Source organism: Ischnura elegans, chromosome X, assembly GCF_921293095.1.
Source record: "Ischnura elegans chromosome X, ioIscEleg1.1, whole genome shotgun sequence".
Taxonomy (NCBI): domain Eukaryota; kingdom Metazoa; phylum Arthropoda; class Insecta; order Odonata; family Coenagrionidae; genus Ischnura; species Ischnura elegans.
The window spans coordinates 96,265,650-96,384,373 of record NC_060259.1 but is presented as its reverse complement, the minus strand read 5'-3'; the positions used below and the strand labels follow the sequence as shown (position 1 = coordinate 96,384,373).

Genomic DNA, 118,724 nt, shown 5'->3' with positions numbered 1-118,724 from the left:
TTCGCACTTCCGGTAACGCACTCCTCGCCCCAGAGCGCGGCCTCCCGCGTCTCATCGGCTGCTGGGCAAAAATAAAGCGATCCTCGGGCCCACCCCACCCTCCGACATGCAGCATGGATGGTCGGCCGGGGGTGTCAGGCAGAGCGTGTGATTTTGGGGGACGTGGGGTGGGCCCCCACTCCTATCGGAGGCCGCCACTTCCGGTGTGACGGCCACTCTCCAAGCGTCGTGCTCTGCACTGGCGGCGCATTCTCCTCTGACTCTGCCACGGGGACTTCGGTTGTCGCGCGACCGTGTGTGCCTTCGCCCCGGGATTTGTGTTGAGTTCTCGCCGGAGGTGCGTGGTGTCTTCCCGCATTAGTGGTGGCCGCGAGGGGCGCGATCTTTGGACCTGTTGCTCCACGTAGAGGGTAACATGCAGAAGGATTAGGACACACGTGACACAAAATGAGAAGCACGCGAATCCTGTCCAGTATGGTGCAAGCTATTACGGTCCTGACTGTGCTGAAAATGTTGACGGACGGTGAGTCCTCTTCAGCGGTTGATTTCAGGTCTTGTTTTCTGTTCTTCAGTGATTGTCTTCGACATGCTACTTGTGCACTTTCGTTAAAATTCGGGGATTTTTTAAGCTAGTGAGACGACGTTAGCGTGTAATTTTTTAGCTTCCACAAAAAACTGGTGCATCACAAATAATGGCCTTCGATATTTACAGCTGATTTTGTGAGTGGTGGCTTATGGATAATATTACCAGAATCACTCCGTTGGAGGACAGCGTTTGACATTTAATTCGAGTTCGATATAATATGCCCTTGATGGACACTTCGTTTATTTTGCTAGTTAAATAGTATCAAATATCATCCGAGAAGTCAAAGTGTAGGATTTGTAATGGGAAGACAAGTAATTTTCAGCGTCGCAATGAGCTTAGTCTTTACATATGAGTTGTTCACGAATGCTATTGCGCTGAGGCATTCAGACGCCTCAATTCTATCACCCTCTAAATGAATCAAATCTTAACCCTTAGGAGTGCCGGGGAGGGCTATCGCGCTCCTCTCGCGAAAAGTGCCAGCTATCGCTCTCCTCATGCAATGTCACTCTTAGATGCTGATAATTAACTAATCATACAATTGTCAGTATTCATTTTATTTTAACATTAACTATTTTATTCAAATTATAAAAATTAACTCATATTACCAAAAATTCGTCAAATAATATAATAAAATGGTGAAACCAAATATAATTAAGATTTGCTAAAGTTTTTGAGCGTATACCTTTCTTTGTTTTTGAGACCTAATTTTTTTCCCTAACTTACTGCAAAATCAGGAAAAATGCCTCGGCACTTTTGGCATAGTACCTAAGAAATCGGTTGGCAGTCAAAGGGTTAATCTCAAATGATATATATTTTCGTCGTGATTTCGGCTATGGTGCTTTAAACTGTAATTGGTGACTGTCACGGAATTATGAAAGTGAATAAATTACATTTGTCAGATTCAACTTTTGGACACCAAATTGATAACATACGAATTTGGATATAGGCAAGCAAATGTTCTCATTCGGGTATGTTTAGGATTGTCAATGGTGATGATCTTGGTCACCGCTGTTCCATTATATTTATTGGTAATTTTTAGAAGATAGGCGGCATGGGTTGGGTCTTCTCATAATCTTCCCCTAGTTTTATTGGATAATTTATACCACTTTTTGTTTACGAGACGAGTTCGGAAAAAAAAAAATTTTCAAGGCCTGATTTGAATTTTTAGGGTTGTTTACCTGACTTTGCTAATGCAGATTTCTCCTATTTAAGCCGCATTTCAGGTAGATAAGTAAGTTGAAATTCGGGGCCTGGGCTTTGTAGCTTACTGTGTAAACGTTATTCGTTGGAATATTATCATCAAATGTTAGTTATTTAGTGATGAATAAAATTCTCTTTTATTGAGGCCATCATCATTCTTGTATTTACTGTGATTTCTACACTTCCGAGACTATTACAGCCTAAGATATGACATTTCTTCGTTCCGCTCCCTCTCTATGAATTCTTCCACAGTGATGGGATGGTTAGTGAAAAAATGCTCATGGAAAAATTAATGAGCCATTTCTAGTGTCATTTGTGAGTAGGGGCATAACCGGTCTGATGAACTGGAGGGAACATAATGCATCATGTCACCTTTTCCATAGCAGGGAATTGGTGAGAACAGGAGAAGAGAAATGTATCGATCTTTTATTCTGATTGAATATTAGATAGTTGCATGTGTCGCTTTGTTTCACGGATATTATATTTCAGCTATGTGGTCCGCGCAGCGAAATAATTTGCATTACTTTGTTTTAAATTGGAAGGATCTCTATGTTTTCTTACAACATACCCAGTATTTCATTTGTTATCAGCAAGACGCAAGGATCGAATGGCTGGTGAATGGTATCAGGATTTCATATTTTTCACTTTAAATCATATTTTTATATTCAGCAATAGTCCAGGACTCGGGCTACAACTGTTCCATTGTTCCTTAATCGCCCCTCTATTGTCTGTGTGCCGACTGCGGTGGCGGCGGGTCAAAGTCCTTGCCTGCTAATCGAGAGGTCGCCAGCTCATATCCCGCTTGGGTCGTTTAATCACCATCCGAGGCTTGGTTTATGCCTGTCCATACAAGTTAATGTTAGAGAGGATTTAACAAACCTAATCCGCTAAATAATTTGAAGAATGGATTTTTAATATTATTATGACATAAGCAGCATATGTGTTCAGTCACGTTTTATGAATGCTAATTAACGGTATCCATTGATTGCATTTTTTAAAGCTAGTCCCGGCGAATCGGTGAGCTAAATAAAGGCGCTTGATGAAATTAGGAAAATCCGTTCTTCCTAAAAGCTAAATTAAAAATTCTCCACCTCAAGAAATAATTTGACAGTAAATGAACTACAGACACTTTGTGATTAATGGTTTAATATTTTTCTAATATCTGTACTTAATTACCTAACGCTGGATATATAGTCGTCTATTCGCGTTATAAACCTTAAGGTCCGTTGGTTTGACAGACAGGTTAGAGTTTGTCCAGTGCTCAGCCAATGGCGTGCCTAACCTAGGCAAGGAAGCTATGTCTTTCCCAATGCCTCCCCCATTTCTAAGTAATGTAAGAATTTCGCTCCGTGAGAATTTAAGATAACTTCATCCAAAGGCTCATTCCAATGCCTTCCAAATCATAGCCATGCGGTGTATTAGGGTTTAAATGGAAGGTAGGACTTCTAGTCCCAATCTTGCCCAATAGACGACTTTTATTATTATCAGCTAGTCTACCACTCTTTTACCTGAATCATAATATGACTTTTTTATCCCGTCGTAATAAAGCAATGGACCGGCAATTCTCTGAAAACTCTCTGCCACTGCTCTCAGTCGCCACTCTAACCCCATCTGCAAATCCCCCTTCTGCGATCTCCCTTATTGAAAGGCCTAGCAATAATAATAATAATGTCGTCTTTATTTCTCAAGCGAATTTAGGACTAGATTGTCCTCTCTTACAATTAACTTGTTTGAAAATCACATACATCCATGCCCTGGATGGTGTTCAAATCAGCTAGGCGGGATTCGAACCCGCGACCTCTATGTTAGCAGTCGGGGACTTCACCCCGGCGCCACCGAGGCCGGCATAAAGGGATCTGGGGAAAAGTTCGAACCCTCAAATAAAATTTATCCTGATGTCAGGTGTTTTAGGGAAAGGTTCTTGTCCTTTGCCAAGAAGGCAAGAAAGTCATGAGTGTGGAATTATTTTGGGGTTTGCTTCACCGTCACGTATCCAACGAACCTTGGAGTACAAGCTCTGAATGGGAGGGTATTTGTCTTCCATGTGGTACCAAAAAAGGGTGTTTTGTCACGTAAAGAGTGATTAAAAAGTGAATGCTATGAAAAATGTAGCTCGTAATATCTAGATTTTACAACATAATTCTACTAAGTTGCACTAATTCAAAAATAAAACAATAGTATAGAGCCTAAATGGAGAAAATGTTTGGAAATAGAAGTAAAAAAACTTAAAAAGCAGCATTTATTGTGGGTATCGATGTCATATTCCAATCACCCTTATTTCATGGACTGTCCGCAATTGACGAATAACCTGAAGATAATACAAAATGTATTGAAACAGTTTCCAATGTGAAAATGATGTATTCACGGACAGTTGCCAGGAAATTTCAATTAATTAACATGTTTTAATTCCAGCAGATTAAGCCTGAACCAACTATCTAAATTGTATTCAGTTGTTGAATGTTTTCGATGTTAGCTTTTTTAGGCAATTTTCGGCTGCGAAATGAGATCTAGGCATTGTCTTCATCCTAAAATATCTTTCCTTGGCGGGTACTCATCATGACGACTCCCGTGATACAACTTGAAATTCTTATTGATATACTGTTTTAAGCAATCAAAATTGTATTCTAGAGAGTTAATGTGATAGTATTGTTTTCCTGTTAAGCATATCATTTTAAAATTAACTAAATAAGCCAACTATGCTTCATATTTTGGAATTGATATTATTGGCGTTTACACCGCGAAATTTTATATTTTTTATATTTTATATCTATCCAAATAAATTGCAGCTTATAGTGTAAACTTTGAATCGGGAATAATATATTGCCTTTTACACTGCTTTTTACTCTCAGTTCCACCCATTTTCTCTCAAATAGGCTCTTTGTTTTATTTACGATTCAGTACACAAATCTGTAATCATGCTTTAAAAGCTTTATATTATGAGTCAGCATCTTTTATATCGTTTACTTTTTCATCACTCTATTCTGTTTGTGTACATTCGATTAAAGTTCTTAATTTTTGATAACGAAGTTTTATCGGGTTATTTTTCTCTTTTATTCTATTATTCATGGTATACTGAGTTCAGGTTTGTCCTGCTTTGGGTAGAACTTAAAGTCGTAGGACACAATTATAATTAAACTATTCTACCGATGAAGGTAGGTTTCCATGGAGCCATTGCGAAGTTTACTGGCCATCCCCCCTCCTTCATGTACTTCCCTCTTCAATTAACAATAAGGCCTACTTCTTTTCATTATGTCTATGAATGCCATTCCCCTTTCTTTCCTCTCTCTCGTTTACCTAACAGTCTACCCTCTAACATTGTTTTCAGCATCCCCTCCCCGCTAAGTACTCGCTCCATCCATTTGCTCGCATTCCTATTGCACCTTCTGTCTCCTTCGTATCGCATCTAGAAGCTGCCTCTCTTCACCAACCATATCCAGCACTTTGTCGTTCCTCCTCCTCTCCGTCCACTTCACCACCATCTTTCTCCAAACCCATATCTCTAACCTCTCCAATCTTTTCTCGATCTCCTTCCTAAGTGTCCATGTTTGCGCACCTTAAAGCGCTACACTCTAGCAGGACACAATGAGCAGCTGAAATATGCATAGAATTCCTGATTTCTGTGTTCATTATACTAAAATGACGCAGAGAAGCTGCGAACATTTAGGAGAATCTGTGTTGTTTGAGTTCCTTGTGTTTTTCTTGAGCAATATCTAATAAGACTGTCCATATCCATGCCTCTTCCGACTCGCTTGTTTTGGGGAGCCACCTATATTTTTAACTTTCTTACCTTGATTACCTCGGAAAAACATTGTGTTATTTCGTGAATTCAATGCGAGTTCAGCTTGACTTCATTTAAAAAAAGTATTGTAAATGAGGAGTAATGAAACCGCCAGTTACATAACGACTTCGTGTAGACAGTATGGGGGGATATTATCGTTTACATTCGCTCTATGGTGATTTCACTAAGAGGTAAAGAAAGCACTAGGGTGCGCAAAGTTGTCAAATTTCCTCAAAAGTACCCAAGTTTTCCGCCTAATTACTAATGTTAGAGGATACTCACGTCTTGAGCAATGCAAGGTAAAATTTCCATTCGAGAATTTTCAATCCTGTTAACCTTCAAATTCTGTAAATCGATCATGGCTGATAACTTTTTAAACTATGAAAACGATTTTCTTTTTTGATGCTTTCATTTTGAATTTTTCAGGAATTTTCCGACAGTGGGATTTATTTGTATTCCTAGGTTCACAGCTTTTGTCAGGAATTGCACCATTACGATACATATCATGTTAGCGTAGATTTTAGCATATTATTATTTAATTTTGTTCTTAACAGTCACTGTATTTTTAAAGTTCATGGTGCAGCTTTTTTTTTGTTGGACATTTTTTACCGTTACAATTATGTTCATTATTCGCTATCGGGGGTGTATTCACGGAATCACCTCTGGATTGTTTTGTATGATGGAAGACTTTTACTATTGCATAAAATTTTTCATAAGTACGGGCGTTTTATGTTACAAACTCCAATAAGGTTGGAGTTAAGACAACTTACGTATGTGACACTGTTTTTGAGGGATAATGATAGTTAATATATAACGTGACTGTCATTACAAAATGTGCTGCGATATTGACAACCATATTAATACGAGAATACAGTGCTTTATTTTGAGCGTTTTACGCATTGATCTCTGAAGAATACTGCTCTTTGATTCATTTAATTTTTTTCCGAAGGATCGGTTCAAATTGTTTATTTTTTGTTACTTATTCAGGAAAATTGTCGATGTTATATACATGCGAAAGGTTTAATCTAGAATCTTTCATGCACAATGAGTATCGTTTCGTATTTATTTGACAAATTCAAATACTTCTATAAACCTTGTTGCAGAGTGTAAACAAACATAAATGTTAGCACTGAAATAGCACTCAAACGTTTTTATTTATTAAATCCGTGGATGTATAGGGGCAATTCGGAAATTTCAATAGACTTCCGGGCTACCCAGGCAGTTTTTAAACCATATAGCTGTAGATGAAAATATTTCACTGGATTGAGGGTGCAACAGACATTTTGAATTTAGACATTTAGCATTGGGGTCAGTAGAATATTCAAGTTTCGATTTGCTGCGAAATTACTTAAATAGCCGCAGTGAATACGAAACTTGAGAATGTAACTATTTGGTAAGAAGATGCTATTTATAAACTCTCCTTCAATGATATGGCGATGCACTGTACTTAAATAATTTTAAACAAGCTATAGATTATCTCTCATTCTCTTATCAGATTCTTGCTATAGAAAAGAAAAAAACTTGTAAAATATCAGTCCTTCCCACGAAAGTGGCAAAACTTTTATAGAATGCGCTGAGGCACTAACTACGTCGTGGCTGAGTAAAGCCACGATGTCCTTTGTTTCTCCTCGTTAGCACTAATGATTTTCCGATTAATGGCATTGTACTAATTGGAGTATATTTTGTCCCCTTTCTCAAAAATTCAATTCAGAAATGGCATGCCCTCTTAAATATTTTGTCATTAATATAAGTTTTAAATATCCTTTTCCTACGTAGCAATAGTTGCATTTCATATTAATCCCTTTCCAACGCATGAGAAGAAATTGCATCGCATATCATGAAGTGAACATGTTAGAGTCGATAGGTTTGTCTTGATAGAATGCCCGTAAATATATCTCAGAATACCTGTTGGATTGAGATTATACGGACACTCCTTCCATTTATATCCCTGATAAAATTTTGGAATAACTGTTGAACTGAGTAAAACGATCAGATTTTAGTTGTATCTTTTAAAAGTATTTGAGTGACGTGCATACCGCGAGGTTCCACGTATCTCAAACAATTCTCAATCTGTAAAAATGCACTCCGAAAGTTCATGCGTATTTTCGGTGGAATTTGAGCAAGGTATGCTAATTTTGGGAAATATCGTTGTACGAGTATGTAATTGAATGCTGAGGGGGTTACTTTGGTAACTGTGCATTGCCCTAAATATCCCAGCATAAGCCGTGCATGGGAACGATATAGCATCTATTTCTGCCAAGACATCGGTGTGCAAAGGCTCTTGACTTGCCGAGTTCTCTTGGCAGGATTGTCGTATAAAAGCAAACCAGCAACTGACTTCAATTGATAATACATCACTAATGGCGTTGCAATATACTCGCAAATCCTCTGTCCATATTGCACTTTTATCCTATCCATCTGTCATAATTGGCACAAAAGTTGCCAGGGAACAGAATTATCAGGTGATCAGTCGGCGCAATGAATAATCAGCGGACGAATCCAAGTTCGAATTCATGCAGTGGCGGGGAGACTACGCACTAAAATCCATCATCACGTCCAACTTGTGGAAAAGTTCCAGTAAAATATTCAATTCATCGTATCGAGCGCTTAATTTTCATCCTTTTAGCTTTTTGTTTAATATTTGGGGTATTTAATGAGATTTTATTGCAGTTATACTTTTTTTCGTCTGTTTATCGTAGGTTTTCGAAGTCTGCTGCCACTTGAAATTTTAAACTCGAGGTTACGCCGCCATTTTAGGAGGAATTGTCAGTAAAATGAGTATTTTGGTGATTCACCGTGAATTAAAGGCCTTCCCATCCTTCGATCTTCGGATGTTTGTGCATTTCACTTCAGGGTTATTCGTGCCCCACAATGTATCCTAACGGGTTCCATAGCTTTGTTTTCTACTTCTCAACCGTCAAATATATCAAACTTGTCATCCTCCCATTCTGATTTGCCTTCGGGATGGACAAAATGACCGCATAATTGTAATAGAGATCTCGGAATCAGTAGCAGTGCTCTGAGGTGGAGGCTATTTCGTTGCCGTTGGGCATTGATGCTGTGAATGCCTAAGCAGCAAAAATCCATTAGAGTTAGGAGAAACGAAATGGAACCCCTTAAATATAGTAAAGTAAGAAAAGGCTATGGCAAGTTCCACAATTATTTGTTGATGCGACCAATTTCGATGCAAGGTATCAAGGATGATACCTGTATTGTAACCGGTTGCATCAATAAATAATTTTGGAACCCGCCATTACCATTCCTTTCTGCACTAGCACAAGACAATTCAGTAAAGTTTACAAATGGGCCGCTTTCTCTGCACATTTTCGAAGTTAGTAAAGATATGACTTCTACTTTTCCCCTTGAACATATGTATTCCCCCATGTAAATTGCACCATTCGTGGAAAAAAATCGAAGTAATTGATATAGTAACTCGATAATATGCTAAATGTTTTTCGTCCTAAATATCTGTCATGTAGACGTGTGCCGTTTTGGGAAACATGTCTTCAATTTTTATCCCGTTGAAGGAAAGAAACAATGTGCGATCGCCCGAGAAGACGCAGGGAGGGAAAACTCTTGAGGAGAAACGTCACAAGATGGAAGGAATTCTCGCCGAGTGACCGTGCAACTCACTCTCTTGATAGTGCCTCCTGTAACGGAGGCAAAAACTCCAGCTCAAAATTTGAAGAAACGGCAAAATTTGAAAACCTATAGAGACATAAATCGGTAGAAATGGTGCGGGTGGAAATTATCCTCCCTTCCATTATTCCCAGTCTATATCATTTCCTTCCGTCATTGCACTTCGTAAAGGCAAAAATCTTAGAAGAATGTGTCGTGCACATGGGATATATATAATTCAAAACGGTATATAAGTTAGCTTGGCATATTTTCTCGTCTAGTTTAAAAGGCGATATACCGATATTTTAAAATGATTTTTTACTTTGCCAGCAATTCAGGCCCTGCTTTGTAATTCTACAGAAGACATTCTTGACTTACGTAATGCATTAATCATAAATTTCAGGACTTCCTATGCTTCCAAGAAGGAATAGAGCTTCATCTAATTGTAGGCAAACCAGGGATATGTTACTAAAAGATGTCGATTAAGATATTTACTTGGCTGGATGACTTAACGAGTGAATAGAATTTTTAAAGTGACCATTTGATTGAGCTTTGCTTGTTGTCATAGTCCATAGATGATGAGAATCCTAAAGCAAAATTACTTCTCTTCAAAGTCACTCAGCGCACCAAGTTGTGTATTTGCCTGCGTATAGGTAGCTGGAGAATTCTGACCATTTTTTACGGAGAATATAGGGGGAAAATCATTTTCCGTGATGGGGATCCGGTTTTGTATCCCGATTGAAGCGAATAATTTTACACGCATCGATTATTTGCAGTTTGTATGCAAATGCGTGTGACTCCGTCGATGTACACCACTGGATGCTACATTTCGCAGTTTTTCTCAAGAAATCTTGTATAAAGTGGTAAATTAATTGGCCGTTGGAATTTTCATGTTGCAAAATTAATGGACACTTTGTGATAACCTGATTTTAGTTGGACATAATATTTTTTCTTCACATTAAAGTATAATACTGTAGTACGAAATAGCATTTCTCCCGTTAGCGCCCAATGTTTCGTGTAAGCAACATCTATTTCAAGGACCTGAAATTCATAGGGGATACATGTTATTTAGAAAACTTTCATTTTTCTTGAAAGCGGTATCTTTGGACGTAATATTTTCACCGCTACGCCACACGGAGACTTGGTGAAAATCTCGCTTTGATGGGGGAGAACGAAATGTGGTATGCAGAACGTTTAAAAAATTTCGCTGACATCATGGTAGTTAGGAAGATTTTTTTCTATCAACTATCGTTTAATCATGTTTTACGAAAGATATTATTAAAATAAATCCTCGAACTTAACTATCCCAAAAGGTATAAGCGGATAAAAAGGCATCTATTAGCTTTAAATCTGATCCGAAATTTATATTGCTTGAAAGCAACAACGGGTCACCGAGGAACGATTAGTAAGTCTGGTGCATGGAGGCAATCCTGCTTCATAACTTGGTCGTTCTGTTGGCATATTCATAATGCTTAATCATGTATAGCTATAGGGGAGTGCAGACGTCCAGAAAAGGGGGCAGAAATTGCTGACATCGTAGAAGAACTCAGAGATAGTAGCATATCAGAGTACCGTGATTTCCTGTGCGACGATGAAGGGAGCCTGTGAAGATGTAGGATTAAGGTTTTTGGGTGAAATTTTAATGGCTCTTTAGTGAGTTTTCGGAGTATCAAAATTTCGAAGTATATTTTTATAATTGGTTTTTTCCCTTCAACTATGGGAGGTGTTGACATGGCTGACATGCTAGGTGAACTTTATAGAATAGATATAAGATCTAGGAAATAGTACTCTATAATCATACTCTGATGCATCAATGTTGCAACTGTAAATGCGTGGCTGTTGTATCGAAGGCATCAACAACAGTGAGGGCTGACTTGTAAGTACCCCCTGTCGAAATTCCAAGTGCGGCTGCTTTAACATCAGCCGGGATGTAGAAAGCGGCATTCCAGCGAGGAGCGAAAAGAGCCAGCTATGAAAAGAGTATTTGTTACAAAGGCGGTAGAAGATGTATGTACACTGGCCTCAGTATTCTTCCAAGGGGAGGGGTAAATTTTGCAGAAACGGCTTGAATCAGGCCAAATGTTGGAAACGTGATCTGATTTTGTTTTTTACGGCACGACAAAATTCCTCGTTGTAATTTATTTCAAATGATTTCATTGCAATGACTTGTGCTCATTATTTATTAGGTTTCTTTTGCAGTATGTTATTATTCAATGCCTTTGATTCATTTCATTTTACTCATGCATCAGTGAAAATGAAGCACTTGATGCACGTAAAAATGTTGCATTTCGTAATATTTAATAGAAATAAACTTCTTGGTAATTAATTAAGGAATAATAGCTATAAATATAATTTATTTAATGTCGTGAATAATCAACCATATTTACAGCATGAAAGAACAAAGTTTGAATGAAATACTCATTTACAGCGAACATGTATTAAAGTTCGGCCTAGTGTTGCTCTGAAACAGCAAGTTGTAAAATCTTCATGTATCAGGGAAATTTGAAAAAAACTGTATTGAAGTTTTCTAGGGAATATATTCACGGAAACTAACTACAAAAATTTAATAAAATTCATGGCAACACAAGTTTAGTCTTGAAGGGTTAATGCCTTACTGTATTAAAGTGTAAAATATTTCTAAATGTCCATATTTAATTGTATGTGAGATAACTTTGTGGAAAATGGATATCGTTAATGTAATTAGGTAATAAATTTCTCCATTCCTCACATTATATCCATCGTCTTTAAAACTGTCGAGTCGTTTTATTGAGGAAATTTATCATCTGATTTACGCGTCGATTCCCGATCCAGAAAGCCCTTTTATTCTTCTCTTAAAAAGTTGAACTCCGTCGAATTGCGCCGTGTCGGCTTCATTCAGCGCAAAGTGTCACGGGTTAATTAATTCAGCGACCAATTAGTGAGTGCCCCGTAGAAGAGTCGCACACTTGGCGTGGGTGGAGGCGTGACGGCGCGGCGTGAGCGTGAGAACGGGGCGGGTCGTCCAAACGCCTATCGGACGTGCCCGTGTCCTTGTTTGCCCGCTGCAGGACACACGGCCGACTTTCTCCTCCGAACAAAGTTGACCACTGCTTAATCATCTCTCCACAAGTTCGAAGTTTGAGCAAAATAAACTCTACTACCAAGGGCAAGGCAGGCATTCTGATTCGATCGCACTCATAATCTCCTGTGATAGTTTGATCAATACATTGGCTTTCTGCCTTCAGTGGGGGATTCAAAGGGGGGATTTCAGGGGTCGTGACCCCCACCTCCAATTTAAAAAAAATGTATTAGTAAAAAGATTTTGTATCCTTGTGAAAGAGTAATGGGAGAGAGTGAAAGAATATGCAAATGTATGGCTACAAGTTCAAAACGTGAGAGAATTTTTAGTTGTATTTACTATAGCACTCCCAACTGTAAAAGCGCTCCTCTCTCCTGAGGGGTATTCCATACTTTCCGCACCCAGGTCATGACCCCCCCCCCCAAATTTGATGCTGAATCCGCCCCTGGCTGCATGATGGATAGTCTGATGATGCTATTTTCATTCAATTGGAGAAAAATTTGTATTTTCCAAATTTTACTTCTTATCACCCCCACCGGTTTCAACGCCCTTGCATCATTATCGATATGATCATTATCATTATGATATATCGATTTTTTTAAATTACGCACAGATTATATCTCCTATGACTCGCTCTACCTGTAAAAGCCCCTGGCTCCATTCACATTACACACATAAAAATATTTTCATCACTCTTTCTTCAATGGGCGGAATAATAAAGTATCAAAATATTTGGCCAATAATTGTCATGATTACAAATTTACTACTTAAAATTTTGATAAAACTCCGAGGGAAGTTTTTCGTTGGTTTCATGAATAACAATAAGCTAAAATCATTGTATCATTATAGTATTGCTGTTCGGGACTACTAGTGCATTTAAAAGAGCTTATTTATGTAAGACTGCTGGGCTGCGAAGTTGATGTTGTTTTTTAAATGATGTAGTGCTTTTGTACCCGCTTTTGTCACTACGTGTGGTGTGAAAAGTTTGAAACCACGTGCTCCCATAAATCTTTCTGAATGATATATTTTTATCGCGATCCCTAGTGGTGATTTCATGGTTCAACTACGCGGCAAGTATTTTTATGGCAATATAAATATCGGAAAAATACTAAGCAAAGGCCCATTATGGTCGTTGTTGTGGAAGGGAAGTCGACTTTCTGCGGCGCCCTGGTAGTATGCCATACCTCTTAACGGTAATGCCTTGGAGGTCTCGTATTTTATATAATGCACTATATTTATGTAACTTAAGGTATGTCGTCGAAAATAAAAATAACTTCAATGAGTGTTTCAGAAAGCTTAATTCCATTGAAATCTTTAGATATCTACTGATGATTTTTCTTGCGATGTAAATGGAATCTTTCATTTACGTCATGGGAAATAATAGTCAAGGTGAGCCTTAATTGGGGAAGGGAAGTACTCTAAAACCTATATGAGTATTAAACTGTGACTGCAGTCAAAAGTCACTAAATCTGTATATTTTCATCAGGTATCCTAAATAATTTTCCTCCGTTTTAATACATTAATTTAATATAGAAGTTATTTATCTTAGGTTATGGCCAATATTAGAGTGTTACTGTTTTTAACTTTGATAGCCATTAGTCAAAGGTTCATCATGGATTACATGGCTCTGTAGCAAATAATCCATAGGTTTTAAAATCATTTTATTCATGGCGGCAGCAGTTCGAGGTGACTAGTTACTTTTCGTATGAAATTGGCTCTCAACTGTTGTCACAGCGTTCACTTGTATCGTTTCTAACTTTCTAAAAACAAATAAATTTGTTTCATCTTGAACAGAGTCCGTCGTAAAACAGAAAGTAGTAAAGGTAGTAAATTATGACTTTCTTTTGAAACACTTCCAAGGATTGAATCCGTAGTTGTCTAAGTTTTTACTAAAATGAAATTATGTCAATATTTAAATATGAATTTTAGTAAGCCGAGTAATTGTTGAAAGTAGGATAATTTAGTTTTGCGCTGAAATATTCAGACACATTGTCGAATTCAGACAGCATTCAGATATTCAGACACTTTCATTGTCGAATTAACATGAATGATACTCTTAGATATACTTCAGAATATTTTTATGGTTTACCTGTCAGGATTTCTTTCACTAAAACGTCATTTAATAAATCTCCTTAGTATTCAATTCTACGTATTTTGTGGTCTAAAGTTGAAATACTTATTTGCCGTAATAATCCATGAATAAGAAAAACTTTTCTACGAAAAAATAGGGAAGGAATTAATGTGTAGAGCGAGGGACATGGTAAAAATGCGGGTGAAAACTTCTTGTAAAGAGGTAAAAAAATCTTCTACCGTCGGAGAGGGATCTAGAGAAGTAATGTAAACCCTTTGACTACGCGTAGTGAAAATAATGGAGAGGAAATCGTCAAACACATGGTGTAAATAATGGAACGCAGTGAGATAATTCACTGCGTTCTTGGATATATTGAATGTTTATGGCGACGTTAATTGGAATTGAATGCTTCGAATTCTGATGGAAATCAAAATTCTCTATGTTTGCAAGAGAATTTAATAGTCTTCATTATTACTCAGTAGCTGCAATTAAATCTGGGTACCACTGTGTCTGTGCCCGGATAAAAATAGGGAATACATTAGGACAACTTTTAGCCATTTCGCTCATAATTTGTGACGTTTAAATCCATTAATGGAGCCAAAGACAAGGCATCAGGAGTAAAGGTAAAAAAAATATATCATGTAAGTTGAGCTGACTGAATAATAAAATTAAGAGCTGAATGAAACGATCTTAGGGCTGATGATCTATGATGATGATGATAAAATGTTTAGGCTGCAATAAATAGTGGAGCTCAGTTTTCTGAGTGTATAATATTTTGGAATTCATAATAGTGGTGCGTTGTGGCATCGAAGTTAAAAAAAAAGTCGGTAAAGCGATGCAATCACGATCTCTTTCGCCGCTGCTCCGGATGCCAACAGCTATCAGGTCATGTGAGCGTTGTGTAATCCAAAAATTGAGGATTGATTACTTTTAATAATAATTAAGCGTGATTAAGGTGCGAAAAATAATTCATCTTCAGAAATTTTTCGCATTGCATTCATTCAAAAGTATTTCCTAAACTAAGGATATATTTAAGTTTGCTTTATTTTTGTTGTCTCTGGCGTGGTTTTTTATTCAATCGTGTATGAAATCTGATGCAATTCCAGATATCCCGCCATGTCCTATTTACGCATGGACATCGGTCATGAGGAATGAACATAAACGAATTATGTTGTAATTCATTTCATACAGTTTGAATTTTAGTAGCCATTTGGTAATTTTTGTTTTTCTCTTGTGAAAAAACTCTTTTAGACATCTATTCATGCCGGGTCGGTAGTACTGGTTCAGCAATTTAATGCATATGCGTCTTAAACCATTATCAAGCTGAGGGATCTGTTTTGTATTTCATTAGTTTTCAGAAATGGTGGGAAAAAATGATAAAGCGATATCATCATGCACCGCTAAACTCTAAATGCACATTTTCAGATTGTTCTTAAATATATTCAGCTACATGGATCACGAAGCAGATTTTCATATCTCCCCCAGCAATCTAATTGCGCACTGGTTGATTATTATATTGATAGCCATGCTTCCTCATTCGCTCATAAATCTGGAGGCTTACACAAAATACTCTGACCGTTAGGTATTTCCGAAGTAAATGCATGTCATGTTTTTACAATTTCCATACTTGCGGAAAAAATAGACAATACGATATTTACTTCTTTTTACTGATTTTGTTCGCGAAAAATCGTTATGTTAGATTAAAAAAAACATTTCTCAGGTTGCGTGTTAATTTGGGTTTAGGAAAAATTAAGATAACGAAAAATGTTATAAAATTAACGATGATTCTAGTGGAAGGTTTGATAAAGCGTGATTTTCTGTTTTTTACATGGAAAAGGCGTTTAATGAGGCTTTCTGGGAGAAAACTTTGAATATTTTAATTGATAGTACGAGGGTGTATTGAAAAGTCAGTCACATATTATTTTATTCTTGGAAAATCAATTTATTCTCAATTTTGCGTACATCATTGGAAAGGTTGATCATACATCATTTTGCTATTTTTTTTAAATAGTTGCCTTGATGATCAGTTACTTTAACCAGCGTTTTAATACCGGTGTCGTACCACTCTCCCGCCGCGTCGCGAAGCCAACTGACGACTGCTTCTTACACTGAATCTGACTCGCATTTTTGTCCCCCAAGGTGTTTTTTGAGGGCGTGAAACCAGTGGTAGTCGCTTAGTGGTAGTGGTGGGCAATTTCCGGGCTGTACGTAGGGTGATCTATGATATCCTAAACAAATTCATTGAATAGAGTGGTCGTTTGATGGGACACATGTGGACGCGCATTTTCATTTATTTATTTATTGGTTTTTATTGTTTTCCCTACAACATAATTACAGGAAACACACAATTGATAGAAAGTATATAAACATAATACAAAAATACAATCCCAGATTTTTAGAATATAACACATCAAATTTAATCGCCATAGTTCATTAACAATATGAGAGCCTTACAACACTCATTTCTTTGTTGAAACAAATTAAGGTCATTACAATATTTATTATATGTCTTAAACATTCTACGTAATGGTAAATTTTTTGCATAATCATGTTTCGCACAATTTAAGTAAAACAAAGCTGCAAACACGCTCCTTTGGGACCCACCTGGCGGACACTTACTTGTAACCGAGGACCTCTGACTAAATATTCTGCACCGAGAAGTAGCCACAGCCTTCATTAAGACCTTCCTTTATCTCATAAAGAGTTATTCTCCGGTTACAGCGCACCATTTCGTCAATTTGGGCAGACTTTGATTCCAGTCTCATTGAAAAATCGGCCTACCAAACAAAAAAAAAAACAAATGAAACGGCCTACCCGACCGCTGCTCATCATGGATGTTCCTCCGTCCATCAGAAAACCCCCGGCACCACATCAGCATTTTTTTGAAGTCCATAAATTTCTCACCGTTTACTTCCACTCACTGGTGATGAATTTCTATCGGAAAAATCTTTTGCATTCAAAAATCGAATGGCTGAGTGTAGTTCATAGCTGACGGTCGAGCTAAGTGGCAGCTCCATCCTAAACTACAGTGACCATGCCGCGTGGGTGGTTGTACACTTTGGTGAAGAGATGCAATGCTCTTGTCAAATTTTGCGTAGCGACTCGTGTTCGGAAATGGTGTCGTTGGAGAGCTTACTTTTCAATACGCCCTGGTAGTTTATACTTAACACTTACAATTAGAAAGTTTAATTCGGAGCTTGCAAAGACTTTGTTTTTACTGCTGCACTGTAACTGGTGCATTGAAAATTTAACGCTTACATGGTTAGAGGTAAATTTGATGTGTTGGTAAATAACGGGCATTATAAGACACGCAGATGACAAAACGTTTGGTGACGACATTCAAAATCGCGATACAAAATTTCTGAGCCTATGATAAACGGTGACAGCGCTTAAATCATGAGTTCTTTCTGGACCAAAATATGAAGTGATATAAAATTTAGGTGGTGGAAACTGATGAAAGTTGATCACAATAACCATGTAACTACGTTCATTGTCGGAGAATGGGTGCAGCTTGGGGACCTTGAACAAATAATGGGGTAGTTTCCTTCGTCAAAGAAAACGAAAGGCATTGATAGCGATTCGTTACCCATCATTAGTGTATTCATAATATACAAATTATTTGGTTTTAGAAATCCCAGTTTAGACGAATGACAATGGTCAATTTTAACTGCATTTGAAAAAGGCCAGATTGGCGCCCATGCGATGCCTCTCCACGTGACGTCACAGGGACCTAGTTTCTATACGAGTAGATAGGAGTTTTACATCGTCTGAGATTACCAATGCATGCATGAGGCACAGACTTCAGGGAAACATCTCTTAATAATCACCTATTAAAACTGCCTATGGTAGGAAAGTTTCCTTCGTTTGATAGGGTAATAATTATCCTTATTTAAGCCAAGCGCTACGTGCTAGCAGGGTACTCTGCTACCAGCCTTCATCGCAGCGGCGCACACATCCTTGCCCCAAGGTCACCTCACAATGCGGCAGCGGGAACCAGACTGACGTCACACGGGCTTTTCCCAGCATTCATACTTAGCCGTCGCGTTTTCGCGCGCTTGAAAATTTTCACTTTTCATTTAATCGCGAAAAATAGATATCGTCATTTAAAAATCTAAAAGCGGTAAATGCGCACTCCAGGAGTAATAATCTTTCGATTTAGGCAATAAAAAAATAAAAGGAAACCACCCTATTGCGTCAGGAAATCAGGTTTTTTCCTTCAGCAGAGAGCTGATGGGCGTCTGTTGTAAGTATTTAAAGAAAATATTCACGCAAAAACGGATTATTAAGTGCATACATCGGTAATGCGTAAACTTAGAGCCTGTATAAAATGTGTGAGAATGGTCTCCAGCGTATCGGATTTGAACGTGAAGTAGGATGAGGAATGCATGCCATGCGGAGAGCAAAATGGACGAAAATTACTTCGATTACTTGGAGAAGAGAGGACACTTAAGCAAGAGATGATTAGGAGTTGGGGTTCGTGCGGCAATCAAGTGGCGAGGGAAGATAAGTATCTGGGGAAGATAATTTGAGGCTTTCGTGGCGTGTAATGCAAAGGAATTCTGTTGCGGCTTGCCATCGGCTCACATTCGGAATGTCAACTAGCGTTCAACTAGCGTGTCGTTCATATTCCATGACGGTATAATGGAGACCTACGAAACGTTCACGATTTTTGGTGAGCGGAGCAGTGTAAGGAATGGAATTGGGCTTTATGAAAGGAATGAGGAGAGAACGGAGCTCAAGGAAGAAATCATATTTAAGAGTCATTCATTTGGGTCCAAGATATTTTTGCTTTTTCTCGAGCCTAAATTGAGTCTACCTAAAATTCAAGCGTCAACGGTGCTTTATTAGTATTTCCAAATATTTCGGTGCATTTTATGGATTATTGACTCTTTTAGAACCGCTGATGCACTTTGTTATAATTGTTTTAGTTCCTAGTATATATGGAGTAAACGAAAGGTGCAAGAAGAGATTATCTATCGACAGTATTACTGGGCCAGAACAATTCTTAAACAGTTAATACTTTCAGATTAATTAATTATACAGATTTATTTTGTATTTTTCGACTTGGCGCTACGTTTATTGGTTCTTTTATGGGCACGTACTGAAGAGGACAGACAGCCTACGAGAACAAATGCTTGATAAATTTGAATTTGATAAATAAACTTTTAGTAGCCATGTGACGATTCCCTTTCCGTCCGTATAACTTCAATGCGTGGCTTCGCGTGCTCTTCGACTTTTTTCGGCACTTGCCTGTCATTCACCTCATGGCGAGACGAACAATGTGACTCCGGCCGCATAGCATGCTGCGCACAAAAGACGCGCGCCGCGCCCTCCACTCAACGTGTACGCTTACAAGCGCTGTCGCTTCCCATCCCTCCAATTACACTTCCCACCCCACTGGGGAAGTCCTCTATCGCATTTTTCACGAAATATATTTCCTTGGTAATCCTTAGTATGAGTAATTTTCCCTTAAGATGATTTGCTGTCGTTATTATTTTCCGTGGCGAAGTTGCAGTTAAATCAGCATTATTATAAAATGTAACTTTGCATAAATTCATGTTGTTTTTCGTAATTTAAAAAAGTCAAAAGGAACAATATACTGTCTTTTCATGTAGGAGGTGCTTCGGAAGCTGGCTCATTGAGTATGAAAACTTTTCTGTGCCACAGTAACAGATTCAAACAATGCATCATTGTTCATAAATTCTATTCAAAGTCACAGCTTTGCCATGCGAGTGATTTATAGAGTATCTAGTGCACTGCTGTTGCATCATGCCGTAGGAATAACCTATTATCCTGCTTCATCATGCTCGAGACACGTTTTCCCTTTCACTGGTAAGTATGCCAAGTGCTTCCATTCATCAAATGAGCGGCACTAGACCATATTAGCGCAGAAAACTTATGATATATAAAAAATAAATACCGCTTTCAGGAATTTAGGAAGGTCCAACCCATATCGTAAGTACAAAGAATGCGTTTTGTAATAGGAGTCAAATCATTTGATAAGAGTACCAACGAATGTAATCAGTTGTGTCGCATTTAAACTGCGTATAAATTTGCCAAACGGACTCTCTCCTCCATTTTCATTAACTAGTGGACATTTATAATCGAGACATAGGTGTGAAATTTTCAGAAGAAATTCGTCATAACCATGATACGGAGGACAAATTGTAATCCCAGAATTTTTCTCTTTCCTTTGAGCTCATACAGAATTTTTTTTTATATGTTGGTCTCAAAAGTAGTGATGCATTTATAAAGGGCATCTTTTCACTCATTAATATATGAAAGAATGAAATGGAGATTTGATTTTTGGACTAAAAAGAAGATAAATATTCGAATCATTTTATTTAAATATTTCTACATAACCCATCATAGAAAAAAATTCGCAATTTTAGTGCTTTTTCCTTCTCCGTTCGGAAGAAATGTTTTCCTTCTTACACACTTCCTCAATAGTAATTTGCAATTCAATGATAAACGAGGAAATAAAACTTCCGAGTTAATTGGTTTGCAAAATTTTGAACTCTTTATGTCTTTGCATTGTTAGTCTTGGAATTAAACTTTAATATGCACAATATACCTGCTTGCTCGTTGTATGTACCTATATTCTAGTAATGTTAAGGTAAAATCGATCCCCAATTCCTAACAGTTTTTTTATAAAAAAATGAGTGGAAAAATAAAGACGAAATGCCGAAAATGAAATGGATTCCAAAACCTAAACCCGAAAAATTACACCGTAGTAGAGTGAGTGAAAAATACTTGTTTTTTTATAGGTTGTTCGGCTGAAGTAGCTTGCTTGATCACCTTAAATTAATGTGTTCTTATGCTTTGGTATTGATTTATCATTAATATTTTTCGTTCTATTCTCTATGTCTCTTTTTTTTGGTTTACAATTGATGTATTTTCTCGGGGAAATTATTGAAATTCATGCTGTGATAATTCCTCTGTACCTTGAAACTTTTCGCATTACCATTACATTTATGTATATCTTTGGATAAGGAGGGATGGCACTTTTTTTGGTTTACAATTGATGTATTTTCTCGAGGAAATTATTGGAATTCATGCTTGGGCGCTGTGATAATTCCTCTGTACCTTGAAACTTTTCGCATTACCATTACATTTATGCATATCTTTGGATAAGGAGGGATGGCACTGTACAGCTGTCAATCTTCGATTATTGCTTATTATTCCTGAGGAAATGCTCTGTTGATGTTGCCACTACGGTTACAACGATGTGAGGAAAGACTCCCAGTGGGATCCTTCGTTTTCGATGTGGCTCGCTCTTTCGAGGCCAGCTGCTCAGCGGGACATGACGACTCGCCTGACCTCATTCGTCACCGTGGAACCAAATCAATCGCCCAAGCCTCCGCGTTCTTCTTTGAACGAACAGATTAGCATGAAAATGATGTACAGGAAATTTTCAAATTACGGATAAATTCAATTATAATGCCAGAATGCACGTTGCGTTGGACTCAGGAATTAATGTTCCGTGACACTCGTTAACTAATAAACTTCATCCCCAGCTAATCGGGATTGCACAGTTTTACTCTAGCGATCAGGTTTCCGTTGGGTTCGTGCGGTGGGAATATTTTTAGCTAAAATGTATATAATGTTCATTCAAAAATAGGAAGTGCGTCCTTTGCTAAGCAACAAAATTGAATTGTCAATAAGTTCTTATTCATCTTTCGTATGTTCCATAATACATTATTTACTACAGCTTTGAAGTTGCAAATGTATTTTAGAATTGGGATTTTACGTAAAAAAAGTTAATACTTATGCTTTGGTTTTGATTTCTTTTAAATATTCTTCAATCTATTCTGTATATTTATATTTGTTTCCTTCATCATAACCTGTTTTCGCGTTGCTTGGATTTGTGAATTGGGTGTTTAATCTTTCGTAAGAAGTTCCTGGTGATCTTCGATAGACCCCTTGGATTATCAATTAAATAAGTAATATTCAATTACTTTGTTGTGTTTAAAACGTGCAGTTTTATGTGTACGTGTCCGGTAAAATAAACGCATGCACAACTAGCTTCTAACTAAAGAATATTAAATTTAAGATAAAAACTCGTAGATAACTAAATGCAAGTTATTTCAGTTAGCTTTTGTATCAAAGCTTAATGTATCAATATTGATTTAAAAATTAAGAAATCATCCTTTCCGTATTATGGTAAAGTTATTTCTGTTTTCGTAGTGTCGCCAGTGATTTGCGTCGTCGTAGGTGATGATTCGGGAAGTCGATAGCGTGGATTCGTAGAATTCTTCACCTGAAAAAGGTTCACTTCCTTAAGTATGGAATATACTTATATTATAATTTTTCGAATCAGCTAAGTGCCTATGACACTCTGAGTACGGTCCCAAATTCTGTGAAATATAGTTATTTATCATACTCAGCGAGCCTTGAGCAGTGAGTATGGGTACAATGAGGAAATGAGATTTTCTCTTGGGCGTAGAGAGGGTTTTGACGGAGCATCAAGTCTGTTCTTTCCACTTACGGCTACTCTTAGGCCTGCCGTTCAGAGTAAAAGAGCGAAGGAAAAAATTTCATGATAATCTGAAGTCTTCTAGTAGAATGTTTTTCCTTTCCCTACCTTCGTCCCCGTTGCAGGACTTGAGTAAGTTTCAAGACGAACGTCTGTGTAATTTTCTCGTGGAAATTTTGGGAATTCTTTGAGGATTCCTCAATTCATTTATATTTGTCTTGACCTTTCAGATATACTTGAGCTTTAAGTTTTACATTTTAATGATTAACGAAATGAGATCTAAAGGATTAAAATTTGAATAAAAAATACATCTGAACATCTTATATAAACACATGATTTCTTTCTCTACAAACGCGCGCGCTATTATGCTGTAGCTCTGGAATCTTTTTGCAGAGAGCAGTTGACACGAATGATATAATTGACGACAAATGGGCTATGGAGGTTTGATGAGTATACTGAACGTTTCACCTCCATAGTACCCTGGAAGAAGAGATTTAGCTATTTTCATAATTTTGATCACCTAATCGAAAACTTTCAATCAAATTGCGTAAAACCGTGAAAGTGAAATAAGTTCCCATACTTTAATATAACAACATGACACTATTATTGTTTTAACGATCTCAATTTGGCATAAAGTCGTTCAGTTATTCGTCATTTACCTTGCCGAAACTAGGGATTTTATGGTTCAATTCATTATTGATAAAATCCTTTTGTAGTTTCCCTGCGGATGATGCTACTCGGAATCTAGTCGGCATTGAATCATATTTCTTCTTCTTTTTCTCCTCAACCGTATGGTTTTCGGGCATCCAAATTTCTTCTTTTCAAAATCTCTTTGATTCATGGTACCTTCTTCCTGCTAAGCTAATTTATGTTAGAGTCTGCATAATTTATTAGTAGATAATTTTGAAGGTATACGCGTTATGTTAAGCATCATTCGTTGTACCTGTAAAATCCACTCTACCTACCCGACAGAAGGATTTATGGTATCAACCGATTGATTCAGAGTCCAGAGTGCTAACATTCAATTTTTTTTTATTATAAGCGAGATTAAGTAAACAAATATTATCTCCTTGACATTGCATAACAACGACAATAACAAGTTCTTGAACTTTAATAACTTCAAGTAATATGCAAGACTTAATAATAAGATAAGATGACACTTAACTAATGAGGGTAGTATTTTAATTTCAAGTGATTCTTCATCCTCCCACTAATTCCTAACCTTATTTACAATTAGTTTGGAATCATCCAGGCAAAAGAATAGCTTAACTGAATTAAATATTTGATTAAGAAGTTCATGTGATGATTCCTCCGAACCAGGAAGAGTAGTGACTCGGCTTTTTCACTTTTCTTCCACCACGTGTGATGATGAACTCCTCTTTTTTCTCAGCCTTTTTGACAGGCTTTTCCATTGAAATCGACGAGGTCTCTTCTAATATAGATTTTGTCGTCGACATTGCTGCACCATCTTGTTGAGAAATCTCCACTGGGTATAGCCTTTGTAAGGGTTGATTGATGTAGGTAATCCTCTTACCGGTATAAACTTGATTTTTTTCATACCTCACGATTCCATCTTTTCCACTGTAGAGCTCCTCAATTTTCCCAAGGGGCCACTCGAAACTCTTCTTGTTGTCACATCCAACGAGTACCACATTTCCCACAGCCGCGGGTCGAATGTTAGCTTTCTTCTTCTTCTGGATGAGAAGGGACAGGTACTCTTTTCGAAAGCGATCATTCAGGTGAGTTTGAATATCCTGCATTTGTCAGTAGCTCGGCCAGTCCTTTCGCAAAATTTCCTTCTGGGAAAAACATGGATGGAGATTGAGACACGAGATCATTTCCATCTTCGGTAATGGTTGTAAGTGGACGATCATTGATAGTGGCAGCCACGCTTGCGATACAGGTGCGGGACTCATCAAATGACAACTTGCTCTTGCCGATCATCCTCTTCATGAGGCCCTTGACACTCCAAATGAGTCGTTCCTAGAATCCACCCCACCATGGTGCTGCTTCACAGTTTAGTATCCACAGCAATTTCTTGACGGGACTTATTTTTGTGATCTCCTCCCAACCCAGTTTGTCGAACAAGTTCTTTGCACCTATGAAGTCAGTGCCGTTGTCGCTGTAGACAGTATTCGGTCTTTCGTAGTTGGCCACGAAACGTTCCAGAGAGTTGAGAAATGTCTCGGTTGATAATCCCATTATGACATCCAGTGACACACATCTATAGACCGCACAAGTGTAGATCACCATCCAAACCTTCTGTCCTTCTCGAATGATAAGTGGACTAGCCAGATCTACTCCCGTTGTCTGAAATACTTCATTGTCTTACACACGACCAACTGGGAGTGTTGCCGTCTCAACCTCAAACGCTTTTGCTTCGTGCCTCCTACAAGCCGGACATTGGTGATTGATTGCAGTGACAGTCTTCCTATCACTGGGTACCCAATATTTCTCATCCCAGCCAACCTTTTCCTCCCACGACTTCTGGACTAGTAGCTTGGGCAGAGGTAGAGCTAGTACGGTGAATCCAACTGGATCAAACACTTATGCGACAATGGAGAGCATGTGACGTTTTGAAATGAATCTGAACTCCTCCTGTGACTTGATCAGCTGAAGTTTCATCTCTTCTTGTGAAGGCCCATTGACGTAATTCCATCCCTGCATTAGCCATGACTCAAACAGCTTCTTCATAGCTGAACGTCTTTGCTTCTTGTAGTGAGGGGAGGGAAACGAGGCAGTTGCCCACATAGAAAGAGTCTCGCAGTATTTCAGCTGTCGTCGTATATTTCTCTGGTTTTGTCTCCAAGTGATGATATAAAGTAGCCATGAGAACCAGCCAGTGATCAGTGGTCTTGAAGTTCGGAGTCGATAAACGTGATGTCACTTCCGGAAACTGGGGAAATTCAAGTACGCCTATTATACCCCGAAGTGGATTGGAATTCCGAGGCCTAACGTCTTTACCGGATGTATCCTAACGGGTAGGCTGCTTTGCACAACTGACGCGCATGAATGCAGGCATCTTAAAGAAAAGCAGGCGCTACTTGTGGCATAAGGAAATGCTTTAAGACCTCTCTCAAACTGTTAAATCATTGAAGTCAGGCAAATCCGGCTTCATGAACATGGAATTGATTCATCTTGGCGGCATTATAATTAGTGTGTGCTGATCGTTAGAAATTTTTGCTTCTAAATTTTCATGGTTAACAGTTTTTTGGGATTATCCTTCATTTTTTCTGTTATTTTCATTTTTCTCTCGGAAAAACATTTTTCACTCTATATACACAATTGTTCATACATATATCTACAGATTAGTAATATAATTTTCAATCGGCGGAAGTTATTGACTAAAATATCACTCATGTGAGTTATCAATGCTAATGCGAATGTTATGAATCTCTCTCTTGGCACAGTTAGATGTTTATTTTCTGCTCTGGTATTTACTACGATGCTCAAGTCATCAATTTTTCCGTTTTAAGTTACTTTTAGGAAAAAAAGTTGCTTATTCTTCTCTAGTAATAGTAATTATTACCTTATAGTAGGGTTAATTATGTGTTCACTGGAACCGAAATGAAGTGGACTTAATCTACTTTAATGTATCTCAATTAGGGTTTAGGATGGCTTGTTATCACTCTAATAAAACTGTAATTAGTTCCAGCGGCCAACTAAATTACACATGCTACATGATATAGCCATAAAGGGCGACTGAGACAGCAGAGAGCGGCGTAGCATTTGCTGACCGAACTGGGGCACAAAATGCATCTCAGTGAGTAATCTTTTCAAAACACTCTCTGCGGAACAATATAACGGAAATGATATTACGCGTAAAATTCGTGAGCAGTCGGAGACTATTCAGTAAAGAATGGACTGGATAATTTTAGACAGGTGAATTTCATGCCACATGCTTGAAGCCTGCGTTTTACCAGAGATAAAACTACGATGGTATTTTTCCAAAGGAAAAAGGGATGGCATATTCTATTTTCTTTATGTGTCACCGTCCATTGCATAATATAAAGCCAAAGTCATGATAGCTTCATAAAAGAATATTTGTCGCTAAAATGTCAAATATAGTTGATAAAGCATGTTGTAGGTAAAATTAAAGTATCGTAAGTTGGAAAAGTACTATGCCTTTTTTCTGGGAAATATCTACCTCACATTCATTTTTTATTATTCGAGGTAAGATTCGTATTGTTTAAACAAAAGTAAGCCAAAATAGAAATGCCGTGCTCTAAAATACATCCATTCTTTGTCTTAATCGTTATTTTTATTAATTTTTGCATACTGTTATCTGTTTTTGATTACATAAATAGTAACGCAGCAGGTACGCCTATTGCATTGACTCAGTAATTTCATGTGTTTTTTTAACCTATAGTCCCTTTAAGTCTGCCTGTAATCAGTGATATTCTCGAGCCATTTATGGTTTTTATGTGATGAAGCCGATGGAATTGCATTTTCACGAATGAAATCGTGAAGCCAGAGTATAAATCGGCCAAATCACTAATTTCGTGCTTACAACGCTTCCTGCTCTAATGCTCCTTCGCTTTGTTATGTCTCCCCATCTATCGTAGTAATTCGCCTTAGCCAAATGCCTGGCGATACAAAAATTCAACTGCAGAACCGTTCAATTTTAAAAAACCGAAATAAATTAACCTTTGCAAATTTAGACCTATTAAAAAATTTGGGAAACCGATGAGCTGGTATTTCATAAAATGCGTCAAGGAAAATAGCAATTGAGTATGTTCACATGAAATAGATCCTGACGTCAATCATAGCCTTTTGAAACTAATATGATGTGGTCTCAGATTGAGGGCTCCTAAATCAAATCATCAGGGGTGCAAAAAAATAGATATGATATGTCATCAGAGGTATTTGTTACGTAAAAACTTATGGCCGCTTAACACTTCTGACTTTGAAAATGCCGCGTAGCAGTAAAGTTATATCGTGGTTAAAAAACACATGATGTAGCGAAGTGATGTCGCTTGAAAAATACAGCACTCAAAGCTGAGTGATAGTGAGGTCCGATGCGATAGCTGACGCTGGGGAAAATTCAAAAGTAGAGAATTCTTTGCTCTGCAGCGGAGGCTGAAGAGTCATCGGCAATCATAACTCCGGAAGACGGGCTTTGTTATTCACACACCGTCGCGTCGAATGCTAATTGCCATTCGGAAGTGAAGGTAGCCGATGATCTCTGGTCGATTGTTGCACGGAAGAGGGGGCGGGACCCCTCCCGCTAGACCTTGAAGGCTAGCCGCCCGGTCGTTCCTCTCTGCCTCGAGCGCGGGCGGGGCGAATCTCCGCGTGGTGACCCGGGCGAGGACAGAAGCGCTCGCCCAAATGCTGGAAACCAGTTGGAAGCAAAATACGAGGCCACCCGTAAAGTTACTGCTCTGATTAAAGTGGTTGGACTTTTTAATCATATATATTTATGGTAATGTGTACACCATTAAAAAGTATACATGATAATGTATTTCGCAAGGTAATAGAAAAACGTTGATCATTTGAATTTGAGCAAGTTCTAAACCAATATTTCAAAGGTAATATCAGCTTTTACATCAAGGGCTAAAGAATATATCGAGTATGGTTATAATCTACACTAAATTGGGTAGATTCTAGCTCAAATCTCACTAGCACTCTCATCCATATGCAGATCATCCCCGTAAAAGGGTAACTTGGCCCTTCGAAAGTATTTCCATGCCAAAATTTAAGTACGTCGTAAATATGAAATAATTTTTCGCCACGAAATGGAAGAATGCTTTTCAATTTTTTGGCGTCCAGCTATTGCGCAGTGTGTATATAAATTACTACGTACTTGATGTATAGGGCTGGTGTCAATGTTGAAATGGTCTTCCATTTCAGAAACATTTTCATGGATTGAGAATAAGGAGATCAACTCGAGGCACATATATTGCTCCAACCGCAGATCATGACGATATGTATTTGTTGTATATCACGACTTGATTGATAAAGTTATCTAAAGAGTAGCGGTCTATGGATAGTTTTGGGAGAAAATGTGATCCTTTATTTCATCACTTAAGGGGGGAAATAGTTTAAGGTAATCATTTCATATTTTACGAGGTACTTTTATTTTGGCGGGGAAATATTTCCGAAGGATAAATTTACACTTTTTTGGGGTTGATCTGCAAATAGATAGGAGTGCCACTGAGATTTAAGCAACAATCTACCCAATTTAGTGTAGGTTACCAATAGACTCCATATATTCTTCAGCGCTTGCTGCAAAAGCTAATATTAAGAGATGCGTGAAAATCGCAAATGCGATATAGATGCGATGTGCGCAAATAAATGCGACATAGATGCAATGACTGGACTTTAATGATATTTTTACGAAAATTTGCCTTTTCTACGGCAAAATTTGTACATTTTGTGCCGAGCGCAGTTTAAATGCTCCGCCGACACTCACCGCTTAAAGCATGTGAGCTACTAGCCAGCTGCTAGTTGGCTGGGACTCTACGTGTCCGCGAACTACAAGTGGGCGCGGGCAAGCTACACCTCCGCCACTATATGTCTTATTCCTTAATTTATTATTTTTTTACAACATAATCATTTTAAATATTCTGTATTTTGTCATATAACTGTGCTTCACTACATTTTACCGTCATCTACCTCATTATGAAATTAAAAAAAGATGCTACAAAATGCGATAAACTGTTATTGAAATTGCGATAAAATAAAAATGAAATTGCGATTTTCACGTATCTCTATTGATATTACCTTTGTATTATTCCCTGAAAGATGCTTCCAATTGGGTTTCGGTTAACAAGGGCCAAGGGCCAATACTTGACCTTCGGGTGGCCGATCGAGCTCAAATTTTCCGATTCGGTACATCATGACTATCCATTCAATATGCCGAAGCGAGACTACGCACCTCAAGTAAATTTTCGAGAAAAAAGCAATTTAAGATCGTAAAAAATGAAGCTACGTTATATAACCTGTATTTACTGACATTTTCTTCAAGACGGCGCTGGCCCAGTGGTGGTCGCCTACGAAAGAAATGGTAGGGAGTTCGATCCTCACTCGCGGAGCTATTTTTATTTTATTTTTCAAGGATTTTACTGTTTAAATTTTTACTGATTGTTTTCTTATCTTCGTCACTTCAGTGAAAATATTTTAAAATATTAATAAGTGCTGAAAAGGGCAGGAAATGAAGCAAGGACTATATAATGACCTTTCCAAGGGCGATTTTGTATTTCTGTTATTTTACTGTTCCTGTATTCATCCGTCATTTTAGGCCCCCTAATATTTTGCTTTCTATTTTTGTCCCTATGTTAGCAGAATCTATTTTGAGAGCACTCGATATCCAACAAAGTGCTACCTAAAAGCTCAATACCTACAAGTTTATTTCATGCTCGAAACTTTCCATTTATTGTGTACCTTCTAGCAGACTCATTCTATCTTCTCTATATTTCAGGAGTGAAACTAGGAATATGAATACATATTCCTCAGGTAGAAAATAAGTTGAAATTTTAGAATTAGGAAGTGTTATATTTGAATGGTAGGTGTTGAAAACCTTTGAATTCAGCTTTCCATCAAATAAAATAACAAATAGTTCAAAGGAAATGAAAATAGGAGGTAAAAGCGGCCGAAAAAAAGTGAGAAGAATCGAACTGAAAACATTTTGTGAATGAATCAGGAAGTATATGGACGTAATGGTGTCAGCGGATGTGTAATTAATGTTTTCTATGCATTCGGCCATTGCTTTTCTAGCGACCCTTTTCTCAGTATTTGAATTAAATATTCATGTTGATGGTGAATCGTGCTTGTTTCTTCTTGGAAATGTATTAGGTGTCATATTTCTTCCTTCTACTATTAATGATATTAATTTTTCATTGCGCTATTTTACAAAAAGTATGCAAAATATCTTAGAAGATGGTCACGCTACTTGAGTATTTGCTATAGTAAGGAACTTACCGCGTAAGTGCGTATTTTTAGCACCCCAAAAATTATTTACAATTATTTATAATCTAGATGATTCGAGAATTTTTCATAGCTGACATATTTATTCCTTTTTCTATTATTGGTATTAATTTTTCATTTCGTTATCTTGAAAAAAGATATTTATGCAAAATATTCTAGAAAAGTTTACGCCACTTGAGTATTTGCTAGAGTAAAGAATCCCACTGTGTGTGTGCGTGAATTGAGCATAATAAAAAAAACGATTTACAATTATTTATATTCTAGACGATTCGAGAATGATTTCAGTGCTAGCCTAAATGCTGTTTTACCGTGCCTAGTTATCTGAATGAGTCGATACGAATAACGATATAGGCGGACATTATTTTGTATTCTATAAGAATAACTTTTATCATACATGGGCACAGAATAACTGATTTTTAAACTCATTCAGTTCCAATAGAATCTCTATGCCAGTGGAAATCGTAGATGGAATGATCTCCTAGAGAGCCGCCAAATTAAGGAAGAACTGTAGATTGATGCGTTTACCGGCTTTCAAATAATAATAAACCAGGTACATAGAATGGGTATGCTTAAAGCTATTAGCAATTCGTACGCATCACTTGAAGATGCTCCATTGGGAGGTTGCCTGGTGTTGGTTTGATAATTACGTCATCGGAGACAACGCTGCAGAAGATGAGAGAGAGATGTGAGAGGAGAGAATTTTCATCGGGATCATCATTCAATGGGGTGAAAGTGCATCTAGGTATTTAAAGTTTTCTCTCTCTGCAGTTGCATTGCGTTAAAGTTTTCCGAGCAACGTGATGGCGGAGAATTCTCATTGGATTCTTTAACTGGGTAGCTTACGGGAGTATAATCTGAGCGCAAAAGACTGATAGCTTCACTGGGGTGCTTGCTTCCCATCCCGTAACTCCTTCCCATAGAATGTCGTATTTTATCATTCCCTATTCTATAAAGCAGCAAAACGCTGAATTTAAACCCTTCGTTTTTTCAGGTTTCTTTTACCATATCGCTGATTTTTAGACAACAGATTCGGGCACGTTGCAGCTAGCTTGCTCAGCTGAAATTAATGACGCCCTTCCATCGTTTTACATGCATGTAACTCACAGTTGTGATTATATGCGTTTATTTTCTCGCTTTAAGCCAGTTCTCCTCCATTGTCTGATATTGTCCAGAAGAGCCTTTTCTTTACGGAATAGCTTGATGTAATTGCGTGCCTCACGTCTTGGTTGAAAATATTCAGGAGTTTTTATGTTTCGATAGATTACCGAATGTTTCTCGGGATTATATTGGGATATCCGCTTTTTCCGTTGATTTCAGAGGTTTCAGAAATAGAATTGTTCGGAGGAAAAGTAAAAAAGTTGCGAAGAAATAAGGATATTGCCATCAGCAAGGTGAGACTAAAGCATTTTCATTTTTTTCTTTCTCGTAACTTCTATTAATTTATCACATTTTCTTCGGCCATTTTATTGTCAATGATAATACAGTGACATATAGCAGCTATTTAGAAATCAAGTGGGCACAAAATGGGACAGAAGAGACCGATGGTTCGACTTCAAAAATAAATTACCATGAAATTATGCAATTCTGGCATCTCAAATTTTAAATACGTGATGAAAGAATACATCATTTTGCTAAATGGATAAGCTCGATCACATGGCAAGTGTGGCTTATTCGTAGCGATGTGGAGAGGTGGGGAAATTATATTATTTGCTCCCATTTCAAACGGCGAAGGAATTCCAAAGAAATTAGCTCATCTTTTTTCCGCGAAGGATGGAAACGGGAGAGAGAGATACTAGCTTTCGAAAAATTTCGCCCGCTCGATCGTACGATATCCCCGATTCAGTGGAGTGAGGCAATCCAATGTTGACACCGGCAGAAGGACTTTTATCAGCCGGAGACTGCTTCGTCCATGCGAGAAACGAGATCGCGGTGCATTGGAAGGAGAGATGGCGACGCGGTCCGCGAGCCGCCAATTATACGTTTGCGGCGTCGATTGGCGACCCCTCCGCGTGCACCGGCCAATGCGCCGGCTTCAAGGACTTGCGCATCTTTGTGCAATTATCGCCTCCGGCCACTTCCTGGTCAATGAGTCAGACATTATGATTTGTCCTCGCACCCCATGGAGTCTGCGGCGGTGGCGTATCGCATGTTTTCTCACCATAACCGCCTCTCAGGGTCCTTTTATTCGACGGCGACCATGCGTGCTGCGGGTCGACAGCGCCGGGGGCAATAGAGCAATGCCTCCGCCTCAGCGGAAGTTGCACCGAGTCCATATATCCGGTGAACTCGCCCGCCCCCTCCCCCCCCCCCTCTTACTCCCTCCTCTATTCCCCTCCCGTGAACCACGTTTGGCGGCGAATTTTGAAGCCGATTTCGGCGCCGCCAAGTGTGAAACGCGCGAATCTTCTCACGAATTTTTCACCGAAGCGTCCTCTGCATTCCCGCCATTCATGCGTTCATGCATTCGTGGGAACATTCATGCGAGGGCTTGTCTATTACTCAGTCGGCCTTCGAGGCTCCGAGGAAAAAATGTCATGCCCACCTACGCAAAAGGCTATGGGTTCGAATCGCGACGGGATAGATCACTCACTTCCCAAGCCGCGGATGAATAAGTACGTTACCGAGGTGATCGTGGGAAGTATTTTTGTCCTAAAGTCTCTAATCTCCGCCGAGGCGTCCTCCACTGTGGCAATAGCATATTCCTGCTTTAGCATCAACCCCTTCCACTTCAATTTATTTTCTGAAGATCGTGCTCCTTTCCTCTCCTTTTTTTTCTGCGGTTCTTTTAAATGAAATGGTAGGTAATGAAATGATAGTTTGTAGTCTATAATCAACGTAGAAAAGTGAAATAAAAAGTGATTATTATTTCAAATTGCTCACGAATGAACACTCTTCCTGTAAGAACATCGAGAACAGAGCTATCGCTACTCGTATAAAATCATTTTATTCCTTCCCGTGCATCATATTTCATGAGATATGAACTCTTTATGTACATTATGGATGTTTTAACATTGTTAAAATGTCAATATATTTATATCGTTCCACGAAATAGTGCTAAAATCATGAAAATCACACGTCATTGCGCGATTTGGCATTTGGAAGTGTATGTCGAGCTAGACTCGTCATTTCAGCGCAAGGGCTTAAAGCAAAGGCTCACCCATTAGTCAGCCCCCGAGGCTCTTGGGAAAAATTTCATGCCCACCGAGGCAAAAGGCCACTGGATAGATCACTAACTTCCCAGGCCACGGAAGGAAGAATACGTAATCGAGCTGATCGTGGGAAGTATTTTTCTCCTTAATTCTGGTCTAGTAAGAAATTGATCAATGGAAAAATATGAAAATATTGATTCTTTTAGTGATTTGGCAGTCGATATTTAAAGTTATTTCACTCTGATTGTCCACAAATTCCACTGCAGGCGAATCGTAACCAGGAAATATCAAACAATGTCCCATTTCGATTGAAGCCGGAACAATCGATTCTCAGCGTCTTTGAGAGAACAGGAACCGCTTTTCACCGCGACAAGTAAGTAATCTGAAACATGCATTATTTTCTGTAATTGGCTTTAACGGCGTTATTCTTTTCCGAAGAACTCTCACGTCTTGCGCTCCTTTTCCAGAGATTCACAATGTGTTGAAAATATTTTATTCACTTTGGCGCCTTTCCATGTTGTTATAAAATTTTTATTTGAATTGGTTCTCTGATAATTAATAGTAGCGGGCGTAACTTGGTGGATATGCATAATCGCAGGAATAGAAGGATCAACAACTTTGCTATTTCCACATAGTAATTTATTGACACCGACCATGGTTTCGTTACAGAGTAATATTATCAAGGTGACAAGGACAAGTGGCATTAACAAGGACCTTGATAATGTTACTCTGTAACGAAACCATGGTCGGTGTCAATAAATTAATATGTGGAAATAGCAAAGTTGTTGATCCTTCTATTCCTGGTTCTCTGATGTTGGTATCCACCAGCTGCTGAAAAGTAGGAAACTTGAATTTATCAGTAATGTAGGAATCATTCTTATACCAACAGCATTGCCAACCAAACGATGAATTTTATACTTTGAATGAGCATGTTCAACCGCATTCTAATCAATTTTGGCGTAGGGGGGCGTTTTTACCACTATAACGGATACCAAAGCATCTGAAGTGGCCAATGCGACCCCATTGCGATCATCTTGAATTCCATAAATGTGAAGTTTGTAAATTTCACTTAAATATAATTTTGGACGACCGGTTTCGTCACGGTGCGATATCATCAGGTCGTCCAAAATTATATAGTTGTGAAATTCACATTAAAAAATTGATTGAAGAACAACGATTTCACCCAGTATTTATTCCATAAAGAAGCATAACATTTGCGATTCTGAGAAAACTATGATAATTTTCGTATTTAGGATTTCATCATATCAGATGACTCCAACTTATTTAAGCGTAGCTAGTGGAAGATTCCGGGCATTCGCAGTTTACAGCTATTTCAGAAATGACTCCGTTTTGAAGAGTTCCAGGGGGTATTTTGTCAGAATTTTTGGCTCGATGTATATTCCCGCGGGACAACGCTCCAACTGCACATAAGGGACAAAATTATATAAAAATTCTAAAATCGATAATCGCTTGAGTCCCATCTGCTATTCTCCTTAAAAAAAATGTGGCGTAAGCAGAGCGTGACACCAATCCTCCAAAAACACGCCCACTTCTGCCTCTCTTCACAAACCCAATTCCCTCCCACTCCATTATCCCAATTCTGGTTTCGTAACACTCCCTGCGCACTGTAGTATGTTGCCGTGCAGTCATCGTGGTTTTCGTCGTCCCCTTCGATGCGCATGGCGCTAGGTCTCCCGTCCACTTTCACTGGCTTTCATCTCTTCCCTTTTCTGTGTCCATACACCTATTCCTAAAGAGACGCACGCCGATTCCATTCAAGCCTTTACAGACGACGTTATAGTCCTACGAAAATGGGTAAAACCTTCTCTTGTGCCACCACTGGATATATCACACTATCTAAAGTCCTGTCTTCAGCGGTAGAAAATGACATACTCTAGCAAAAATATCACAAACGTACGTATGGGCGAAATAATCAACAAAGTGTCTGTTGTGACCCATAAAATTTAGTTTTTAAATAATGCCTCCGATTGAAGATGTAACGGCTGAACTTATCGTGAAGTTCTGCAAGAGAGACATAAATAATGCGCTCTTTGGATCCTCAACACCGGAAGCTCGCCCGCACCAGTGCGAGCGATGGCGGAAGTGCCGTGGTGCATAGGATCGTCGTGCAAGGACGCAGCGTGTTATATCAAGACGCAAGGCCGCTACGCTATATCGTTACGCTACATCCCATCCCGCAAGTTTTCATAGCGTCACCTCGCGTAACAGAGGAAGCGAGACAAAGCGCGAGGCGGACAAAACACAATCAGCGGTCCGTCGACGTGGCTAATCACATCTCCGCGAGGAAGCATATAATAGAAACAGAATATTTATTCACATCCTCCAGGCTTTCATCATAAATAATGATTTTCATAGACGTTCCATAGTCAATTTCTTTAAGTAGGGCAGGATTGAGAGCATGTGGGGAAACCAAGTCCGCATTGTATCATTTATATTAATGGGGCTAAAAAAAGTAAAAACTAAAGCATCTAGTAAAAATAACGGTGTAGTTTGTAAAATCAGTTGTAGCTTGTAATGTTTGTGAAGGAATATTAGTTTTTATTTAGCCATATGAGCCTTACCAATGGCACTGTTTCAGATTTCCGGCTTAAGTATGTGGGGCCACGATTTAGGGAAATAAAACTATCTTAGCACGTTCTGCTCTCGGTATTCATTAATACTGACTATATGGTTTCGATATTAATGATTTCGAAATTGCTCTGTTCGATTTCTCTTCCGGAAGGGAAAGACAGTGAGGGACTCTGGATAAATGATCACGCTGGTCCGTTTAATGAGCACGATAAGCGTTTGATATAAACACGGGCATCATTTAAACGGAACTTTAACAATAATGTAGCACCCACTTCAACGTGAATAATGGGAGCTCTGAGATGCTGTTCATTTTAATTGAACTTAAAACCGAATTTATGAAAAGAAATCCCCTTCGAGCTGGTATGAACACCCTAAGGATTTGGTAAACGCCATGTAGCCTGGAATGAAATTGAATAGTTTTTATTTTACCAAAAATAAATGCTTTTGATTGCTCATTACTAAACTCCACTTAGATACCTATTCATAGCAGTTCAATCAACATCGTGGTAGTCATCACAAGATTCTATGAGAATTTCAGAGGTATATCTACGCTAAGGCCATTGATACCACCTAAATAAAATAAATTTAGTATGTTCTTCACTGGATACTTATTAATATCGATACCATAGGCAGTATTAGTGAATATCGAGTGTAGAACGTAAAAAGAGAATTTCATTTCCATATATCGTGGTCTGTATATGGCCCAGACTGCGCAAGTGAGGGTAGCAGACGGTGAATGTGGTTGGACAAGCATGGGCCGAGGAGTGAGGCAAGGCTGTCCTCTATCGCCGCTGCTATTTAACGTCTACGCTGAGGAGATGGTAAGGGAAGCGTGAGATGAGTCAGAAGTTGGAGTGAAAGTGGGAGGAATGATGTTCAAATCAGTGAAATTCGCGGATGATCAGGCATTGATTAGCTAGTCAGCGAGGGGGCTTCAGGCTTTAGTGGATGCGTTATACGAGCGTTGCGAGGAATATGGGATGAGGATTAATCACAAGAAGACCAAGGTTATGCGGTTTTGTAAAGCATCACGGGCGAGGAATGTGAGACTTAAGATAAAGGAGCTTCTGAGAGGTTCCCTATGTAAGAATTTAAAGAAAAGGTTAGTGAAGAGTCTGATCTGGAGTGTAGCGCTTTACGGGGCAGAAACGTGTACACTTAGGAAGGAGGACGGGAGAAGATTGGAGGCTTTCGAGATGTGGGTGTGGCGAAGAATGGAGAAGGTGAAGAGGACGTAGAGGAAGAGGAACGACGAAGTGCTGGACATGGGGGGTGAAGAGAGGCAGCTTTTAGATGAGATACGGAGGAGACAGAAGGTATGGATTGAGCGAGTACTTAGCGGGGAGGGGATGTTGAAAACAGTGTTAGAGGGAAGAATGTTAAGTAAACGAGGGAGAGGAAGGAAAAGAATAGGATTTTTAGATAGAATGAAAGGGAGTAGGTCTTATTGTGAACTGAAGAGGGAAGTGCATGATGGAAGGGGAGGCTCCCGGAATTCTTCTTAAGCACTCTATGGAAACCTACTCGGTGGAATACTTTAATAATAATATTATCGTAGTCCCACAAATTTAAGCCGGTAAACTTAAACAGTGCCATTGGTAATGCTCATATAAATGCTGAGAAAAAATTGTATATGTTAAAAAGAAGAAAAATACGGGTGATAACTAGTTTTTGGCGATCTAGGGTAGGCAAATGATTTATCTCCATTAGATGTTTCTCATGTAATATCCTCCAAAAATGTGTTTTTGCTGAATGCTCTCCCAACAAAAGGATTAAGAGGGTTGATATACTAATTAACTTCAATTTTATGCGTAATTTTACGCTCTCTTGGGACTCCAAGTAGGGAATTGCCTTCCGTTTTGCATGCAGAACTTACCGTGCCAAACTTGTACCACCAAGAAGCCTCGGCGTTGCATTTTTTAACCCTCGAGTGGTAATTTCCCTTTGATAGTCACCTCGCTTCTCGGAACTCATTGGCTGATTGCTAGTGCCTTATTTTTAAAGTGTAGTATAAATATTCTGATCCCACAGCTATATATTATGTGTTTATACCATGCGTAATTTCAAATATTGGACAAAAATTTTTATTAAGTGATAATCACATAGCATTTATTTTCATTTTTATAATGAAGCATTTTTTTATTTTAGGGGAAACTGCGCATTAGGCAGTAAGATTTTCGAAGTCAAATGAGAGGGAATTTTTAGGCGAAAATTCCGCGGAGGAGAAATAGGAGATAAGTTTCCTTCGTCAAAGAAAACGAAAGGCATTGATTGCGATTCGTTACTCACCATTAGTGTATTCATAATATACAAATTATTTAGTTTTAAAAATACCGGTTTAGACGAATGGCAATGGTCAATTTTACCCTCATTTGAAAAAGGCCAGGTTGGCGCCCATGCGATGCCACTCCACGTGACGTCACAGGGACCTAGATTCTATACGAGTAGATAGGAGTTTTACATCGTCTGAGATTACCAATGCATGCATGACGCACAGAGCTCAGGGAAACATGTCTTAATAATCACCTATTAAAACTGCCTAAGGTCGGAAAGTTTCCTTCGTTTGATAAGGTATTACTAATCCTTATTTAAGCCAAGCGCTACCAGATAGAAGGGTACTCTGCTACCTGCTAGCAGCCTGCGTCGTATCAGCGCTCAAAGCCTCCCTCCAAGGTCACCTCACACGCCGGCAGCGGGAACCAGAACGACGTCACACGGAGTTTTCCAAGCATTCATACTTAGCCGTCGCGTTTTCGCGCGCTTGAAAATTTTCACTTTTCATTTAATCACGAAAAATAGGTATCGCCATTTAAAAATCTAAAGGCGTGAAATACGTATTCCAGGAGTAATAATCTTTCGATTTAGGCAATAAAAAAATAAAAGGAAACCACCCTATTAGAATCCTAGAACTATAAGCATGTTTTTCCATATTATATTCACCCTGGTAATGGAGGAAAGGGAACTAGAAACCATTAGGGGGTATGCAAGCAAAAAATTCTTTTTCGTGCCCTCAGTATATCATCGAGTCTATATGAAAAAGGCGGTGAGACGCCCTTGGGAGCCGTAAAAGATTTTATTTCCACCATGTAGCATCTATAGGATTGAAGACCCTGACGTTAGAGGGAAAATGGTGTGAAAAGAAATTTACACAGATCCAAATTCGGACTTTGAAAGACTCCGCCGTGGATTGGCACGATCCATGGAGTAATTTGGTCGTCAGCAGCCTCGTGGAATCAAAGGCATCACATTCGAGAGGCCACCCACCGGCGAAAAAGTTCTTCGTCTTGCAGTCAGTGTTACACGATATCAAACCAATTCCCCAGACATAATGATAATAATCTTTAGTAAGGAAATTTCGTAATGGATTCAGGGGTGCCGACTTACAAAAAATATTGGGGGGGCCCAAACCGGGGATCTTTCCCCGGGAAATTTTATAAGCAGTGAATTTTAAGTTTTTTAAGCATTTTAGAAGAGTCATATGATCAACATTAGAACCCTGATAACTCGAATCTCGATATCTGGACATTAGGGGAAAATCGACAAGCCAGTCACATTTTTTCCTCACACCCATAACGAATTTTTGAGGGGGCTCGGGCCCCCTCAGGCCCCATGGAGTCGGCGCCACTGAATGGATTTATTTATTGAATTATCTAAAAACAGCCAAAATGGCCTTTACATTGAATACACAACATAAAATCTGTAGCTTTAACAAATATAAACTGTAAAAAAAACTATAAAAAGGGTATAAAACAAGAAAAAAAAGGGATTCAGAAGATGGCTTTTCGAAGCTGCCTCTAGAATAATCTGATGGGCATTGATAGATTCAGGGAAGGGTGAGAAGTCGAAATGGTATTGAAGGAGGTAGGGAGTCTGTATAAAAGTGATATCTGAGAGAGAGAAACACGGAATTTAGGTTGGTGTAGTAGGTGGTTATTACGGAAGGAGCGGGTGGGAATGTGGAGTGAAAAGAAAGGCAGCATATCTGAGGATCGGAACTTGCCATTTATGGCATTGTAAATGAAGGAAATATCATGGAAATTCCTACGGAAGGATAGTGGGACCAATGATAGGGCAGACATTACTTCAGAGCCAGAAGAATTACGGAGGTGAGGAACAGGAATGAAATTCTTACAAAAAAAAACTATTCCCATTATAACGCGATTAATGCAATGATTTTGTGTGAAAAAATTTCAATGAATTTCAAATGCTGTCGAATAACATATAATCACGCCTTAAATTTTTTGGGGGAAACCAAGTCCACATGGCACCATTTTGTATTTACAGGGCTAAAAAATGCATCTAGTAAAACGTAACGGAGTATATTGTAAAATCAGTGCTTTGGGATTAGTTCTTATTTATGCGATGATTCAGGTTCGTTGTCAATTTATGGGTCGGTCATCTGTTCATAATTTGTGCTATGATTTAAAGTAAATTTAAACATTAGGTTAAAACTTTATTTTGATTAGTTATATTAACCCTTTCACTGCTGTTCAATCTCCGGAAACCTTCTCCTCACATGCGGCGAAAATGTTAAAATGCGTTTCCTGGGCCCATGGAGCAGGTACTTCCAGGATGGGTGTGTACACCCTCCGAAGGGTCGCTAATCCGCGACCCTATCCTCGACCGGCTCACATACGCGAGACCGTCTCCTCGACCCTACCAGCGGGGGGCCCCCCTCCCGAAAAGTGACCACTCTGACTGCAATTTGGAAATCAATCAACCAATCAGATTATCAAAAAATGATTGTTTTCATCGCACTCCTGCCAATCAAGCAATCAAGTACGTCTTTGAACCGTGTCTCTGCGATAAAAAATAACGATTTTGTTAACTTTGCAACAAAACGTGGCTGCGGACCACCGGAAAACGGCTATTATATCAAAGTTAACAAAATCATTATTTTTCATCGCAGAAACACGGTTCAAAGACGTACTTGATTGCTTGATTGGAAGGAAAGCGATGAAAACAATCATATTGTGATGATCGGATTGATTGATTGATTTTCAAATTGCAGTCAGAGCGGTCACTTTTCCGGAGGAAGGGCCCCCGCTGGTAGGGCCGATGAGACGGTCTTGCGTGGGTGAATTCGTCGAGGAAAGGGTCGCGGATTAGTGGGTCCCTTCGAAGTGATTTGGCGAAAGTGCTGACCGCATGGCAGGGAGGAAGAAAAAGTACGTCCACCGCAGTCTGCCGTGCGGACGTACTAGGTACGTCCACAGCAGTGAAAGGGTTAATGCAAAAATCTGTTTCAACAAACTGAAAAGTTAGATAGAAATTGTTGAACTATGTTATATCCACTTTATATTTTGCTATTAAATTATTCATAATTGAAATCACTTTTAATGGGGTTAATCGGTATTTTACCCTGCGTAGCTTTAAGAGGTCTGAACTGATGATTTTGGGAAACAAAAATTTGGCTTCAACTTTCTTCAATTTACTTGGTTGCAATGTAATTAGACATCGAAGGGGAAGGACTTAAGTTGTTACGTAAGAAACAATTGTTACTATTCCGGAGAAAGTCTACGGAGGCATATCTCCATCATTTGCGAAGGAATGAAAACAATATGTCGCCTACGGCGATTTTATTTGATGGCATTAGGTTTTTCACGTCGCGACATTTTATGTATTTTATTGTGACCACTTAGCTTAATTGCACATAAATACACCTCAACGCGTTAACTCTTTCTTTGCTTCCCATTTTTAATATTTAAATATGTTATAGAATTCAATGGGTGTAACATATCTTAATAAAGTTTGCAAACAATGCACTCCAACTTTATGATAGGGGACTTTATAGGATGAAGTTTCTTCCATTTGCTCTGAAGCGGGCGTGACTGACGTGATTGTGGGTGAAAAAGTCCAAAGCAAAAAGCGCAAACCTAATAGTCCAAGCAGTGAAGGCCTAAGTCTGAAAAATCCAAAGGAACTAAATCCAATGCCCGAAAAATACAAAATATTTTTTTCCAAAAAGAAATAAATAGGTAGGCATAAGAGCACCATACTTTATTTTACTAAATTTGTAAATGTTAATTATTACCGATATTTTTAATGTATGCAAGTATCTGCTTTCCAGTCTGTATTTCTTATGCCAGTGTCATTCCTCGTCTTTCGCTGCTGTCAAAAAAGTTTTGGTGAATTCTCTCGCGAATCTCTCGTCCGCATGTATAATATAAGGAATATTTAACTTCAAATTTGAACGTCCATCAATAGATTTTTGAATTTCCACTGCGCTAAGTTCAGATATAACCGGAGGTACCGTGGTCTCTCTCCAATATATCATCAGCGGGTAGTCCTTTACGTCGATATTAAAATCCAGCAATTAAAAATATCTCGGATTGGTCGCCAAACGCATCCTTGCAACAGCGCAAATTGGATCTCTAGATTTCCCTCCCAATGTTTATGTCGCAAATCTAAGTCAACTTAGTGAAATTAGCAAATAGACCACTGTAAGGGATGAAATGTGATTCGATGCTTTCCCGGCGAATGATGTGGGTAAAATCTTCTCGGGGTTCAACAAAATTTATCCCTGAGGATGAGCCCCGGGTCGGAGCTTGAAACGTTGGTCATTATGGAAAAATTAACCCGGGGGGAATCCCGAGAAGAGTTTACTCACATAGCAAGGGATGTTGGAATTATGCTCGCAGCAGAGGGATGATGCCTCCTTTTTGGGCGGTATTCACTTGGTAGCATCGCATTCAAATCCTTTTTAATTTTTTGTATCTACTTTTCACTCGGAAAGGAATCGATAATCGCAGATTTTATAACTTTTGCTATTCCTCCGACAGGGGAGGCAAACCTCCAAAAGTGAGACCCTATTTCTTCAACTAACACCACACATTCCCCTCTAAACTTGGATTGATTAGTCCTCTTGCCTTTTTTCATCAGACAAGAGTATAGTCTTTCATTCCATCAAAGTGGAGCCCTTCGATGACACCCTTTGAGTCCCCTCTTTTCGTGTTCACAGTAATTAGCATCGTTTTCGGTCTACGTAATTAATTCTGGTACACTACCTTGGATGTATCTTACGAAGTTACGACTTTTGCGTCAGCTAAAGTTGCGGGGACGAAAATTGCTGTTGCTTGGTTCTTGCATATACCTCTATCACAGTTGGCAGACGCATTTTCCCCGCAGAAGTTCCAATTGGAGTTTATAATCCTTAATGTTTATTTCATGAGGAAAGTATAGATACAAATCGGCTAATTTCTCGCCAGTTTAATTATCTTCGGATGAATTGATGAAAAATATTTTGATACTATTTTCCCATACCAGAATTAACGATGTTGACTTAACGCTCTCCGACGATTCTCTTTTTTTCCTCAGATGTCGAGTTTCTTTAGGATTCAATCGAGCAGCCATCATCTGTTGTTTCGTCAGCTTGTATCTCAAAATACTTCTTCATTAGGGGAACCTTACGCTCCTTCTTGCACTCACACGCAAAAATATCGCATAATTTCAAATGTTTGTTTAAAAGTGTTTGATTTTATACTTCAATAAAACCCTACTTTTGGCCTATTCTCATTTTCCGTGAGTTTTAGTACTTCCTGTGGTATCGCTAAATCCATTTAATCACACACATAATGGAAGAGAAGCGCGTCACCATAGTTCGCACGCCTTTATAGCCACTCGAGAGGCCTCTTCATAGACCGTAGGCTCCTTTCCTGCGTTCTCGGTTCTAAAAATATTTCATCGCTTCTCTAAAAGTTGGTAACAACGATTTGTTTAACGCCGACGATGCGCCTAATAAGGGACAAGTCGTCTCACTACGCATCCTTTTTTACCTTCCATCATCTTCCGATTTATATTATCAAAGATGAACGCCCTCCTAGCAGCACACGCGGGATGAATTTTGCTGTATTCGAGGCGCGGGAGGGGGAGAAGCGAGCGGGGAGGGGACGGGATTGGCCTGCTGCTCTTGTATCCGCGGCGTTGCGTGGGCGTTGGAATATTTTCTTTGCGGTCACGGACTCAAATTAGGCATTTTGCGGCTAAACGGTGGCAGATACGTCAAAATGCACGAAATTTTTTATTTGAAAAGGGCAGTAACTCAGCAAAATCTATAGGGAATGACTATAAATACTATATTTTTCGAATTTCGACCCTCCCCCCATAAATTGCATTTGAGCAAGGGTCAGGGGTTCACCTAGAGGTATCAAATTTTTCAGGCCTTATTTTTGATTGGTACCACAACTTTTTTCATTGGGCCAGATGGATTTGAAAAAAAATCGATTTTTCTGATAAGCCCTACCATCCATGTCAATGAATCAGAGTGACTAACAGTTAAAGTGCATTATAACATTATTTCGAGGTCAGATGAAAATAGGTCTAAGAAGGCTAAAACCTTCATAACTTAAGGAAGGTGAAAAATGTCTAACTTCATAATATAATCTACGATTTTGTCTAATTTCATAAAAAAATGGGTTACAGAGTGGTCATATATATTAAATGCATTGAGTACATGGCGATGGATTATTGGGCATATGTATATTGGAATGATCTTGAGGATATTAAATGAATCAATGATGTGTTGTAATAGCTGAGGATAGTTTGCTTTAAGAAAAATATCATCTTATAAAATGGTAACAGGATATCATCAGGCCCGTCATAATGGTATTAGGATAAGGTATTAACCTAATATGCATTTATATTTAGATTTTCATATCTTCATCAATGTCATTTTGAGTAATTAAAAATTGCATACATTTATTTTGTTGTAGATAATTTAGGAATGTGTAGTAAATTTTAGTGGCAAAATGTTGTCTAATGGCTATATGTAATCAAATATTTATTTTTTATAGCTATGCCTTTTAGGATTTATTGGTGTACTTGTTAATTTTTTACTATGAATTATTCAATGTGAAGGAGCAATACATTTTATGCATTTCAAGATTATGTCACTACATATTAATAGAGCCTTTAACCAATTGAAACAAACCTGATAAATCTTCTTTTTTGTATTTTCAGCTCAAACAACATGCAATCAAGGAGTAGGAAGGGTTGTTTATGAGCGGTTACCAGACCAACAACTACAGGGATTTGATGATGATGTGGTGAGTAAATTAGCACCCATTAATTTCTCTTGGATTCTGATTTAATTTATGCACAGAATTGGAAGGTGAGAAACTGCCTGCTCACTCTGTTGAAAATTTAGTAAGTGGGAAATTTTGAGCAGTATTTGGTTCTCAATACCTATGAGGAGACGAAAGTCAAGGTTCCAGTTGAGTGCAACTGAAATGCGACTGGAGAGCATTCTCGAATGTGTACTTGTTTTTCTTTAGCAATGGTGACAATTCAAACTTTTTCAGTGCCTGAGATTTCAATGGAATAAAGTGACCACTGTCCAAATGTTGGGAGAGGGAATTCTCAGTCTCCCATCTGGGGCAATATTCAACTAAAAATAATGAGTTTCTTGCAAATATGGAAACCAATTGCTCAATACCATATGATGTTAAGCCAACCAGAAATAAAAGGCAGGGTGGCAGTCATCGGCGTATTTAGAATTTTTGGTGTGGGTTCTAATGGTGCTTGTCAGCACCGTTCCTATAATTTTAGCCCCTTTATGAATGATTTTGAAGTAAATATAATAATGAATATGGATATTTAACAATAGAACTACTGGCATGGAGTCATTTTGACTCCTAGCGGTTTTTATTTCTCTTCTCTGACTAAAATTTTCCGAATTCTGACCTGAAATGCCGTGACCTTTATTCATTTTTGACCCAAAATTAGGCTTTTTGATTAAAATAGTTCTAGGAAATAAAATAGTACACGTTTTTCAAAAAAATCGCAAGGAGTCAAAATGACTCCATCGGTAGTTCTAGTGTTAAAAACTCCCAGTATTTTATGCACTTCAACTGCCATATACCTTTTATACCAATTTTTTTGGGTTTTCAAGGTAATGATTGTAATCTTAGTAAATCCCTTGTGGGTGCCACGGAACACACTGTAGGCATACTTGTGGTGTTAAGAATTTTAAATAATCAAATTCGGTGATAATAGCCTCTACAATTGTATCTACTCATCTACTTAATTTGGAAAGTGTAAAATCAAATTTTTTCTCAATTTTTTTTAAATTTAGGATACAGTACAGTCTTGGTAATCTGACACATATGCAGCGGTGGTATAGCCATATTATCAAAAATGCCAGATTATTGGAAACATACAAGAAACAAACACAACGCAATAAACACTTTTTAGGTAAAACTTTGCAATTAAATACATACTGTGATGCCAAGTCTCCCCACTTCTTGGGTTTACTAAGTTGCAGGTTACCATAATAAAATGCAAGATTATTGGAAACGTACAGGAAACAAACACAATGCACAAAATTTTTTTAAGGCATAAAATTAAATACATGCAGCAATGCCAACTCTCCCAACCTCTTGGGTTTATTAAGGCAAGGTACATACATATATGCATAAAAATAAAGCAAATACATGCTATGAAATGAAAAATCATTTAAAACTGACAAAATTATATTGGCGGAAGGGAGGTTGCCAGCCCTGCATGTTGTATTTCTGGACATGCCATATTACCGCAAGGCCAGTTTACAGAGATTGTACGGTAAATGTTTTGAATATATGCATGCAAGTGTAATTCCAGTGATATAATTTTTTAAATATGAATGAATGAACTGCATGAAGGTTGTGGTAATGCAGTGGCTCACATTCCTTGATTTTCAAGGTGAGAGAGTCAGGGTCCCCCTTGGCGATATTGGAGCGGTGTGCTGACCTGTGCCTCCGGGACCGGACAGCGGCCAACAACTTGGTGCGTGCCTGCTCGTCATTTGACTTCCAGCCAGGGGAAAGGCTGTTGGCTTCATCAGCCACATCCACTTCACTGCCAGCAACGCAACCCGTGCCACAGTATGAGGAGTCGCTGTGCTTCCTCAGCCGGGAGCAGTCACAGCCAGAGGGCATTGGCAATCTTGTCCTCAGCCCCAACAGTGTCCATTTCCAGGAAATATGCCTCTCGTGTAAGTTTTTATTCATTGCTTGCTCCATGTTGGTGCCTCTACCCTTTTCATTGTCATGCAACCATGTGCTCTGAACTTTTAAGAAGAGACAAATTTAGGGTTTTTCAAGCTCCTGTGATACTGATTGACCTCAATGGAGTAGAGATTGACCTTGTGTTTAGTTCTGTATCTGAGAACAAAATTGGGAGTGCTCTGCTTGCATTTATGTGGAACATAGAATAAGTACTTGGAGTCTTTCATACTGAATATCTGCAGGTGGCACTCCAATCCACATGGCTTGTTTATCTTTGGAAAAGTTTATACTTATTCACTCAAGTCTTCAACCTTACCATGGAAATATATACATAATTACTATATGTCCTCAGAGGGAAGTGCACATTTTCATTGATAGTACATATTTGTAGTCTTTATCAAAACATTCTTATTGCTCAAGTTTGATGCCTGACAGTAGGGATGGAGCTAGGAGTTTGATTAGGGGGCAAAGATCGGTTTGACTCTCCCCACTCCTTATCTCACCTCCCTCTATCCCTCCCCCTGCCCCACCACTAAAATATAATGCATCCCTAAGCTATTTTTTTGAGATGCGGTAGCTGAAATTACATACCGTATAAATGCTAGTTAGGAGTTTTATTAATATTATTGCTTAATAATTTAAAATTAATACTTATTGCTAAATAATTTCATTAGGAAAATTAAATAACTTTTTTAAACAAACTTTTTAAATTTTGCTGCCCCTTGAAATCTGCTGCCCAGGGCATGTGCCCCCTCTTCCCCCCCATGGTTTCTCTGATCATGTTTTGCCTGACGGATGCACCATTTCAGTCACGCTATAATTACAGTGTGCGTACATGAATTCTGTTCTATACTTACTAATTTTATCTCGGCTTTGTCAAAACCCATTTCAGCTAGTCGAGTGGAGAGGGAGTGTCCCAACCGGCGGTATGTCTTTGAGAGGCACCCACGGAAGAAGCTTTCTCTCCAACCAGCAGACTTCAAGGAAGTGATTGTGGCCAACAGGAGCGAGTGTGAGGATAGGTAAGAGATGTCAGATAAATGTAATACTTTACATCAAATGAGTCTCTCCTTTTTGCTAAAACATTTGGCGATGGAAAGGTAAGCTTATTCCTTCATAGCATGATCTTTACAGTTGGAATGGTGAGAATAATGCCAACATAGTAGGACCACCTATGCCAGATTGAAAGTGGGGGAGATTTACATAGTAGTTAATGTGATGATGTCACAAGAAAAATATGAAGGTTCTAAAATAGAGATAGAATTGTAGCTACCACAGGACTCAGCCCATTACGGCCTGGTTACTCAGTACATTAGCATGTTTGAGTTAGTGTCTAAAAGGCGTAATCACCCAACTAGTGCAAACACATGAGAGAAACTAGAGCCTGTTCTAATTTGGTTCATACATTCATACATGCTCTGTTCCGGTCCACCAAAATCATTCATGCATTCACACATTCAATTGAACGTGTTAACCCTTAGAGTGCAGGGATGCCTTTATATGGTTTTGCACAATGACTGCAGCATTTAGCCAAAATTTTTATTGTTACCTTGATATCTTGCACTTGGTCACTTTCCCTCACCATAAGGGTTGATAAGGGGCTTTACTCTACCAGAGCAGCCCACTGTGGCAGGGGGTGCCTCCTGAACAGAGGGTCTCTTCTGCACTGGTGGCTGGCAGCTAATATCGTGAACTCCCGCAGCCCCAGAGTTAATGTACCATGTAATCAGGTCTCTAGAGTGGGTGTCATATCCAGCAAAAGTTCAATAACAGGAAAACTAAAGTCACGAAAATCTTCAGAATTTCCGAGTACAAGTTTAATATGAAGTTAAATGTTCAAAGGTCGCAATTGGTGGAAAAAATTTACCATAGCTGGTTGTCGAAGGAAAACTGACTTAGGCTATTAGGGTCAGTCACAGGTGTAATCAAAAGATATGTTGGCATCATGTAACAGCATTAGGGGTGACAAAAAAGCTCTGACATGCCCTAATATAAGTAGATCCAAAAGGTGTAGAATTATTTGCAATGAAGACAAGAGGAAGTAAACATTTATGACTTAAATTCTATGGGCAGTAAAGTCTTCTGTGTAGCTTTAATCAAGTAGGAGAGGGTCCAGAAACAGTCTGGCTAACTCTATAAAATTTTCCAGGTCCATCCTGACATACCTTGTTCACTGGAAATTTATTTGGCGTAATTTACTCTACTCAGCCAAGTTTTTCTATAATTTATGATCATAGAAATGTTATTCATAGTCATATATTTTGATTTACCTTTCAGGTGTCTAAATGAGTTCTCATTTGTTTGCCGCTCTGCTTCATTTGATGCAGCAGCCCACACATGTGCACTCAGTAGGCTTACTCGTCGCTCGCAACCATCTGCTCAGCTGGAGGATCATCCGTCTGCAGATTACCTGGAAAATACCTGCCTCAGTGGTCAGTTTTATCCAATTTAAGGGGATAGGATATATTAGAATATATAAGAAAATCTAAGTTTTCCACCGTGAGCATATTTGATGAATGATATGAATACATTTCACGAAAATTTATTGTTTTAATTTTTATAGATGATATGAAAAATAAATCCTTTTTTGTACCTAAAAAAATTCCAATTGTTCATGGATGTTTGATATTACACTTTGTAATGCAATAAGAAATGTATTAGCATATGTTTAGGAAGCTCTCATTTCTTCTGGAAAAAGAAGCAATGCAATATTTTAAATAATTTCAGAGGAACGACGATGTGATGGAGCTCTGGTATTTGTGAAAGAGGAGAGTATGCGTCTCGGTGGACCATTCCAGCTTGAAGCATTCGGAAATGTTTCTCTTGAAGAATGCCAAGCAAGATGCCTCAGAGCTGATAAGTAAGCATCAAATTTCTTTAAGGATACCATCCTTACTCATGATCCATTGAGTTTCTTTATTAAGAAAATAACATTTTGTCAGCCAAAATTAACAATATATCTATGCCTTGCAATAAGTCATTTACTACAGCAATTGAAAATACTACCTATTTTCTTTTTGAGTGGGAGCTTTAGGTAAATCAAAAAATGACTTTTGGGATATTGCTACTTCATTTAATCAGTTACTTAATGGCAGCGGCAAACTATGTATCAGTTAAATGTAATGTGCTAAGCATAGGTCAGTTTTGTCATGTGCCAATTATGTAATCTCAAGTCCCTGGGTATCCAGTGCCATGAAATTATGTACATTATTTACTTGTTTCATTAAAAAATGAAATCTCAAACATAGCTTTTACCCTTAAAAGGTATCATAGGGTGTTATATTTAATACAATGCTTGACTTTATCCTGCAAAATTTCAGGTACTTCTGCCGTTCCATTGAATACGATGAAACTGGGAGAATGTGCTCTTTGTCTGATGAAGACTCTGCATCACAAAAAGATGACCTTAGAACAACTAGCAGCCCAACACACAACCTGTATGATCTTCTCTGCTTGGACAACAGTGAGTAAAATCATATTGACACTATGAATGAGAGTTCTGGGCTATTATGTCTTCTCAGTTGTCACATTATCATCTCTCACTTCAAGGCTTCAAGGAAATGTGAAATTGAAAAATTTTGAACTCCCTCTATACTCTCTCCTGTAAATTATCCTTCTTGCACATGCCCCCCCCCCCCAGATGCTCAGAAATAGACAGATTATTTATATGGTTATCTATAGGTTTGTTTAGTTTTGTGTATTACGGAGCCTCAATAATTTAATTTCATATTAAAATAAAGAAAATATTTCATGTAGTAATTGTTGCACATATCTTGCTTTTAATGTCAATATGAGAAGATTGTTTGCCTGTCGGACACTTGTGCCGCCACAAGAAAAAATCCTAGATCTGCCCTTGCTTCTTATATAGCCCCTGTGAAACATAGGGGGAGCCTGAGGGTGATGAGAAGGGATAGATGGAGTTAAAAGCATTATTGCATGAATTCTGTTGAATACCTACTAATATAGTCATCATCACTGGTCAACAATCCTAGGATTGGTTTGACGCAGCTCTCCACTCAGTTCTCCTATCAGCTAATCTTTTCACACCTACGTATTTCTTCTCTTTCACATATGATTGCAAAAAAATACCCACTGTACCATGAGAAAAAGGCATGAACTTTATTTTTTTAACCTAGTCATGTCCTGTAGAATTATTGGAATAAATAATTGCAATATAGGTGATCGAACAATCTACGGCCGTTGAACAGTTGAAAGAAAATTAATTCCCCAAGGCCGTACTCTTTGCTGGGCAAAGGTGGGTGGTGGGAAGTTACAAGGCTGACAGTGGGGTAGTACACGGAAATTAAGCTAAAACAATATGAAACAAAACAACCGCGCAACTAACTCACTCACCTATCAGATTTATTCTACCCACTCACATGCAAGAAACAGACAAAATTATAAAATTGGGAAAATCACGCTCACACTCACACACCTTGTGGTTAGCTCTAAGAAACAAATTTCCATCACACATTCATGACACAAGTACACAATCATGGTGTGATTGAGACCCTCACAAAAATTTTGTGATGGTTGGTACTCATACTCCTACTGCTGTAACTGGCGTATTCGGTCACTGGCATAAGCGGAAACCTCGCAAACCTGAATGTGTGTGTGATTGAGACCTTCGAGGATGTTTGTACATATATTGTGGCCTCCTGTACTTCCAAGAATGTAGTTTATCTTATCCAGTGTCAACACTGTCCCTCCTTTTGTATAAGTAAATCCTCAACTCCCCTTAACCTAAGGATCAACGACCACAGGGCATCATGCACTTCCTCTCACTTTGCGTCCCTCCCGGTGGCGAAACATGCGGCCACTCATCAGCGTCAATTCAATGATTGTTACAATGTTTCAGTTTTGGCTTCCCTTCCCCCCACAGACCACCCACTTAAACTTAAATCCATTGAATTAACCTAAGCCGCAGGGGCGCCAACTTATAAAAAATATTGGGGGGGCCCATATCGGAGGTTTTTCCCCGGGAAGAGGTTAAATTCAAAGTGTGTCGCAGCGCCGAAAAGCTGTCATGATTCACACCACCTGATTCAGTTAACCTGCTTAACCTTATAATTATTTGTTTTAACACATTGTTGAATTTATTTTAAAATGTAACTATCGTACAACATGGAAAAAAAATTACCAATATATTTTTGTGATTTCACAAAGCATAACATAACTTAATTATTTTCTTGAATTATTGAGGGGGCTCCGCCCCCCCAAACGAATCTTTGAGGGGGCTCCGGCCCCCTCAGGCCCCATGGAGTCGGCGCCACTGCTAAGCCGTAAATATGGCTGTTTAAAGCATTTCTTCCTCCCGGCTTAAACATTAACCGATATTCCCTTAATTGCCTCAGCACACTCTTTCCCCCCCTTTGGACCCTACCTCCCCACTATTTCCCCTTCCCTCAGCTCTCTTTCATCCTTTACCTACAGTCTCCTACCTAACTCTGAGGAAGGTGGATGTATATCACCGAAAATTTAGTTCAGGGAGTGTTTTTCTATCTTTTTGTGTCTTGTGTTTCTGCCCAACGTGGAATATTTTTATGTTCTAATGATAATTCTTCTAAACTTCAGCACGCAGCACCCCTGACTTCCCAGAGACATCATCCGCTGGAGGAACTTCACATCTATTTGCCGATGGGAGGCGTCCAGAGACAGCATTCACAAGATATCGACATAGCCGTTTGGGTGGTGACTACCATTCAGAGATTACTGGCCGATCCCTGGGAGAATGTCTAGATGAGTGCTTGAGGCAAACAAGTTTCACTTGCCGTTCAGCAGTTTATTCTGACAGGTTACGAGTCTGCCGGCTTGGACGTTTCAACACTCGTGATGGTCTGAGAATGATTTATGATGCTGATTACGACTATTATGAGAATCTTATGAGTAAGTTTCTCATTTTAATACTGCAAAACTTGTATTGATAAAAGATTAAATATTGAAGTCCCACATTCACTTCAGGGATGATATCCTAGCAATCTGCTGTGATTCCTTCAGGTGTGATTTTTGAAACAGTATGAGTATGCACTGTGGCACCTCAGAATTAGAGATAATCCACTGAGGATACCTTTTCTGTCATTCAAGCATTGAGACACTTCTTCCCTTGAGATTAAAACTATGAATCAGAAGTGGAACCAAGCGTAAACTTTTTGGGGGGATCTTTTAAGGGGCAGAGAAAATATGTGATACTGCATTACCTACATGAATACTTTCTCAATCTGGTTTAGTTCCTTGATTTGAATTTACTTTTCGTATTTCATTTGGGTTAAAATTTTAATTTTTTAGTAGTATTTGTTTTGCATCTCTCATGGAAGAATTTCAATGTTTGATTTATATTGTTGATTTGTTGTTGAGGGTTGCCAGAGTGGGAAAAGAAATCAAAAGGGAAATAACAGTAGGATAAAAAATTAATGAACATATTTAGGGAGAACAGAAAAAGATGAGAATAAAAATTTAGAAAATGATTGTTGCTGAAATCATAATTTACTACTTTGACTGAGGGGTATGTCTATTTGTATATCCCTGACACTCTGCTGCCGCCAGCAAGACATGTAAATTGAAATCTTCAGTCACTTTCATTGCAGATGGCACATAGAAATTGCTATTGTGGAAAAATATGACCGAAAACTGTTACCATAAACCGTACTAGGTATTTGCGGTTTATGTACCATGTGGAAGCTACTAGCAAGCTAGCGAATAATTTATATATGCCATTGGTGGTAGCATGTTTAAGGCCTTCCCTGCTAACCTAGAGGCCATAAGGTGCAAGTCCTCTTGGGTACACACATACAAACCCACGGAGGTCATACACATTAGTGATTGTCCTGCTTGTCAGTTTTCTCAGTAACTCAGGACCTTAAATTCATGAGGTGAAATAATTCTTGAATCAAAAATTGACATTGAAAAAATTCCCCCCTCAACAAAATTTTGTGTAAATTTTGTACACAAGGGGCCCATTCAATGTGGGTGACAACTGAGAGTGCAACCTCAGCGGCTGTAGAATTTCCCCTGAATGGGACTGCTTGATAGCAGGTCAGTGTGAGTGCTCAGTCATTTTTTCAAGAGGTCTTTTTGGCCACTACTTGCCTGAGCACTCACTGCTGATTGGTGGGAGCTCAAATGTTAGTGCTAGGTGGTCTAAGTAGTACAAAAGCTCCACCTTATTGCTCAAATGACTTATCCTATTCAGGGAGGCTGAGAATGTGCTACATTGCGGTCTGCTCCAGTGCAAAGCAATAGCTCTGAGGGTTCTTTCTCTCTAAATTTACCCATTGTATACAGGACTTCCTGTGTACATTTGAATAGGTTTTGTAAACAGAATGTGTAGATTTCATAAAAATTTGGGGTTACTGAATTTGTGTAAAATGTGAACATAGTGCACAAAGCATACATTAGAACCTAGTGTATACAGTTTTATACAATTGTATGAAGTATTATGAATTATGTAAAATTTATACAGTTTAAAAGGTGTAATACATTTGTTTGTAATTGTATTCAAAATGCTTGCAATTAATACCTCTTGCTTAATATGGAATTGCGTACAAAATTTTCACTGGGGCCAGTTTTGGATTTGGATGAGAAAGAAAAATGAGGAGGATATACATTTGTTTATTTATCATCCATATCCAGCAGTCCATTCTCTTAGATTTGAATAGGTTCATTCCCTTTTACATGGATCCATCCAAACTAACTGTGCAATTCAATTTTAATAGGCCATTATGTTGATGGTGATGCAGTATTGGGAGGAAATGCAAGTCCTGGAGGCTACCGACCTGACCCACTTGGCCTGGACACAAGTCACCATGGACATCGACCAAGTCTGAACACATTTGGTATGTGGACAGGAAGAAAATATTGCTATGTAATTTCAATAAAGAAATCAGTGTTCTTGGTGATTAAGACTGATGATGATTTTCAGAACACGAATTTCTGCTCCACTCAACAATTATTTTTTTGAGACGTGATTCTAGCATTAGCATTAGGTGATCTGTGTAATATACTCTCATTTGCTGCCACAAACTTTGCACTCCATTTCACTTCTTTTACTGTAATTTTCTCTTGAATGCAATAGTTAACAAAATATTCTTTCCGAAAGTACATGATCATGTTAACAATTCATAATTAATATCATCGATTTATCTTAGTTGCTTGTGTTAGAGCAAATTTTCATTTTTGTCTCATATCATTTTCATAAATTTTAGATGAGCATCTCCCACCATTTTTCTTTCACGATGCATGAAACATGCAGGAGAGAGAATTACGATAAGGGTCATGTGAGATTCTTTAGACTAATGCCAAGAAAATGAATCAGGAGAATCTTTTAAGCGGCGTAAAAAGGTGAGCAATGGGCTACCCGCGAAAAATGCCATGTGCTCCCTTTCACCTGCCAAACGTGCGATGAGTCTGACACGGAAAATGTTTGTGGAAGGAGTCGTGTGCCCATGGAGGCCGACTCCCACCGCTCACGACCCCAACGTACACAACGTGCGCTGAGGGAGTCGTGAGTGCATGGAGCCAACTTCTAGCACTCACGACTCCAACACGCACAGTGTGCACGGAGGGAGTCATGTGCGGTCTGCGGAGGGGAGGGAGTCGCGACTCACCAAATAAGACTCTCTCGCCTCACAGCTCAATCTGCTGAGTCGCACATTTGAACTGACTCACTCGCACAGTGCCCATCACTACCCGGCACCCCACACGTAAAAATTAGTTTGACCCAACCAATCAATGCATCATCTATTTCAGGGGGGAGCAGTGGGGGAGCATCATCATCGCACTATGGTGGAAGTTTTGGTGGTGTTGGAGGAGGAGGAAGCTCTTACTATGGCAGTGGGGGCAGTAGTTTTGGCAGCAGTGGAGGTGGGAGCACCTACCCTACGGACAACTTCTATGGTGGCTCCGCTGGAACCAGTGGTGTTGGAAGCTATGGTGGAACACCCGGACCTGGTAACTATGGTGGGGGAGTAGGTGGAGGGAGTAACAGCCTTGGTGGCGTGCATGGAGGTCATGGGGGTCACGGTGCCCAAGGGAGCTTTGGAGGACCAGGTGCTGGCTTTGGTGGAGTCGTGGGTAAACCATCAAGGTGCGAAGATGGAGATGCATTTAGGCAGGTCAGTACAATATCAAAACATTCATTTGAATTTTTAAAGGTGTAAAGTGGGGTCCAAAATGTATTTCACATATCTTGGGCAGTGGAAGGCAGGACTGCAAATTGTAGGGTGGAGGAAGATGAAGTCCCTCTTTTTAGAGAAATATAGTAGAAATATATGTCTCTTTTTACATGACACTATCAGGGGTGTGGCCAGGAAATTAAGGTACTACAAAAGCAGCTCATAATGTTTGATTAGTTTCCAAGCCACTAAAAACAGATAACCAACCAAGTATGGGGTCTTCTGACTTCCCAGAGCCTACACATCTTCGTCGTAGCGGTGCCAGTGAAAAATGTTTTCTCTAGCAGTCCTTTGGATTTTATAGTTTACTCTCACGTCAATCTTAAAAATATCAGCTTTAAGTGAGATTTAGGGAGTTATCATATTGAGGCTCTGACTTTCTTCATAAAAATTGTAATTGAGCAAAATATAACTTTTGCTGCCACATAATTACAGTACTATATTTATTTTAACAGCATGTGTGTCTTGAATTTAAACTATACATTCTTAGCCAAGGCAGCCTCAGGATTAAGTCTCATTAGCGAACTGAAATGGTTTTCAATTTAGCAAACTGAAATGGAACCACGGAATGGGCTGGGTTGTTTCATAACATCAAGGTTGTCATGATTGGAATGCAGCAGAGGGAGTTAGTCATACAGAGTTAGGAAGTGGGCAGGGTAGGAAGGAAGGGGGAGAGGCGAGACAAGAAGAACGACCTTGAACGAAGTCTCTCTCGCCTCTTTCTCGCAACTCCGGTGTCTTCTATCTGCTCTTTGAGAATTAAAACTCTTGATACCATTTCCGCATATGCCATGAGCCCTTTAGAATATATGTATGTACTTACTCCATGAAACTTCTCACGAGTATTGAGTCGAGTTGAGTATGGCAAATCCTAAACGAGGCAATACAGCAATGCATGTTCCATCATATTCTCATTTTTCCAATCTCCTCGTGAATTTTCTTTTCTGAATGCTTAGCTTGATCTAAAAGTTGTGTCAAAATTAGGTGATGAATGAAGATTAATGTGTCTAAAATAGTTCCATAAGCAGAATCAAAATGAATGAATGAATCTAAAAATATGTCGTCATTTAATGCATGTATCCAAACTGCTCAGTTAAATCATTTTTACAATTGTAATTAAGATTACATATATAAATGAATCATGTAATATTTGATTCTTTCAAATATTCATGTGGAAAAACTAATTTTTCTACATGCTTAGGCAGCATTTTTCGACGTCTCCATGTTACAGTATTACTGCGTTCAGAAAATTGTCTTTCCCAACACTCTTGTGTGGCTGGACAAGTACCTACTTTCTTGCTGAAGTTGCAAGATTTGGGAACCTTAGGAATTAATACTAAAAGTTATATCAACAATTTTTATGGATTTTGAATCATCATGGAATTTAAGTGAACTAAGAAAATGAACTAAAGAACTTAGCATTAGTTTTGTTGTCCAAAAACATTTACGAGGCATTCAAAAAGGCTAAAAGGAGCCAAATGTGGTGCCAAATATTTACCGGGAAAAACCGGTATTGTCCACTTTAACCTACAAGTGGCACTTTTTCTATAGAAATTCTAACATTTTTTACGTGTTCTCTCAGCATTTGAGTAAAGAAAGGATGGTAGGGTATAAAAGTATCACATAAGAAAGTATGCCCTCTGCAGCAGTCCACTGCGATTACGACACCAGGTCAGAAGACGGTTGGCCGCCACGGCTGATGAAAAGGTATTCAGCACCCACATCGTCTACTGTAGTGGTTGACAGCCACATACACAAAAGCTTAAAATCCTAGGTTAAAGCTTTATAACGGCTTATTGATATTAAAATTATTATTATTTCATGATTTTCATAATTGCTCCTCCTGTCAGCAGATTTCTGGACCTACTGGCCTCAACAGCTCTCTAACTGATACTACTCGATTCGACTCAACAATCGTAATACTACTCAAAGCACTCGAGTCAAGTACCAATTACTCGACTCGACTCGAATTTTTGAGTACTCGCACATCCCTATACAATAAGGCTTCATTTTGATCCATGTATTGGTATGGTTGTATGCTAAACAATATAGTAAAAACATTATTGCGAGCAATGGAGATGATGCTTGCTTACAAGCCCCCTTGTTTACTCTGATACTGTAACTGCAGTTTGGTAGACAAGATGATAATGAGTTTTTAAGAGCTACTCTTACCCATAGAAGGATTATGCCCTTTACTTGGAGTGAAATTATAGGAAGTAAAAGAGTAATAATGGCAAATTGTGTGATTAAAAGTGTCATGTGAATTTCTTATTTTATGCACAGGTTGGGGCCAGGCTACGAATGCGTCGTCAGTTTGTTCGTCGTTCATCTTCAGCCAACTCATTACTAGTGTGTGAGAAAGAATGTGCTGAAACCAGGGATTTTGTGTGTCGGGCTTTCAACTTTAGGTTGGTCACATTTTCTTAACTTTCCATCATTAGCTCTGTCACTGCTGTGAATGCATGGCACGCATACTCTTCTTATTGTGTGCAAGTTATGAACTTACTCTTTTTATTATTACATATGTATACCATTGCACTTTTTAGGGAAAACAAGAGCGTCAGTTAGTGTTTTATTGATTGCCTCTCAGCTAATGAATTTTATTATGATTTTAATCTCATCATTATCAAATTAAGAAAGATTCAAATTATCAAAATTTGACCACTGTGTCTGATGAGGAAGGAGATATTGTCTTAGTATATCAGAATTGAGCAAAGCATTTACTTCGAAGTATTCTTTATTCCAAACCTTCTTGGTGCATGAAATACTGCTTACACTCTGGTGCACATTGTGTTTCTTTTGGCTGTACTGCTGAGGATTCCATGAGGCCCTTTTCAATTACAGTGGAACCTCGATCTATCGTTTTTCAAGGGGATGGATCAAAAAAATGATGAATGCGAGAAAGCGAACAGTGCGGTAATGTTATGCTAGGTTGCCTATGTCCCACGAAACAGTCCCAGGAAACACAGGATTTTGGCGAGTAATTATGATATTCATTAAAGGATTCAAATAAGATTTTAGCTGATTACAGAAATATTAGTACTTTATCGAAACACTAAGGTCATATTGTTGATTCATTGATTGATGATTGCTGAAATTTGTACTCTAGGTTTTTCCAGAATTCATATGCATTTGATTGTCCTTGAGCATATTCCAGATGACTGTCTGCAATACTTCCCACTTTGATACAAGTTGCTTGCTTGTCTCGTTGAACTTTTGCAATGTTTGTCTTCTCAATTTCTTCCTTTGTTGACTCTTTTTCCCCAGCAGGAATAATTTCTAATATGAGCACACTTTTGACACATTTGCTTGAGGCATAATAATCTAGAAGAGTCTCGACCCGGAACTTCCACAAATTGTAATTCATGCCATCGAGGAGAGGTATTTTTACTAAATCGCCTGCCTTCATTTCGGATACGCCACAGATAATAGGGACACCACGATAACTGGGGCCCATAATATGAAATAACTGCCTGATCCACATGTTAACCAGTTTATTCTACAACTGACTAGTTTGAGTACAGAGGTTACATATATAAGTGCATTGAAAAACAAGTGAATGACAAAATGCATATTATAACAAATATGATCCCTGCACGAGCTGGGACCTTTTGTTTGATTTGGGAGGAGAGGAAAGCATCAGAGGGGGGAGGTGAGTGCCCAGCCGGCACAAACCATCAAATTTCTTTTTGGCAGCTCGATGTCATCCAGATGCAAAGAGTATGAGTGCATCCTTTTATACAGATGCCATCCATATGCCGGTCCACCGCCGAGGGGATGAACCGCCGCACTTAGAGAGATGCCGTGAGGATGAGGATGCACGAAAGTGCTGCCATCTAACGGCGGAAAATTGAACTCGGTCATACTAGTATTCCTATATTGCTTGTCTGGTTCTCTTTATCTCGTGATTGTTTTACACTACTCGGGATAAATCAGAGCACGTTTTATTTCATGAATATAACTTTAATGACTCAGCATAAAACAAGAGGCAGGCGAACACAGGAATACAGGCGTACACAAGACAACATATGAGAACTTCAGTACAACATTGCTATCCATCGGAGTCCAAAACAAACGCAAGAGTTCAAATCCAGGAAAGTAGAGGCCAATGAGTGCGCGAGGGTCGATACCGGGAGATTAGACAAAATTGCTGCAATGGTCAGAATAAAAAAATATCACTATAAAACACGCCCAACACAACACTCAATCTACGAGGTACAACATCGCTATCCATCGCAGTACAAAACAAACGCAGATTTCAAATCCAGGAGAGTACAGGCCTATGAGTGAGCGAGGGTCGACACTGGGAGATTAGTCAAAATTGCTGCAATGGTCAGCATTAAAAAATATCACTATAAAACATACCCAACACAACACTCTATCTACGAGGCTCCAACACGTCGAGATAGGGATAGATGGCTACAAGACGACAAGTCCATACCTACTGCTGTAGTCATTTGTAGTTCCGTATGTCCGTGAAAATCTTGAATACAATGAATAATTATAATAATAATAGTTCTTGAAATTTTATAATAATTAATGCGAGGACTTGCAGATATTTTTAAGTATTAAACCACATCATGAAAAATATGGCATTCATAGGCGCAACTAGCAAAGGATGGCAGAAGGATATTTGGTACCTAGCGCATTCTGTCACGCATTGCATCCACTTCACATATAGATGCGGTATGGGCTGTGCCGGCTGGGTGCTGAATGGAGGGGATAGCGGATCTTGGGAAATGCGCTGACATTACTTTCCCATGGCACTGAGCTTCTCCCTATGGTAGTTCAATCTCCTTGGGAAGATTCAAACTATGTGTCTATTGTTATTAGCCATAAATGACACATTGTAAACACTTAGTCTCATTTTTGTCGAACAATGGATGCCGGAAAATTATATGATGGGACTGCAATCTTCAAACGATCAATGCGGGAAAACAATACTTTGGGGAATGGTAGATGTGGGAAAAAATTACATTGCCTTTATGGAACTTCATTTGGGACCAGGGGCGAAGAACGATGAATGCGGGAAAATGATCAATGCAGGAACGATAGATAGGGGTCGGAATCATACCACTGTATTAAACTACTCTTGTAAGTGTAGTCTCTTTATAGCTTTTCTGGTTAATAGTAAAGGAGCAGTAACATATTTTTATTGTCATGAATATTTTATGCAACCTTGATGATAAATCATGTTTTATTGATTTCAGGCCATACTCGGGACCATTTGGAGCTGATCGAGAAAACTGTGAGCTTAGTGATCGTGATTCACGTGATTTAGATGTGAATAATCCCTCATATTTTGAAACAACAGGCGACTATGATTTTTATGAGAGGCATGGAGGTCGTGCTGGGAGTGATTGCTTGGATGGTAAGGACACTTTATTACTTCAGCCTTCATTATTTCTCTACCCTGGGGGTAAAAAAAATATTGTATATTGTGCTTCATCAGCTGAATTTACTTTTAAGGAAAATTTAGAACTTCCTTTTACCTTTCCCAATCCCGGGGGGTGCAAAAGATATCTGAAGCTACCTTTACTTGTATCCTAATAAAAAATAATCAAGTCCTATGCTAAGTTTAAGAAAGTTTTATTTAAATTGATTATACACATATACAAGACAATACCATCTTACAATATAAAAAAGTTACAATTGTGGTTCTGCAATGCGGGCGGACCCGCAAGGGGGGGTGCCCCCATATGTATCTGCCACTGACCTTAGTAGTGTAGTTTACTAAGTATATAGTCCCAATTTCTTTTCCAAACCTTCAGGAAAAAAGAAGTCAGGGAACTAGACTCCAGTATGTATTGAATTATCAATATTGGGAGGCAGAGGCTGTATATTGTGATAGATTACACTAAGGAAGTTCCAGCATTATATTTTGAACACAAATCACCTGGGATAAAAGAGGCTTTGGAATGAATATAACCATGACTTTTAGTGCATATTTTCTCTAAAAGCCATGGGTATAACTACATATATTAATATATTATAAATCATAATAATAAAATGCAGATAAAGTGGATGAAATTTTGCTCTAATTGTGTACAAATAATGAGCATTTGTTTGTATGTATTATTTAATATATTCAACCTGCAATCTTTTAAATAAAAAAGTGGCTTGTAAAATATTTTGCTAAAAGAATTCATTTTTGATGAATAAGAGAACGTACACAGGCCTTTTAAAAAAATTCATGTAATATGAACCAAAAGTGTTTTCAAACATTGCGCTTGATGTAAAAAGTGCCTTGGTGGCATGCAATACCTCTCAGCAATAAAGCATCTAAAGTCTTAAATGTGTAGACAGGTACAGCTTTTGGAAATATATCTATTATTCTCAAAAATTGTTTTTTAAGGTGGTGAAATAAAAACTTTCTCTCAATAGCCACCTTAAAGATTGCCATATTTTTAATTATTCTAGAAATTACAGGGGACACACCCTTTATCCATTAATCTATCACTGCCAACCAGTGGGATTATGTTGAAGGTTTTCTAACCGTAATCTGTAGAATGATGAAGGTATGGATAACTTTGTTCGGAGCCATTTAAAGAACTGATATTTCTTGTTATGGTAGGTCAGTTTTCAAGAAATTTGGATGTATTTTTTTTACAGTTAGCCAAGTCTGCAATGAGGATGGAATGGAATTTACTCTGAGAACACCTGAAGGCTTCATGGGAAGGATATACACCCATGGCTATTATGACAGATGCTTCTTCCGTGGCAATGGAGGGACTGTGAATGTGCTCAGGATCAGTGGTGCCCAGGGATATCCTGACTGTGGAACTCAAAGAGTAAGTGGTTCACCTATCAACAAAATAGAGACTTTATTTATTATGCTCACTTATAATCATTGACAGTCATTACTAATGCATGACTTGACAGATCATTCATTATGATATGTGGTAATATTTTTTTAATATTATACATAATACCAATGATTTTTTTCTTACTACTCTAGACCCTCGCTTTATGATGGGTTTGACTAATGGTGTATTCAGATTGCAATCAGAACTGATGTCATGTGCTCTTTTTAAATTTCAAGTTTCAATTATGCTTCCTCTCATAATGCATTATTGATTCAGCAAATCTTCTTTAACACATTTTTAGAATACACATTTTTTTAGAATGGCAACATTTACATGTGCCTATGCTCTTCAAACTGATTCCTTGTCCTGAGGTGATTCCCATTCAACATACAATGGTACATATTAATTTTACATTTGGTCCTTTTAAACGGATTAATATGATTAGGCTAGGGTCTACATTATTATAATATCATGTCTGGTACATACTGCTCAAGAAGCAGTGAAACTTTCTTCCAAAGGAAATTTTCAATTTTTGGATTTATATTTATTCAGTATCATCTTTTCATTGAAAATAAACTTAGTAACAGATATTCCCTTGACATACCATATTTATCTGAATGCAGTCCCCCCCTAATTTGCCAAAAATGCCCGTGATAAAAGTAAAGGGGGGACTATACATATTTTTAATTTTTTCCCGAAATTGAAGCTTCAAAATAAGGGGGGGGGACTATATTCAGAGATACACAGTAATTTAACTAAGCAAGCCTTAAATTCAATCTGTCTAAATGATGTTTGATGTTTCACCCCCTGTGGAGTACTCGAATGTACTCATTTTTACCTATACATATTCAGAGCATAATGAGCCGATTCCTTTCAATCTCTGAATCCTGGAATGATACATGCTTTCACTACCACCACTCTATGTCTCTGAATTCAAGGATTTGGCATATCTACAAGAGTCTTCTCTGTCAAACTACCTTCCATTTAGAAGGTTTACAGGTTATCTATGGCAATTAAAATGATCAAATTACTTGGTTAAAAGCCAGGAGGACCCATAAGATGCCTAAAAAATTTTCTTCCTAATTTCAACAACAATTCCGCAAAGAACGAATGAATCCATGACAATACATTCTACAAAATTCCTCATAAAAATGAATGGCTGCATTGTTAACTCCACATTTACTCAACTTTCTTACAGTATGGAGATTCAATGACCAACATTGCAGTTGTCCAATTCAGTGATTATGTCCAGACTGGTCGAGATAAGAGATATAATCTGACATGCCTTTTCCGTGGCCCTGGAGAGGCTGTTGTAACATCAGGATACATTGGAGCAGGGTAAGGGCTCTGTTGATAATTCTGGCCTTCCTTGAAAAAGTCTCACAAATAATTATGATATAATTTTATATGCATAATGTTGGTATGGTAGAAATCTTTAACTATACTCTGCTTTGCACTTGGTCAAAGTAGGTATGTTAGCTGTGATAAAAATGTCTGAAAACGTTCAGCCCAAGGGACCTGTTTAAGTGTTCAGACTGAATTGCCAAGAAGGCATGAGCATTCATATTTCTGAAGAGCTGTATTTCATAGACCAGGAAAACCCATCTGTTTTTCAGGAATGCAAACTAAAGATATTCCCTGTTGAATGAGTAAATGATAAATCATGAGTAATGTCACTTAAAAAGAAAGGTTCTTTATTTAATGGGTTTGCCAAACCTCTAGAAAACAATTATCAAATGGTTAATAAAAGAAATATCACTTTTTAAATTATCATCAATTGAATGTAAAACTGTATTTGTTGCAATGTTGACATTAGTGTATCCCCCTTTATCCTTTTATTATTATTGATGATGTGGGTGGGGGGGGGCAAAACCAGGTGGAAATTTTATGAAAAACAGGGTACTATGCTGAGGGTTTTTAAACAAAATTTTAACAATTTTCATGATCAAAAGTATTCATTTCTCAAAGAAATCTATTGTAAATGAAATTTCAATATTTTGTTTTCTCTAATTATGAAGCAAAGTAATTGTTTTTATATTTCATAGGGGGGGGGGGGGTTCAAGACCCCCCTCATTGCACCACTGCTGCTCTCCTCTGCCAGCCTTTTTAAAATGACATATTTCTTCCCTTTTACATCATTTTAACATATATCTGGTGTAGATAATTCAGAGCTGCATAGCTCTGAATTATCTACATCAGATATATGTTATTAAAGGGAAAGGGGTATCTCATTCCCTTTCCCTGAGCACTCTAATTTCTTGATTGAGGTATGATGTTTTTGTATGGGGAGACATTGCAGCCTCCTAATATAAATTGTTTTTGATAGATAGATGTTTTGAGAGATGTATAACATGCCATTCCAAAGGGTGATCAGGGTTATTACTCTTGAAAGTTTGCGTGACGGCTATCATTATATTTAATTTTAACTTTTATCTGTAATTTTACATTTTCTACAGATCTGGAAGCCCCATTCCAATAGAATATCTTCCTGCGGAGAACACACTCAGTTCTAGGGTGAGACTACTCATTTTATACCAAGGAAGACCCACAACAACCATTGCTGTTGGTGATCCTCTCACCTTCAGATTGGAAGCCCAGGATGGCTACAATTATGTAACTGATATCTTCGCAAGTAATGTCATAGCTCGTGATCCATACTCAGGGAGATCAGTACAACTCATTGATAGATATGGGTAAGTAGAGGTTAAATATGTGCAATAGGTCCATCTCACTGAAAATATGAAGGATAACTTGAATTTCAATAATTGATGATCAGCTGAAATAGATCATTTGCATATTTAAATAGATAATGGATTGCAATAAAAGTGAGAACAGAATGCCAAATCACTGACAAAGTTGTATATATGATTATTGGCATCAACTTTGGCGTATCAGATCATATGTATTTGCATTTTAATGATTCTGTCTGCCAGACAAATCCTAATGGGGACTAGAGAAAAATTACCCTTTCAATATTAAAAGTAGAAATTAAGGATGTCTTAAATTTTTTCGGTTCTTGGTACCGGTCCAGTTCTCTCCCATCAGTTCTCGGTTCTTGATACTCGGTTCCAAGGATGAACTCTTATTATCTGAATCAATGGCAAATTTAAATGAACAACTGCAAGAAGTGAATGAAAACAATTTCACTAAAGACGTAAATTAGCAGGAAAGCTCTGTAGAAAAAAACTTAGGATCGTCTCCATAATTTTTATTTGCCAAGCAAAAAGGTTAAAATAACACTTTTTGTTAAAGAATTCATGATCAACCAATATATGTATGTCACATTACATCAGGCAGCCACTGGTTCTTTCTCCAGGTTTTGATTCAACATTTTTACCCTATCTGGGTCTAATCTATCCTCCATTTGGCAGAAATATTGCCATGTACAGGCGTTCACTGATAACAGTAGTGGTCGATGTTGATTTAGAAGGGCCGCACAGAATATTCTTGGAGCACAGTTTACATACTGCAAATCATCAGGATCAATAGGGAAACTCCCTCAACTTCTGACGACATCATCTGTTAATTTGCTGTAACTTGTGAGTCAGTACATATATTCTTCTTATATACATACAGGCATCCCCCGAGTTACGTATGTCTCGACTTACGTGAATCCGTACTTACGTAAGCGATAACCGTATTTCAAATGATTACGTTAATTTTCGAATGCGAGCGCGAAGAAGTAGATATTCGCTCGTACAACCTATGGTAGAAAAAATATCGAATAGTTATAGAGTTTTTTACGTGCTAAAAATAACAAAGTGACCCATTTTTGTCATTCCTAGAAGGAAATTTCATTAATTTCTGTAGAAAAATCGCTTATAAATCCCAAGTCAGCAATCAACGTGAAAATTTGCAGTTCTAGCGATGGATGTGGTGGCGTATGTGGTTGCGCTCATTTCTTTACGATACAACTTGTTATACAGCAATCTCTGAAGCGCCAACGCAAAGGTTCGACTTACGTAAATTTCGACTTACGCATAGTCTGCCGGAACGCATCTCTTACGTAACTCGGGGGATGCCTGTATGTGTATATTCTTCATATTCTGTATTCTGCGATGTAGCTTAAATTGTTACTGAAATTAACAACTTATTCGTATGCTTCACTGTCAAAGTTCTTGTAGCCTCCACAATGAAGTGCTCAACACGCCGGTACAGCGACACCATGGATGAGCGGCAGTGAGCTAATGCAAAAACGTAATGCAGTGTTGAATTCTGCAGGATAACAACACCTTTCAATGCCTTCAATAGGTTTATCAACTTACAAACAAGTTCTCAGTACATATCTTGCTCATATCTCGAAGAATTACTCTATATGTACATGATTTAATGGTAAGACCACTTTCACACAAAACGATTTTCCACCGGCTGCCATTCACGGCACGGCACATTGCGTTGCAGAGAGTCGTCTCGTCTGAAAGTCGCCTGAATTTCACGTGAATAGCAGCCGGCAAAAGTCCGTTTGAAAGCAGTCTCAATGTAGCATTGAGTGTATTTCACGCCATAGAGAACCCATCACCGGGCCGGGTTGAAGTGGGCGCCATGCCATCAGTGGTGCAATTCGACTTGTTTGAAGATATCCATAGAGACCAATGGAAAGTTGAAAGAATGGCTCCGTGAAGTGGATGGTGGCAGGTAAAAAGTCAGCTCGTTTGAAAGGGACCAGCTGGAATGTTACAATGTTGGTGAGAGTGACATACTGACAAACCCTTAAATGTGCGTGTTAGCTAGCAACTCTCAAAAGAAAAAAAACGTGGACGCCATGCAACCGGAAAGTAATATATGCGTTTTTAATTTTCTTTCACTCTTTGGCCTTGAATATGCTGCAGACCAGTTTGGCTTTGGGTACCAAATTTAAATCCTCACAACCGTTGTGAGCCGGTTCCAAAGTACCAACTTTATGCAATCGGTTCTCGATACCGTTCCCATGGGCCAAGAACCGGTAGAACCGAGAACCGGAACCGACCCATCTCTAGTGGAAATACATTAAGTTATTATACTTCTATTAGATTAATATAAATACCTTTGAATACCATCTGTTATAAAAATTGTAAAATATTTGTTCTGTCATAATTATTTCAGGTGTCCTGTTGACAATTATGTTTTTCCTGGTCTTGACCGATCTCGGGATGGAGATGGCTTAGAGGCTCGTTTCAATGCATTCAAGATTCCAGAGTCTAATTTCTTGGTTTTTGAAGCTACAGTAAGATCTTGCAGAGAGGGATGTCAACCGGTGAGTTAAAATGATCAAATTATGATATTTTCTATTAACTAATAATTATGTAGCGCATATACATTAAATTATGGAGAATAATACAAGATATATTATTTCACCAGGCATATTGCACAGGCCATGCAGGAAGAAATGAACCATCATATGGCAGGAAGAGGAGAGATGTTCAGGCCCAAGCCTTAAAACTACCAAGTACTCAAAATGAAACTGAGGAGGAAGAACAAGTTAGAGAAATGATTGAGGTAATTAAGTTGCATCCACTTTCCATGTGTCTCAGGTTAGCCATGTGGTATGTACAAGCATGGTGTTTTGACAGCACTTTTTGATTGCTTAGTCTTTACATCCATTGGTCCCTATGAACTGGGGCGCAGCTAAGAATTAAGGCTAGGGGGGCTTTTAGGCACAAATAATACTCAGGGGTATGAGGTATTGCATACCCACCAGGGTACGCAGGAGTTACGGGGGCCCTCCTTTAGAAAATTTTTAAGAATAATGGTTGAAAATGACGAGTTTTACGGCCTTCTGAGGAATATTTGATTAATCCTAACACTATTCTACAAGTAATACTGATCCAAATAAGTAAAATGGATTAAACTAAAAAATTTCTCGGAGCTCTGCGGGGGGTTTTATCCCCCCCCTGCTGCACCACTGCCTATGACCATACAATACTACCTTTAAAGTGGTCTGGGTCTAATAGCCACTTTGTATATGCTTCTTGTCATTTTTGTCATTGTATTTCCAACATTTTAGCATAAAATTTTAAATGAGCATAACAAACTCATTAAGTATCCAATTAAAACTGCCTTCACACTAAAATTATTAATTTTCCTGGTAATTTATTTTACTTTAACTAGTTATGTTGATATACACAAATCATCATCAAAGAGTAGCTTGAAAAAAAATTACTGGGTGGTAAAAGTGAAATTAAATTTGAAAGGTTCAATTAAGGCGGTATGAATACTAACAGAAGATTAAGAGAAATACTTGCGAGGGAGTTGTCCTTTACCTGATGCCATATGTAAAATAATACAGTAGATTCCGGTTAATTGGGGCATATCAGGACAGGGGCACTTTGCCCCAATTAAGCGGCTGCCCCAATTAGGCTAACTCTCTGGTATGCGGGCATAAAAAAACATTGAAATGGTAAAAAGAAGACTGAAGAATATCTATAATGCAAATAAAGTTTATTTAACTATTAATTTGTTTAATAAATCAGTGAGTTTAGTTAATTTATTAACATTTTTAAGAATCATATCAATCTTAGTTGAAAACATTTTTCACAGCCTCGGGCGTTGCTGGATGAATGTCTTTTTTTTAATCCTATGAAAGAAAAAATTGATTTTTAATTAATTAAGAAAATGTGATTCCTAAATACAGTGAAACCTCGGTTAGCAATCGCCTCTGATAACGAACAATTGGGATGATGACCAAAAATTTTGCTAAAAATTTGCCCTGGATTGCGAACAAAATTTCGGTTAGCGAACAGATGTTTAGCAGCCATGTTTGTGTTCAGAGCTATATAAATACATCGTCATCCAGTTACACACCCACTCTCATCGTGGACACACAGCGTGCTGGTGGCACACAAAACGGACTTTACTACGGCATCATTTAAAACCTATTTTTTCACATGTTGGTTGCCATGATGAACCCACAGTTAACCCTATGACCTTTAACCCTCATTATGACCATCAGAGGTAAAAAAAATCAACAATACGGATCCATGAACGGCAAAGCTGACTTTGGCACCCTTTAAAACCTTTAGTTCCACACCTTGATTTTCATGGTGACGTTTAATTCTATTACTTTTGACCCCCATTATGACCTTCGAAGGTCCAAAAATCAACAATGTGGATCTATGAACTGCAAAACCGACTTTTGAACCCTTTAAAACCTATGGTTTGATACGTTGGTTGTCACAATGGCCCAACTTTTACCTCTATGACCTTTGACCTCCGTATTAACCTTGGAGGTCAATTAGTGGATATAAGGACAATACCATTGACTTTGGCACCCTTTAAAACCCATGGATTGACACCTTTTTTGGTGTGGTATTCTTTTAGCCACCCTTGGTTGGTCATTGGATGAATAAATATTTATTTATTTATCATCACCCTTCTGAAAAATTTTTCAGGTTGGTGGTGGTATGAGTTGCAAAATTTGTTTACCATTGATTGGCCGACTAAAAATCATATGTTGAGAAACACTTTTATTTTTGATGGTGAAATGTGTTATCTATAACAGATTTAGCAGCATTCTGGAAGGATGATGTTAGAAATCTTGAGGAATAAGATTAATAGAAGAATGTATTGCAATTTCCAGGTTTTTGAATCACGCTTTGATTTGCTTCGGGATGAAGGAAAAGCAGAAATACTCCAAGAGAGTGTATGCTTAACTTACGGAGAATACTACGGGCTTATCGTTGCTTTGGTGATCATTCTCACTGCCTTGGTTCTCATCACTGCTCTCGCTGCTGTTTGCTACAAGTAAGTAATGTTTGTTCGGTAAGAGATATTTATTTAATTCACAGACACTAACATTCGTGCCTTTGATAATTGCAGGAGGTACTGGTCAGTAAAGATGAAAAATGTGGCTGCTGATCTCAACTCCCCTGCAGAATGCATGTATGCCAATGAGCCAGGCAAGAGCTTCTCTACCAGGCATTTTGGCAACATATCATTTCTAATACCTGCATTACATAAGACGTATGAACCAAGGTGAGATATAACTAAGCTAGAAAAAGATTGGGAGTGTTTCAGAATTAGCTTTGATTCACCCTTTCTATCCTACCTCACCTGAAACTGGCTTCAGAAAATTCCTTGTCACACACGAAATTTAAAGCCCCTCTTGCTCCTGCGGCTGACCAATTTTTCTGTGCTGCAAAGTGTCAAGTGCAGAGGCGTTGCAGCCTCTTGTCTGCGGACTTCTAATTGAGCATTTTATGTATAACTATATAAATGAATTGGTCATGCATCAATATGTTTAGTGTGTAATGCATTACAATAATAAGCTTGATTCTCTCTTCTCTTTCTGTTTAAGTCCACTCCATTCTCTTAGTGATACTCTTCTAGTTCTGAATAGTGGTAGATTGTATTAGTGGCATCTCCATGATATTTTTACACTCTGTACAAATGAGATCCTTCTCATCCTTTAAGCTGCAGTATGCACACGTTTTCTTCTTTTCAATCTTTGCTGCTGTCAATCTGAAGTTGTGACAATTTTTCTTCCTCTTTCGCTTTAATATTTTTATGAGAAGAGAAATTCCCTTCCATTTGTTCATACTGGATGAAGCCATATAAAATATCCCAAGTAAACAAAAAGGAACAACTCGACTACTTTTATCATTTTTGTAGTTCTACCTACTTCATAATAGCTCCTGCTTTGGTCAGCTCCGTCAATCCCTTCTTTTGAGTAAGATACCATTGAATGAGGACATGAGGCCATAGTTCCCTGTTTTTCTTGGAATGTCATATGGCTGGGATTGGTATTTTTTGGAGAACACTGCACGTAATTTGCTGAGCTGTGGCAAGACATTTCCAGAGTGTAAAATGTTTATTCCTCCTCTCTGGAGTTTTATCTAATATGTATATAAAATTCTCATGTCTCGGTTTTTTTGTTTCCAAATTCCTCCAAAAGGCTGGATGGATTCCTATGAAATTTGGTGTGTATGTTCAGTAGGACTGAGAATATGTTGTAAACTATTTCTCATTATTCTTCAGGGCCCATGAGGCCCTGGAATGGGCCCTGAGTCATTTTCATAAGAAATACATGTAAAGTTCATTTTTAATGACTGCAGACCTTTTTTCTTTTACATTTTTAAATTAGTGATAATGGTTACATAAGTTGAGACATATACCATTGGAAAGAAAAATAAATGCACATGCTTATTTTTGCAATCAAATTTTGTTTTTCATGTGATTTATGGTGAATTTAGCAAAAAAACATCCAAAAAAAGCTGAAATTTAGTCGTTTTTGGTTTATTGTCCCCTTGACGACCGTCAGTATTGTTTATGCCGTTTGAAATCTCTTTCTATCACCATAAATCATGAATGGCATGTTCCAAGGAGATGTATTACTACCACGAATCCCTATTATTCCGACAGATGTGCCAATTGAATATAAACGGGTTCAATTTCCAATTAGATTGGCATTCGCAATGACAAGTCTCAAGACCAAACAATGTCTTTTTGTGGATTTGAGGTACACTGTGTTCTTCATACGGACAAAAATACATGGCATGTTCATGTGTGGGTAAACAATCCAGTTTGTTTGTTTTGGCTTAAGATTGATTTACTAAAAATATCGTACACTCCATTGAGCTAAGAGGCTGATACATAACGTTTTTTTAATAGTCATAATTTGTGGTAGAGATGTCATTTGAAATTGATTGATAACTAGCAGGCCACCCGGTGTTGGTCGGGAAGTATAGTACCCAGAGAAGTGGGAAACTTGGAACTGGGAATTTATGGACACATGGCAGGATTTTTAGGTAAAAGAACAAAGCAGGCCTGATGATGGTATACATATATGACTGCAAACAATGGAAACAATTATTTCTGTATATCGAGCACGGGATAAACTTACGCATACCACAGAAAAAAGTTTTGCACCAAGAGTATTAATAGGTAAGAGAAGACTCCTTTTAGTTTTGTTTTACCGGACCTGCTGCATAGACAAAACCCTAGACCGTGTCTAGGGTTTTGTCTATGCAGCAGGATTAGCAACCACAGAAGTTGCATGATATGGCATAAATAAGGGTAATGAAATGAGGATGCATCGGACCAAAACAAAAGTAGCACTACGTGATTTGGGAGTATGAGATGCACCTACAAACTAACTTTGGTTGACAAGTAGACATCCTCTTTTATATATATAAAAGATAATAAAAGTGCAATGAATAAAAAAATGAATGTTTACCGTTTTGTATAGGTCAACATCATTCACAGCATCTTTCTATTTCAGTAATATACCACATCCCCACACTTTTACAAGAAGGTAGTTATTTTTTATTTGACCACCATTTATTATATATTTTATTTATTATTTATTTACTAGAAATAATTTATCTGGCGAAACAACGTTTGTCGGGTAGGCTAGATATTTTATATGCTTCAGTTCTATGGGCCACTCTTGTCAAAGTTTTTGCAGTGATATTTTTATGTGAAGCATCAACTTCATGTGTTTGTCACTTGAAAAGAAGCTATCAAAACATATATGGTGATATTTTTGAAAATGGCTGTGCTAGCTCATCAGCAGCTGTGTGAATATGTACATACATACTTTGAAAATTAGCCTAAATGTTGGGTGACATTGATTAGACAGACTTGTCATTTCTAAAGCCAATTAATTTTTTATCATCTCAACTCTATTTGAATCTTGAAATACACTGATTTTGAATTTTGGATCAAGAATTGTGGCAAAAGTGAATAATTGTTCTTTTTCCAGCAGTTCATACTGACTTTTAATAGAAAGCAGCAAATTATTGACAAAACCTTGTAGATGACTATGCAAAAACTTCTTAGTTTTTAGGGAATTAATAATGATATTTACAAGTGGGAAAACTTAAGAAACTGTGACTGCACGTCCACTAGCAAGAAATGTTGCTCCTTCAAAAACATTCAGAACATTAATCGATTGCTTGATAGCATCCTACTGTGGTGGAACTATGTCTACATTAAAACTCAGGTTAGAAGCAGCTAATGTTATGGCTTGCTTCTGTTCATTTGAAAGAGGGAGTTCCATCTTGTGGGTTCATCCTGGATGAGCTTAGAATCTAAAGTGGTGAAAATAATTTTTTGAATTTTGGTGTATTGATGGTATGCGTTCAGAAGGCTTTCACGAGACCCACCATTTTTTTACTATTATTTTAACGAAAATTGCGATCCTTTTTCATCTTTGACTCGTCATTGCGGAGACGTCGTTCCGCATAGAGAAACAAAACTGACGTCAGGGGAAGCCCGCATCCGTGTAGTATTCGAATCCATGATGATCTTTAAAGATTCCGATGAGTGGAATAGTTCGGGAGCTATAGCCGAATGCGTGACGTAAGGTACCCCAAAAGTCGATTTTTTCCGCCATTTTCAATTTTTTTAGGGGTTTTGAGGGGGAAATCGGGGGTTTTCAGAGCTTTCCCCCGATCATTTTCGGTCCCCCAAGTCGAACGATATCTACCTATTCACCACTCTAGGCCCGTTTCACATGGACGCGGGTGATCCGCGCTTCGCACGCAGTTAACGTTCCACTGACATTAATGGAAGCTTCCACACGAGTGCGGACGGTCTGGTCCGGTGCGGGGCGGAGGAGCCATCCCCTCCGCCCCGCGGATCATCCGCTCGCGTACGGGCCACAGACACAGCTTTGTGCGGACGGCTGATGCGGACCAATTAGATTTGTAAGTAGAACTAGAGCGAGCTTGGAGATAACAGTGCGTCTTTTCGCAATGGAAAGTCTAATTGACACTGGGAAAATAATTGAAAAAATGATATTCATCAGCACATAGTTCAGTAAATATGGTCACTAAAGCGGGTTTTAATGTTCATCGTGCCACAATAGGGTGCACCCAAAACCTTCTTTGATGGGCCGTGTTTTCTTCCGCTTTTTTCTAACCTGGTATACAGCAATAGCTTGAATTGCACTTGGCTTAGTGACGTTCTTCCACCTTGGCAAGCTACGCACAGCTGAAATAGGGTAGTTTCCTTCATCAAAGAAAACGAAAGGCATTGATTGCGATTCGTTACCCACCATTAGTGTATCCATAATATACTAATTATTTGGTTTTAGAAATCCCAATTTTGGCGAATGGCAATGGCAATGGCAATAATTTTAATCGCATTTGAAAAAGGCGAGATTGGCGCTCATGCGATGCCACTCCACGTGACGTCACAGGAACCTAGTTTCTAGGAGTTTTAAATCGCCTGAGATTACCAATGCATACGTGAGGCACAGAGCTCAGGGAAACGTCTCTTAATAATCACCTATTAAAACTGCCTATGGTCGGAAAGTTTCCTTCGTTTGATAAGGTATTAATAATCCTTATTTAAGCTAAGCGCTACCTGCTAGCCGGGTACTCTGCTACCAGCCTGCATCGCAGCGGCGCACACATCCTCGCCCCAAGGTCACCTCACTTGCGGCAGCGGGAACCAGAACGACGTCATACGGGGTTTTCCCGGTATTCATACTTAGCCGTCGCGTTTTCGCGCGCTTGAAAATTTTCACTTTTCATTGAACCGCGAAAAATAGATATCGTCATTTAAAAATCTAAAAGCGTGAAATGCGTACTCCAGGAGTAATAATCTTTCGATTTAGGCAATGAAGAAATAATAGGAAACCACCCTATTGTGTTTATTTGAACAACGTCCGCGTCTGTTCGTCCGCGCCTACGTGAACAACCGCGACCGCTCTCCGACCCTGGCGTGACCCTGACACAACTAGAGTCCTCCACGTTATTTTTAGTCAACTACGAACGACGTGCGTGCGACAGTGTATGGCGCGAAATTCAAAGTATTCGAGATCGTACTTAAAGCATAATTGTTCGAGATCTCGAATATCGAATACTTTTTAGTATTCGAGTATTCGCGGATACTATTTGCACATCTCTACTTTGGGTATAAACATTTGGTAGCTCTACAAATTAAGTCAAAGTGATGCCAAAAAAATAATATCTTGTAGCAAAATTTAGATATCACTACTGTAGATGGAAAAGTGACATCAATAAAATATCACCTGATATTGTAGTGGTAACTGGCCAAAATTTGGCTTGCTGATACAATTTTCATAGCATGTTTTTGAAGCAGATTCCGCAAATTGAAGAGAAAATGATTTTTTTTGGCATTTTAATGACACCTAAATTTTGATTTTAAGTTGGTATCACCAATAGCTGCCTATTTAAAATGGATAGGGTATAACTGGTAAATAATCTTTGGTGATGAAAATGTTATCACTTTTTATGTATAACGTATATTAGCAGTGTTTTTTTATTTAAAATAATATCAAAAAGGTGTAAGTATGCTCCTTGTTTAGTCACAAAGACATCTCATGAAATGTCCACATCTCTCATTACAGATCACAAGGACAGGTTAACATTGTGACACGGCAGGATGGTGATGATGAAGATCATGTAGTGTCAGCAGTTGAAAAAACTAGAGAAGGCAGAATTTTTGATGATCCAAGTGAACCAATCTACACGGACCCCTCTCTTTTCGAACGTTCAAGAAGTCTGCGAAGCATTGCCATCTCTCAGATAGGCCAAGTGAACCACAGACAGGAAAATGATTGATGATAATGGTTGACGCACACGTGGGACTGTTAATGGGACTGCATAATGCAAAATCAACATTCTTACAACAGTGTAACTTCTAGGCTCATGAGTATTGCTTTCTTATTCCTAATTATTACAAAAAATCATGCTAGATTTTCTTCCACTGCATTCTGAGTGACAACAAAGGAGTTCATGTGATACCTACATTGCATGTGGTTATAGAAAAGTATTATTGCATACTTTTTGCGTGGTACTTGAGTGAATGCATGGTATAATCATATGGAACTTAAAAGTGTAAGGGCATTCCAGCAGTGATACCAAAATTGGGAATAGGTTATCCACTGTCTTATAGTTAGAATATTTCCAATTGACCTTCAGCGTAGAAAAAAATAAAAAGTGAATATTGCATCTGATTTTGAATGCTTTAATCCCACATTTATACTTTTTCGAATAAAATTTTGTAATATGCAACAGAAATCATATAAATTCCAATAATGGTGTTTATCCATTCTGCAAATTTCATGCTGTATGCATGCTTTTTCTTACTTATCAATTATTTGCATTACCTAGGTACCTATTGCAAGTATGCACCGTTATTACCATTAGGTTTAAAACACCAGCATGACAGAGTATGACTATGATTGGAGCCTAAAAAGAATTATTGCATGTATAATTTTCCTGGGAACCCTCTCCAGTGAGCTTGTTTTAGGTATTTGAGCAGAAATTTCTTGGTTACATTTTTATAAGTTAATACAAATGCCATTAGTACTTAATGTGGGTGGTTTCATTCTGCAGCTGGTTGAATTAATTCCATTAGTCATTGATTATCTCAGAATTCAACATACTAAACATGACCATGAGGATCAGGAGAGGGGCGTATATAAAGTGTATTGAGGAAAGAGGAAGATATCAGTCTGATGTCCTAGAAAATATTACCAATATCTGTTATTTTTATTTCCTTAAAATCATTGTACATTACCGTAAAATGAAGTCATTACATATGAATATTTATTTAAGTTCTAATGTAACATGAGATAACTTGAAGATATTGGAGAGAACTTGTAGCAATAGAAACTTTAATGTAGCCAAAGATGGCGGGGACTTCCATTCATGTAAATTTTCATACCCATAATGCCTACTCAGTTAATACTTACACAGTTGAGTGGTATACTTAAATAAATGCAGTGGGCAACTGTTCAGCAAACTTTGTTGAAATTCAAGTTTAAATATGTATTTCATTTCTATTTTTTGTGACATACTATTTTCACAATGTACAAAAATGTCCTCTTTCCATTTTTACTGGCTGTAAAGAGCAAGAAAAGAGTTTTAGTTGAAGAATAGTTACAAAAGAGTAATAAATTATCAATTTTATAATGTCATAGGTGATATGTCATTGGTTCCATCCATTGTTTTTTTTAGTAAGTGCCGCTGTGCCTTTTTTGGGAGAAACTATGTGAATGATAACAATGTGTTCAAAATCTAACTTACTTTTTATGTGGAGGCTGCTTCTTGTAAGAGCCAGAACTATTCAGGGGATTTTCAAAACATCAATAGATAGGTACTCAAACTGACATAATGGGATGTCTTTTATTCAGCCCTGATACTGCAATCCACTGAAAGAATATAGCGAATGGAGAGGGAAGATAAATCGCAACGAAAGTAAAATCTCTCCCAATTCAGCCGTTCTCTCATTGGCTGGAAATAAAAAAATCTAAAAGAGGCTAAAAGCTGCCGCCCATTTTTCATGAGTTGATGACGTCATTAGACTTTAGTCCATTTTACTCCTTCTGGAAGAACTGCTCATCGAGTGAAAGAATCTCTTACAAGAGTGTAAACAGCAATGAACCACATGAGAAGATGATGTGCAAGGCAGATTAGCATGGGAGGAGCGGTGAGTGTATTGGCAGGAGTTCATTATGTCATCAACATACCATGAAAGGCTAAAGCTCATCACTTATTAGCTGAGATATAGATATTATACTTCATAGCTCGAGAAGTATGCGATGGATCAAAAAAGAAAAGAGATTCATGGGTCTCTTTAATATTCTGACTACCTATAAGTCGAATCAACAATAATGAAAAATAAGTGAATGAAGCCATTCTTATTGATGTATATTAATATATTACCCCTTTAAAAAATTCTGAAATACGTCGTGTTTGGGCTTGCTCTTTTTTTTAAATTTATGCATGCAAAGCATCTAGTACTTCCATATATGTGCCACATTAATTGCGATAATTTATTGTTCATCACCCTAGTAGCCCACCAGGTGAGTCATACCTTGGTGCTGGGGTATATACTTTGAGGCATACTTAGATGGCTGGCTGTTGGAAAAGGCTGTTCCTTTTGTTTTCATGTTACCGTATACTTTTATAGTATATATATATACTTTATAAAGCCTTTATCACCCCTCTAAGCCTGGAGATTTCTTCTCCCCCAGCTCCTTTTTCCACTTCTTACAACACCTATGACAAATGTGGTTCACTGGCATAGTTGTGAATGCTAGGGAGTATGGTAAATGACCACTAGCGAAAAAAATTGATAAATAGATAACGGAGCGGGGGGGGGGGGGAGGGGGGGGGGGAGCGAGCTCTACGGCCTCTGTAGATAAGTGAATCTAACAGGGTTCTCAAATGGCCATAAAGTTTGACACCACTCGTTAAAAAACAAAAGAAAGAAAAAACACTTAACCAGAATACCCTCGTGTGGCAGTTTACGAGAATTACTTCCACGCCAGGAACACAGATGCAAGCACACCCCCGAATGGACACCTTCGCAAGGCTGTCAGAGCTCGCTAAAGTGACCCTGGGTTGGAACCTGGGACCCTTCGTAGAGATGGATGGTCTCTACTATGCACACACACCTCTGTGGTGGTTTAAGGAAATGTTACTTCCACGCCAGGGACCACCACAGACCATACACACTACCCAGAAGTATCCTTTGCGGGTCTGTAGTGACCTCGCTATGGTAATCTGGGTTACAAATTGTACTCCTTTGCAGAGTTGTAGGGACTTTGCTTAATGATGCCAAGTTTTGCGGCAATCACACTCAAGCACTGAACGCAATCACTCAAACAAGTACTAGGGCACGGACATTCAACCCCTGGGCGGCGAAGCCGTTCCGAGGAAAAAAGCGGGGCAGCCGCGGTAAGACTTGCTACATCTCCGGACGGCGTGGCGCCCCCTAAGGAGGAACAGCGAAGCCGTGCCGAGGTCTGAGCGGCGCAGCTCCGGGGACTCCCTTGCCCTCTGGGCGGCGGAGCAATCCCCGAAACGAGGATCGGGGCAGCCGCGGGTGGCAACTCACCCCTCCGACCGAGGCGTCGAACGAGCGAGACGGTGAACGGAGAAGCCGTTCGAAGGGGCAACGGGGATACGGGGACTTTTCATTTGTGTGCTGCATGCGGTCAGCAATCGTCCACATTGATTCTGTAGCGATGATTGGAAAGGGTGGGGCAATGCGGCGTAATGGTGGCGACAAGTACCCATAACAGATGACTTGATGGCAAATTTTAATTTTGGGGGGGTGTCAGCGGAACACCGTTGGTTTTGTACTAGTGTTCTGCCAGTGGTCACCAATCGTTCTTACACCCGTTTAGATTAAAAATTCCGTGTTCTCCACGCGGCAGAGCACAGGCACATGGATGATGCATGACTCACGTGAATTTGGTGGCCTCACATCGCCGGGAAAAGCTGAAAAAAATTCTGAAAATTGATTTTATTCTCGTTACCAAATCTGTATCTGCCTTTTTCTGCCCAAAGTCCCGGTTTTCCTACTGTTATTGAAGAAGAAATGGAAATGCTAACTTTGACGAAATTTTCTCAGTAAAAATCCAGCTCTCTAGCTGTAGTTGATCCATGATTTTTCGACGGTTACACCCGTTTAGATTGAACATTCTGCGCTCTACAGTCGAATTTTTCCCCAGCTCCTTCAACGCTTGGTAACTTACAATACATCCGCCGCGAAGTTCGTATCCTACCAAAGCACAATTTTCAGAATTTATTTGCTACTACCCCACGAGGTAGGGACACCAAATTCTCGTGAGTGATGTCATTCACATCCCGTGTGTGCCGCCACGTGGAGAACGCAGAATGTGTAATTTAAACGGGTGCGACCGTCGAAAAACCATGCTTCCACTACAGCTACAGGGCCGGCATTTTTAGTAAGGGCGGGCCATTGGACACAATGCGGAAAAAACACCTGAAACCCCCCGACAACCCCCTGGGATCCCCAAAAAAATGCAAATTAGTTAATAAGTCGCACTTTTCGGGTACCAATCATCCTGCATGTATTGCTTTAATCGATTCAGAAAGGCAAATGAAGAGGCTTTCTTTCCTCGTCAATTTCATTTCTCCAGGCCTTTTGATGGATCCGCAAATAAACTTCAAAGTTAGAAATTTCGATTTATTCATCAAGAGTGGATAGGTTTTGGGTTTTCTAGCATACGGAGACTTCAACGCGATTTTTAAGCACTTCCTGACATGGTTTGGCCACGAAATTCACATGAGTGATGTCTTATTAGTGCGCCCGTGCACCGCTACGTGGAGAACGCGGAATGTTTAACCTAAACGGGTGTAACCGTCGAATAATCATGGTTCTACTACAGCTAGAGAGCTGGAATTTTAGCGTGGGCGCGCGAACCAATACCATACAGGAAAACACCTGAAAACTTCCGATAGCTCCCTGGAACACCCCCGAATAAAATTTTGTAATAGGTCACATTTTTTGGGTTCTTTTCGCCACAATTCCGCCGCTATTCCCTGCCCCTATGACTCATCGCTACGAAATTCATGTGGACGATAGTGAACGCAGGCAGTACACACATACGAACCCCCGGAAACCACCTGGACGCCCCTCGAAAAATTAAAATAAGCTAATCAGTCGCCTTTTTGGGTACTTTTCATCACCTTTCCGCCGCATTTTCCTACCCCTTGCACTCATCGCTCTTAAATTCATGTCCATGATACATGCACAGCGATATCACGATGACAGTCTCACGAAAACAGGCACCCGTCACGAGTTATTTTCTCATCTGATGCCGATAAAAGGCACTCCTTGCGGAAAATAAATATATTGTCTGGCAATACAAAGCTTTGGACATCCATCTAACATGGTGCAAAGCCCTGACTGGGAACGTGGAATGACATCCCTCGTAGAGGAACACCGCCCAAAAATATTAAAGTAACTTCGAGGAGTTCTCTGTAGTCCTTTCTCGGGTGATTTTCTTCTCATTACTCCAATTTAAATTTCATGGTATCTTCGACTACGTCCTGTAATCTTCTCGAGAACGCCTGTCCTGCATGCCTGTTTTGTTGTTTTCAATATTCATCACAGGAATTGAATTGGTACCATTGGCACATGGATCACAGGGGAAATTTTCTCTCAAAAGGTACTGATCGGCACAAATTCTAGGAATATGTCAACGCACAATGGTGGATGGTCACTGGGAAATATCACTAAAAGTTCCTTTATGGCGTTGGAAAAGAGGTTGATTCATTTCCGGGATTTCATTATCCTATGCCCGAATCGTCAACGCCCGGACCCATGAAGTACCATTTACCATTTTGCCCTGTGCTCACGCCAATCCTTCCTTTCTCCTCGTGCACTCCTACTCTCATTAGCCCCTCGGTTCCTCACCTTCTTCTTCCTCTGCTGGTCAAAGATCCATCAAAATTGGGAAATCCACCCAACCTTAGGCCGCTCCTCTCCCACCTATCTATTAACTCTCAACTAACCCCACCTTTTCCTGATGCAAAAAAATTGAATCTATGAGTGGAAGAAAGGACGTACAGTATTCCATTGCGCACCTTGTGACCCCATTTCGGCCTCTATCCCTTAGCTACGATTCTAGTCACATCCTTGAGAATATAAGAAATCAGTTTCTTTACAGTAGACTGACATCTGACGGAGTAAACGTATCCACCCTAGAAGCAATTTATAACTATACAATATCCATACAATATCTATAATATCCAAACAATATCCAATTTTCATCCAACGATATTGCTTAGATTTCCACATAATATCCGAATTTGCCGCCAAATGCCATCTATATAATATCCAACAGTGACTTCGTCCTCGCGGCTGAGCTTTAAGCCACCGAGTACGTCCACCGGGTTGCGGATGGTAGGTCAACCTCTAGATATAGAGGTTAGCTGCGATATAAGCAAGTTTACTTGTCGAATAAGCAGTCGTGGACAAAAAGCGGCGGTTATCCGAGGTAGTATGGGTCTATCCCTGGGTGAGATAGGCCATCTAAATGATACACTAAACCTGTGAAGATACCGTGACTTGGCGATGAGAGGCCGCCAACAATTATGCCTCACATCACCCGGAGGAGAGGGCAGCAGCTCTTCTTCATATGAGTGAAGGTGGAGATCACGATGGTCAGTACAGCGACACTCATTGCACTTCAGGCGTGGTAACATTTACTTAAACGGCTGTAGTACTGCGATGTGGAAGGCAAGGGGAAACCACCACATTATTATCCCGAGGAGGCGCAGCTACTCCAATTTTAAAATGTCTGACATGATGGAATTCTCTCAGGTAAAAAATTCCGGAGGTAAACTAGTCTCCCATTCGGATCTCCGGGCGGGGACTACCCGAGAGGGTACATCGGTCAATTGTGATAAAGTTATGAGGATAGGTACATGGAACGTGAGATCACTCAGGACTTGCGGTAAGCTAAAAAACCTTAAAGTGGAAATGGAAAGATTGAATATCGACGTGCTAGGAATCAGCGAAATGAAATGGCCTGAGGAGGGAGACTTTTGGAGTGGAAGCTATAGGATTATACACGCAGGATCCCTGAATGGTAATGCTGGGGTTGGGATAATGCTCAGAAAGAGCACAGGAATGCGTGTGAAAAGCTTCCTACAGTACAATGAAAGGATAGTTATGGTGAAGATAGAGACTAAGCCAGTAGATACCGTAGTGGTACAAGCCTACATGCCCACGACAGACTACGAGGATGAAGAAGTTGAAGACGTCTACGATGATATAAAGGAAGTAATCAAAAAGGTAAGGGGTGAAGAAAACCTAATTGTTTTAGGTGATTGGAACGCTGTCGTCGGCGAAGGCCAGGATGGAAGAATAACCGGAAAATATGGATTAGGAAATAGAAATGAAAGAGGAGAAAGGCTGTTAGAGTTCTGCACAGAACACAAATTAGTGGTTGCCAACACTCTATTTAAGAATCACATGCGAAGAAGATACACATGGAAAATGCTAGGAGACAAAAGAAGATTTCAACTAGACCATATTTTAGTGAAGCAGAGGTTTAGAAACCAGATAAAGGACTGTAAAAGCTACCCGGGGGCAGATATTGACAGTGATCATAATCTAGTGATGATGAAATGCCATCTGAAATTCAAGAAATTGAAGAAATCAGCAAAGAACACCTGGCAATTAGAGAAACTTAAGGAGCCAAAAAATCAACAGGCCTTTCAAGAAGTAGTGGAGCGCAAGATAGGACTAGATCAGTCTGAAAACTCAGTTGAGAATAACTGGACTACCTTAAGAAGTTGACTTCAGGAGGCCGCTAGAGAAGTTCTAGGGATAAGAAAATGTGTTAAGAAAAAGCCATGGATCACGGATGAAATCCTAGACCTCATTGAAGAAAGGAGAAAGTATAAGAATACGAATACTGAGGAAGGACAGGCTTGCTACAAGAGAATAAGGAACGAGATATGCCGCCAAGCGAGGAAAGCCAGAGAAGCGTGGATGAGGAACATATGTGAGGACGTACAAAATAACCTCGTAAAAGGGAAAAAGGAAGCGGCCTATAGAATAGTGAGGAACCATTTCAAGGAACGAAACATAAAATGTAATAACATAAGGGACAGGAATGGAAACATTCTAATTGAAAACGAAGACAAAGCCGAGAGATGGAAGGAATACCTGGAAAAATTATACAACGGGAGCAAACTTAGCTCAAAAGTTCTCGAAGAGGAAAGTGAAGTTGAAAAGGATGACATTGGAGCAAGCATCTTAAGATCGGAATTTGACGCTGCAGTAAGAGACCTGCGAAAGAATAAGGCCCAAGGAATAGATGACATTCCAGCAGAGTTAATGAAAAATGCAGGAGAAAAGGTCTTCTCAACTGTATAAAACTATCTGCGATGTGTACTCAACAGGAGATTTACATAGTGACTTCGAGGAGAATATCATCATTCCCATACCCAAAAAGAAGAGAGCTGAGAAGTGCGAAGAATTTAGGACCATAAGCCTGACGACACATGCGTCGAAGATTCTGACAAGAATCATTTACAGGAGAATTGAACGAAGAGCAGAAGAATTCCTGGATGAGGACCAATTCGGATTTAGGAAAAGCAGGGGCACAAGGGAAGCAATTTTGGCTCTTAGGATGATCATAGAGAAGAGAATGGAGAAAAAAAAACCAACCTTCATAGCATTTGTCGATTTAGAGACGGCCTTTGATAACGTGGAATGGAATTCAATGCTTAGAATTTTGCGAAAAATCCACAGAGAAAAAATCATTCGCCTTGACCGAGATTCGAACCCGGATCCCTCGATTTCCGGCCGAGTGCTTTAGCCAGTTAAGCTACCGAGGCGTCATTCTTCCCTGTGGAAATTTGTGGACTATACCGGACAAGGTGGTATGGACTGCTGAGCATATTATGCGACGAGCAGTCCAAGGCTGCTATTCTGGATAAGCGTTGCAAAAAATAGCATATGCTATTCTTCGGGTCATTATTGCAACGACCCCGTATTCTGAATGACGTGTAGTAATAATTTTGTTCGGAATAGCATCATGCTATTCCTTGCGCGAGCTATTTGGAAGCTCCGCCCCTTCCCGTATGAAAAACTTTCTGAACAGTTTGCGCAACCAATGGGGGAGAAGATATTTTATATATTTTTCTGTATTTTATGGAATATTGACTTGCAATTTCAAATAATTGCTTCATTTGCATTTAAAAATTATATTAAACCGTGGATTTATATAATACGCTTTAAAAATCTCGTTTAGGAAATCAGCTGATTGTTGTTGTTTTGATAATATCACAATGGCTTCAGACAGGTGGGTTAGGTCATAATTTTACTGTTATAATGATGATTTATCGGGCATAAATATTGAATCATTTACCTATATCCGATCGGTCCTTTATCGTGAGATATATGTTATGCGAAATAATCATTGAAAGCTAAATATGTTTGATTTTCTTCGTAATTGTCTTAGGCTTCGAAGTCTGTCTGTTCGTTGCATGTCAAAATAAATATGTACCAACTTTTATTGCTTTGATCGTGACGATATAGCTTTACTGTATGGACTAGGAGCTTTCGTTTTTAATACTAACTTTATATTATATGACTCCCTAATTTCAGTATTCAATCTCTGTTTAGGAACTGAAGTAGGTGGAAACGTCACAGCTGTGCTTTCATGTATTACGATGGAATAGTATCGATATTTCAGCTGCAGATTTGGAAAAAGCAGAGGGAGGTGATGGTGAATTTGAGGATGATGGAACAGCTGTGAAAAAGTGAATCTAGCGATAGTGAATCGTGTGGAAAGTGCTGTTGTGTCAGTTATCATTGTTTTCGTATCAGCTGATTTTAATGTGTAACTGAAATTTTTATAGACCCTGAACTGTGCCGATATACTGAAAATTAATTGTGTGAATAACTTGCTTGGCTATAGAGGAAACAATTTGTATTGAATTCCACATGATATGTATTGCGTTTATGATGTACATGAATATTCCATTAAACGTTTGTGGTGAATCATATTTGTTCGGAAACTTTATTGGTGTTCGGAGAAATCCTTTGTTTTCAAGCAAGTAATTCAAGTCGACTGCCCCTGTTATAATTTAGTAAATTTTAAGTTTTAATTGTAGAAGGTAGCGAATAGTGGGGAAAATAATTTCGACGCGTTGCATATATTTGTATATACTGTCCAACTGAGGAAATGAACGGCTGATCAAAGTATATGGTATTATTATGGTAATATATGGTTTTCATTGAAAGCTATAACAATTATTATATTTGGCGAGTTAGTGTGTTAACACAAGCTTGAAAATTTTCAAGAATAGACCTCATAGCCTACATTGAGGATATTTTTAGTAGCAAGTCAAGTGATGAAATAAAATTATGAGTTGTACATATGAGTAAAACGCGGAAAATTTGGGCTAATCGTAGTAATTCTTTGCATTAATTGTTATTGTTTTCGTACTGTCGATGAAGCAAGCTTGTGCTTCATATATTAAGCTCGAATGTTAATTTCTAACCAATTCACTTAACTAGTTAAATATTCATCACTTATGCTACTATTATTTAATTAAAATAAAGCAGATATCATTTTATTTTTGGCTATTATTCCATTTTTCAATACTGATTATGTTACTTTAACCTCAGAAAAACAATCCGACATCGCAATGCGCACGTTTTCAGGGTTGCAATACCGAATAGCTCGGTCTCGAAGACCGCGTAATATTATAGCAAGCCTACCGGTTGCAATACGCCGTTCAGAATAGTGAATTGCTACGGGCCTATGCTATTCTGAGAATTACGTCTTCCGGTGTAGTAAAAACACGAATTGCAACCGTTCTGAATACCAAATAGCATAGGCGTTGCAATACGCTATATTATAGCAACATCGGTTGCAATATCGAAGAATAGCATAATGCAATTCCATCCAGAATAGCAGCCCAAATCGTGCGCACGGCGCCACAGCCGGAGAGTGAAGTCGGCCGGAAATCGAGGGATCCGGGTTCGAATCCCGGTCAAGGCGAATGATTTTTTCTCTGTGGATTTTTCGCACAATTGTGCATTGCGGGTGACTCCCGTAAAAGTTATCACCGTGGCTAGTCCCGGTATACTTAAATTCGCTTAGAATTTTGAAAGAAATCGGCGTACTCTACAATGATCGTAGAATTATTCATAGTTTGTATAAAAACCAAGTAGCTGTGATCAAATGTGGACCAAACGGTGCAAAAGCGAGAATAAGAAAAGGGGTGAGACAAGGTTGTGCGCTTTCCCCCTTAATTTTTAATGTTTACATAGAGAAAGCCATCAACGAAATCAAGCAGAAAGCTTCGGGTGTCAATATCCACGGAGAAAAAATTAGTATGCTGCGATTTGCTGACGACATAGCAGTCATAGCCGAGACAGAGAAGGATTTGAAGAAGACGTTGACAAACATGGAAAGGACAATGGCCAGATATCAGCTGAAAGTCAACAAAAAGAAGACTAAGATATTAGTTTGCAGTAAAAGAGAGGAGGCTAAAACAAACATCAACCTAGGAAAGCATCAGCTTGAAGAGGTGAACGAGTTCTCTTACCTGGGAAGCCGAATTACCAGCGATGGACGGAGCAAGAAAGAAATACACAGTAGAATAGCGCAGGCGAAGAGGGCTTTCTACAAAAAGAAGAATCTTCTTACAGCTGAAAATACCAGCATAGAAGTAAGGAAACAATTCATCAGATGCTACATATGGAGTATGTTTCTCTATGGAAGCGAGGGTTGGACGTTGACAGCAGCAGAGAAGTCAAGAGTGGAAGCATTCGAAATGTGGTGCTACCGAAGAATGATGAAGATAAAATGGATTGACCGTGTGAGTAACCATGAAGTGCTAAGGAGAGTAGGAGAAAAGAGAAGCCTCCTAAAAACATTAAGCAGAAGAAGGGACAACTTAGTTGGCCACATTTTGAGGCACGATGGTCTGATGAAGACAATCGTTGAAGGACAAGTGGAAGGGAAAAAGGGCAAGGGACGGCCCCGAATGAGTTATATCGGACAGGTTATAGAGGATGTAAAAGAGAATAAATATGTAGATCTGAAGAGATTAGCGGATAGGAGAGAGAAATGGAGAGCTGCGTCAAACCAATCTTAGGATTGTTGACTAATTATGATAATGATGAGTGACTTCGTCAAGTTACTCTACTGACTGCAGGAAAACAGTGCAATTAAACATGTCAGAAAATTGAATTTCAAAACTGTCTACCTGTCTGCGATAACGAAAATGAACCTGAAGAGGGCAAATCCCTATTGCCTATCAGGAAGATGAATAGCATCCCAAAGGGGCAGGAAAGTTCTGCAACGCAACCGGAAGATCTTCTCGAGATATTAAATACACCTATTCCAGGTTAGGTTACTAAAAAGGTGTTTGTCGACTGATTAATTATTTGATAGTTAATTAATTATTATTGACTAATTTCCCCTAGTGACCATCGCTTATATATTTTAAATATATATTGGCGAAGCTGCAGTAGCCTTCGTGGCGGGTTGCATAGTCCGCATCGCAGAGGAGGGAACTAAATGTATAGGGTGTCTGGAACTTCTCGCCGCATGTCAAAAAGTTCTTCCTTGTTGTTATTAGTGAATCATTCGGATAGAAATGACCTTCGTTATCCTAGCAAAAACTTTATATACTTCTTAGACTTGGCTGCAAAATTTTCTATTCGGGTAATATTGTTTCTGCATCGCCAGCTACTTGTAGAGCAATTACTGACATTCATTTTACAAAGATTTCGGAAGGAATCCTTTCCCTTGGGCTACAACCTTGTCGCGGCGGAAAGGCTTGGCGTTCCTATGACCCCTAGAACTTCACTGGCGGGATTAATTCTAAATTGTTCCCGGTAGGGCCACCCATGCCATATAGGTCGAAGGGTAGGAGCCAGACGAAAGGTAGTCCACGTGATGGTGTCACGTGAAAAACACTGTTGGAATGGAAGTGGGAAACCCTACCAACTATCTCTTCCCTGAAAACATGGAGTACAACCAAATGAGCCTCGGAATCTCATCACCCGGGACCCGTCCGCAAAGGGCGGGTGTCGGGCACGGCAGCGAGGTCGGCAAGGTCCTCGGGGTCGTCAACATGCGAAATCCTTACAGAGACTTATCAGCAGCAGCATCAATGAAGAGAGAAGAAAAGAAGACCAAGAAGATGGAGAAGCAGAAGTCGGCTATAAATGTAGGGACGTGGAATGTGAGGACTATGATGAGGGCGGGGAAGTTAGAAAATATCAAAAGGGAAATGGATAAAGGGAGGATTATGCAGGGTAAGGTGGAGGGATGGGGGGATAATTGGAGTGATGGGTATAGGGTTATATATAGTGGAGGGGAAGAAAGCCAGCGAGGGGTAGCTTAAGTATTAAACGGGAAGATGGATAAGCGTGTGGTAGGTATAGATCAGGTAAGCGATAGGATTCTGGTGGTAGAAATTGAGGCGCGGCCAACCAACCTTGTGGTGGTCCAAGTTTACATGCCCACCAGCAATCATAGGGAGGAAGAAGTTGATGAGGTGTATGAACAGCTCGAGGAAATAACTAGAGACACACCGGGTAAGAAAATTCTGGTAGTGATGGGGGACTGGAACGCTTCAGTCGGGGAAGGGAGGGATGGAAACGGAATAGGAGAATTTGGATTAGGAATTCGGAACGACAGGGGTGAGAAAACAGCAGAATTTTGCAAGAGAAACAAGTTATTCATCACAAACACGTGGTTCAAGCATCATAAAGGGCGAAGGTACACGTGGAAAAGTCCAGGGGATGTGGGGAGACATCAATTAGACTACATTATGGTAAGACAGAGGTTTAGGAATAGTGTGAAAAACTCACGCAGCTTCCCAGCAGCAGATGCGGATTCAGACCACAACCTAGTACTTATGAAATGCAACGTAAGATTCAAAAGACTCATGGAAGGTAGGAGGGTGAGGAAATGGAATGTAGAAGCGCTGAACGGGAGTATGAGGAGAGAATATCAGGAACATTATTACATTCGTCGTCGTGTCATTAGCATACGGGAGATTGAAAGTACGAAGAGTGTTGAGGAAAGATGGAATAATATTAAAACGGGAATAGCCAATGCGGCGGAGAAGTCAATTGGCTACGTTGACAACAGAAGGATAAAGAAGCCTTGGGTTACGGAGGCAATGGTAAAAGAAATGGAGGAAAGAAGGAAGTGGAAGAACGTGGACACAGAACAGGGCAAAAGAATTTATAGGGAACTAAATAATCGATTACGACGTGAAACTAAGAGGGCAAGGGAGGCTTGGTGGAAAAGACAGTGTGTGGAAATGGTAAAGTTCCAGAACGATGGAGAAGTAGGCGCGTTGTACGCCAAAGTTAAGTCGCTATCGGGCGGCAAAAGAGGACAAGCCATGTCTAAAATTAAGGCTAAAGATGGGAGGATGCCAACCGAGCGAGAAGAGGTACAGAGTACATGGAAGGAATACGTGGAGGATCTGTATGACGGAAGAAACAGGCCGGAGAGATTGAGTTTAGAGGAGGAAAGTGCAGTGGAGGATGATAATCTTGGGCCCGGGATATTAGATTCGGAAATGGAGAGAGCACTTCGTGATATGAAGGCTAGGAAAGCAGTAGGCGTGGACAATGTCCCGTGTGAGCTTCTGAAGAATCTAGGGAAGGATAGTAAGAAAAGGTTTTTCCAACTAGTACGCAGGATCTATGAGGAGGGATGTTGACCGGAGGATTTCGTGAAGACGGTTTTAATTTCGCTTCCGAAAAAGAAGAAAGCTGTGGAATTCGGAGATTATAGAACTATCAGCCTAATATCGCATGCGGCGACAGTGGTACTGATGATATTGAACAGACGAATGGAGGCAAGGGCAAACGAGTATTTGGGCGAAGATCAATTTGGTTTCAGATAAGGGAAGTCAACTCGTGATGCAATAGCAATAATGTGGTCCCTCGTGGAGAGGAACCTAGAATATGACCAGGACGTATATGCCTGTTTCGTGGATTTTGAGAAAGCGTTTGATAGGGTGAACTGGTGAAGTTAATGGATATTCTCAAGAGAATAGGTGTAGATTGGAGGGATAGACGACTGATTCGTAATCTTTATATGGCCCAGACTGCGCAAGTGAGGGTAGCGGACGGAGAATCTGGGTGGGCAAGCATTGGCCGAGGTGTAAGGCAAGGCTGTCCTCTATCGCCGCTGCTTTTCAACGTATACGCTGAGGAGATGGTAAGAGAAGCGTGGGACGAGTTGGAAGCTGGAGTGAAAGTGGGTGGAAATGATGTCGGTAAGGTTCGCGGATGATCAGGCCCTGATTAGTCAGTCAGCGAGGGGACTACAGGCTCTAGTGGATGCGTTATACGAGCGGTGCGAGGAGTATGGGATGAGGATTAATCACAAGAAGACTAAGGTAATGCGGTTTTTTAAAGTATCGCGAGGGAGGAATGTGAGACTCAAGATAAAAGTAGGTGGGGAAAAACTTGAACAGGTATAGCAGTTTAACTATTTGGGCAGCACATTAGAGGAAAACGGACACAGTAGCAAGGACATCAGGAAGCGAATTGCTCTAGCAAAGGAGGCGTTCATGAACAGGAAGGAGCTTCTGAGAGGATCGTTATGTATGAGTTTAAAGAAAAGGTTAGTGAAGAGTTTGGTTTGGAGTGTAGCTCTCTACGGTGCGGAAACGTGGACACTGAGGAAAGAAGACGAGAGAAGATTGGAGGCATTCGAGATGTGGGTATGGAGAAGAATGGAGAGGGTGAAATGGACGGGGAGGAAAAGGAACGACGAAGTGCTGGTTGGCGAGGAGAGGCAGCTTTTAGATGAGATACGGAGGAGACAGAAAGTATGGTTGGAATTATTGCTTAGCGGAGAGGGGATGTTGAAAAAGGTGTTAGAGGGTAGAAAGTTAGGGAAACGAAGGAGGGGAAGGAAAAGAATAGGATTTTAGATAGATTGAAAGGGATTAGGCCTTACAGTGAATTAAAGAAGGCAGTGCTGGAAGGAAAGGGAGGCTTCCAGATCAATTCTTGAACACTCCATGGAAACCTACCTTAAACCGTAGAATACTATAATAATAATAATAATTCGGAAGGAATTTGCTTGTAAGCAGTGCAAAAATCCGGTATTGCTGTGTGTAATATTACAAAAGTGTATTGAGGCCACTTCTGGACCATTATACTAAAAATGAAAGAGATGCTGCAAAAGGTCCTGCGTTTAGGAAAAAATCACTTTGTCGGAAATACCTAAAATGTTGAAGACATTTTTCCGTAAAAAATACCAAAAATAAGTGCCAAAATTAAATAAATATGCTAACTTTTACCATAATCACGAAAATAGAAATAATTTAGAAATCAATAGCGTTAACGGCCAAGGCTAATATTCGGTAGAAATTTTTAAATTTATCTTCATATTTAGTCTTGATAGATACTAGAAAAGAAATTTTGAAAAAAGTTTAGGCTCTAAAAAATTTATTTACGCCTGAAAAATAACAGTGTGTTTTCGCACCTTTGGCCGAATGTGGGTACTTTGGTTAACATACCGTGAAAAACTAAAAATCTTTTTCTTTTCCACTGTTTAATTTATAAACACATAAAAATGCATAAATTAGTTTTTAAAATCATTAAGTAACCGTTCATATAACAAAACCCTTTTATTTATGAAAATTATTTGGATATTTGGGCACATTACATTTTACCCAAAAATATGCATTTTGCCTATTACATTACCTGCACCTTTTCCTTGATACCTTTTTCTCGATAATATGACCTGCATTATCTTCTTCAGTGTCTGCTAGTAAAGAATTACGAGAAGGTTTGTCTTTTTTCGGATTTGATGGCCATTCTGCATGTATTTCTTAGTGATTGCCAATACTGAATGGGTCACGTTAGTGCATCATACGATCTTTGAGAAATCAATTGGAGACATTTTGAGCCAGCTAGCCTTCCTATAGATTTTCCATGAATTAGCAATCAAACTTTCCAGTAAATTGGTAAACAATGGCCACCACCACTTTTTCCCTCTGATTTTGATTCTATAATTCGCGTTTGTATTATCGTTATATATACTCCACCTATGGGATTATTGCAATCCCCAATGACGAGAAACTGGGGAATAGTTACGTCTTTTCTTTCAAATGGTAAATTGGCTATGTGTTTCTGGTCACAATTACAACACAGGTTTCATTCCATTTGACCGCGAACAATTCAGATTCCTCGTCAAAAGCATAATCAATTGAGCCTCGAGGTTTTTTTCCAAGAGCTTTAGTGTCTTCAAGAGGGCACATTCCAGTTCTATTATCCCGAGTGGTTCAAGTTGCAAAGGATCGCCTTTCCTTCAGTGCTTGGAACAAGGAACATGTATAAGAGAAGTTGTCAAAAAATAATCGATGCTGAGTAATATCGGGAATTATTTTCAAGAAATGCGAAACAACGATAGCTCCTAATCCTACCTTCACTCCGTGAGGATTTGATTTATTTAGCCCCTCCATACGAAAACAAATTGGATGAGGTTACCATTTGAAGAGCAAAGGCGCCATAATTTGAACCCCAATCAAACCGGTTTATTTTATATCAACATTTTCGCTGAGTGGCGCCCAAAACACGGCACCATTTGCTCATCTATAGAGAGGTTATAAGAAAAAATTCCAAACTGCAATAAATTAGCATTCAACATAGTAAATATTGGTCTCAGCTTTGCAAATTTGTCCGATTTGTCGAGAGAAAAGTTGGATATTTTCCTTTATCTCTTTCTACTCATAGTTTGACGAATTAATTCAACCCATTTATCTTTATAATATCTTTAGAGAAGTACAAGTCCTGCTGCGGTAGCACATGATACCCAGAGAGAATCAAAATCTCAAGAAACTTTTAAAGTCTGCAATACGAATAGTAACTGATACCTATTGCTGTCAGTAACATACTTTTTTGAAAAATATACCATTTCCTCCCTAACCTCGCCATCAAGAAACAGGAGGAAAATGTCAGATGGAGACATACCTCCAGATTCACGTCTTATTTTTTCGTCATATTCCTTCTCTTTGGATATTGGACGACACTAAAACTTAGCATTTATATCCTTTTTCCATTTTGGAAAATTAGTGCCTTTTATCAGACGACTGGATATCTTTTTTGGTATACTGATGGCTTTCCTTCTTCTTCTTGCGCACTCAGCCGGTGCTCCACTATGCCATCGCCTTGATGCGTTTCCAATGTTACCGCGATGTCATTGTCAATCGGCTTCGCAGTTCAAATGTTATCATTGATGTCTTCTTCATCAGTCAAGTTCTTAACGTCTGGCGGTGTATAGGCAACATCCGTGGCGTCATCCACAGAATCCAGGGTTTCCTCTAAAGTGGTCAAGATATCTTGGGTGGACACACACCTTCTTTTATTATCCATCTACAGTAGTCTCGGAAAATTTGATGAATTGAAAAAGATAATTTTTTTCACTCCTACGTTGCCTGAAACGTTGATCTTGAAGCTGTGGGGTAACCCAGTTACACCCGTCATACATAACGAATGCGTATAGACCTATGAGACTAACTTCTTGAAGCTTTCTTCTAGAGTTGGAAGGTAAGATCCATTGATGTGTACATAGCAGTGATCCCTTTCTGAATGACCAGCGCTGTTTGAGAAACTGTATACTATACACAAATAAAAACCGATAGGTCTCGTGGCGGGGAACCGAGCTGCGCATTAGTACGCAATGACTAAATGAATCCACATTTTAGAAGACGACATCTGTGAGACCAATAAGATAAGAAAATACAGTTTATGGTTTTTGAAACCCAACAGTGATTAAATTGATTCACCGAATAATTACAGGGTGGCGTACAATATTAGTGACCAAGGTTTGCTAGATTTTTCACTCGGTACGGTACCTCAGTCCTAATCTGTCATACCCCCAAACGCCAAAGGTGCGAAAACGCACCATTATATACAAGTGTCAAAATTGTACATCTCTAAATATATTATTTGATTTAAAAAAATCTGAGTAATTAAGCATTAATAGTGCATTTATAATACTAGTATTAGGATTATTAAATATTCTTAGTGCACTCGTTAAAAAATATTAAGCTGATAGCCCTCGATGAGCAAGAAATTTAGTAAACTTGAAAATCTATAACTAAATAATCACATCAAAATATTTAAAGAAAATGATTTAAAAAATAAGTTTATCATCTAATGAGTAATTTACCATGGAAAAACTATTGAATAACGGAGTAGATATTTTTTAACGAACTAATTAAAAAATGGTGCGTTTTCGCACCTTTGGCCGTAAATGGGTTACGTTCGCCATTCATTTCCATACGAATTTTGTTCTCAAAAAAGCGCACCAGCGGCGACAATTGGAACTAACTCCCGACATACTCATTCTGCCCGTTTACAGCTCACGTTGGACGACGTACGATTAAGGTGGTCGGTTGGCTATCCGTCCTGGCGATGATCCTCGTCACCTTGCAGCTCTCTATTCCTGCTAAATCCTCCCCTTTCTATATTTCCCCTCCGTGGATCTGTTGACGCCCCTGATGACTACTGAAAAGGAAGCAAAAAGTTTTCGGTTAGTGATCTTCTTGGCGGCCGGTCGCCGCACGAGTGCAGTGCACGGCTCGCCAAGCCGGATTTCCTCTTCTGCTCTACCTCCTCGAACCGATATCCCGACGCCGCACAGTGGGCTGAAATCGAAAAAAGCTGGACAAAACCTCGAAAATGGTTTTTTTGAGTATGGAAGTTGAAACTTTGCACAGTTGTTGCCAACACATTAGTGCATTTTTTGACGCAAAATATTTTTCATAGGCTAATTTTTTTATATAAAATACACAGCCTCAAAGTTGAACAAATTTGGCGCAAATTGCCCGCTTTGAATTTTTTTCGAAATTCAGCATGTTTAAACTAATGTCACACCTTTAGTAGTAATTCAATGGCAACAAAAAATTATAAAATTGTTAAACGGTTTGTTATCATCGATTACCATTAACTTTCACGACTTAGTTGTTGTATTTGTGACCAATACAATACAAAATGGCGGACCCTGTTTTTCATCGAATTTTTTTGTTTACGTAGGATTTTAAAAAAGGATCACCGAGTTACCTCGAGATATTTACACCACATATACAACAAAGTATGTAGAATTATGATAATCGGAAGTACAGCTGCGACCACCTGCGACGCCGAATTTAAGATCGATTTTTCGAACCGCCAGCTCCGGGCGGTGCCGCACGTTCGAAAAATCGATCTTAAATTCGGCGTCGCAGGTGGTCGCAGCTGTACTTCCGATTATCATAATTCTACATACTTTGTTGTATATGTGGTGTAAATATCTCGAGGTAACTCGGTGATCCTTTTTTAAAATCCTACGTAAACAAAAAAATTCGATGAAAAACAGGGTCCGCCATTTTGTATTGTATTGGTCACAAATACAACAACTAAGTCGTGAAAGTTAATGGTAATCGATGATAACAAACCGTTTAACAATTTTATAATTTTTTGTTGCCATTGAATTACTACTAAAGGTGTGACATTAGTTTAAACATGCTGAATTTCGAAAAAAATTCAAAGCGGGCAATTTGCGCCAAATTTGTTCAACTTTGAGGCTGTGTATTTTATATAAAAAAATTAGCCTATGAAAAATATTTTGCGTCAAAAAATGCACTAATGTGTTGGCAACAACTGTGCAAAGTTTCAACTTCCATACTCAAAAAAACCATTTTCGAGGTTTTGTCCAGCTTTTTTCGATTTCAGCCCACTGTGCGCCGTTGGGATGCGGAGCCGGGTCCTCCTATCTGCTGAGAAGACAGTGACCTCTGCCGTCCTTCTTTCGTCTTCCTCCTGCTCACTCTCCTCGCTAAATATATACAAACTGGACCGCTTAACTCGAGGCGGAGGAGTAGCAATTCTTATATTTATTTCAGCGACTGGAGCTCTAAACATCCCGTGTGAAATATCAAAAAATCAGAAAAAACGGAAAAAATTTGCACTCAAACACTAAAAATAACAATTTTCAATTTTTTCTCCACTTTTTCAAAGTCATTATGCACCAAGTTCATGTGATGTCATCGGCTTTGGCCATTCTCAGAACCTCCCTATTAAATAAATTCCCTCTGTAATCTATTATTTCACTTTAGATCACCTCCCGTTAAGCTTTTCACCTCCCTTAAATAATCAACATGTTATGCCATTAGAATTTAACGCAACGGACTGGGATACATTAGTTATAATTTTAGACGACTTCCTCTCCTAAATAATAACTAAATACCGAAGTCAAGTCTCCTCAGTTCATTCTATTCAAATTCCAACTGCCGCAATAATTTATCAACAAGTAGAACACTCACCACCGCTCTTCATCCTGCCAAGGATCGTGCTTATCCTTCACTCCACGCCCCAAAATTCGACATAAATTCCCACAGTTCCTTGTAGATCTCATCAAACGCCGCAATGCCGCCCGTCGACAATAATTCGTCTTTCAAATGTAAGGAAAAAATAAATGAAAAACTACAGCACCAGAAATTTGGAAAATTATTATTCAAAATTAAGTTTGGAAGACCCTCTCTTTTGAATACAATGCTCATCTGGCGCAATGTGAAATCTCTCAAAAAACGATAAAATTTCTCCCACCCACTTTCAACAAACTCAACATTAATTTTTGACCCCACTAAAAAGTTGATATTCAGGCCGATCATCTTAAAAAAAGCCATGTCACTTGATCCTTCTTCTTCAACTATGGCAGAATCAGTAAATCACTTTTTCGATAAATTTCCGATTATTCCTTTTTCCTTTTTCTATACCCTTTGATATTGGAAATATTTAAACTCTCTTTCCGTAAAAAAGCTCCAGGCCTGGCTAATATCAGTAATACTCAGTTGCTTTATGCCGGCAAATGCACTAAATTCTTCTCTCTTTCTAATATATTCAGTCAGTGTTACCCTCTTCCGTATTTTCCAAACGCTTGGAAACAAACCAAAGTTATTCTTCTTCCTAAACCCGGTTATCACCCGAAAGTACCCGGTAATTCTCGCCCTATTTCTCTTCTTTCTAATTTTTTGAAAGTTTTTGAAATTCTCGTTCTTCGTCTCCTTGAATCCTTTCCCACTGAAAATAAAATCATTCTCCCTAAGCAAATCGGATTCCGACGCAATATGCCTGTTCTACATCTAATTCTCCGCCTGGTGGAGAAAATTAGCCATAGCTTCAATCGCCGACTCTCGACGGACGCGGTATTTCTCGACGTCATGCGTGTGTTTGATAGTGTGTGGCATAAAGAACTAATCTATAAACTTCACCAATTAAAATATCATCCTGATATTCTTGTCATCAACCAATATCTATTCAAAAGACAATTCCGTGTCGCCGTAGCCAAACCCTGTCTTCTTTGCGTCCGATGAAAAAAGGCGTTCCGTAAGGATCAATGCTAAGTCCAATTTTGTTCACACTATTTGTTAATGACATGCCACATACAGCCAATACAACATTGCACATGTACGCCGACGACACCTGAAACGCAGCGACGTCATGGAGTGGAAACACAAACATTAAAAAACTTAAAGCACGTTTGAAATTAATTTACAATTGGACACGAACTAGGAAAATTCAAATAAATGCCTGTAAAAGCTCACACATACACTTCTCACGAAGACGTAGATTTGCACATAAAACGATGCCTGTCGTAAATAAAGCACGAATACCACTCAAGAAGGAAGCACTCAAAAATTCCTCGAAGTCCTGATAGACTACAAATTAACCTACGGCCCTCATTTGAAATATTGTGCCAATGACACATTAGCAGTCAGGCAAGCAACCAGCTCATTGGCCTCCCGTACATCTCAACTTTTCTACAGCTGCAGATCTAAATTATATTCCTCCGTCATTCGTCCTGCCGTCCTATGCAGCTGTGAAATATTTGCAAATAATAAGTTAATCAGGCTAAAATTGGAGACTTTCCAAAATAAATCTCTTCACCCTCTTCTCAATCTTTCCCGCCTAATCAGAATTTCTGGCAACCTTTCCGCCTATAAGCTGCCTACAGTAAATAATTTCATCCCTAAACTAGTTAATAATTTCAATTCCAGGCTAAGGGCAACTCATAACACGCTACTTACAGACATCTGGAATGATGACTCATCGATTCCTACTACATACAGACTGCCTCAACAAATTACATATCTATGAGTATTTTCTGTCTTACCTTCTTGTAGAATTAAAACGTAAATTATTAATATTGTGACGGCTCGGTCGGGGGTTGTATACGTGAGTTTATGGTCTTATCATGTTTGTGTCGCGTCACGGTGAATGGCGGCGTGTTTGGCGCCCCTTAGTTAACTGGGGACGCCAAGGGAACCACTTTTCCCCGTAGCTGAGCTGGTAACTCCCTCTCACCGGGAAACCCCTGTCCCTCTAAATGGAATACCCCTCCCGAGGGATTTAAAATTGCAGTGTGTGCGCGTATCGGGAGGAAGAACACATACAGGAAGAACGGATGCAGGAAGAACGGATGCAGGAAGAATGGATGCAGGAAGAACGGATGCAGGAAGAAGGTGCGTCTGAACATGATAATCACGATTCTCTCGCGTTAGGCAGAGTCAAGCAGGTGGAGGACGACCCGATCGTTGAACGTCGTTGAGGAGCAGAGAGTGAAGCTGACGAGAGCCGGCCTGTTACTTCGCCGCCAGGGACAACATTATACCCCTGCGCCGCGATTGTGAGGATCCACGCCGCGAATCCATTGACCGCTCCAACAATTCCTGCTGCAACAGAAATCAGTAAGAAGATCGCTATTTGTGACCCGTCTAACGTTCTGGTTATACAGATACGCTCTCACTTCCCCAGTCACGGAATCAGAACCTCCATTTCTTTTTGGCCCCTGTGAATTCTGTCCTCAGCGAACTTTAGATAAAGTGCTGAAAAAATTAGACAGTGAACTATTCTTGTATATAAAGAAAATTCATTTAAGGGTGCGTGTAAAAGTGAACCCTAATTATTTCATTTTTCTGTAATTTACATCATATTTTGGAGGGGGGTAAAGGTCACTTTGATTTAACTTTTTTGCTTCATGCATGGTTTTTTCCTTTGTTCACCTCCATCTGAATTTTCAATATCATACATTCTGCCTCATCAGGGTATTTTTGTGAGTTTAGTACGTGGTAAGGCATTATGAAATATATTTTGGTGAATTCTAACAGACCATTTTTTACTCGATCATTCCCTGCGCGGGACGACCGGTGTTCCCCTCTTCATATAACGTATGTGAAGGTGCTTTCCGTCACAGCATGTTTTATGATGAAAAATTCCAAATTAAAAAAGAAATATAAAATAAAACATAAAATGATGAAAATTAATACTTTCAATAAAAATTAAATAAAAATGAAAGCAACTGAAAAATATTAAAATCATGAAAAAGTCATAAAATGAAATGCCTTTCAGCAATAGCTTCAACCAAGCGTTCCATTCCTTATTCTCTCTCCATCCGTGGACTAAGGATTCGCAATAACCCCGACGACCCTCAAAAGTTCCTATCCAAATTACACACCTCTCTTCTTCGAATGTACCGAATTTTTTAAAATGATAAAATCAGAAAAATCCGTATATTTCTAATAAACCCCATGCTGATAAAAATTGCTCCCCATCTATGCTCACAACCTTCTTTCCCTTGCGCTCATGCCCTTAATGATATTCTTAAGTATTTGTGCCCTATTCTATCCAACCATAAATCCACCTCCCTACCCTATCCTCCCTAATACTCCACGGATCACTTAAAAAAGACCACCAAATCTAAGCACCATTTTTAAAGCCACCGCCCTCTTCAAAAATCCCAGCCAGTCACCATCACCCCAACTTCACATTGTAACCGTTCCAGATGCAAAACCTGTGTGATATTTTCTCCACCCCCAGCCTCTTTTCTTCCCAAACTTAAATGCCTCCCGATATTTCCCTCCACCACCTGTACTTCCACCAATATCATTTACCTCATTCATTGCAACTTCTGCCCCGCTTTTTATGTAGGCCAATGCACCACCCCTTTTAAAATCTGAATAAATAATCACCGTGCCTCCTGCTGTCCGCCATCCCCCCACGAATCTCTCCCAGTACCCACACATTCCATTCTTTGTCTCACGACTCCGTCTTCAATGAATGTTTCACAGTGTCAGTTTTCGCCTTCCTCCCCCCTCTGACTCCGCCTTCAATCTCCACACCCTGGAATTAGCATGCATTTGGCGATTACAGGCATGCAACTCACCTGGTCTGAATGTGGCCTGCAAACTCCCTGCCCCCTCCTCTTTCTCCCCTTCCCTCATCCAACATTTTCCTTTACCCTACCTCCCACATATCCTGCCAGTTTTCTCTTTCTTCCTGTTCATGAACGCCTCCTTTTCCAATGCCCACAATGTCCTAATGTTGTTACTACTGTATCCGTTTTCCTCTAATGTGCTGCCTAAATAGTTGAATTTATTCACCTTCTCAAGTTTTTCCCCACTCACTTTTATCTTTAGTCTCATATTCTTCGCTTGACAAAACCGCATAACCTTAGTCTTCTTGTGATTAATCCTTATTCCATAGTCCTCGCATCGCCTGTTTATCGCATACATTTGGGCCTGAAGCCCCCTCACTGACTGGCTAATCAACGCCTGATCATCCGCGAACCGAACTGATTTTAACGACATTCCTCCCACTTTTACTCCAGCTTCCAACTCATCCCACGCTTCCCTGAACACCTGCTCAGCGTGCACTTGAAAAAGCAGCGGCGATAGAAGGCATTCTTGCCTCACACCTCGGCCAATGCTTGCCCACCCAGATTCTCCGTTGCTCAAGCTTGCTAGGAGAAGCCGGCCCTGGGCACCTCGCGGTCAGAGCTTCGAGAAACGGCGAAGCCGTTCCGAAGAGAGAGTATGCGAAGCCGGTTGATGCGCAGCCAAGGGTCCGTTTCCCTCTCCCCTGGCTGGTGAAGCCGGCTGCAGTGGGCGCTACCCTTCCCCCCTGGCCTGCGAAGCTGGCCCCTAGCACCTTGGGGCCAGATTACTCGCATAAAAATTGTTTGAACACCCACAAAAATTAGACGGCGAAGCCGGATTCGGGGAGTCTAAGGGGCTCAGCCCCTCTTCTAGCGTGCGGAGCGCCGCTAGTTGATTTATATACACTGCAAACATTTATTTTCCAGTATGTGAAAACTTACTGTTTTTCTAATTCCTGTATAATTTCTTAATTTTAATTTTCTGCAAACACAAACACAACACTACATTCGCTACATAGACAAATGCGCAAAAAATAGTGAAATTGTTCCCTGGATGGATAGGGAGAGAATGGTTTACCGGGGCAGCTACAACGCGCCTAAGGCGCGGCAAATAATGTGAAATGACAAGAAGGCAGCTGAAATGGCGGCGAAACTGTTGTCTGCACAGATGGACACTCGCGGTGGAAATCCCGTAAACCTCTTCGCTGAATCTTCGCCACACTGCGAAAACCTAAACAAAGAATTCGGTCCTCCCATAATCACACCACATTTCGGGTTGAATAAATATGAGTAAGTAACGAAATTGTGATGTATTTTTGCATTTTTATCCGTATATTATCGGGAGTGAATGCTATGAGCACGAGACGTTTTTATTACTATTGAGTGATTTTTTACAGTGTTCGCGCGTAAAGCCACATTATCTGCCGAGTCATGATGAACCAACCGATCGGCTGCGCCGGAGTCTGCGAGATGTCGGCGGGGCACGTGTGGAGCAGCTTGGTACATGTATGCGAAAGGGCATGGCGACGTACCCGCGCTATTTCTCTCCTCCTTTCTGCTTCCTTGAAATCGGATTCTCGTCAAATTCCCCATGAAATGCGCACCATTGAGATATGGCGGTGTGTGGAGGGTCGATCGGCTTTTTTCGAGAATTATGACGTCATTCGTTGTCACGTATATTGACAAACTTGGGGAATCCGCCTAGGTCCAACTCATGAATGTTGAGGCAACTTTTGTTCGAGTGGTGGAGTGGGGACGGGGCGCGAGTGTCATTTGTCGACGTGGAACAGAGATTGCCGTTGGGCAGGTCTGAGTGCGGAGCGGAGGCTGTTGACAAACGCCAGTCTTCGGGACGGGACCGGGCACAATTTTCAAATGACGTCGATGAAGTGGGTGAGACATCGTTATAAATCTTTGAAATGGTTTTAGGCGACAGAGATGGGAAACCGGACTTTGAAATGGGAACATTTGCCCTAAGTGATGAGCAAATGAATGCTAATGTCGTCGTTGCTCGTTAGAGTCACATTGAGCGCTAGCCTATCAAGTCATGGCATCTTTGAATGTTGATATACCTATTATCATGTAAATGGCTTACTCTACCCAAACCGTTGACCAATACCGTCTTACAATGACGTCATTTTTATTTCTATCGTCTCAGGTTCAACTTTATGGGAGTTCATTTTGTTCACGGCTGTTTATTCGATAAGTGAACTCAGTTATCTCGCTGCTAATCTCTATAGAGTTAAGTCAAACTACCATCTGCAGTCCCGTGGATGTAATCGATGGCTTTAAGTTTTAGCCGGAAGTGCTGTTTTTTTAAATTTTGTGGGATTTTTAGGATTTCATTCGGAAATTTACTAATGTCTCCTCCTCTGGCACTCAATCCTAAGATTGGTTAGCACTTTCCATTATTCTCGTCTCTCCGCCTTCCTCTTCATTTCCTCGTAGCTTTTTCATCAAATATCCTTCATTATTTCGTCTATAAACTGAGCAATGGTCTTCCTCTAGGCCTCTTTCCATCACCATGTGCCTCTAGGATTGTCAATAGGATCTCCCATGCCTCATTATATGCCAAATAAGTCGAACTCTTCTATTTACGGCCAATTTCTAAATGCTTCTTTTCTCTTAAATTTAATTCAATATTCCTTCATTTGATATTCGGCCTGTCCACTTAAATTTTAGCATTCTTCTATAACTCCATTGTTTAAATGAACTCAGTCTCGTCTTATCCTGCTGACCCAGATTCCATGTTTCACAGCCATATGATGCCACGCTCCATACGTAGGCTTCGAGAATTCTTTTCCTAATTTCAAGGCTATAGCTCTAGGTATGGCTCACATCACCTTAAACACTGAAAAAGGCATGCGAGTAGCGGAGCACCGCCGCGGCGGGCACTACCCTGCCGATCGCGTTGATCTCTATTGTGCCCGTGAACGCAACCTCCGTGTTATGATTCTTTATTATCTAGCGTTCACCCAATCACCAAATGCACTCTTGCACGTCACACCAAAATTTTAAATGATATGACTGTATTCAAATGTTCTAATTTTTTATCTGCTGTTTTAAAATCTTATTTCTTCCTTGACAATCCTCCTCCTCCCCTTCCCATTAACCTCGTTACCACCTGACCTTCCATTTGCCTCTCCCTCCCCCCCAGCTTTTATACTTTGTGTTTTGACCCTCCAATCCAACCAACAATGCTCAACCCCGTCCTCCTCTTTTAGTTCCCCCCCTCCTTCCCTCACACTATTGTTGGGTATATATTATAATTCTATATATAGTATCGTCCAGCCTTATATAGTTTAGAAGTTATCTTAATTGCTTGTATTGTATTTGTTTCCTTAAGTGTGTAGAAGCTGCTATTATTAATAAAGTTTTTATATTGTGAGTATTTTTATGAGTCCCTGATCGCATAATAACTTCCTTATAATGAAAGCAGAAAAAATAATTGAATTATTGATTGGGTCCATTAATATTTGACAGTTACTAAAAAATTACTTTTTTAACGGAAACTTCTCAAATATAGAGATGAAAATAAATAAAAATATTCCCTAATGTTTTACTTATTATTTTCTTCTCTACCGGACATTTTTATGGTCAGCTGCTTTATATGGACGAAACAAATTGTTAAACCTTAGCCTTAAAAAATATTTTGAGATATGCTAGTCAATTCAGGCTTACATTTTTTTTACAAAACTAGTAATTTTATTGCTCAAGTTTTCATCAACACTTTAAAAGAATAACCAACGAGTACGTATAAAAGCTACGTACTTGTGACTATATCTATGTGCTACGCAAATATAGACTGTTGAATTCAAGTTCGTCTTCGCATCAAATATCAGCAATTAACGTCAATAGTTTAGAAGTTATCTTAATTGCTTATATTGTATTTGTTTCCTTAAGTGTGTAGAAGCTGCTAGACATTTCATGACAACCAAAAGTCTTTATCTGGCCCCAAAATGTGCTTTGTAATATTTTACATTTTTACTTTTGCTTTTTGAATGAGTAATTAGAAAAGGGTATTTTAGAGATTAATTAAATTTCAGGGCATTTTTGATTAACAAATTCACTAAATACATAATCAAACTACAATACATAATTAAATTTTATAATCTGTGAAGTTCTTGCTTTTCGTATTTTTTACAAAAATGCATTTATTTAATTTTAACTTGTTTTTAAGAGCCAAAATAGCGTCAAAATCCATTTCCTGGCATACAAATTCCTAAAATTTTCCGGTGCGGGAGGGCGCGTATCCTCGGCTGACGGGGTCCCATCATAAGCTGCAGCCGAGGGCCCCCAATCACCCCAGATCTTTTCTTGTCTTTTCCCGTTCTTTGCTTTATTTCTTCCGCGGACTGCAAGATATCATTTTCATGGTACTCCACTTTCCATGTGGATCATTGCAATCACCTTATTGGAGAAGATATAAATTTTTTTCTCGTCAGTTGCTTGTTGGTGTGATTTTAGTGAAATCATGTTAGTGAGCTTTGATAAATTCCACCTGCACCTTATTCTCTTTTTAATTTTCTTGAACTCTAAATTACTTTTCATCATTACAAATTCATGGTCACTTCCAATGTCACAGCCTGGGTGGTTCTGCTGTCTTTCACTTGGTTTTTGAACCTATACTTTACAATTATATAGTCGATTTGATAACTACTAATATCACCAGGCATTTTCAATGTGCACCTTCTTCTAGGATGATATTGGAAAATTTTCTTGTGATACAAAGTCTATTTCTTTGGCAGAATTCCACCAATTTATCTCATCTGCCGTTCCTTGTTCCTGATCCAAATGCTTTAGTTACCTTTTCTTCTTGTCCCGCTCTAACAACAGCATTCATGTCTCCCATTATTATGAGATTTTCATCCCCTTTGACTCGGCTTGTAATTTCTTCTTTGCTTACATACATTTTATCAACTTCTTCTTCATTTCCAATAGTGGGCGCATATACTTGGATTATAATGGTATCTCTGGTTTTATTACTAATGTAACACATTTAAATCATAATAAAGAGGGTTATGTTGAGCTTTCCTTCCACAGATGTATTTTTAATGTGTTTACTCCACTGCTGGGGATTTACGAAAGTGATAACGTCAATGGAATTATAGCATCATTCTTGATTATGCTACTCTGTGTCTGCTGCATTTTAATTTCTTCTCCGACTTAGTGTTGTCGGGTACGCATGAGGACTCACCCACACGCTTGCTGTATCATCGCCCAAGCACTCCACCAAAGTGGCTCACTGCAGTTGCTCTTCATTTCAAACGTGCTGTCACAACCATCCATGTGCAATTGATGCGCACTTATTTTTTTTGCCATTCTCTTATATTTCGGTACCCGATTTTACGTGAAGCTTTTGGTGCTAAGGAAACGATTCTCAAACTTCCTTTTTTTCCTCGCTTGATGCTGCCGTGAATGTGTCCGCTGGGCATCCATGACGTGTGCTCGTCTTTGGGTGTCTCTCCCAAGCCTGGTCGATTTACCGGCGAGTTTCGCTTGCATTCCAGCTCACTTCTCGTGGTCAAATCGCTGCTCGTGAGAAGTTATCACCTTTGGATGTAAGTGGTGGCCACCTTTCATCAGCAGCAATCCAACCGGAAGAAATGGCAGCAATGACTAAAATTGTGATTGTTTTATCAGCGCTAACGGATGATAATCCTGTAAACGAGCATACACTTCTGTTTTAGTCATTTTCTCTCATTAACATTTTGAACACCATTGCGGTTGGGCGAATGAGTGCCGTTTTTGCGGTCGCGAGAGGGAGCGGGCGGGGAGCGGCGGCGGCGCGGGTATCGATCCCGGGGTGAGGATGCGCCATTGCCGCGCCCGCTCGCCGCTCCCTTGCCTGCAGCGCCATCCGGCACGCCTGCCGCCCAACCACTTCTGGCGGCCGAGTTGCAAGGAGCTGCACCATGCCTCCCTCCGCGGCGCACATTCTCAAGCGAGCGAAGCGCCAATATTTGACGCGGCAAATCGCTCGAAAGTATTTCGCAATAATTGCGTTAGATATGTGGGAAGCGGGTGTCCGGGCGCGCCTTCGTTCAGCTCTTATGACCGAGTGAGCACCAAGTAAGAGGAAGCATCACTCCGCCTCGACCGGTTTTTCATTTTTGAAAAATAATGATGAAATACTAAAATTATGTACATTTATCTGAAATTCTGATAGTAGAAAAAATGACACCATGTGCGGTTATGCTTCCTGGCATGTGCTTATAACTTACGCTGAGCTAAGAGAGACGATTCTAAAGAATACGAGCACAAGATTAGTCCAATGTAGAGCGTGAATGTACACAATGGGTCTCTACAGGGTCATCATAGGAAGGTCGTGTTCCGCACTTGCCTAACGTAATCCACCGCATTGAGGCGGGAATTCGAATTTTATGCGCAAGTGAACGGGTGATACTGACCCAATGAACGGCTAATAATTATATTACTCTGATAAGCTCGCCGGAAATTATCATGCGTATTAAGAAGGCAACAAGTTTTGCAGTAAACGTTGAATCTTTGGACTGAAGCCTGTGGTTCGATTCGAAGGGCAGTTTAAATTTACACATGAGCACAAACTTCATCCCAGGAAATTAAGAAAATATGCTCACAACCACTCATTATCAACTAAAATAGATTGAAAATGTTAACATAAAGAAGATCATTTAGAATATGGTTTGACTCCTGGCCTAGATTCCTTTGACTCCTGCCATGTTCATCCGACGCAAACGTCGAGCTGCCAGAGAACCGAAATATCTTCTGCATTGAACTACGAATAAATACGTCAATAAGGGTCTTTTACGTATCATATTTTCCCCCGGTTATCAATAACAGGGCCATTAAGATTATGGTGGAATTTCAGGCTTGAACTCCTCGGTTCGACTTCAGGGATATTCTGAAGTCACTCGGCGTAAAGTAGAGTCGTCAAATGACGTAGCGGTTAGCATTTATGTGAGTGAACAGATGGTATTGACCATTAAACCATTTTTCCATTAATTCGTTAAGTAAAAATCTAAGCATTAATAAAACTTTAAAAATAAAGTCTCGGCGTTTGCAATACGTACAGCCGGTGGCGCGGCGAGGGAGGGAATTTTGGGGGATAAACTCCCCCTTTGAGCTCAGAGAACTTTACTTAATTGGATTAATATTTCATATACTACTAGACTAGTGTAAGGATTAATAAAATATCCTAAGAAATCCGTAAAACTCACCATTTTGAATCATTTATCTTAAAATTTTCTGGGGTAAGGGCCCCCGCACCTCTCGCTTACCCCGGCGGGTATTCCAGATCCCCAGTATTAGTTGCGCCTAAAACCTCCCCTAGCCTTAATTCCAAGCTGCGCCCCTGCGTACAGCTGCAGAACCTGCATTATCGAACCATTAGTAAATACGTTCTTATGTGATCTTAAAGCAAGAAAATGTTGATTGTGTTCGAGACAGTTGCAAAGCCTTCGAAAAGCTATCATTTGGTTTGAATACACATTTAATAACTGCCAATGACGACAGGGGATCAGTGTCGAAAACGTTAACCAGTGAAAAGCGTGTGAACACTTATCTCGCAAATCAATTTACGCAATTTTTCCATTAAGATAGTCGTTAGCTGTTGGAGCTTGGACGAAGGAATAATCGTTCTTGGTGCCAAAGGATATACAAAAATAACAGGCTCTCTGATTATTATCATCTGAACATCAGGTGGAAACCGATGCAGCACAACTAAGACCGCGTTTCTGAATATCATTTGAAACCCCTAATTTGGGAATATTTTCATTCGTATATCCTTTTTTGCTATTAAAAGAACTATTAATTCCTCACAGTATAGAAAGTCAACAAGCAAAGTTTTTATGATAATCCACTTGTAAATATACAATGAAAACTGATGTATTACAACAAAGGCCATGTTCCCGAAAATTGTTTTTTTTTTTAATTTTGTTTCCGTTGTACATATCCAATGAAATCCAAATACCCAAATTAAATCCAAATATCCAATGAAAACTAATGCAGTACAACAAAGACTATGTTCCCGAAAATGGTTTTTTTATTGTTATTTCCGTTGTTCTTTCATTTACATACATTTCATTGGCATTAGAAGAAGGAGTAATCCATTGAAGCATTGAAAGATAATTAGCAGGGATCTTCCCATTTTCACCAAAACCTTTCGTCTCAATGGCTACGAAGGGATAGCACCAATTCGGTTCAATCGGAGTGCATCGTGGGGGCGTGACATGACCTGCGTTTACAGTGTTTCAAGAACTACTAATCTCCACGAAAGCTAGGAGCAAATGCCACGGTCGATTTATGGCCCGTTGAAATGCCTTTTGGCCGCAATTTAACTGAGATACCTCGTTCTCCCGCCATGAGGTTCATTCTAGGGGATTTGTCCCACGTTTGCATCTAGTGGTTCCAAGAATGGGAATTGAGCGTAAATAAATGTGAGTGCTGAGACGCCCGCCCTCCCCGTTCTCCCCTTGACTACGGAGCGCGACCGAGCGCAGGCTGTGGCTATTGTGTTACCTTAGTGCGTGAGCGAGGAATTTCTTTCCGGAGAGAAATCTGAGGTCTGAAAGTCTGAGGTGAAACTATGAGTCTTGGGCTTGCTGCGCTTGTGCCACCTAGCAAGCCAACTTATCATCAGGCGCCATCAGGCACTCGGCAAGGGGCGTAAACCCCTCAATTTGTGCTGTGAGACGCACGTTTAACAAAAGATAGCTCTAAGAGCTTTGCACACGTTGGGTGTTTGTCGAGTTTCGAGCTGAAGGATCTATGATGACACTGACCGTATTCAAAACCGAATGAACCCAACTAGAAACTCGAGAAACATTCGTGAAAGAAATCACTTCCGCAACAATAACAATAATAATCACACCGAATATTGTCTGATTCGGACTTAAGAAAATAAATTCAAAACTATAAGCCCTTCATTTACTTTTTGGAATCAATTATATAATTTCACCAGGAGGAGAGTTTTGTGCAACTTGGTGTAATACAAAGAAGTTCTCGAATGAAGGGTAAGATTAATACACTTACCGTCCACCTGAGGAATTAACTAGACTTGAAATTTCGAAAAAACGTATTGCTAGGTCCCGAGTCATTTTTTCACTTACCTTCGTAATCATTTTACTTTGAATGACTCTTCTAGAAAATTGCATGCGCTTATCTAGTGCTCATGCACGCCAGGCGAATTCGGGGCGCGTGCCTGTCTTCCTCTTGATCACGAGCTGCAACGCATCGTCATCTCAGGAGGTGGGATGAGATAGCTCAGTAAATGACCATATAAGTCCATGGAAAAATGACCATGTAATTCCATGGAGAGACGATTAATTGTACCAGAAGGTTTCGGGGTGCGGCCAGATGCGATAATGCATTATATTCATTTTCGTCCAGACTAACGCACCGGGGCGGGAGGCCCCACGGAGCCTGCAATGGGCTCAAATTCATTTGGCATTTGAGCCCATGGAAGGGAGACTCTTGCCCCGCACTTTATGGAGTACATCTCTCTCTGGAAGAACTTCGTATTTCTCATTTCACTCGATACCGTCCCGCCTGGAAGACTATTTTCACAGACCCGAATTTCTGAGCGTCAGTCAAAGATGTTTCCGAGACGTCCCGTGTCGAGCTGTCCACGGGGGGACATGACGGTATTATTTTATTGCCGCTGGACATTGAATTTGTAAGCATCTTCTGAGGATCCCTTTCTTTATGCTTACGATACCGTCGGTCCCAAATTTCATTCACGCCTTCCTTTCTCTTCTGCCAGCCCCTATTCGGAATGGTCTCTCCACCTCAAAAGAGTCAGGGCTCAGCTGAGTTAATTTTACTGTTGCTCTGCAGGGAGACAGTTCCGTATGGCGATTTTTGCGCTTCTATATTCTGCTATAAGTTTTTCTTAGTAAATCAATAAATATGCGGCGCGGCGTAATGTAAAATGTCTTCTGTATGCCTCAAACGATCTTTATTTGTCTTTAAAAGTATGTTAGCCACTTAAATTGGGTTTGATGAGGAGTAAATATCACAAATCATAGGTACACCACACACAGCTTCAGGAAATATCACTCTAAGACAAATCAGTGAGAGTTTTGGTGCATCGTTTCTAAAAATAATTTTTCTCCGCGCACTGCGGAATGCTATGGAACCTTGAATACGTAAATTAGTTTAATGTTAAAGGAATACAGTTTTCATAGGATTATCTCTATCAGAAAATAGGTGTATTTTATCGTACATCCTATGAAATCTGCCTGTTCAGCACATTTTCTTAGAGTTGTCCAGTGTTCAACGGATCACTTAATTTTTTTATTTGTGATGTCTTCGCAATTGAACATATGAGGATGATAGCAGCGAGTGAGTGGCGATACTCAATGCCTTCCCATTTTGAAACCAATTCCCCAAATTAACCGGATCGTGCGAAGACACACGAAGTAAAATGAGTTCTCACAGTCACTCACGTAAATGTGATAGAGAGGACGCGCCTTGTTTGCACTCTCAAAAACGATCTAATAGCTGTTTCAGCATGCGGTGTGAGTCGCATGTGATGATTTTTTTTCCATTGGGAGGTCGGAAGTATTTCATGAATTATTCGTGAAAAGGCTACTTTCGACTGTGAAATTTATTTTATGATTCGTAAACAGGGTGTTCAATTCCCTATTTTCAAGATACTAAGTTGTAATTGTTTATTTGAAGCATATAAGGCATTTAATTTTTTTAAACTTATCTTGGTCAACACAAAGTCTCCGGCAACTGACACTGTGGTCCCGCTGTTGAAAGCCATGATGGCGATTGTGGCGAGGCACAATGTATCCGTGATTACATTAAGACGTTAGCCGCACTTTGGCTAGCCATCATATGGCCCTATAAGGAATAAGGGTTTTCCCACCAGTGGTGCAGCTAGGAATTAAGGCTGGGGGAGGTTTAGGTGCAACTAATACCGGGGTGTGTGGGGGTTTGGTAAACCCACCAGGATAAGCGGTAGGTGCGAGATTTATAAATTGCAGAATTTTAAGATAAATGGTTCAAAATGGTGAGTTTTACGGCTTTCTGAGGGATATTTTATTAATCCTTACACCATTCTATTAGCACTACCAATCCAATTAAGTAAAATGGATTAAACTTAAAAATTTCACTGAGCTCTGGGGGGGTTTTAACCCCCCCTCGCTGCGCCAGTGTCCCGTATCATTGAAATGTATTGTCGTTAGGTTTTAGACTATTAAAGTAGGGTAGTTATAGGCTTGGGAATATTTCCATTGATCCACCTTTAGCCTTTTATTTATGTAGTGCTCTGTTGTGGTGGATTTTTCAATTTTCTTGATATCCCGCTTTTCTACACAGTAGCTATTTATGCTGTCCAACGTTTTTTGTCAGTCAGAAGAATTTACTTGAAATGAAACGATTTACTCACGACTTTCCATTTGTATCTTTAATTGGCACTATTCTAACATTTAAGTAAATTTTGGGCACGAGTAATCTTTAAGGTATCTTTGAAACGCATATTATTCCTTTACTATGTGATAAGTCAAATCTTGGCATCCACCACCATATAGCTTGAGTATTCTTGCCCCTTATACCGTTGTGAATTGTGGAAGCCAAAATTAATGATTTAATTTTGAAAAATAAAAAAATTTTCCCTTACAAAAACGACTATATTTTATTCCACTCTCTATAATAGTCATATTTTGTTGATTACTACTTGCATTGCAGTTGAATAAAGCTCTTATCAATAAGGAATGGACTCATATTAGCCCTTTTACAGGATAAAGAATGTATTGTTCATCATAAAATTGGCTACCAATCCGGCAGTAGCAATCATCCCCACTCACTGGCGACCTTGTTGACAACTCTTATAGCTATTTTGGGAAGTCGACTGCTAGCTAGAGAGGCGGCGAGGTAGGAGTTCGCTCCCCTTTGGCTATTGAAATTTGACTGACATGAAAATCTATTGCTGGTGCCTAGTCAGCCTTTTTTTCAACCTGCGGGAAGCTTCAGTTGATCTGTAGCGTTTGGAACCAGTGCCATTGGTAAGGGAACACGATGACGAGAGACCGCATATGAATACTAGATCTTTATCGTAAAAGGGCGGAGCATTTTATAGCTGATTTACTTACTTCCTTTGATTCCTTCCTCATATTTTGTTGATATCTCTAAAGATTTTCACAACTACTTTGATCTTCGTGAATTTCTGGTAATTAGTTTTAATATATAGTTATAATAAAAATTATTTATAATAAAAATTAGCTTTTGTTTTGCCGAACGGATAGATGTGGGAATTCGTTTTTCCCCCGAACCATAAAGGACTTTAATAAACGCTAGTCCCAACTTCGTTAGAGCACTTAATTTTTTATGTGTATACTGCTGGTGTCCTAACACCCCCTGCCACACGCCTTTTAGGCGGCTTGCGTGGTATTATGTAGATGTATAATAAGCGTTTTGTAGTGTTTAAATAGAAAAAATATCTCAACAGTGAGTACATTAAGTAAACTTTGCTTTACTGAAGTTAATTGAAATTTCGTAATGAAGCACAAATACCCGCCCACGGCGTTTCTAGTACTGTTTTGGTGGCGCAGCAGTCGCCGTGGTGCAATTTAGCGTCATTTGAGAAGGATTTTCGCCATCACCCATGTAGATGTGATCAAAGATTCATTGTTTACTACGATGGAGTGAGTAATGACCGTGCCAGTTAAGGTACTAAGGGTATTTTCGTTGTCATTTCTTGGTCTATGTATCTTCTATTATGTCCCGCGAGTACCTGGGTGAGTTGATACACGTCATGATGCAGGTGACGTGGCCAGAGCGACAGCCGCGCTGCCAAGTGGCTTCCGACGGCACTGGCTCGATCGCTATTGATTCGCGGGGAGGGGAGGGTGCGAAGGGGTGGGGGGTTAGCAGGATGGGGAGGAGTAAAAGGGGAGAGGAGTGGTCCGATGCGGTGTACCGATCGAATCCAGATGGCGAGATTCGATTCTCAAGTAAATATTTAAAATCGCAGATCATCATCAGTCAAAAATCTCCGAGCTTTTCGGAAGTAACCGCGGACCAGAGGATGACGTATCTCTGTGGAGTCAAAAACTTATAAAGCGCTATGCATGAGAAATTCCCAGAGCGGGGAAATCGTTTGGGCAAGGTAAATGATCTTTCCCTGTGGAAACTTTGCTCGAAAAATATTGAAATTGGTTTGACGGAGCTCTCCGCTCAATTCTTGCATAAGATAAATTTCACATATTTCCATAATTGTCTTCTCTTTGTGCACCAGGCATTGCCCTTCATATTATCCGCAACCTACCTTTGTTGTTACAACTGGCTACGTGCCCCTCGAAGTTCTTCTTCATCAGTCTTTTAAGCCACATATTGTAGCCCATAAAGTAATCCCGTCTCCTCTTTGGCTTTCGGCTCCGAATGCTTCTCTTCTCTCGCACTCTTCTTGCAAGTGTTTCACTCATTCCTCAATCGGTGGATGAGTTTCATTTACATAATTTATCTTCCGCCACACCCCATTTTAAATCCTTTCATTCTCATTTTCCACTCCACTGTCATCTTTAATGCTTCACTTCCGTAAAGAAACAATCCCCTGCCGTAGGTTTTGAACCATTGTTTTCTTATTCCTGTCCTTTAATTCGCAGCCATTTACAGATTCTTACTTTTAAAGGATGCCCTCTTTGCCAGCAGCTAATGGAATATTTCTTTTTGCCTTCGTCTATAGCTGCGCACTCACTTATCCTGTCGATGGTGATCATCTATTCAAGTTTTCATTTTCTTAGGTTATCGTAAGCTCTTTCCACGCTCGGTACTGGTGTCCTCGTCTCCTTCGCGTTAAATTTGGGTGATATTTGGCTGAAATTGCGTGAATAAATTGGATTCCCAAAATCAGCCGCAAACCTTCCGACTGGAGATGATTGCGGTTGGAAATTTCACGAGAGCGTCATAATTGAAATCCAATAATCTGCGCGTGTGGTGAGAGGTGAGAGCGCTGTCCATCGGCAGTGCCTTCGTGGCCCGTAGCTCAAGCATGTTTCAGTCTCTGGCATCGCTGACGGTATCATTAGAAACAATAGATCATTCCTGGTGATGATGAGGACATTTCCTACACTATAAGGAACACAGCCGGACACTTTCATTACGGCACTCAAGTCTATCGTGTGAATTAAGAGACCACAAGAAACTGAAAGATCAGCGTTGTAGAGGTGGCTTTCGGTATTACTTGAACTAAGAAAATAAATTCCTCGTGGCCGCTCTCTTTGCTGAACAAAAAGGTGGGGGGTGTGGGGAGTTAGAAGGATGACAGTGGGGTGATATACAAAAATTAAACTGAAACAAAATGAAACAAACAATCGCGCAAGCTCACTAACTTACCTATCAGATTTGCTCTAAGGAACAAAATTCCACGTAGATCTCACTCACACACTCAGGTTTGCGAAGCTTCCGCTTACGCCAGTGACCCACTCACACCAAAGAAATAGACAAAAAAACAAAACCAGAAATGCACAATCATACTCACGCACCTCGCGGATTTGCTCTAAGGAACAAAATACTGCCTAGGTCTCGATCACACGCACACTCAGGTTTGCGAAGCTTCCGCTTATGCCAGTGGCCCACTCACACCAAAGAAATAGACAAAAAGTTTCATAATTTTTGGTTTGTTGTGAGTGGTTCTGGTTTTATTTTTTGTCTATTTCTTTGGTGCGAGTGGGTCACTGGCGTAAGCGGAAGCTTTGCAAACCTGTGTGTGTGTGTGATTTAGACCTAGGCGGAATTTTGTTCCTTAGAGCAAATCTGCTCGGTGAGTGAGTGAGCTTGCGCGATATTTTGTTTCATTGTGTTTCAGTTTAACTATTGTATACCACCCCACTGTCATCCTTCTAATTTCCCATTCCCACCCCTTTTTTGCCCAGCAAAGAGTTCGGCCTTGGGGAATTTATTTTCTCTCAACTGTATGGTATGGTATTTGGAAGAGGAGACGGACAGCTGAGGTCATTTGCGCCATGAGGGTAGGGTATGGGAGGAAGGATGGAGAGAAACCCATCGTCGGCATTAGCCTGCTCTTAACGAAAGGCGCCAAGGGGACCACGGCTTAACGTCCCATCCGACGGACGGAGTGTCACGCTTGAAATTTCCTCCACACAACACTCAATCAGGGATCGGGCAGTCTCTGAAAATTCTCTGCCTTGTGCCGGGATTTTCTTTTGACTGTTAAACGGCCGTAGATCGTTCAATCATCTGAACTTTAACTAAGTAATTAGATTAAATCGTTAAAGATTATCCAAAATATTTTTTCACGCAGTAATCAGGGTACTCTAACATAAAGAATTCACCACTATACATTATGTAATGAATTTTTTACAACGCCCACTTCGCTTGTTTTCCTTGAGCTTATAAATGATCATTTTCCTTTGTGACGAATCCACCGAGTTATGGTCAATGCATGGTGATATTTCAAAATTTAATTACTTCAAGTATTTTTGAAATTAATCATTAGTAGTGAAGGTAATGCCGTTGCTACATTAAATAAAGGATATTATATATTGACCAAGTTAAAATGTGGGGTAAAACTTATTAAGAATACTTTAAACTAGGGATTTCTGGTTGCACGGTGGAGATAAAAATGTATTGCGCAGCCGTAAATAATATTGTACTGGAGGGGCCCTTATCAATACGACTGAGAGATGAGGAGTAATCTATATTTGGAAGAGACGTGACGTGCATTTTCACTCCCTCCCGACTCAACGCTCGTCGGCTTTTCGTTGCGCAAGTGGCTGCTGCACTTTTGGCTTCACGCGAGTGCTGTGGGGAAGGAGAAGGGAGCGGGGGGGGGGGAGGGGGGGGGGGAGGGAGGAAATGGCATGCGCTTTCGTCCTCAGCGTAAATGCGATCTTTGGAAGGTGTCGGGATGAGGCCTTTCCCTTCCGCTTCGCCTCTGACTCTGGCCCACTCCGACAGCTTCCCCGAAATCAGAGTGCCTTCACTCCAAAATTATTTATGGTAAAGCTCGCATGCCAATCAAATCCTTCGTTGGGAATTCGTGTTATGACTCATTTTTTCTCTTAGATTTGGTAGAAGATAATTCCATCGATGCCTAAACTTTTACCATTCCTGAGAAGATATTAGCCAAGATTTATAGTTCAGAAATAAAATTTTCGTCAAATTGGATAAAATTAGGGGCGATTGGGGTATTTAGTGCGACCTCGTGACATTGGGTGGCTTGTCTGCCACCGTAGCGGATTGTCTTTCATTTGTGACGGCGGTGGCGGTGGGTGGCGAGGTGCCGTTGTACACCGCAATTAGACCGCCGCTAGTGGCGTATTAAGAGGGTCTGACCACCCTCCGTATTTTCTGGAAAAATTGAAGAGATGGTAGTCTGTGTGGTGGCTCTCCGATGAGAATTTATATGTTGAATTTTCAATGAAAGGTTTTTGAAAATAATTGATGAATATCTAAAAGCCACTTGTCTATTCATTACAATTGTAGTCGAATAATCGTTAAGAAGTATTGCATGCCACCATGAGATGCAGAAAATAAAAAACTGGCTACTTCAAAACAGCGGCCTTAATCCACCCCTAAGAGCTAGAGATGCACTTAACTTTGGGGCTTTCGCCCTAAGTTACGCCTTTACTCCGTTATCAACAGCAAAGTGCGATAAAAGCGGCTTACCCGCAAGCATAGTTGAGAATAGTGATTAAAAAATATCCTTAAAATGAATTGCTAAAAATATTTACCTTTTTAGGTTTCATCGGTAAAACTTTCAGATCCATTTACGTTTGACAATGGTCGTTAAAATGGTTCATTGTATGGCATCATAAACTTCAGTTGGTTCGATTAGTTTATTTTTAGTTTTGGCCGACTGTCAAATTCGGAAATATTATTTATCAAGCAGACAAAAAACTGGAAGAGTATTTTTTCTGAATGGAATGGATACAA

General features: G+C 39.4%; 1 protein-coding gene across 1 annotated transcript; it reads left to right on the top strand.

Moving 5' to 3' along the window:
* Nucleotides 1-244: 244 nt before the first annotated feature.
* Nucleotides 245-78,284, top strand: LOC124171439. The gene is made up of 20 exons (XM_046550609.1): nucleotides 245-523; nucleotides 45,416-45,501; nucleotides 47,135-47,426; nucleotides 48,332-48,461; nucleotides 49,717-49,871; nucleotides 50,167-50,299; nucleotides 50,760-50,902; nucleotides 53,014-53,325; nucleotides 55,152-55,271; nucleotides 56,185-56,549; nucleotides 58,893-59,017; nucleotides 61,820-61,980; nucleotides 63,222-63,400; nucleotides 64,614-64,753; nucleotides 65,872-66,108; nucleotides 68,498-68,648; nucleotides 68,753-68,890; nucleotides 70,971-71,134; nucleotides 71,210-71,365; nucleotides 76,710-78,284. Exons 1-20 carry the CDS (start codon nucleotides 448-450, stop codon nucleotides 76,921-76,923), a joined length of 3,477 nt encoding a protein of 1,158 aa, XP_046406565.1. The 5' UTR covers nucleotides 245-447; the 3' UTR covers nucleotides 76,924-78,284.
* Nucleotides 78,285-118,724: the final 40,440 nt, after the last annotated feature.

Bases quoted from the DNA above. Each gene is read 5' to 3' on its own strand.
- LOC124171439 (XM_046550609.1), top strand. From the start codon at position 448: ATGAGAAGCACGCGAATCCTGTCCAGTATGGTGCAAGCTATTACGGTC. The intron at 68,649-68,752 runs GTGAGTTAAAAT...TTATTTCACCAG, and splicing joins GCAGAGAGGGATGTCAACCG to GCATATTGCACAGGCCATGC. The intron at 68,891-70,970 runs GTAATTAAGTTG...TGCAATTTCCAG, and splicing joins AAGTTAGAGAAATGATTGAG to GTTTTTGAATCACGCTTTGA.